Raw genomic sequence first — 144,179 nt, forward strand, 5'->3', positions numbered from 1 at the left:
TGGCGTATCAGCCGGAGCTGATAAAAAGCACCCCTGGCCACCACCTCAACCTGAGAAACCAAGGAGAGACATTGATCCAGAAGTACTCCCAGACTGCAAACCTGTTCCTTTGGGGGAAGTGTGACCTTGTCTAGAACACGCAGATCAAAATCGTCTCTAGAGTTCCAACCCCGCACAATAAGTACCTCCGTCTTATCTGGATTCAGCTTCAGTTTATTCTCTCTCATCCAGCCCATTACTGCTTCCAGACAGGCATTTAGGGAAGATATGCCAGCTCCTGAAGAAGTAGATCTGGGTGTCATCAGCATACTGGTAACACCCAGCTCCAAATCCCCTGATGATCTCTCCCAGCAGTTTCATGTAGATGTTAAAAAGCATTGGAGAAAGTATGGAGCCTTGAGGGACACCATACTTAAGCTCAGATTTTGAAGAGCAACAATACCAATCGACACCATCTGGAATCTGTCCGAGAGGTAGGAGCGGAACCACTGTAAAACAGTGCCTCCCGCCCCCAACACCCTCAGACGTTTCAGAAGGATACTATGGTTGATAGTATCGAAAGCTGCCGAGAGATCCAAGAGGACCTACAGAGTCAGACTTCCTCTTTCCATTGCCAATTGGAGATCATCCATCAGGCTGACCAAGGCAGTCTCCACCCCATAGCCTGCTCAAAAGCCAGTTTGAAATGGGTCCAGATAATCAGTTTCCTCCAAGACCGCCGGGAGCTGAGAGGCCACCACCCTCTCAATTACCTTGCCAGAATTGCAGAATTGCAGAATTTGATTTGTGCACACCCATATTGTATACTGCCTCTTTAGGAGGGAATTGTAGAAAGCCCCAGGATGAGAAGGCCATAGGAGAAAACTGGGGAAACCATTTCAGTTTTTCAGCAGAAGTCTGTGTGAATGTTTGGGCTGTACACTCTCTTCAGTGGTTTGAACCGTCCTAGGCCCAGATGGACTTAGAAAGTGGGGACAATTTGCAGATAAGCTGTGTTTCATTAATTTTGGTTTTTTAATATGCTGAGCTAAGTTTTTATGCACTGAGCTTTTCCAGTGGGTTTTTAACTCAACTATTTATTCCTGTTCAGTTTAAAGCAAAACCCCATTGGTTAATAGTGATATTTATGGGTGTGGCCACTCCAACTGAACTCCCCAAAGTGAGGAGATTCAATGGCCCATGATGTTCATGCCATGGGCCCATGAGACCCGATGTCCAGTCTGAGATATTGTACTGGCTTACAAAATTATAACCATGGAAACACAATTTGGCTAGGTCCTCTATGCTCCAGTCCACTACCTGTGTAGGCTGATGGCAACAGCAAAAGCTGGGGGTTAAGTTTACAGCAATGTTTAAGAAGAATTTGGCAACATGTGTCTTTGAGTATACGATGAGTGCTGTTACTTTAGCAGGCAATGACTACAATCAGCATAATTAGTAAAAGAAAACTCAAAATGGAATTTTATGTTTTGAGGAAAAAGTAAGAGTCAGAAAAGTGGTCCACACAGCTATAATCAACCAGCACCTTTTTGTAATCTTAGCAGAAGAGGGCGCCATAATCCTATATTTCCTTTGCAGCTGCAGGAGGCGCAAGCTAGAAAATGGCGACTTTTGGCAGAGAGAGGCTTTTTGAAAGGACTTTTTCCTTCTTTGAAATGGCTCTAGGAATCAATTTAAGTATGAGAAGTATAAGAAGCCAAGAACCTGCCATTCAGACCTTCATTTGACTGGGAGGAGCAAAAAAAGAGATGGGACACAAGGGTGCACGTTCTTCTGAGAGAAGGGAGTAACTTTGATACGAGCAGTACTTGGCCTGTGTTAACATTTCCCTCCTGCTTGTCTGCTGCAGAACGTCATAGGGAATTTATGACAAGCAGAGCAAGAGATTCCCACCACCGCCATCTCCCACTTACTGCCCCCCTTAGGTCATCCATGCTGATCTGGAGGATATAGTAGGAATATGATTTCACTGTTGCTAGAGGGTTGGAGCCCCTAGCTGAATGGGAAGAAGCAAATTGGAACCAGACACTCCTGCAGAGGAGAGTGTATGTGTGTGAGACCCACAGCCTGGCTCTACTTAGGAGGTGTTTTGAACTCAGTTTAGGCTTGAAGTCTCCAGTTTCAGGAAGGAGCACTACTCTTTGCTTAATGTGCCTTATTAAAAATTTCAGACTGGAGTCCTGTTTGGCTGGGTTTCACAGCCCCCGTTTGTCATAGACTGAGTTGCGAGTAAGGGGCCCCCTTCCACCCAAATTCCTCTGTATTTCCAAGTGTTGCTTGGTTATCGTCCAGGGGCTGCTCCATAAAAACCATCTAGCTCAGCAGAAACAGATGGAAACTTGCTGTTGCACACATAAGTGTCCCACACTCTTCTACAGTTTTCATCGTGAGATGAACACTGTGCTGCGACTTCCCCTTTGTCATGCTCAAATCTGCCTATTCTCTGTATACCAACATACTTATACAGGCAGTCCTTGACTTAAAACACTCTAGATTAAGACGAATGGCACTTCATGTTGGATATGGAGTTCCTGTGCATCGACCTTTTTGCATCAACTATCCTAATGATCACTAGGGGCATTGGGAGTAGAGACAGTGAGTAAGGGTCTCCCTATCTATCCCTACTCTGACCCCTGATCTGACTCTTCAGCACTTGCTGTGCTGAGTCACAGTCTTTACTTTCCTCTTAGAGAGTAGATGGAAATCTCTCTCTCTTTCTCTCCTTACCTATTCATTATGTAGTTCTTTAGATTAGGATTAAGCCTTTCCTATCCAAGTGTACTTAACCAATACATAATTAGTATTTAGTCCTACGAGAATCTCCATGTGTTTTCTCTAAATAGCTGCAACAACTAAGCCAAAACTGGAGTGTTTGCTCTCTTCCTTAGTGCTCTGCTGTTTACCTACTGGGGGTAAAATGAACAACCTCCAACACTTAAGATGTTTGGAAATTACCGCCTTGTTTCAACTTTACAATACTTGCCACAGGAGAAAGGCTCCACTAGATGGCTACTGGTGTGTGGTCTAGAGGGGGAGGAGGTGCCAATGGCAACCCAGGCCCATGTTGTCATCAAGATTAGCAGTCTTAGCAGCTGCTGCTGCATCTGAGGCTACAGATGGTTTGGCCGCAGCCTGTTGAAAAGGCTTCCAGTGCCGCCACCACTGCTGCTTCAGTTCCTCCTCCTGCTCCAGACTCAGCTGCCGTGCTATGATGACAAGGGAAAGGCAGTCCTGCTCGTTCCCAGCCCACATGCTGCTTCCTGCCCATCCTCCTTCCTTCCTGTCTAACCGTTGTCGAGGAGGAGGAGATGGAAGTGGTGGCGGCGAGCTATGCAGATGACTCCTCCTTCCACAGAATAGCAAGAAAGAACCAGGGATAGGAAAGGAGTGGATGGCAAGGGTGAGGAACTTCTGACTCCCTACCATCAACTTCTCTGCTGTATGTCTGCACGCCTGTGACTGATACACCACCAGCTTTGACAGGAGCAGAACACATTAGGGTATCCAGCCTTGGTTGAGCCATTCATAACATTGTTTCCTTTAAGAAAATAGGCACCAACACTTCAACACAAGGCAGTTTCCAAGAACCAATTGTGTCATAAGTCTGAGGACTTCCTGTATGCCCCCATTTGCTGCTGGGTGCAAACGCAGGAGCTGTCGAGGTGTTTCCCCCCTTGAGACAGCAGGATCTAAGACAAGAGTGGCTGTTTTTAAATTGTTTCTCCCCTATAGCCTAGTAGAAATGATGGGATTGTGGCTGTAGCTCAGTGATGGATCACATGCTTTGTCTGCAGAAGGGCCCAGGTTCAATCCGTGGCATCTCCAGGCAATACTAGGAAAGAGCCCTGTCTGAAATCGTGGAGAGCCACTGCCAGTCAGACCACAGGCAGTACTGAAGGAAATGGAGCAAGGGTCTCACTCCATATAAGGCAGATTCATATTGTAATGAGTCTCGAGTTGTGGGTATGAATGCCAACTGGCCAGTTCTTTTTGCTAGGCAGATCACTGACTTGTAGTCCAGGAGACGAGTTGATGTTTCTTAATGTGAACTAATAGCTGAGAGGATCATTTTGGACGGGGAAGCCATATGAACTTTGTAAAGTGACATGCACCCACCACCACTTGATGGGAGGGGCTGTGTGTGTGTGTGTGTAAAGAACAAAAGAAGCCACTTGGCATGGATTGGGTCTTGTGAGAGAGACAGAGAACATGCTATGTTTTGGATACACTGTAATGGAGAACCTGAGCAGAGGGCTGAAACACCTTAGGGTGCTGGGTTCTCTCTGATACAACCTGTTGCCATGGGCATCTGTAGGAGAGGGGCAAGAGGAGTCTCCCCCCCCCACCTGGATTGAGCCAGTTCCCATTGAATTCAATGGGGCATACTCCCAGGAAGTGGGGTATTGGATTGCTGGCTCCCCGCACCCAGCAAAAAATAAAAATAAAAAATCCTGTGGATGTCCATGCCTGTTGCTGCTTGGAGGAGAACTCTGTTCTTTCAACTCCATCCAAGACTCAACTTGTCCATTTGTAAGTAATCCAGATACTACAAAGGCAGCATAAGACTCCAGTGATCTATTCTCCAAAGGAAGCCAGAATCCAAGTAGTGTTGCACCCCTGGAACTCCTCTCTGCATGGGGAAGTGGGAAGTATATAGAACAATAGGTTCATATAGCTCAGAGTGAAGTGGCATCAGAAAGGCCAAAAATCTGTTGGGAGATGTAGTTTGCTGAAGCAAATTATAGGCCCCAAATTTGTGCCCCCTCCTTTCACATGTGATTTTATTGTGAAACTGAAATAGGAGATTTAGTTTGTAGGCAGCGCTGAAACCACAGTGAAGTTCAAAAATGTGAAATGTTGCCAGACAGTCAGAATTTGAACAGGATGGGGGAAGCATTATGATAAATTCTTTTCCTCTGGAATTAAAAGGAACTAGCAAGCTTTTTGAAATGGCTAAAAATGTCCCATCTCTAGATGGAAGTAATGTGATAGCACAACATATACATGCACAGCCTTGCAAAATGACCCATCTGATGATTTCTAAAATAAATTTGATTGCCTTTTTGCTAGACTCCAGGGGTGCAGAGGAGCCTCACTTAATTTTCTGGGGAGGAGGGGAGAAGGGAAGACACTTTTGTGGGGGAGATATGGGTTATTAGCTTTGGCAGGGGGGAGTTCAATAAAATGGGGGGGGGTGTCCTGAGATTCTTAGGGGGGATCTGCACAGTGTTCCCTCTAACATCATCATCATCATCATCATCATCATTATTAACAGGGATTCCCAGACGTTGTTGACTACAACTCCTAGAATCCCCAGCCAAAGGCCATTGCAGCTGGGGATGTTGGGAGTTGTAGTCAACAACGTCTGGGAATCCCCGTTAGAGCAAACACTGATCTCCACCCCCTCCTACACTCAGCCTAGTTTCAATGAATGTTGAGCTGGAAATCTGAATATATTTAAATGAATGTGCAGTCCATAATTACCTTTGCAGGAGTGTGATAATCCCATACACATGTGCATGCATTGTAGACATGCCCAGATGTTTTCCACAACCAAGCAGTCATTTTTGTACCAGCTCCAGAGTGATCAAGGCATATCCCTGAACTGCAGGCAAGCTTTAGGCTGTGGCCTCTCTGTGTCTCCATGGGGAGATGAAACAGCTGCAGCTGCAGAGATCAAGGCCAGCCTCAGGATGGAGCCTCTTCCTCAAGCAAGGCAGAAGAAAGAAAGAAAGAAAGAAAGAAAGAAAGAAAGAAAGAAAGAAAGAAAGAAAGAAAGAAAGAAGGCTCTCTATGCTTCATAGTTGCTGGCTGTGTATCTCAAAGATGACACATCTCTTGGCTGAAGGAATCTGGCATCTTTTTTTTTTTTTTTGCAGACAACCCAGAAGGACTATAGTTTTGGAAATGAACAAGGGGGTGTTTGCTCGCAAGTCAGCTCTCTCTCTTTCTCTGGAACCATGGGCTGCCCAGCCACACAAAGCCCTTCTAGCCATTCTGACTTTATGGCATTCCAGGTGTAAACCGAGTGCTCAGGTATCTGGCTTTCTTCAACATGTGTTTTGCAGCCATTCCTATGAATAGCACACTTACGAGGACAGTGAGGTCTCAAAACCTGCAGAACCCTAGCAGCATTTTTACACAAGGCTTAAAGTGGGCTTTATTTGCACAAATCATTTTGTGTGAATGAAAGACCTACATTGGCCAGAGGGCTCATTTGGATTAGGAATGCTTTCCACTTTCTGTCCACTTGCACAATGACCAGACACATTCACATAAATAGTGTGGATGAAACTCAAAGGCTATTTATACCTTATGCATGAAAACACTTAGTGAAAATGGGACACTGGATTCTTGGGAATTTTCCTTGCTTCTGACTAAGGCAGTGACACAGCTGCATGACCTTCCCATAGGGTCAGAAACAAGCTGTTACTTTTTCCCTGTGTAATCCTGAACAGAAAGGATAAGGGCTGGCTGCTGCCCAAAGTGCTGGGAGAAATCTGTATGTCTTCCTGCATGAGATATATTAGAAAGGCTCTAAGGCTCTTTTTAACTTTTGAGTGGTCTCCAAAGGTGTTTTGCGTTGATGGTCTTTGGCTCTGGCCAGCAGGCAGATCAGTCCTGATAAATAATGGCAAAAAGAAAATTAAGAACAAGTGTGTTAATATATATATGTTAGTTGTCTATGCATATGTTTATGTTATTATTACTAAGAATACAAGAATGGACCTGTGACAAAAGGTTGCAGTATATCTCAGGTGTGCAAGTGTTACCTGAGCTTGTGGAGCTGAGCATAATGAAAAACCAAAAGTTTACAGCAAAAACAGGAGTGCCTGCTCTACCCTGAGGCTATTCACATGATGGGACAAAATCAGGCTAGCGGAGGCTAGCCCAATTTTGTCCCATTGCGTGACCCATCAGGCTTGGCTGCGAGCCCAGTGGTTCCTAAGCGGGTAACCCGTCTAACTGCCCCTGCCTTTAAACCAGGTTTGCGGAGTGAGCGCTCCGCAAACCTGGTTTTAAAAATTGCGAGTAGCCGCGGTGCGGCTCCGTGCTGTGGCTACTCATGAGGGGAGGCAAAAAGCTGCCTCCAGGCTCTGGGGGTCTCACCAGCATGCCCTGCGTGCTCGCGCAGGGCATGCTGGAGCTTCTGGGGGCCGATCAGCCCCCGCTACCCCCAGCACCCGCCGGCTCTGTTACGGAGCTGGCGGTCGTGTGGGCGGTTGCTTTGGTTGCCCAGAGCAGACTGTCTGCTCGTGTGCAGGGAGAGCGGGCTAAGCTTGCTCTCCCCGCTCACCCTTAGAAACCAGGTCTCACTGATCGTGAGACCCAGCTCCCTGGGTCTTACTTCCTAGGCAGCTTTTATTTTCTGATTTCTGGGTGTGTTTGTTGGGGACTGGTGCTCAGTCTCAGCTCATTATTTTAGATCAGCTACAAAAAGTATTTCTGTATGGAGTCTTATAACAGAGTGGTATAATGTTAGAGTTGGAGGTGTGGTGTTTTTGGTTAACCCATTCCTTGATCCAGGCCAGCTTTTGAATGGGGCTTGTATTCCAGTCCTAGAGTAAAGGCGGGGCTAACAAAGAGCCAGCAGCAAGAGCACTGAACAGTAGTCTGCACTTGTCTCTCTGCACATAATGAGCCTCTTCTCACAATCTGTGATAATTCATTGACCTTCCCCACAGACAATCAAGGCACCATTGCTGGGCGCGCTCCCCGCACGCCCAGACAATTGCCCACAAAATGATGGGAGGATTGGGGGCCAGAAAGAAATGATGCACTGTGTGAGTGCGTGGTGTATCCTGGGGCTCCCCCCTGCCCTCCCCAGGCTCCCTGCAGTGTGAGCAAGCAGCTGCGCCTGCTACACAACAACAACAAAAAATGGTGTTGAGGGGGTGCTCAACCTCATTTCCAGGAGTGGCTGTTTAGGCAGGTTTGCCACCGTGTTGCTGCCGGGATCGTGCAAAACTGAGCTGGGCTCCCTCAGCTCAGTTCTGTGTGCCCGTGCGAATAGCCTCATTATCTCTTTCATTAAGCTATGAATGTTCTTGATTCCACTCCACTGCCTTGCCCTTGCATACGACCACCCCTCTTTTGCTTGGATTCTACTGGAGGGAACTTGGGGGGGTCTTCTAGTCTAGTCCCTTGCTCAGTGCAGGCATCTGCTACAATCCATCTGACAGATGGCTGTCCAGCCTTTACCAGCCTCTCTCCAGGGTCCAACATTACAATTAGGACATTCCTCCTGGTGTTACTCAGGAATTTAGGAAATTCCAACTCTAAACTTGCTTCCTTATTATTGCTTCCACTGGTTCTAGTCCTGCCTTAGGAACAACAGAGAAAAAGTCTGCTCCTTTCTGAGTGTGCTCAGTCAACAACACACACCCCAAATACAGTGAGCATGTCGTACTTTTGTACAGCCTCTTCTGAACTGCGTGTGAGCTGCCTGATCCCAAAAGAGGCGACCAAGGTCACAAAAGCTTGTGTGAACAAGAAACTAGCAACAAATGTAAGTGCAAGCCAGCAGTTGCCATGAAGCCTTATTGAAGAGAGAATGATCATTTGGCCCCGCTGCTTGGTTATTAAGTTGACAAAAACACTGGGCAGAAAAATAGATTCTCGAATCCTGCTCCTTGTCAAGATATGGCTAAGGAGGATATTTTTATATGAGCTATTTATCATGATGCATTCTTTAAATACGTTTCCATCCCAGAGGTGAATCATGCTTCCTGGAGATGAATTTATCTCATCCTGGCCAGAAACAACATTGCAGACCTTCCAAAGTGTGAACCTCGCCTTTTCACACAGGGCAGTGCTTCTACTTTCCCCCTGTTTCCTGATGGTCAGATTCCCTCACCAAACGACACATACTTCTTTGCCCTCATCATTCTTGTCTGGGTTGGAACTCAAGGAAGTGATGCATTACTGTCAGCCTTGAACTCTCATTTGAAACAGTGTTGTTAAGGCTCTTTTATAGTGAAGAAAACAAACAGAAATCAGAAATATTTTAGAAAGCTAATCATAGAATAGCCATAGTACTCCCTGAACTGTACATCTGCAGGTCCTAGATGACACACAGACCATGATCCCAAAGCTTGAAAATTCTATTGCCTGCCCTCTGTATTGCTAATGTTGAGGTTCCTTTCTGGTTGCTCCCAGAAGAAAGTGTGTCCAGCACCACAAAGGGAATGGAAGGATTCTCTCTCCATCTTTCGGCCCTGGCTTGATAGATTCCAAGGGTAAGTGGTTTGACAGATCATGTGCCCAAATCGAAATTGTTATTCTTTCAGTTAGTCGTAGCCAATTTTTTGTGAATGAACAATCTTGTTGAGGGTGAAATGTCCTCTGACCCAGGCCCCCACCCCCCACTCCCCAGCATACATTTTAGAGATGTATAGGAATCAATTTTTGCAATACAATTCAACCTCAAATCAAACAGCAAAAATTCAAATCAATTTTTTGAACTAGCTAGCCATAGCTGGCCAAACCGCCATGGGATCCTATGGGTGGTGGTAGTGGTCTACATTAGAAAGACTAGCCCACTAGCCCATATCTTTTGTGATTTTGGTGGTAGGTAGCACCCATCATACCATACTACCCAATCTACTTTAGTGTTCCTAGGACCTACCCATGGGGAACAGTGGGGTGATTTGAGTTCCCCATTGTTCCCTATGGGTGAAACAAGCCCAGTCAGTGCACACATTTTGCAACCCTGCCTTGAAAAACAACACTGCAGAACAGAAGCACACACACTCCCTCCCAACACAGAATACCACATTTTGCCAAACACCATCCAAAGATGACTGATCCAGAAGCCATTGCCAGCCACAGTGCCTGCACTGCAGTAACTTCATTGGCACAAATTGCTCTCATAATTGATACAATTATGACTTCGTCCTCGCTTGCAAAAGCTGCCTTAGCAGCCACTGTAAGCTCAACTACAGCAACATCTTCAGCCACACTTTGACTGAGTATACCTTGCAATGCAGAATGCAGAATGTAGACTGCAGACCAGACCAGAGCAGTGAGTGAAGCACAAGTTACTTTCAAGGCCAGACATGGAGCTCATATTTTAACATAAGAAGTCTTTGTTCTTCTCCAGGATAAGCGTGCATCCCTGCCTGCCTGCCTGCCTGCGTCTGGATAACACACCCATGTCCTCAGATTGGTGCAGGGCCTCAGTTGACAGCTTGACACATGATCTGCCTGATACATGGTCAGCACCAGTCCATATCTCATGGCAGGGGTGTGGTTGGTGGACACAAGAGGAACAGTTGGGCAACCATCGCCAATCTTTGATCTTTAAAGTGGTAAATAACCACTTGTCATCAGTTACCAGACAACTGGTGCCTAAAGACCCACTCTTCATCTGATCCAATAGGACACTGAACAATTCACAATGGTTGCAGAGAAATTAAATAATCTAATATTCTAGGGGATGTCCATATGAGCAATTATACACAATGAATTATCACCACAGGGGTGGCATTATTGATGTATGGAATGGGAAATGCAGTGTAATAGAGAGAAAGAGTTATAGGCAGATTAAAAGCTCAGGGAAATTCCTGGTGTTGGTCCCATAATGATCTCGGAATAAGAATTATTCATTAATATCTCTAATTGGAGGCTTTGATATTGATTAATATATCTAATTGGAAAATGTGTCTCTATATGCTTCCCCCAACCCCAATCGCTTCAAAATAAAATAGAATATCCCCATTTCAGTAGATTAGCAGTTCAATACATCTGGGAGGATACTTTCCCCAGTTTCTTTTGCTTTTTCAAAGTTGTGCTTTCCATGTGTAAGATATTAAACATCATACAGCATTAGGCTCTCCTGAGCCCAGTTATGTATGAGGGCATCACTTCCAAGAAGTGTGAAGAATAGGCAGCCTTTCCTTGGCAAAAATCCTGTGTGAATAACTTTCCTTTAAAAATGAATTAAAAGGCAATAAAATAGAATCAAGAGTAAGCAAGACCTAGAGAGTATTTTCTTTTGTGTTTTATTTATATGCAAACCTTTGGATATTCAGTCTTTCTCTATCTGGTGTTAGCTGGCAATGAGATACTGAAGGGATGCCAGCATGAGCACAGCTAAGTCCTGGCACCACTGCAGCCCTCGGAGTTTGTCAAAAAGGCATTCTCCAGAGACCCCCCTAGGCAATGATGTGGACGACGGGTACTGAAGACGGCTGCAGGGGAACTGGGTGAGCCTGGAAACTGGGTGAAGGAACCTTCTGCTAGCGGAGCTTCATGCAGCTTCCAGACGAGATGAAAATGGATCCCCAAAGCCCCAAAGCTATTTGCCCCAGGAAGAACACTACTATGGGAAGAAACTTTGTGGAGGCTGAGCTGAATGTGGACTGCAGCCCAGGGGGAAAGGGTTAACCTCCTGCTTATCATGGTCCAAATCATATCTACTCCCCTGTGGTTGCTATCTTTGAGAGAGAGAGAGAGAGAGAGAGAGAGATGTAGGATTAGTTTGGATGATATTGTCAGACAGTCCCTCTACCTCTCAGTTAGGGTTATTAGTATGTTGTGGGCTTGCATGTCCTGCTCCCCTGCCCCTCTCCCTTGTGTCATTGCTTACTCCCATTGGCAGATGGTTCACCTCAACCTCCCCTCCCCACACCATTTCAATACTACTCTAGACTGCATGGAGGCCATTTGGACAACCCGCCCATATGTGATTAGGTAGCACCAGGAGGGGAGCAGGACATGCACACTTATGCACACACATCCCTAATCACATGGGTGTGAGGCTAGTCAGACCGTAGACAAGTCCAATATGTCATGTGTGCTTTAAGCCTCACAGATCACAGAATCCCAAGTCCAACTGCCGCATGGAGGGCCTGTTGTCTGTAGTTCTTGGTCACACAGTGAACCTACCATCACCATGCTCCTGCAACTGTTCAGCAATCCAGTGTTTGACCCTAAGCTAAAACCAAGCCATAAGCGAAGAATAACTGACTTGACTCTCAGTTAGAGTTGCTGCACAGGAAGCTGATGCAGCCACCACACCTTAATCCATGATTCTCCTCTACAACTAGTCCTTGCTCACCAGGCATCTTGAGCAAGATACCTGCTCCTTGCTCTTGTTCTCTTCTTGTGACAGATGCATAAAGAAGCTTCTGCATGACTCTTGTCTTTGGCCAAAGGGAGCTTCTTCCTTTTTAATCGCTGGTGTTGCATTGGGGTGTTTTTTGGCTGTTTGTGGCATGTAAACTTCAAGAGCCACCTAATGGTGCAGCAGGGAAATGACTTGAAAAGCAAGCTTGAGGTTGCCGGTCTGAATCCCCGCTGGTATGTTGCCCAGACTATGGGAAACACCTATATTGGAAAGCAACGATATAGGAAGATGCTGAAAGGCATCATCTCATCCTGTGTGGGAGATGGCAATGGTCAACCCCTCCTGTATTCTACCAAAGACAACCACAGGGCTCTCTGGTCACCAGGAGTCGACACCGACTTGATGGCACATTTTACCTTTAAACTTTCTTCATTCTCTTGAGCCAGGTTTCCTAGATGTATTTAAGTTCCCAGTTCCCTCAATGATGCTGTTGGATGGCTGAAGTCATCAGTGTGGCAGTCATCATCCACATTCAAGTGGCACACAGTGTTGGGAGAGAGCCAGCGTGGTGTAGTGGTTAGAGTGCTGGACTAGGACTGGGGAGACCCGAGTTCAAATCCCCATTCAGCCATGAAACTAGCTGGGTGACTCTGGGCCAGTCACTTCTCTCTCAGCCTAACCTACTTCACAGGGTTGTTGTGAAAGAGAAACTCAAGTATGTAGTACACCGCTCTGGGCTCCTTGGAGGCGGAAGAGTGGGATATAAATGTAAAATAATAACAATAATAATAATAATAAATAATAATAGTCTGAAAGGAAACCACTGGATATGCTCATGTTCCACTGCTCTCCACAGCTGATTGGCAACTTAGCTGAGCAGGACACACTACCCCTCCAACCTTGCCTTATCTGTCCACCAGTCTTCAGTATCAGCCAATGAATGAAAAACAGCCCCTTGCTGCTTCAATATGCTGAACATCGCATTGGGGGAAGGGTGTGTGAAAATGTTTGTAGCATGAGCTCATGGAAAGAGGAGTGTTGGCAAGGATCTGGGCTACAGAGCAAGTGCCAGAGGAATGTCAGTGTCCCAGCAGACACAGGCCAGCAGAAAGTGCACCATTGCTTTAAGCGAGTCCTGAAGTGCTATTCATGTCAATATTCTGATTCTGTGAGAGGGATTATTGGGGAATGCAATAAAATTGACATCATGCTTCTCAGCTGAGACAACGCTGCATCTGTTGAAAACATCACCCTCTGCTTTGCCCATAATTCTAAAAATATCTCTGTACTGAATGAAGAACTTCATCCACTTCACCCTCAGCCAAGAGAGAGGCTTCCAACACAGGCAGACAGGAATTGTCAATCCCAAGCATTGTCTTCTAACTATTTCTTACCTTTGACACCCAAAGGAGCCCCAACAGCCAAGCTTAATACAGATTACTACCACGCCAGGGTCATTCCCAGATGGCAACTTTACTTTGCTTCACCACGGGAGGGGCAACTGTGTGTACACACATCAGGCAGATGTAAGTTGAAGTCTGTGCAAGAGATCAGAGAGCACTCCATACATGATTTGGGTTTCCCCCTCTAAACTGGAGCTTAGCCTACATTATCTCCATGCTAAAAAGTTCCACTTTTTACCATGGCTTTTGCGATATTTTGATACATCCAACATACACCAACATTTCTTCTGAGATGTATGGAGGGGCCATGCTGATAGAATGCCTTTTCTTAAAGCCGTGCCTTCCTAAAAAAAAAGGTGTTTTTGAACATTTGCTTGGTCATCACCAAGCAAATAGATTGCAGAACATCAATCTATGCACTCACACCGGGTGCATTTTTTTTTTTTTTGAGAAAGTGAACAAACTCTGCATGGACATGGCCAGTCAAGAAGTTGGCCTTCTGAAAAGCTGAATAAATGAGGGAGAAGAAACAGAGATAAATCCAGAAGGGATCAGAGAAAGACCCGGGAGTAAGTGATATGAAGGGGGCACGGGAAAGTTTCAGAAGGAACCAAGAGGAACTCTATTAAAGCAGCCCTATGCAAATGGTCCCCAGGTTTCTTTGAATTACTTTTATTGAGCTTATATGCAGCTAATATATTGCCTCATAACCCACTCTACTTTACCCCGCTTAATCCCCTGATTAAGAACACTTTCTGGGAAAGGCCCAGGAGAGATTTTTTTAAATGCAAATGTGCCTTCATGCTGAAAGTGCAACCTAAATAAACAATCACATACAAAAGTGCTCAGGATATTCACTTCTTGAAATAAGCAGATTTCTGTAGTATGTAGGACTGATGGCTCATCCAACACCAAATCCCTGGATGGCTTCTCTCAGCAGTCTTCATTCTTGTGAAGACAATATAGCTGCTGGAGGCCAGCCACTAGACTTCCAGCCAAATGATGCAATTCTGCTTTTGGCCACCCTACAAAGACAAGCTATGCCAGGATAAGCAGTGCAGCAATCCAGCAGTTGACCCTTGTCCTGGGACAATGCAATGTGGAGTCTCTGTTGCCTGAGTGATGGGGATGCTGCCTCAAAGAGTGAGACCTGGATGTCTTGTGAGGGAAGGAGCCATTGCAAAGTTTGCTGGCATGTAAAGGTCAACCAAGGTAGGGCTGAGGATGAGATGCCCAAATCCCTAGGCCCAGAGAGAGACACACACAGAAGGAAAGTCCAGAGTAAAAGAAAGGAGGGGAAACAAGGATGCCTTTAGAGCCTTTTCTCTGGCACTGACACTGTGGTAATGTAGGAGCAAAGTAGTCAGGTATCCTTGATAAGTGTGGCTACTGCCAACAGAACATCCTTTGACAACAGAGCAAACAGCAGAGACCTCAAAGCAGGTAAGCCTCTCTGTTATTAGTCAGAAGTCTTTTTGGCCACACTTGGTCATTATTTTATTGAAAGTAAAAGGTTCCACACATGAACATCCAGCTCTTAAGGAAGAAGCTTTCTTTCTTCAGGATTTCATTAGCATCTTTGCTTTGTCAAACCATTGCCCTCTTTGTTTCCAGAATATCACATTACTGCCTAAACTTGCTGCCTCCTTGCAAAAAGCCACTGTGACCATTTCTGACAGCTCTTGTTGCGGCGGGGGGGGGGGGGAGGGGAGATGGTAAAATATACCAGGTAAACAGTCACAGTCTAATGCTTTGTGTTGCATACCAGCCATAGCTGGACCCTCCGCCCTGTTACCAAGTTGTTTATGTTGAATTCCATTAGGACTGAGCATGTTGGGTTCCAATGGAATTCACAAATATTTGCAGAAGAATGTCAAGCCATTTGAGAGCCTGTGTTTGCTTTTGGGCCACCTGTCTTGGGCGCTTGGCATGCCCACATTATGCAATGTATATATATATGCATGTATATTTCAGAGGTCCTCCTATATTAGAAATGCAGAGAGTTCAGTTGTTGGGACAGTGGTTACTGCAAACTGAATTAACTGATCTATATTTGGGTGATAATGGGTAATGTTTCACAATTTTGTGCAGCAGTTTAGAAGAGAACTGAACAAAAATTTCATGCAGCATGTCAAAATCTGATGAACATCCACATTCTGTATTTCAGAATTTGATGGTGAAATTTGAATGCAGAATTCCACATCCAGAATGGATTCTCCAAATGGAAAACCACCTTCCAGAAAATATTTGCGATGAGATCATGCTATGATTTCCACCATGCTGTTAGGTGGATTCAGAATATCTCAGTAAGCCAATAACTGAATCTGTACTTAGAGACTTCTTAAGAACACATCAAATGGATGCTCTTCAAATGCAGAACATATAAGGAAGTTGGAGCACATACACAGAGATGCACCTAGTTAATTTTGGAGCCTGGACCTAAAGGCCTTTGGAGCCCCCACCCCTCCTCGCCCTGAAAATTAATTAAGTATAATCATGCTTGGCCGGGCAACCACACCACCCAGGACAGACTAAAGAGGATTTGGGAGCCCCCAGGTGCTGTGGAGGTCCTGGACTGTGGCCCGGAAATCCAGGGGTAAGAGCGCCTCTGCACATACATCTAAATTTGTGTATCTTCGGTTTCATGGGTTTGGTGTTATCACTGGTGTTCATGAATGTTTAATCCATAGGAACTATGTCTCCTCCTATATAGAGTTAATATATATACTTTATATACTGTATTTAAAGTTGTGGCATTTTGCTGGTTCTGATTCTTTCTTTTATTTAATGATCATAGGTGCAGCTTGGTAATTTTGGACCTTGGACCTAATGAGCGTATGTCCCTCCCACTTCAAAATAAACCTCCTTTTTTATATATACATTTCACCACGAACCCACAGGTCTGGGCCAGAGTGCATTTGGTGGGTGGGGGGAAGAACGACACAACCCCCAAAGGACCCATATATATCATTCACTGCAGACCCACTGATCCGGGCCAGAGTGCATTTGAGCGCATGCACACACACACACACACACACACACACACACACACAACCACTACACAAGCCCCAATGGATCCACACAGCTTCTAGAACCATAGACAGAGATAACTCTAACAGCTTTACTGCAGTAGAGAACATCATTAAAAATCACAGGACTGACCGATTTCCTTGAAATAAAAATACACAGAATCCTGCCATCTTGGACTACATGTTTGCCCAATTTCAGAACTTTAAGCCCAGCCATTCTGGAAATGTAATGGGTTGGGCAAAAGGGTGGGCATGTTGCAGTTTTAACGCAGCACATAGGTTGTATTGCTATGCGTTGTTTTTTTAAATAATGGATTTTCTTGGAAGAAAAAGCATATCCAGAGCATAGACTTCCTTACATGAGAAGGAATTAATACTGCATAGTCACCCATTAAGGGTGTGCACAGAACCACTCTGGGCAGTTCAGTTTGAATTTGAACCAAACTCAAACCGAACTGCCAGGTCTGTGAACTGGTTTTTTTATAACCGACTGGCAGTTTGGTTTGTGCCTAGAACTGTGTTGAACCGACCCAGTTCTAGTGCTTGCAAATGGGAATCCGGTAAGGATTCCCCTTTACAAGCATCGGGGGAATTGTATGGGGTTGAAAAAGGGGGGCAGGGCAGGTGGGAGGTTAATTTACGTACCATGGTGGCGGCCTCCCAATCAGTGAGGGCCGGCAAGGCCCGGTTTGGGGCTCTGCGGAAGCACAGAGGCCATTAGAGTAAACTCTGTGCATACACAGAGGCTATTTGCATAACCATTCAAATTCATGACAAATTTGCGAGGTGACACAAATGGCCTCCACATATGTGCAGAGTTCACTCCAATGGCCTCCACACTTGCGCAGAGGCCCAAAGTGGGCCCCCACCAGCCCACATTGATGGGGGGATACTGTTAGAACAGGCCTGCACAACTCAAATGACCTGGTGGGCCGAAACCACCCGTGACTTGGTTCATGGGGGCCAAGGTCAATTCTTAGGGTGCTGATTATTAGAGTAACAATATCAATCAATCAAATTATTATTCAATTATAATAGCATGCTATTTGTTTACACACACACACTCACACTCACATACATATAATCCCACAAGGAATCATCACAAAGATGCCACAATGCCAGCAAAGTTTAGGTTGTTTATAGGAATGTGAATTCCTTCGCAGTCCTGCTCTAAGTTCCAATGAAAATTCACCCCTTGCATCTTTTTTCCCAGCACAGAAGAAACTGCAACATTTGGGGCAGCAGGTGTTTGTAATGATTTGACACAGCAGCTCACGATACATACATGCATTCAGTCATTCTTGGTACACTGATTTTAACGTACAGTTCTCTTGCAAGGCAAACATATCTGTATGAGGAAGATGGGAAGAAAAGGGGAGGAAATTGGCCAGAACTGGCAAAACCACGCCACCCATCCAAAACAACCAGCCCTGTCCTCAGGGCTTTTTATCCTCTCCAGAAGCCATATACAAATTCTAGGTCCTGCTGCCCACACTGACCTGCCCCAGAACTGAACACTAGCTGCCTCCAGCACCCTTTCCATTAAAATCAAGCCCTTTAACTCTGGAGGAGCTAACCCGGAGTAACAGCTACCTCCTGTTCTTGTCCTCACAATCAGTCGCATGGATCCGAAAGCCCTACGCCAGCCACGCGCTGAAGAGGGGGAAATCCACCCTTTCACCACTCTGTTTGCAAGGACAGAAGGGCAGATCGCTCGGGCTGAGAACTACCCAAAGTCCTTCACAAGTCTGCAGGCAATTCACTGGCACTAAAGCGAATTCTCGGAGAGGTGGCGAAGGAAACTTGAGGCAATTGTGCTAGAGACCGAGACTTCCACCACCACTCTCCTCGGGAAGGGAACTCCAAGAGACTGGGAAGATTGGAAAAGAGGCACCACCGTTCGCCTCCTTTTCTCAGGTGGGGTACCTGCCGGGAGGGAGCCCAGAAAAGCGTCTCCCTCCCCCGTCGCCCTCCTCATCTGCAACTGCAACAGAAGCAGACGCCGTCGCCAGAGTGGCCGTTGGCAACAGCACCCCGGTGGGCGGCCGCGAAGAGGCGAGAGGGCAGCCGCGTGCCGCTCTGCGCATGCACGTGAGAGAGGCCCGCCTGCTGTCGCCGGGCCCTCCTGTGTGAGGTAAAGACGGAAGAGGAGCCAGGCGGCCTGCCGTGAGGGGAGGACGACGACGACGCGGGAGGCCGGCGCCACCCAACCAGGAAGAGGAGGAGGACGACGAGCAGGGCAGGGGCTAAGAAAAAAGGCCTCGTGGGCCGCATGTTGTGCAGGCCTGTGTTAGAACATAAGAACAGCCCTGCTGGATCAGACCCAAGGCCCATCTAGTCCAGCATCCCATTTCGCACAGTGGCCCACCAGATGCCACTGGAAGCCACAGGCAGGAGTTGAGGTCATGCCCTCTCTCCTGCTGTTACTCCCCTGCAACTGGTACTCAGAGGCACCCTGCCCCCGAGGCTGGAGGTGGCCTACAGCCCTCCGACTAGTAGCCGTCAATAGACCTCTCCTCCATGAAGTTATCCAAACCCCTCTTAAAGCCATCCAGGTTGTTGGCTGTCACCACATCTCGTGGCAGAGAATTCCACAAGTTGATTATGCCCCTGCTAACTTGGCACAGAGGCACCTTTTAACTTGGTGATTCTCTTTATTTAGCAGGGGGAGAGTAACTGGCCCTATTCACCCCCAGCACAGTACTTCCAGTGACTGTTTCTGGTGTGTATCTGATGTTTCTTTTTAGATTGTGAGCCCTTTGGGGACAGGGAGCCATCTTATTTATTTATTATTTCTCTGTGTAAACCGCCCTGAGCCATTTTTGGAAGGGCAGTATAGAAATCTAATAAATAATAATAATATGCGTTGTGTGAAAAAGTACTTCTGTTTGCTGGTCCTACATTTCCTGGAAATCAATATCATGGGATGACCGCTGGTTCTAGTGTTATGGGAGAGGGAGAAGAATTTCTTTCTAGCCACTTTCTCCACACCATGCATGATTTTATAGACCTCTATCATGTCTCCCCGAAGTCGTCTTTTTTCTAAACTAAATAGCCCCAGGTGTTGTAGCCTTGCCTCATAAGAAAGGTGCTCTAGGCCCTTGATCATCTTGGTTGCCTTCTTCTGCAACTTTTCCAGTTCAACAATGTCCTTTTTTAGATGTGGTGACCAGAATTGTACGCAGTATTCCAGGTGTGGCCACACCATCGTTTTGTATAAGGGCATTATAATATTAGCAGTTTTATTTTCAATCCCCTTCCTAATGATCCCTAGCATGGAATTGGCCTTTTTCACAGCTGCCGGACATTGAGTCGACACTTTCAATGAGCTGTCCACCACGACCCCAAGATCCCTCTCTTGTTCAGTCACCGACAGCTCAGATCCCATCAGCATATACTTGAAGTTGGGGTTCTTCGTCCCAATGTGCATCACTTCACACTTGCCAACATTGAACCGCATTTGCCACTTTGTTGTCCACTCCCCCAGTTTGGAGAGATCCTTTTGGAGCTCTTCACAATCAGTTATGGATTTCACTAGCTAAAAGTGTTTGGTATCATCTGCAAATTTGGCCACATCGCTGCTTACCCCTGCTTCTAGATCATTTATGAATAAATTAAAACGCACCGGCCCCAGTATAGATCCCTGGGGAACCCCACTTCTTACTTCCCTCTATTGTGAAAACTCTCCATTTATATCTACCCTCTGTTTCCTGTCTTTCAACCAGTTAGCAATCCACACATGTACTTGTCCCCTTATCCCATGACCGCTAAGTTTCCTCAGGAGTCTTTGATGAGGAACTTTGTCGAAAGCTTTTTGGAAGTCCAGGTATACTATGTCAACTGGATCACCTTTATCCACACACTTGTTGACACTCTCAAAGAAGTCCAAAAGGTTTGTGAGGCAAGATTTACCTTTGCAGAAGCTCTGCTGGTTCACTCCCAGCAGGTCCTGTTCTTCTATGTGCTTTACAATTTATCCTTGAGGATGCTTTCCATCAATTTGCCTGGAACAGATTTTAAGCTAACCAGCCTGTAATTTCCCGGATCACCTCTGGATCCCTTCTTGAAAATCAGTGTTACATTTGCTACTCTCCAGTCCTCTGGTTCAGAACCTGATTTCAGGAATAAGTTATATATTTTAAGAAGGAAGTCAACAATTTCACATTTGAGTTATTTGAGGACTCTTGGATGGATGCCATCTGGCCCTAGTGATTTGTTAGTTTTCAGTTTTTCCAGACAGTTTAGAACATCATCTCTCGTCACTTCTATCTGGCTCAGTTCTTTAGCCGCCATCCCCGAAAAGCCTGGTTCAGGAACAGGTATATGCTCAGTATCCTCTGCCGTGAAGACGGATGCAAAGAACTTATTTAGCTTCTCTGCAACCTCCATATCCTCCTTAATAATCCCTTTCACTCCCTCAATGTCTAATGGTCCAACTGCCTCCCTGGCAGGTTTCTTGCTTCTGATGTATTTAAAGAAGTTTTTGTTATTCCCCTTGATGCTTTTAGCTAAATGTTCCTCAAACTCTCTTTTCGCCTCCCTTATTGTTGCCTTGCATTTCTTTTGCCAGAGTTTGTGTTCCTTTCTGTTCTCTTCATTTGGACAGGCCTTCCAATTTCGGAAGGAAGTCTTCTTCCCTTTTATGGCTTCCTTGACAGTACCCATTAGCCATACTGGCATCTTCCTGGACTTAGTGGGTATACAATCTAACTGGGCTTCTAGTACTGTGGTTTTGAGTAAACTCCATGCACTCTGGAGCGAAGTGACTCTCCTGATTTTCCCTTTCAGCTTCCTTTTCACCATACTCCTCATTTTAGAGAAGTTTCCTCTTCTGAAATTCAAAATGTCTGTGTTAGACTTCCTTGGTGATTCTCTCCCCACATGTATGCTGAATTCGATGGCACTATGGTCACTGTTCCCTAAAGGGTCGATGACACTGACATCTCGCACCAGATCCTGGGTGCCACTCAGAATTAAGTCCAAGGTTGCCTTCTCTCTGGTTGGTTCCAAGATCAACTGTCCTAGGGCACAATCATTTAGCGTATTTAGAAATTTGACCTCTTTGTCATGACCTGACTGTGAATTTTCCCAGTCTATGTGTGGGAAATTGAAGTCACCCATAATTACAGCCCTGCCTCTCCTTGACGCCTTCCTGATTTCCTGCTGCAACTCCCAGTCACTGTCAGTGTTTTGATCAGGAGGGCGACAGCACGTCCCCAGTAGCACGTTCCCTTTGAGGCCTTGTATTGTCACCCACAGGGTTTCTATGGAGGACTCCAGTCCACCCAGGTTTTCTAGCTTGTTAGATTCTATGCCTTCTTTAACATACAGTGCTACTCCACCTCCAAGGCACCCCTCCCTGTCCTTTCCATAGAGTATATATCCAGGGATAACAGTGTCTTACTGGTTCTCACTGTTCTACCATGTTTCTGTTATGCCCATTATATCTATTTCTGCGTTAGCTACCAAGCACTCCAGCTCACCCATTTTGGCTCGGAGGCTTCTGGCATTGGCATATAAGTACCTATACGCTGAATCTCTTACTTGGTATATGCTATCTTTCTTTTGACTGACCAGCTGGCACAGTCTCCCGTCTGCTCTTTATGTGGTACTATTCTGTCCCCTTCTGTTTTATCTGAATCCTTTGCAACCTCACACTTTAAAGCATGGCTTTTGCCAAACGGGATACTGCCCAGCTCCCATCGGCTGTTCCCCAGGCGTCATTTTAAAAGCTGCTCTGCAACGTTTTGGTTTTAAGCGCCAGCAGTCTGGTTCCATCTTGGTTCAAGTGCAGCCCATCCCTTTTGTACAGGCCTTGCTTACTCCAAAATGTATCCCAGTGCCTAACAAATCTAAACACCTCCTCCCAGCACCAACGTCTCATCCATACACTGAAACCCCTCAGCTCTGCCTGTCTCACTGTACCAGTGCGTGGAACAGGTAGCATTTCTGAGAATGCTACCTTGTGGGTCCTGGATTTGAATATGCTACCTATCAGCCTAAATTTGGCTTCTAGGACCTCCCGACTACATTTTCCCATATCGTTGGTGCCGACATGCACCATGACAGCTGTCTCCTCCCCAGCACTGCCTAAGAGCCTACCTAGACGCTGCGTGATGTCCGCAAACTTTGCACCAGGCAGGCAAGTCACAGTGCGGTCAACACGCAGGTCACAAACCCATCTCTCTATACCTCTAATGACTGAATCATGTAGGAACATAGGAACATAGGAAACTGCCATATACTGAGTCAGACCATTGGTCTATCTAGCTCAGTATTGTCCACAGACTGGCAGCGGCTTCTCCAAGGTTGCAGGCAGGAATCTCTCTCAGCCCTATCTTGGAGAAGCCAGGGAGGGAACTTGAAACCTTCTGCTCTTCCCAGAGCAGCTTCATCCCCTGAGGGAATATCTCTCACACATCAAGTCTCCTATTCAGATGCCACGAGGGCAGACCCTGCTTAGCTATGGGGACAAGTCATGTTTGCTACCACAAGACCAGCTCTCCTCTCCTAACTACAAGGAGGCCCCCACCCCCCAGAGGAATATCCCCTGTGTGAGAGGATATGGGCTCATCATCCATGAAAGGGGTCCCTTCTAAAGGAGCATTTCCCTCTTCCTCAGACCGATGTCCTCCTTGCCCAAGACCCTCATTCTCCCTGACAGCAGAGGAGTTATCAGCCCTGGAGTGCGATGTCTCTATCACGTCCCTGAAGGTCTCGCCCACATGCCTCTCTGTCTCTCTGAGCTTCTCCAGATCTGCCACCTTGGTCTCAAGGGAATGGATTTGTTCCCTGAGAGCCAGGAGCTCCTTGCACCAAGCACACAACTATGACTTCTGCCCACAGGGAAAATAGTCATACATGTGGCACTCTGTGCAATACACTGGGAAGTGCCCCCTCCTTTGCTGGCCTTCTATCTTTATTTGTTTTTGTTGGCTGTTTACAGTATTTAGAGATAGCTTATTAGAAGGATAGGTCTCAGCTGTAATGGTCAGGTATTTACTGTCCAAGCAGCCTTTCCCAAGAATATGAGGCAGGGATTTGTATTTACGTTCTCTTCTCCACCAGTCTGCTTGTGATCACTGAGGCTTGTTCCAGCCCCCGCCCCCCCCCCCCGTACACTTCTGGCTAAACTCCTGCAAAGCTCCTGTATGCTATTCCTGTTCACTATGCTCTGTTTGCTATGCTCTCAGCCCTAAACCTCTTATGTGGAGAATAGTCTTCCAACTGACACAGGATGTGAGTCAAAGGAATGTGGGGCCTCTCCCAGCCCTAGCTGACTCCACCCCCTCCAGGCAGAGACAATCAACAAACACTGGAGTTAGCTAACCCTTGCAAATTCTAACCCTTGCAGGGACAAACACCGGAATTAACTAACCCTTGCAAATTCTAACCGTTGCAGGGACAAACAACAAACACTGGAGTTAGCTAACCCTTGCAAATTCTAACCCTTGCAGGGACAAACAACAAACACCAGAGTTACCTAACCCTTGCAAATTCTAACCCTTGCAGAGACAAACAACAAACACTGGAGCTATCTAACCCTTTCAGATTCTAACCCTTGCAGTTACAAACACACACAGAGAGACTAGGACTTATCCCTTAAAGAGAAACCAGTCCCTGAAAATCTCCCCTCTTCCTGTTAGTTGGTTTTTGTTTGTTTTTTTGAATGGGTTTGAATGGGGGCAGGGCTAGATACTTAGAAAAGCTTGCTCACCTCCCCAAGATATGTCTGCTTTTCACAGAGTAGTCTTGTTGGGCCTGGGGGAACTGCTGCCAGCCCACTGCCACCAGCCCACCACCGCTGAGGAGCCACACAGCTGCAGTGGCATGTAAGGTAAACTTCTGCCCCCCACCTGCCCTTTTGCAACCCCATAGGATTCCCCCAATGCTTGTAAAGGGTAATACTGCCCCAATTTGAACCAGTTTGGGGCAATGCTTGTAAAGGGGAATCCACTGATTATTCACCTTTACAAGCAAAGGAGGATTCCCAAAGGGTGGGGAGGAGAGGGGGTCAAGAGGGGAACTTACCTTCCTGCCGGCAGCAGGACAGCAGTGGTGGGATGGTGGCAGCAGGGCCTCCTCTAAACTCCCCAGTGGCCTCCCCAATAGCAGCCTGGGCTGGGTTGTTCAAGAGCAGCAGTCCCACTGTGTGCTCTGCAGTTACCCCACGGAGGCCCAGGCAGCTACCAGCAGGGGTATTGCGGAGCACCCACTACCACCCTGCCACTTTGGGGAAGGTAAGTTCCCCTCTCCCCCTCACCCTTAGGGAATCCCGCTTTTCTTGTAAAGGGGAATCCCCAGAAGATTCTCCTTTACAAGCATTGCCCCAAACCAGTCCGCAAACTGTTTTGGCCTGGTTCAGTGGTCAAACTGCTCCGGACTCAGTTTGGCCGGAACTGGACCAGGCTTGGCCGGTTCAATTTCAGTTCAGATTCAAATCCAACTGGCCATACCGGTTCCGTGCACATCTCTACCTATCACCCATGATACCCAAGACACATCCCTTCCACACTCCCACAAACACTACTCTTTTCTCCATCTATTTCAGAATTAGTGGTGAGCAGAGCCTCATATTACTCTTCTGCCCCTTTTATTTTGGGCCTGCTCTTCCAAGTCTTGAAATGTGACTAAGATGACATTTGAGATATTAGTATAACCAGTAAGGCATGTGCATGAAATGGGTTTTGTGTTTTGTGCTTGAAATGAAACACAGACCAGACTACAGAAACATTTTGTTGAAACAGTGGTCAAACAAAACTCAAAATGTTTTGCTTGTTTTGGCCATAGGGAACAATGGGGAAATCAAAACATTCCATTGTCCCCCATGGGTACCTCCTAGGTACACCAAAGTGGGTTGTGTGGTAGGACATGATGGGTGCTACCTACCACTCAACTTACAAAAGAGATGAGCAAGCGGGCGATTTTAAACAACATTTTAACCTTTTCCCCAAACCTCCACAGGATCCCCTACTAACTGAGCAGATCCCCTGCTAACTGAGCAAAGAGGCACTTTTTAAAAGTGATGATTCTCTTTATTTAGCAGGGGGAGAGCAACTGGCGCTATCCATCCCCAGCACAGCATCCCTTCAGTGGCTGTAGCTGGTATCTATCTTATGTTTCATTTTTGTGTGAGCCCATTGGGGACAGGGAGCCATTAATTAATTAATTAATTAATTATCTATGCAAGCCAGAAGTTGCCGGTTTGAATCCCCACTGGTATGTTTCACAGACCATGGGAAACACCTATATTGGGCAGCAGTGATATAGGAAGATGCTGAAAGGCATAATCTCATACTGCACAGGACATGGCAATGGTAAACCCCTCCTGTATTCTACCAAAGACAACCACAGGGCTCTGTGGTCGCCAGGAGTTGACACCGACTCAATGGCACACTTTACTTTTAACCACTTTGGGGACTTCTGTTGAAAAGCAGTATATAAATATTCATCGTATTTGTTAAAACCAGCAAGAGAAAACAGGCCTCCAAAATGGTGCTCAAAACATCAAAATATTTTGATGTCAAAACGTTTTCAACATCCCTACAACCAAATGGTTATCAGCTTTCTTGGCTGCTTAGGACCTTCCCACAGTCTTATCATTCCTCAAATGCTGCACATGCTTCACTTGAAAAAGACCCCCCCCCGCTTTCTTGTTAGTATCAAGACTATGAGAGAGAAAGACTCAGATCTGCCCCTCAGTATCTCTGTGTTAGAGGCAATCCCCTTGAGTCCATCATCTCCAACATGGTGAACAATCCAGTGGAGAAGACAGAGGTCAACACATACAGTAGCAAGTAAATTCTTCGGACAATTTAAATTTTAAATGGTCACTGGTTCCTTCTGTGATGGAAAGAGATGAATAGTTTCAATAGACATTTTAGCCAGATTAGTATTGCTAGATTGTACATATATAGTTCCAACTATTTTTTTTACATTTTGGATGGGTTACCCCCCCCCCGGGGGTGGGGCATTGTCTGCCTTGTTTCCTGTTTCACAGATTATGCAATTAATCTATAGATTCTATTTCCACCATTTTAACAAGAAGAACTCTCGCAGAAATTACATGAAAGATATATCCAGAAGGCAGCATCTCATGTCCCCACTCTGATGGTAGCACACAATCAGGGGAACAGGAAGTATCCTAGGGAAAAGTAGGCCTCTTTCCCCTTGGGTCATCATTAGGGTTGCACGTTTTGCATTTTTTCTGTTTTGATTTGTACCAAATCCGAATCAACCCCATTTTGTATTTTGTCCGAAATTAAGCCTTCCGAATCACCCCAGTTTTGTTTTGTATCCAAATTAATCCAAATCTGAATCTGAATTAATTTGGATTAAAAATGGGTCACATGGCTAAAAGAGTGGGTGGGGGTTATAGTGCCCAATGAGTGGAAGCTACCACAAAAATTTCAAAGGAATTGGGCAAATGGCTAATTTTTGGTGAATTTTTTGAAGTTTGTGCATCTTTCAGTTTTCCCCCAAAGGGTATAATGGAGGTTTCAGGAAACGTATAGCTTCACACGGGGGGGAAGGGGTAGCCCAGAGTGGAGAGTGGTTGGTGGTAGTGCCCAGTAGGTACAAGGAAGCTACCACAATTTTTTCAGAGAAATTTGGTAAAGGGCTGATTTTTAAAGAATTAATGAAGTTACGCATCTTTCAGATTTTCCTCACAGGGTATAATGGAGGTTTCTGTAGTCCCATAACTCCACTTGAGGGGCACTGGGATGGCCCAGAGCAAGTGGTGGTGTTGTGCACATAGGATACCAACCACACACGGGTTGCAAACCATGAAGTACAAGGTTTTATTGTTCTAGAGGTGTTCTGAGAGTAGATTCTCTAGCAGCATATGAGAGTGGATTCATGGTTTTTCATTAAAAAATCTCAGTTGCTGCCAGAGAATCTAAACTCAACACCTCAGAAACAACAAAGCCCAGTACCCCAATGGGTTAGCAATCCAGGGGGGTGGTTGGCACCCTCTGTGCACTACACCACCACTCGCTCAGCACCACACCACTGCCCCCCAAGTGCAGTTATGGGGCTGCTGAAATCACCATTATTCCCTATGGGGGGAAAGCTTAAAGACACTCAAACTTCCCCAAATCTCACACACACACACTCAACCCTTTGATCAATTCCTTTGAAATCTGGGTGGTGGCAGGCGCCCCTTGGGGCACTTCCACCCAACCCACTGTTTTGCCCCAGCAGACCTCTTTCTGCCCCAAATCTGCCCCAAAGGCACACACTTAAAAATCACCCCTTAGGCCAATTCCATGGGAGTCGGGATTGTGGCAGGCACCCCTTGGGGCACTTCCACCCAACCCACTGTTCTGCCCCAGCAGACTCCTTTCTGCCCCAAATCTGCCCCAAAGACACTCCAGCTTTGACAATTCTTAAGAAAGCAGTCCTTAGGCCAATTCCATGGGAGTCTGGGTTGTGGCAGGCACCCCTTGGGGCACTTCCACCCAACCCACTGTTTTGCCCTGGCAGACCTCTTTCTGCCCCAAATCTACCACAAAGACATGCAGACTTCAGCAATTACTTAAAAATCAGCCCTTTGGCCAATTCCATGCCAAATGGAATTCAGCAATTCCATTGCTGAAGTCCCGGTTGTGGCAGGCACCCCTTGGGGCACTTCCACCCAACCCACTGTTCTGCCCCAAATCTGCCCCAAAGACACAGAGTCTCCAACTATTACTTAAAAATCACCCCTTTGCACATTTCCCTTTCTTTCCCTCCTACCGTATGGAGAGGTTGCTATGGGAGGCAGGAGGCTTGCTTGCAGTGCAGGCCAGGAAGAAAGAAATATTATGTTCAAATATCAAAATTAAATAGAATCCTCCTCTCTCCCAAGCTTTTTTTTTTTTTAAATAATGAATACTTTGGAGAAGACTAAGTCTCTTCTCTTCTCTGGTGGGCCAAAAGACACAAACACAGCCTTGAAAGGAATAACACCTCAGGATTGTATCTAAGGAAAGGTGGGATATAATGAATAATAAGTACAAGTACAATGTGTTATGGCAAAATAAATCATTAAGGAAAGGTGAGATATTATTTATTTATTGTTAAATTTATATACCACCTTTCATTAAAACAACCCCAAGGTGGTTTACAGCAAAATTTAAAAACAAGATTATAAATATGATACAGTTAAAATATTAAACTAAAAATATGAGACAAATCTGATTTAAAAAATTTAAGACATAAGTATAAAAACAATAAATACAAAGTACAAAGAGCAGCAGCAGAGACAATCATATAAATATAAATATATAAATATAAACTCACTCAACAATAAATAAACATTTAAAAAGTCTGGGGGAATTCAACAAGTAGAGGCTACTGTGCAGGCAGGCTGGCATACAAGCATGGATGAAATATATTTTACACATAAAAGTAGATATAATCCCCTTCTCTCCCAAGCCTATCTTTCTAAAAACATGAAAAATTGGAATGCAGTATAAAAGTCTATTTAAAGTATAATAGCAATAGCAATAGCACTTACATTTATATACCGCTCTATAGCTGGAAGCTCTCTAAGAGGTTTACAATGATTTAGCATATAAATAAAAGTAAATCACCTTCACACGCCTTTTTTTTTTTTAAGGCTGAAAATACAGGAGAAGCAGAGAGAGAAAGGGGGTGGGGAGGGCTTTTGCTAGCTCCAGACAGAGTAGAAGCTCTGGATATTGTTACTTAGAGTTGGCACTGTATTGGCTACTCTTCAGGTTAATCACTACATTCTTAGTACACAATTGAAATACAATACAACACATTCTCAACTAAATCATTCATGGCCAAGGAAATGTCTTCAAAGAAGATGTGCCCCTTTTTGCATATCTTATTTTCTGCTATGCTAATTGCTAATCCTTTTGACAAACACTCAGTTGCTGAGTGGAGAGATCAACAGGACAAAATGCAATGCTGAAAAGCAAAATGGAGCTCCCAAATGTTTTTTCCGAAGTACACAGACTTCGGATCCGAGAGGAGGCCATTTCGGTTTGTAAACAAAAATTATCGGAGGTCTAATTCTGGTTTTGATTTGTAGACAAATCATCCGAAATTGCCATTTTCGGGCACAAATCGATTTGTGCCCGAATCAAAATGCACAAGCCTAGTCATCATCTCCAGAGTCACATGGGGAAGTGTGGATTGTCGAGTTTGTTCTAGTCCTGGTCAACTGGAGTAGGAACTTATCTTAGTGGAAGGTCCCAGGTTCAATCCTAGGCATCTTCAGGTAGGGCTGGGAAAGACCTTTGCCTGAAATCCTGGAGAATTGCTAAGCAATGCAGGCAATACTGTGCTAGATGAATCCATGATCTACCACTAAAATTGTGTATGGCTGGCCGGTATAGCCCCAATGTTAGGTACACATCAGCATACACACCAGCAACCTATATACACAATGAAAGAACTATAGATGCATTCCAAGGGAAAGCTAAACTGTGGGAAAATATCTCACTTCTTGCTCATTTTAGGCCATTGTTCAATATTTGTACAGTGGGTGAAATATGCATAAAATACCTAAGGGAATAGAGCATGTACAAAGACTGTCTACCCACCCAAGTTTCTCCTCCTCCACCAGATTCCTATTTCTTTGCTCACCAGACAGGTGCCTTTGGATTCACACACACACCCTGCCATAGTTCAGTACTGAGATGGTCAAACTCCATGGGATAACTCTGAGTTAAGATGAGAGTCAGACATCCCTACTGTGCTTCACATTTAGGAATTTCCTCTGGAAAAGCACACACACTGAGCTTTTATGGCTGACTGATTCATGAGGCAATTGTTGCTTCTCAGTGAATATAGCCTTGAGGCATTTGGAAAAAGGTGACACTACCAAGGAAAGTAGTGAGGGCATGTCCTCTCTCCTGTTGTTGCTCCCTTGCAACTGGTATTTAGAGGAATCCTGCCTTTGAGGAGGTGGAAAGGAAGGAAGGAAGAGAGAGCAGGCGAGGCTCCAGGCCTGATCTGCCAGCAGCCACACACCAGTGTATTCAGCCTGAGGTCCTCCTGGCTGCGTAGGTAGTGATCTCAGGACAAATCACTCACGGACATATCTTTGAAACATACAAACAGTTTGCCGAATAGCCCAGCACATGGGAGTGCCCCCCTTCCTGGAACAGTAGTCACACATGTCCGTATCCCCACCCTGCCCCAAGCCAGCAGTTCACAGTAATGGATGTATTGTCTTCCACTAATTTCTTTTCTTCAGCCTAGAACAAAGGAAGGAAAAAATGTCTCTGCAGCTCATGGCAGTAAAGAGGAGGAAAAGCTTATTCATTTCCAAGAATGTTGGAAGTCAAGAGAGCACTTGGCTGTGCTTCAGCACTGAATGACACTGCCTCTCTCCATATATTTCACATCCAAAAGAATAGATGGGTGAGTAATGTTGGTTTACAGCATGTGGGTTCCTCATTGTCATGAAATGGTTTTATTCCCGGAATTAATCAGTGCCTTCTGACAAAGTTAATCTTTGCTACAAAATCCACTAAATCCTGGTCTTACAACTGTGATTACTCCACTCTACATAAATATCTAGCAGAAGAAAAGCTGGCATAAGGAATCAACAGTTTCACTCAGTGGCCCTATTTGCACGTAGCGGCAAACCATGGGTAGATGAACCCGAGGTTAATTTTTTTAATGGTGAATTGCATCACAGACGTTCTTCCAACCACAGTCCAGCGACCAACAGTTTCAGGGCAGAGGAGTCACTCCCTTTTCCTGGTCTGCTGAGGCCATATTCCAGAAAGCTCCGTGGCGCTCATGTCGCCTGACTGTGGGCAAGGCATCAATCAGACTGTCTGCAGGATGGCAGCATTGGCCATGATCTTCAAGGGGGTGTGCTGAGCAAGATTGTGCCTTTTTGGAATGGACTGCCTGCCCTCAGCAGGGAAAGTGCATTTAAATCCCTTTAAATTGCATTCAAGCCCTTCTCCTGACAGCTATTGCACTGTCGCTGGGGATGTGCTGAAACGTGATTCAGTGTCCAAATCGCAGGCACAATCCCTTTAAAACCAAGGGCTTACACAGCCCCTTTAAAGCAGAGGAGAGCATGTCCATACCTGCTCCTCCTCTGTTCGCCACTACTTCCTCAGCTATGACTGCACACCCCTATTAAAAAAGGACCTGTTTTGAGCTCAGAACAAAACAACCCCATTTTAAGTTGAAACATTTTGGTGTTTCAAGCACCATTTTGGAGGGCTGTTTTCCCCTGCTGATTGGTTTTCTGGCACTGGCTTCTGATTGGCTTGCAATCTCCTTCCTTCTTGATTGGCTTGTTATCATATAAATTAAGTGTTGTCATGGGCAACTGTGCCCCCATTGGTCGGGGGGAGGGCACAACCTCTGCCCCATTCAACTCTGGTTTGGCATTATGTGCAAATGGGGTCAGTAAAACATAATTGCTTCCCTACCAGCACAGCTCATCACTCATGGAAGAGTGGAGCACACACACTAGCTTTGTGTGAGTCCAAAGCACATTCTCACGGCTATCAAGCTTTTAGAGGCTGCTTCATTACAATAGATTGTGTCATCACTACAGTGTGTCATCACTGTAAATTGTGCCATTACTACTCCCCTTGGGAATAACGGGAAGCTTGTAACTACAGCAATGATTCCATCGTTAGTAGCAATGAAGACTCTGCAAGCTTGGTAGGATGTGGTTTGAACTCATATGGAGCCAGTACAAATACCCCATTCTTCACCAGCCAATCATTGCACACTGTAAGTCACCAACCTGAAGCTTAGGAAAGCGGGATTTTCAAAAACTTTTCCTGATGCAAAATATCATCTATTATTATTATTATTATTATTATTCATATTTTTATACCGCTCAAACCTTACATCTCTGGGTGGTTTACAACAAAATAAAAACAGAAAGTAAAACATTAGTTAAAAACAACAACAAAAAGTTTAAAACATTACAACAATTTTAACATTTTAAAAGAATACTTTAAAACAGCATTAAAACAATTAAAACAATATTAATTAAAAGCCTGGGTGAACAGATGCGTCTTTAAATACTTTTTAAAAGCTGTCAGAGATGGGGAGGCTCTTATTTCACTAGGGAGCGCATTCCAAAGCCTCAGGGCAGTAGTGGAGAAGGCCCATCCCTGAGTGGCCACCAGACGAGATGGTGGCAAATGCAGACAGACCTCTCCAGATGATCTCAGTGGGTGGTGGGGTTCATGACGAAGAAGACATTATATTAAATACCCAAGGCACAAGCTGTTTAGCGCTTTATAGGTTATAACTAACACCTTGTATTTTGCCCGGAAACATATCAGCAACCAGTGAAGCTCCTTCAATACAGGAGTTATATGGTCTCTCTGAGATGACCCAGAGACCAACCTGGCTGCTGCATTCTGGACCAACTGTAGTTTCCAGACTACATACAAGGGCAGCCCCATATAGAGCGCATTGCAGTAATCCAGTCTGGAGGTTACCAGCAGATGTACTACTGTTTTGAGGTTGTTCATCTCAAGCAACGGGCGCAGCTGGCGTATCAGCCGAAGCTGATAAAAGGCACTTCTGGCCACTGCCTCAACCTGGGAGACCAGGGAGAGGCTTGGATCCAGTAGCCCCCCAGACTGTGTAACTGTTCCTTCTGTGGAAGTGTGACCCCATCCAGAACAGGCAGATCAAAATCGTCTCTCGATTTCCGACCCCGCACAATGAGTACCTCTGTCTTATCTGGATTCAGTCTCAGTTTGTTATCCCTCATCCAACCCGTCACTGACTCCAGGCAGGCATTTAGGGAGGTTATGCCCTCTCCTGATGATGCTGATATGGAGAAATAGATTTGGGTGTCATCAGGATTCTGATAGCACCTTGCACCAAATCTCCTGATGATCTCTCCAAGTAGTTTCATGTAGATGTTAAACAACATTGGAGACAATATGGAGCCCTGAGGCAGACCATACAAAAGTTCGGATTTTGAAGAACAGCAGTCTCCAAGGGACACCATCTGGAACTTGCCCGAGAGGTAGGAGTGGAACCACCGCAAAGCAGTGCCTCCAACTCCCAACTCCCTCAGATGCTCCAGAAGGATACTATGGTCGATAGTATCAAAAGCCGCTGAGAGATCCATAAGGACCAACAAAGTCACACTTCCTCTGTCTATTTCCAATTGGAGATCATCCATCAGGCCGACTAAGGCAGTCTCCACCCCATAGCCAGCCCGAAAGCCAGTTTGAAATGGGCCAAGATAATCAGTTTCCTCCAAGACTGTCTGGAGCTGGGAGGCCACCACCTCTCAATTACCTTGTCCAGCCATGGAAGGTTGGAGACAAGCCTGAAGTTGCTCAACTTTGAGGGATCCAAGGTAGGCTTCTTCAGAAGCGGTCTAATAATTGCCTCCTTAAGACAAGGAGGCATCCTTTCAGGTAACATTCCACACACCCCTTCCCTATTCTCCCATCTAAATTTGGACATTCAGAAGAGCTGTCTCTCTGCAGTCATTGAGACTGCAGAGAGGCGTGGGAGCTGGCTGTGAAGGCTTTCTTCTTGACAGAAGGACAGCTCTCACAGCCAATTGGGCCAGAGTGAGGGAGGAGCTTCCTTCCTCAACTCCGGTTCCATGGTGCTGAAACTGCAGCGCCAGTGTTTGGATGTGATGCTGGCACCGCAAAACCAGAGTTAAAGGCAGTTCAATTAGGGAAACCTGGGTCCCTTTTTGTCCATAACACCAGTTTCCAGCATTTGAATGGAAACTGGAGGTGAAGGGACCTCCAGTTTCCTCTTATGTCCGAATTCGGCCTGTCACTTCTCCAGATAAGTATCTGCAACCTTTATGTTTGGTTTCATTACAGTTACAGGTTTCCATTTGGCCTGGAGTTGATCTGAGGTCTCTTTCTTTTCATTGGTTCTCCTCCCATTTCTGATGTTCCCAAGGGTGCTGTTTTCACATAGAGTGTTCCATAAATATTAATGTACACAGGTTCAGACACTGATACTGGCTTGCAGTGTTTCCTATTTCTGTACAGATTCCAGGGTCATAGAGCTAGAACGGACTGACAGACCATATAGCTCAACCCCTTGTGGCATGGAAGAAGGTAAATTTGGTGAGCAGTAAACAAAGACAGACCTCTTTAGTAACCCCAGCTCCAACCAGGGGAGCTCCAACCACTCATTGATTCTGGGCCAGTCATGTATCTCTCAGCCTAACCTACCTCACAGGATAGTTGTGAGGATAAAAATAACCATGTACACTGCTCTGAGCTCCTCAGAGGAAGAGGGGGATACAAGCACAAAAACAAATAAATAAACCACCACCAACACTATGCATTGTATTGTCCAGAGAGACCAGCTTTTAAAGGAATGATTTGAATGAATTTTTAAAAAGCGTTTATACTGTTAATTAATATGTAGCACTGAAGAATGTGTAATTACCTGGTTTTCAGTTTAAAATGTGCAAATGTGGGGGGGTTATTTGCATTTTCTTCTCATTTTATTGCTGTGTGATATTTTACTGGTCTGGTCTAGTCCCTTTGATGTTGTATTTTAAGTGTTGTCAGTTACTTTGTGCTTTTTGATTAGATGGGACATCTATCTATCTATATTATTAATTATCCAAGACGGGCCATGCGTGGGGACGTGGTAGAAAGGAGGCAATTGGCTGGCAGAGGGGGAGGAAGTGATTGGCTGATAGAGTTTGCAAGCAGAAGCACCTGATTGGGCAGTGGGGATTCCATATGCAGATAGGGAGAAGGAGCCTGTGAGAGCAGAAGCACCATGGTGATTGGGCAGTGGGGATTCTATATGCAGATAGGGAGGAGCCTGTGGCACTGTGATAATTGGGCAATGGGGATTCCATATGCAGATAAGGAGGAGGAGCCTGTGATGGTTAAGGTCAGTTGGAATGCAACTGTTACTGGTTGTCAGATGTTCTGTCAGCAGCCTGAGCGGAATGAGCGGCCATGGCATCACTGGCAGCAAGGAAGGGCCCAGTCAACCACTGCTGCTGTTTGGGGCTACCATGGCCATTGTCAGAGGGAGGCAGGCAGGCAGGCAAGGGATGGGCCTGGGCCTGTCAGCAGCCTCAGGGGAACGAGCGACCATGGTGGTGGCAGCAGCAGCAAGGGACGGCCCAGTCAACCACTGCTGCTGCTCCTGTGATGAGGGTGTGAAAGTCTCTGTGGCTGCTGCTTGGCCAATAGGCAGCAGCAGTGCTGGAGTCATGACCAAGAGGGGTGAGGGGGATGGAAGCAACGGGATGGAGGAGGATGGCCTGCGCAGTTGGGAAGCGATGCCGGGCCGGAAGGCAGGCTTGGTGTCGCTCTGCCTGCACTCCTCGGCGGGCGATCTGCCGCTGCTGCTTGGGCCGCGCTACAGCTCGCCGCCAGCCACCAGCCACCGCCACACTCGGCGGGCGACCCGCTGCCGCCGCCTGCCACCGCCGAATCGCCGCCACTGCAGGCGATCTGCCGCCTGGGGGGGCGCCGCCGCGCCCTCACAGGTATGTGGGGGCTGGAGGGGCCGGGGGGCGCTATTTCAGGGCCAGAGCTTGCCCTGGGCGCCGTTTCCCCCCGATACGCCACTGTTGGGGAGAGACTCAATGACCCTGACCTTTGGTGTCCCTTCCTCTGCATCTTCCCTGGTAAGCTCCCTGCCAGTTGATTGTAACTCCTGTAGTACACTGTGCAGCATTACATACACAGTTCCTGAGTGAGCAATGAGCCTGCCAAGAGTATGATGTAATCTGGATCTACAAAAGGCATCTGGGTCTTTTTTCTGAGGAGGCCAAATGCACACAGTTGTTTGCTTTGACAGCCTGATTTTACTTCAGGGAAACTTCCCCCACAATGTGTCTTCCAATAATTTTGTTAGGAAATCATTTCTGTCCTCTCACGTTGCTCTCAGCCATTCAGTAACATTAGCAGAACTGTCTCTGCAGAAACTTAGAACTGACAGTACACAGTCTAATGCAATTTCAAGGGGGGATTTTAAGGGCACATATACGTTAGGGTTGTGGTGTTAAGAAATTGAATCCTTGAGTCTTCTACACTGCAATATCCATGCTTTTCATATTATAATATAATATACAGAGGCTATTCTCACGGTCAAGCAAAATCGGGCTAAGGGAGCCTAGCCCGATTTTGCAGGAACATGAGAACCACTGGGCTTGCAGCCAATCCCGGTCTCACGAAAGTGGGTCACTCGCTTAAGCAACCCTCCCCTAAGCCCAGGTTAGTGGAGCGAGTGCTATGCTAACCTGGGCTTTCTGATCATGAGTTGCCGCAGTGTGGCTCCGTGGCAACTCACGAGTAGACCCCCGACCAGGAGGCAAAAAGCAGCCTACTGGCTTGGGGGTCTCACCAGCATGCCCTGTGTGCTTGCACAGGACATGCTGGAGCTTCCAGGGGACACATGGCCTCCAATCCTCCCAGTCCTCGCCGGCTCCGTAATGGAGCCTGCAGTTGTGTGGGCAGCGGCTTCTGCCACCCGGAGCAGATTGCCTGCTCGTGTGCGGAGAGAGCGGGCTAAGCCTGCTTTCCCCGCAAACCCCATCCAGGCTCTTCTCACCAATCATGAGAAGAGCCTCACAGTCTTTTTGTTTTTTGTAAAGCACTCTAAGGACCTTGATCAGCTGAACAGTATACAAATTTAATCAAGAAATAGGTTGCATAATATTTTAACATATAAAAATGAGCAACATTCTGGTAGTTAAAGCCTTTGAGGACAAGGTTTTGAGCTACACTGCAGTTTCCCCATGGGATTTCTTTGGAATGATGATTCACACTGAGGCGAGTCTCATGATCAGTGAGACTCGCCTTTAGGGGGTTTGCGGAGAGAGCGGGCTTAGTCGGCTCCCCCCACAGGCAACCGGAAGGGAAGCCATACCGTGGCAATACACAATCAAAAAGACAGGGTTAGCGGAGCACTCGCTCCGCTAACCTTGGCTAAGGGGAGGGGGAATTAGGAGGGTTTGCGGCCGGGAGCCGTGTGGCTCCTGTGGCAGTAGACAATCAGCAAAAAGCGGGCTAGGCTCCCTTAGCCCACTTTTTGCTGATCGTGAGAATCTCCTCACTATTTGTTATCATTATAATGACTATTGCATGACTTGTTTTTGCCCCTTTGATGTTGAGGTTGCTTGCTGCTTGGAATAGGAATCCTATAGATATAGCAGGGCTTTTCCAATGCCAGTACTGAATCACAACCACACCATCATATAGCTGAATATAGTAATGTGTCTTGTTTCAGTAGCCCTGAAACAACAGCCTTGAATGGCATGAATTTCTCTTGTTCAGTATGTTGTCTCTCCAAAGCCAAACAGAAAATCTATGCTAGAAATGTATGTAGGTTTTCTCTCAGATTTTATCACATGGTGTCAGACTTCCAGGGGATGAGGTGGGCTCCTAGCCCTTCTTGAACTCTGGAATGACTGGAGCACCCCCAAAAGGCCAGCCTCAGAAACAGCCGGGTGAGGAGGTTAGCTTGTCACCTGAGTCCTCCTCCTGGTTTACTGCATTCAGCCAGTTCCCTCTCCCGGAGAACTCCTGGCTCCCATACTCAGAAGCAACTTCTCCTTATCAGCTGCCTTGCCTTTAAGTACCCCAGTGCAGAGCTGACAGGTCTTCAAGCCAACTTCCAGCCCCGCCCCCTTCCTGACCTTGCTTCCTGTTTCCTGCCACACCCAACTTAGCTGTCTCCCTAGAGCTGTTTCCTGCAGCTCTCCCTGCCTTGCCCTCTCAACCCCACTGGGATCCAACCAGCCTGGGCCCTTCTCATCCCCACTGCCCCCTAAAGGGCACGAAAGCCTCAGAGGAGGGATGCCACACCCTTCTCCAGCCTCCATAGGGCCACCCAAGTGACCAGGTAACATGGCATCCCGACACATGGCTTTCCATCAAAGAATCTTGGGTGTTATGGTCTGATGAATCTGTCGAAAACTCTCTACCAGAGATCCTCAGTCCTCCCTTAAAGATTTGTCTCTGGGTTTCTTTTCTTCCTCCTGTAGAGTGGAGAAAGAAAATGTTATGTGTTTTGCTACAAATCATTTGCTGATCACACAGCACTGCAGTTTTACAGGTCTAGTTAGGCTCATTTTCTGGGCATTCCATTCCACACTGGAGCTGGGTGAATATTCACTCAGAATATTGTTTTACATACAGCATAGTCTCATGGACTATTTATGTATCAGATTTTTATACTGCCTGATAGGTGCATCTCAAGGCAGTGTGCAGAATTTAAAACACAACAAATCTAAAACGGAGTAAAAACAGTGAAAATGTTTGTAACTGTGGACTATGACTGGATTCCCCACAGGCCACAAGACAAGAGAGCCATTCCTCAGTAGTCTACTAGGCAGAAACTGGGCATTTGCAGGATCTGCAGGGACAGCATGGCCCACACAACATATCATTGTGGAGAACAAGAAATTTAGTTGTTCAAATGATGCTTTCCACACTTAAACTGGCAGATTTCATGCTGATACTCCTGTATTCTAGCAAAAACAACCACAGGGCTCTGTGGTTGCCAGGAGTCAAAACCGACTTGATGGCACACTTTACCTTTACTTTACATCCTTAGAAAGCATAATCTAACCCCAACTGAAGTTCACACCTGCCCAGCTGATCCATGCCTCCACACTGCATTTGCTTATTACCTGATGACATGTTCTCAGTTCCTAATCTTTTAATTCCAGCATGCCTAGAAGACAACCTAGCTAGCAGACTGCAGGATGCAAATCTCCTAAAATGGAATAATTGAACTGAACTACTGTGCCACCTATGTCACAATCCCAGCTCCTAGCAATAATCTGCAATGCCTTGTTAGACAGATGCCACAATAATCCACAGCAGGGGGGTTTCAAGGAGCAGAGCAAAGAATAACAGCGGCTCATATCTGTGTTGATCTCACAACTAACCAGGGCAATAGAATGGGAGAGTTTCTTCAAAAGGGAGGGACTTGAGATTTCTATTGTATCATCTGATAGTTCCTGATGGTCAGGAAAGAAGAAGAGGACTTTACCAGGTACAATATACACCAGAATGCCAGGGAATAGCTATGAATGGGTGTGGAATCTTGCAAGGGCAGATTCACTGGTGGGCTGGAAAAAGAAAATAGGAAAAAGAAAAGAAAAAGAGACTTCAAAGGAGAGATCATTAATTGCCTAATGCATTTTGAGTATTTATGCCATCCTTTTGTTTCCAAGAAGCACATGAAGAAGCTCTTCTCACGATCAGTGAGAAGAGCTTTTTCTGGGTCTGTGGAGTCTGCTTAGCCCGCTCTCCCCACGGACGATCAAAAGGCAGCCCTGGGCGGCCGGATCAGCTGCTCACACGACTGCCGGCTCCATCACGTGCAGGGGCTGTGGGGATTGGGGGCTGTGCAGCCCCTGGAAGTTCCAGGATGCCCTGCGCGAGTGTGCGGGGCAACCTGGAGAGATCTCCAGGCTTGGGAGGCTCTTTGGAGCCTCCCGGTCGGGGGTCTACTTGTGTGTTGCTGTGTGCCGCGATGACACACAAGCAACCAAATGAGGTTAACGGAGCACTCGCTCAGTTAACCTCATTTAAGGGGAAGGGGAATCAGGCGGGCTAGCCGCCTTGGGAGCACCAAGCTCGCCTTCAAGCCCGGTGGTTCCCATGATCCCTGGCAGCAGTTTCTCCAAGAATGCAGGCAGGAGTCTCTCCCAGCCCTATCCTGGAGCTGCCAGGGAGGGAACCTTGCCCCCTTTGCTAAGCAGTTTCTACCCTGGTTGCATTTGAATGGGATACTACATGTGTGAGCACTGTAAGAGATTCCCCTTAGGGCATCTGGTGCTCTAGGAAGAGCGCTTGCATGCTTGCATGCAGAAGGTTCCAAGTTCCCTCCCTGGCATCTCCAAGACAGAATTGAGAGAGACTAATACGTACAATCTTGGAGAAGCCACTGTCAGTCTGTGTAATCAATACTGAGCTAGATGGACCAATGGTCTGACTCAGTATATGGCAACTTCCTATGTTCCTACCATATCGGAAATCCTTCCGATAATGCCCAGTCATGAGTATTGGTCCGATATTCCTAACGGACCGATATGATTTCACAGCCTGAGTGCTTGGGCACATGCTTAGTGCTGCTGATTTCAGTAGCCCTGAGCTAACTGACAGTACAATGTTAGGGACACAATTTTGAATGACTGTTTGGTGGACAGGGGATTCTGGAGTGTTCTGTAAAGACTTTTCTTGCACTCACCTGATGTAAGAGTTTCATAATGTGACCCCTGACTAGCAATTTCTATTTAGTAACTATTATGTGTCCATTGGTGCATTAATGAATACTGGAACTGAGCTTAATAATAATAATAATAATAATAATAATAATAATAATAAAATAAATAAATATATAAATATATATATATATATATATATATATATATATATCTGGTGGGGGGAAGGGACTAGAGAAGTCTAAAGTCCAGTCAGTATAAAATGGGCCAAGTACTTATCCCTGCAAGACACTGGTTCCAAAGGGCTGCGTGATTAGTTATTGTGGAGTGAACAGACATTTGTCCCGCAATTATGGCATTTATAAAGAGGCAGAATCTATAGTTGTTTCTACCCAATCTGTCACAGGAAAGAGGTTCAGGTTGTCTCACTGCCTTATGTTAGATGGATAATACATTGCAATGGAATTCACAATTACTGAAATGAATGCAAAGATCCTCATTAATTTAGATGGTCTGTGAAATTAGCAATGTGCAATGTGAGGTTTTCTCTTCTCAGGCAAGGCTTCAGCACAGCAACTCTATAGCAACACTGTTTACTAGCAGGCACATGCGACACTCATTCTCCAAACTGCACCTAGCAGCATCTGAAGGTTCAGGGGTGGGGGCAGGGAGAGAGAGAGAAAGAGAGAGGGGGCAGGATATCATGTTTGCTGTGTGCTAACCAGTATGTTATTAAGACAGACAAATGGATATTTTCTTAAAGGATATCTTGGAGCCTTTTCAGAAGTCTGAGAACTGCTTAACCAGTTGACACGGATGAAAACAACCATGGCATTCTCCTCTAAGCATTCACTGAAAGGTAAGACAGCTATCCTGGGATGGTGTCTTGATATCACCATGGCAGCATCAATGACCTGCTGCCAAATTGCAGTGGGAATAACATTTATTGGAGGATGTGGGACAGGCTGAAGTTTGTTGTTGCTGAAAAATGCTGAGGGAAAGGCCTTTGCTTTCTAAGGGTGCCTCTAGACCATTTCATTTCTGTTAATTCCCTCCATGTTTTGGTACTAGTTTTCCATTTGTTTTTCCTACATATACACATCCTTGAATAATTGGTTTGGGGTTTTTCTTAATGCCTGCTGAATTTTCACAACTGCACCCAAATATGCTCCAATATATTTGATGAAGTGTCATGAAATAAAAAGGTGGGTTTGCGGAAAGGAGAGGAGGAAGGGGTCCTTCAGGTGGGATTATGAAACAACCAGATTTAGCTAATGCAAAATCAAATTAGTAGACCAAAACAACACAGTGTCTCAATTTATGGGTGCAAAGGCATAATTCTCATTTATGAAAGACTGTGATGTTGAAGAAGGAAGGACAGACCCATGGCCAGGAAGAGATTAAATACAAGATTTCTGTGACTGCAGAAGGTTCAACTATTGACTGATCACAGACAATACTGTAGGCAGCACCTTTGCCTTGCATGATTGTCTGTGGCAGATCACTGCCAATCTTTCAATTTGTAATATGAATGTAAAGTCTACATTGGCTAGAATGCTCATTCATATTACAAATGCCTCTTCTCTACTTTCTCTCCCACATGAACAACCTTCAGGCATTAATTTAATACATGGGAGAACCTCAAAGGCTATTTAAGTCTTCATGCATAAAAACACCACAAGTGGTTATGTTTACTAGCTTTCTAACAATCAGGATATTCTAGCAGGAATATCCACAGAATGCAATATAGGCTAAGCTTAAACAATAGTATTCACCAACGGTGGTATTCATTGGCTGCGAATCTCAGAACAATCTGGGGGGATTGAGAATTGGACCCAAAGGACACCCTACCCACCAGCAAGCACCGTGAAATGCATGCTGGTTTGTCCAAGTACATCCATAGTTACTCGATCTGGAAACTAAAACAATGCTGATGGTATGTGCATAACAAACCAACTAACCAATATAGCACAAAGCTTCAGTAATCAAATCCAGCTATTTGATTTACATAACTGAATATTTGTTGGAAGAAGATGGGAGGACTGAGAGTTAATTCTCATGGGTGGCCTCTTGCCATAGAGCATAGGAAAAGATTATGTTTAGGCTTAAAACTGGAGGAAAGGACCCATAATTTTTTCTTCTGATGATAATAGGAATAATTGAGCAATGGAACTATTTCCTTTGAAAGGTTTGCAGGCTCTGTCATTGAGAATGTTTAAAAACTAGTGGGCAGCATGAAGACCAGTCCTCAACCAATGTTAAGGACCCACTGGGTGCACAACTTAAAGGCCAGCCGCCCTGACAGTGTAGTGTGAGGGGGTAGCTGTGGAACAACTTTAAAACATTTCCAGGCAGTCATGCTGCACTACTTCCATTGCTTAAACACTCATTCTGCAACTGCCCCATTGTGCGACACTGTTGGGACTGTCTTTCAAGTTGTGCAGCAGCCCTGACAAGTCCCTAACATTGATGTAGGGCTGGCCTTCATGTCAGCCAATGAGAATAAACTCTGTTACAGATAGTTTGTTTCTTATTGGTTCTTCCTCAAGGCCAAGCAGCTTGACTAGAGCACTTAGAGTGGAAGTAAATGTTTCATTTCCCACAGGGATACTTCCAAAATGAGGATCACCATAGTTAATTCTCCACAGGGGCGTAGCAAGGTTGGAGTGGGCCCAGAGACGAGATTTTAAAATGGGCCCCCCCACTCAAAGTCCAGGGCCTCCGCACACCCCAGGCCCCCAAGGATTTAAGTCTGATATTCCAAAATAAGTATGCTGCCTGGAAATACATTTCACTGAATACACACACGCACACATCACAATATATAGTGATATACATTGAGTACTATACATTTGTTTTACTTTTAATGCCTAGAACACACTAGAAAGATGAATGATTAAAATGGCCCCCTCGCTGCAGATTAGCAAAGGAGACTTTCAACCATGCAGGGTGAGCCTATGTTTGTTTTCTCAGAATTCTGAACAAATTCAGTCAAGTTCGATTCCAGGAGGTTTTTCACAGGAGGCTTTTAAAGCCCTTTAACACACATCTCCTCTGGAATGGAGGTGCTGCATTCACATGTTGGCCAGATTTACCCTGAAGTCCCTGCAAGTTATTGGGGAGCAGTTCACACACAAGAAAAATAAAATAAAATAAAAGCAGAAGACATGCTTCACAGTTCTCACTCAGACCTTCTGGGTTGCAAAACAACTTGAACATAAGTGCATTTATGAATGAATGAATGAATAAAATAAATATAATACTGTTTCTTCCAGAAGTTTTTGTAATTTTTTGCCATGAAACAAGCCACTTATAGGACTTTTTAGATAGTTTTTTTAAAGCCAACAAATTTTCCAAGCTGTTTAAAAATAAATATTCAGAGACTTCTCAGTCCCTCCCCCCCCCCCCATATCAAAGCCCTATGGCAAGCAGATGCCTATATATGGGGGGGGGGGGAAGGTAACCACAAAAAGGAGTTCACACTCTACCTGGCAGCAGGGGATCTTCTGCTGCAGAGAACAGTGGAGGCCTCTCTGGCTGCCTCCTCCTTCCTGGCTGGCTCGGGCCCTACTGCAGTTCAGGCTTCACAGAGGCCTACACCAGGCCTCCGTGGAAGCCCCGCCCACCCGCCGATCAGCTGAGAGGCGGGAGAAAAGGAGCTCTTTGCAGCTTGTCTGCTGCTCGATTGCCGGCCAGGAGAACAAGCTGGAGAGACGGGGAACAGGGCAAGTGGCTGAGGGGCCTTGGGGCTGGGCAGGGGGCAATGGGGAGTCACATGAGGTGCCTCTGGGGGGCCCCCCAAGGCAGTGGGGCCCCCAGACAACTGTCTCCCCCTGCCCTATCGTTGTTATGCGCCTGATTCTCCACCACCCCTGTTATTACCTCTTGCTCGTACCTCATGGAATATGGCCATCCTGTTGTGGCTTATTTCACTATTCATGTTTCTAGTGACTGTTAGTGGGGGTGGCGTACTACATTGCTGGCTGCATCCTATGAAGAAAGAGTTGCAGCTAAGTGTTACAGCTGGGATGAGGCAGTGAATTCTCCATACAGATACTGTATAGTTTGGTGGTAACCCTGTGGTGAATGTAACCTCCACTCAGGACACTTCAAAACATTGCATTCTGTGATTGATTGCTCCTCTGGCTTAACAGAGAACGTATGAAGATATTATATAGTGGATCATACCACTGGTCCATCTAGCTCAGAATTGTCTACACTAACTGGCAGTGGCTTGCCAGAATTTCAAAAATAGATCTTTTTCTGGCCTACCTGGAAATGCCAGGGATTGACCCCGAGACCTTCTGTGTTAAATAAAGTGCTCAACCACTGTGCTGCAACTCCTTTCCTATGTGCCAGTTACACCCACTGAGACGCTATCTGCACCTAAAGGGTTGATCCCTATGCCAAATGTGGCTTTTCTACATGGAAAAGCAGATTTATTATGCTGTCAAAACAGCAATGTTAGCTTTAAAACCCTGCAACAGGAAGTACTTCTTCAATGAGTCACTTCCTGTTTTGTATCTTTTCTCCATGGTACTGTTGCCACTGGGGGTGACATGTGGAAATGCCCTTAGTAAGTCCCTTTCCAACCCTAACTTTGTTTGAAAATAATCATTAAATGAGCAGCCTTTAAGACTGTGCTGCTCTGCTAGCCAGATCCATGTTCTGTCAATGGGATCTCTGGACTAAACATTAATTTGGTCGCCGTAAGCAGCATAATCTTAATGGCTGCTCAACCTGTGATGATTGTCAAGCATAGCTGTCATTTCAGTAGAGGAAACTGCATCAGCTGTCCATGTCTATGTCCATGTAATATATGAAGTATATATCTATTTATTCTGGCAGATGTACACACAATGCAAAACTGTGATTGGCTGCCACTTCCCAACATGTTCATCTTTTATGTGTGGAACTTCTATCATGGAAGATGCTTGCAACAGATGCTTGGGGACTTTGACTCCTCTTGCCACATCCCATGCCATTCCTAACAGTCTCTCAAATCTCAAGAGCAGCTTTTCTTGGGTATTCGGAGATCCTTAGGAGCTTTAGAGGGTAGGATTTTAAGTGGGGGTAAAGATTTTGACATCTCCTACCTCAGCATCACAAGCCCGATTCAGTCATTATGCTGTACGAGTGCACAAATGTCTGTACACTTGTACATGTGTCTGTCTGAACGACTGTGCTTGTGTTCATTTTAAAAGTGAACCTGGATACAGGTCCTTCAGATGCATGGTGCAGATAGGAAGTGTACTTTTGTACTTATGTTCAACATAACATGTGAATGACTGTACCTGTGTATAAATCTGTAACTATGTACACTGTACACTCGCTGTACACGTGTTGAACATAATGTGTGAATGCCTACAGTCCCAATCTGAATTGGACCCCATGCAGCTAATATTTTACTTTGAAAATAAACCTCTAACTAGACAATGATACATTTAACACCACATCCAATTTTGCCCTGAGAGAAAAAAGAAGGATGCAGGTAGGGGCTACGATTGAAAATACACACACACACACACACACACACACACACACACACACACACGGAGAGTTTTGAACAAATCCTGGGAATGTTAAGGCTAGGGTAAAGATTTTAAATTGATCATCTGGCAGGACTGGTTTATTTTACTTAATCTAAAGCAGCCATAGCCCTTGCAGCCAGAATCAATTGTGTTCTTTCTTTGCATTTAGTGGAAAGGGCAAAGGTCTGTTTAAGAAAAAATGATAGTATGATTGCACAGGTTGTTAAAACACAAATGTTAAATCCTCCTAATTCGCATAATAAAGCATTATTTTTCTTTTAGCTGAGGTTTTGAACACAAACCAGGAGCAAGCTGTGTGTTTTGGATAAAGTTACTGGCAGTGTTTTAACTTGAAATAGGGGGTTTTTTTTAGTAAACAATATTACCTCAGGATTTATTCATTTTTTCAATTCTCCCCCCACCCCCCCAATTTTTATTTATTTTTTGCCTCTGAGATGTCTTGGTGTTATTTTTCAGTAGATGACAGAAAAGTTGTTGGAATCGAAGTTCTACTATTGTTGCCCTAATACCAAATGCAATGCTAATAGTACCATAGGCTCAGCTGGGTTGCTTGAGAAAATCTGGCTCTCTTTAGGTGGGCACAAGGCTGCATTGATAAAAGCCCAGTGAAGTGAGTGGGATAGAAAGGGAGTCATCCAAGATTTCTCCAAAAAGGTCACCAACTAGCAGTTTTCCATAAGTTTATGAACTAGCCAGGCCCTGTTACAGTGATGCTAAATTCCATAAAATTGGCCAGTTTAATTCAGAGCCCATGCATCATCTCTCTAGGACCAGTACAAAAACTTGTAAGACAGATCCTCTTGCCCCCATCAAAACACTCTTGTCAATTTTGGGGAAACTGGAGGACTGACTGGTGACCTTTAGCTTCTTTAGTTCCTTTTGTTTAAGCTCTGTTTGTTTCCGACTTCTTAAATATTCAGACATGGCAGTGGCAAACATCGTTCAAACATAGTCCCTAGTCACTGGGATCTAGACTCAGTTTTTCTATGTCCAATTCATTATTCATACATGTTTTGGCCTTCCACGGACGGCTCAACATCTCTGAACACCTGAGGCAGTGTGTCAAACCCCTTTGTGCTCACTCTCCTTCCAGTCTTTCCGTTTTTCCTGTGGGCTTCTCCTGTCTATGAACAAGAAATACCAGCAGACACTAAGGAATTCTGGGACTTTTCATTCTCAAGAGAGAAGGGGCTGGTTCAGATGTGGCCACAACGTATAATCAGGACAGGGTTGTGCCAAGAGCCTGCCTACCCTGACATCACTGGAAGACATCACAATGTGCTGTCAGAGCATCCTTTAATCACATCTGAATTGCCCCTCTATATGTGCTCTAAACCCCCTATTTAAACAGCATTTTGGAGCTTGTGTAGGAAAGAGATTTGCATGAACATCCCCTCACACAGTTAAATGACATCCTGACGGCACTTCAGGACATCCTCCATTGACATCTGGATGGATGTGCTCTTGGCATGATCCCATTTTGATCACATGTTGCACTTGGTGTTCATCTGAACCGGCCCAAGGTCACATAAGTTTGCTCATATCTCTCTGCCTCTCAAAATACAAGTCCTAGAGTTTCCTGTACAAGTTATTTCTCTCCCCTGCCACCACTCTCTTTCTGCTTGGGGAGGATCTAGGCAACTCAGAATGTCGGTTCAAAGAGCTAACACCGCTTCTGATTGAGTCCAGCAACTCTTACAAAATCAGGACACTCCATTCAGGAAGTAGGTTTATATAAACATCCTTGAGAATGATCTGTGATTTATACTCAGTTCTTTTAGATATAGCAATGGCCTTGCAGCCCAAGATCCTGCCCCCCCCCCGGCAAGTTTAGGCCCAAGTAAAGTGGAAGGATGGTGAGCTAAGTTGGCAGTTTCTATCCTCCCTTCAGTAGCCTCCTTACCCATCCTCTCCCAGCTTGTCACAGTGAAGAAATAGTCCATGCAAGTACCATGTGGAAAAGTACAATCAGGATTCACTGCTGTTCTCCTCCTTGTCTGGGAGGGCTGCTGTGGCAGAACGGGGGTGACTACGTTTCCCTGGGATCTACCCTCAGTAGAGAGATTGCTCTGATCCCAAATCTAGGAGCACGCTGCTCCTTCAAGGTAGGCTGCCACCAGTTGAAGACTGACATCTGACCAGGCTTAGATACGGCTTCAACAACCTAGAACTGTCCGGCTTGGGAATTACAGGCACTGTACAGCCAGAGTCCACACAACCCAGCTCTAGACAACAAGAGTTTATTCTGAAATCAACTCAAGAGTAGCAAATGACCTGACGAGACACATGACGAAGAGTTTTGCAAGTAACCCTCAGAACCTGTTAAATCAGACTGAAGCCACCACTTATATGAACTTTATTAAGAAACAATAGTTGCACACAGAATAAGGAATTGGGAGAAAATAGGGTGAAACTGGGAGTAAAGAAAGGAATACAGGAATTCAAAAGAAAATACAAAAAACATTTACTAACTGACTAGCACTGAATTTTACCTTAGTCTATCAGTAGGCAGGTCCTTGGCTGAGGGAGCATTAATCTCTCCAGCTTCTCCCATGGAACATCCATTTGCTGATGGAAAAGGGTGAACACTGGCCAGGCCTTTGTCCTCTAGCTTTAAAGCCATGAGTGAGGGGGTGAGCTGGGCTCAGGCGACAGTGGGTCTCACCCCAGTCCGAGTTCAAAGAGTATTATAATTTCCTCCCCTCTGGGTAGTGTGAGGCCATATCTCCTGTGTCAGATAAGATTAGGGAATTGGTGGAGGGAGGGTCTGTTAGATATTGGGGAGTGATGCTCTCACTTCTTCAAGATGGTGGAGGTCTGCATTTGTCACAGCTGCCTTATAGGCAGAGCCGAGGTCCAGGTCCTCCACACCCCCTTGGGCCTCCACACCCCCAAATCCTCTTTAATTTATCCCGGGTGGTGTGGTTACTGTCCCGGGCAGCTGGGCGTGACTGTGACTTGCTCCAGGTGGTTGATCATGACATCTGCTTTAGAGAAAAAAAGTGGGAGTGGGGAAAGAAATTTGTTGGATGGGAATATGTTAAGTTGGGTATTGAAATGTTTCTGCTAATGCATATTTGCATAAATATACCTGCTTTATATTCTTACATTCTTGTGAGTTCAGTTGCTGTTTGTGCCCTCAAGAACCCACATGTTAAAAATACTGGGTGTGTCATGGTGTCTGTGTGTAGGGAGATGATGCTTAACTTGAGTAGGAGGGGCCCCCTCCAAAAGCCTTTAGGTCCAGGCTCCAAAATGACCTAGGTGCACCTCTGCTTACAGGCTGGGAGACCACGATATGCCTGGAATTCTGTCTCTTCTGTTACTTATTAGACAGAAGAGTCTGATCTGAAGTGACTTCACTGTGCTGTGTGCTTTCTCTCCTTGTAGAAAACTCTGTGGGTACTGGGCTTCTTGCAGGAGGAAGCAAGTAGATTGCTGTGAAATCCAATGCACCGCTCTACCTTCCCCCTGTGGCAGCAATCAAGGCAGCCTCCTGCAGAGTAGGACGGAGGGTCTAACTCCGTAGTTCATTCAGGCAGCAGATGTGTTGGTTGCCACCCAGGTAGTGGGGGTTACCATAATACTGTCTGCGGCCCTTGGGCTTGGCAGCTGTGGGCTGCGGAAGTGCTGCCTCTGCCTCCGGGAGAGGATACTCTCCAAAGCCAGCAAAGCCATTAGCTTTCACTTAAGAGCAGCAGCCTCGTTTTATGGGCAGGGGCAGGCCTTGCTGCAAGTGGCCCTCTGGAGACGAAGCAGGGCAGGGCAGGATGGCTGTTGCTTGCAGGGCCTCCAAATACTCAGTTGGAACCGTTGCTGTCTGAGAGATGCAGCAGCAAATAAGACATCCTGAGGAGAGAGAGAGAGAGAGAGAGAGAGAGAGAGAGAGAGAGAGAGAGAGAGAGAGAGAGATCTATCAAGCTGCATATTGTTAGAAGCTTGGAGTTGTGCCCAGGAAGACACAGAAAACAGATGGTGGTAGGATTGTGATCAGATGGATAAACCCTACGTGAATGCTGCCAGCTCTGATGTCGGTTTCCTTCTCACTCTTAAGGGTCTGAGGCGTTTGGCTCTGAGCTGACTGGGGAGGCCGAGTTAGTTGAGTAACTCCCACTTAGCCTGAGCTGGCCTTGCAGTGAGAAAAAAGGCAAGATCTTGAATCGCAGGACTCGGGTAGTTCAGAAAAGCTCTTCACAAACTTCTGGGACTTTCCCAAAGTAAGCATTGCTAGAATTTTGCTGAGCGGATGTGTTTTCCTCTGGAATGTTTATTTATTTGTCACACTTGTATCCCACCCTTCCCAGGATTGCTCACACATTTCCCTAAGTGGGGAAATAGCAGCTGTGGCAGCAGGGGGTGGGGTGGGGTGGGGGATTCGAACCAGGGAATCGGCACAAGAGCAAAGATTTAAAACCACCTCCCCCAAAACACACCCCTGATCTGGATCACCCCTTCAGCCAGTGACGGCTGGTGAGGGCGGCGCCTGGGGGGGAGGGCATGGCGAGAGGCACCTTTAAAAGTAAATTAGAAGGTGCTTACCAGTGGTACAGCCATACCTGCAAGTTGCCTGGAGGAGCAGCACTCCGCCCAGCATGCCACGCACGCAGTCTCTGGCACTTCGCTGGCCTCTGCACATGCATGGAGGCCAGGTGAGTGCCAGAGCTGTGCTGCTGCTGCGTGGGATACCAGGCACAGCGCCGTTGCTTGAGGCAGCTTGCAGATGTGGCAGTACCGTAAGCACCTTCTGGTTTTCTTTTAAAGGTGCCTCTCACCTCCGCTCCCGGTGCCACACTCACCGGCCACCACTGCCTTCAGCACTGAACTCTGGGTCACATTTAGTTTGTCCTTGAGATTCATGACTGAGTGGGGGTTTGAACTCACTCTGTAATTAGATAGTCAAAAAACCCACCAGTTTAAGACCGTATTTAAGGCTATCTCATTTTGGTTCAGGCTCCACAAAGTCAGAAAATTGGAACCTAAGGCTAATGCCTTAACAGACGTGCCACATGATCAGTAACGAAGTTGTGCAATGTCATAAATTGTGCTCGATTACAACTCATCCTCTGTGAACTTGCACTTTTCCTTGGTCTTTGAGGCCGAGCTCCAGATGGGGAGGATGGAGTGCCTGGCACTAGCAAAGATGCCCCATGTGGGTGCATTGAAGTATGACAGCAAACAGTCAACTCCCCTCACTTGGGAGTGGCAGACCTTGGTACCTCCTTCCATCCCATGGGTTTCTCCGCAGCTCATGCCCTGCTGCAGTCCAGCCCACATCCCTCTCAGCAAGAGTTGCTGAGCTCAAAGCCATGCTGGTTCTGCATTCCTGTCTGATGAGTGAGGAGTTGCAGTGTTTACTTTGAACACTGCGCTCTGTGTCTAAATCTGCTAGGCATTAAATTCTTTCAGATTTCTGGCTCCAAGCTGCAGTTGGGGGAAGGGGAAGGAAAGCCCTGAATCTGTGCTTCAAGCATGGATAAATCACGTTCTCTGCTACCTTGCAGCACCTGAAGCAATGTACATATGGAAACAAAAAATCTATCTGGAAAATCAATGGAAGGAAGGAAGGAAGGAAGGAACCAACCCTCTGCCCCAATCTAAAGCAAATCACAATACATAAAATCAATTTGGAGGGATTTTTGTATACATTGGTAGGGTTTTGTGGGGGAGGGGGCAACTTTATGCTTCCTGATGATATCTCTTTGTCTTTAGCTAACAGAGTACAATTGAGAAGGGATTTGCTCCATTCTGTGATGTGCATATGCTCCGATGACCATTATGTTTCTATGGCTTGTTGAAAACTCACTTCATAGCCAGAAAGAAACTCCCTACAAAACATAAAGAGGCTTGCATATTGCCAGCTTTGTGAATCACAGGACTGAGAAACAGGGGTGGACAAAGATGATGGTGATGATTTTTTGTAGGAAGGACTATATGAAAAAGTAGCAGGGCTGTTTTCTTTGTTCATAAACCTGCTTGTAGTCCTCTGGTAAAAAAAACCTTGTAGGAGGCAGTCAAGCTGTGGACAATACTATTCTATTTCCTGTTGTCCATGCTCACTTAGTATGTCAGTCAGAGTAGTTCTCCTAGAAAAGTTAATCTAGAAAAAATCTGTACATTGGGAGCGTTTGCCATATGTGGCTTTTGAAGAAGACAAGAAGAAGAGATTCAGGTCATCATTCCAGTCTTGGGTTCAGTGGGTAGAGTAGAGGAAGAGACAGGTTATCATCTAGGGACAAACATTCCACACTTTGGGCTGTTTACACGACCATGTACGCTGGGCCAGGCAATAGGGATGTGCGAATGGGCTCACTTCAAGCTGGGCTCGAGACTGAGTCAGCCTGATTCAAGCCGTCCGAGTTTGAACCAGCTCATGGGTATACTTGTATTATTGTTTCTTGTTTACACAGTCAGACAGGTGCTATTAACTGGTTTGTTTCATACAGACATCGAGTCCTTCCCAAGGACCTGGGATGGCTGAATTTTATTATCAATGTTGCTGTTATTATAGATATTGTTGCAGAATATAGGCTGTTCCCAGTAAAGTTGCTTTTTGTAATTGGCTGATGGTGATTTCTGTGGCCCCCATGGTGTTGAGGTGTTCTTCAAGTTGTTTTGGAATTGCACCTAGGGTGCCAATTACCACTGGGATTATTTTGGTCTTTTGCTGCCACAACCTTTCAATTTCAATTTGTAGATCTTTGTATTTGGTGATTTTTTCTATTTCTTTTTCTTCTATTCTGTTATCCCCTGGTATTGCTATGTCGATTATTTTAACTTGTTTTTCTTTCTTCTTGACTACAGTTATATCTGGTGTATTGTGTGGCAGATGTTTGTCTGTTTGTAGTCGGAAGTCCCATAATATTTTCACATCTTCATTTTCTACAACTTTTTCAATTTTATGGTCCCACCAATTTTTGGCTACAGGTAGCTTGTATTTTTTTTTGCAGATGTTCCAGTGTATCATCCCTGCTACCTTGTCTTGCCTTTGTTTGTAGTCAGTGTGTGTAATCTTTTTACAACAGCTGATTAGGTGGTCCACTGTTTCATCTGCTTCTTTACAAAGGCGGCACTTGCTGTTTGTGGTTGACTTTTCGACTTTTGCTCTTATTGCATTTGTTCTTAGTGCCTGTTCTTGTGCAGCCAGTATTAAACCCTCTGTTTCTTTCTTCAAGTTGCCATTCTTAAGTCATTGCCAGGTCTTGGTGATGTCTGATTTTCCACTTATATTGTGCAAATATTGACCATGCAGTGGCTTATTTTTCCATTTTTCTGCTCGGTTCTTGGCTTGTTCTTTCTTGTAGGCCTGCTTTATTTCATTGGTGTTGTATAGTTTCTCGTTATTGACCATTTGAAGTGCATCTTCTTCACTGTCCTTTCTATATTTTTCAAAGCCTCTTTTCTCCTCCTCTACTGTTTGATGGACTTGCAGCATTCCTCTTCCACCTGAGCTGCGAGGGAGGCATAGCCTATCTACATCACTGCGGGGTGCAGAGCATGATTGATGGTCATTATTTTCCTGGTCTTATGATCTAGTGTCTCTAGCTCTGCCTGGGTCCAGTCTATTATTCCTGCAGTGTATCTGATAACAGGTATAGCCCAGGTGTTTATGGCTTGTATGGTGTTCCCGCCATTGAGTTTGGACTTGAGGATTTTTCTAACTCTCCTGATGTATTCACTTCCAATTTTTCTTTTAACTTCAGCGTGTGCAATGTTATCAGCCTGGAGAATGCCCAAGTATTTGTAATGTTTTTTCTCTTCCAGGTTCTTGATGTTGCTTACATTGGGCAGTTCTATTCCTTCTGCTTTTGTTATTTTCCCTCTGTTCATTGTTAATGCAGCACACTTGTCTAGTCCAAACTCCATTGCTATATTGCTACTGAATATACGGACAGTGTTTAGCAGTGGTTCGATTTCTGACTGGGACTTTCCATACAACTTCAGATCGTCCATGTACAGCAGATGGTTGATTTTATTTGATGTTTTAGATGTTTGGTATCCGAGGCCTGTTTTGTTTAGTATTTGTGAAAGTGGAGTCATGCCGATTACAAACAACAGAGGGGATAGTGAGTCCCCTTGGAAAATGCCTCTTCTAATGCTAACCTGTCCAAGTGTTTCACCATTGATTGTTAACTGTGTACTCCACATGCTCATTGCTTTTTAAAATAAATATCTGAATGTTTTTGCTGACACCAGTTGTTTCTAAACAGTTCAGTATCCACGTGTGAGGCAATGAATCGAAGGCTTTCCTGTAGTCAATCCTTGCAACACTTAGATTTGTTTTTCTTCTCTTGCAATTTTCTAAAATCATTTTGTCAATCAGCAGCTGGTCTTTTGTGCCTCTGGTTTTCGGGCAATTTCCTTTCTGTTCAACTGGAAGCTGTTTGTTAGTTAATAAGTGTTGTATCACTTCATCTGCTATTATTCCAGTTAATAATTTGAACATGGTTGGCAGGCAGGTTATCGGTCTATTATTACTTGGAACTGCACCTTTCCTGGGTCTTTCATTATGAGATGAGTTTTCCCAGTTGTTAGCCATTGTTCTATATCACCGCCTTGCAAAATGTGATTGAACTGTTTTGATAGTTGTTTATGAAGGCTTCTTAGGTGTTTAAGCCAAAAGCCATGCAGTTCATCGTCGCCTGGTGCAGTCCAATTTTTAATTTTCTTTGCTCTTTCACTTATTAATTCTGGTGTTATTATTAGATCTTGCATTTGTTGGTTACATTTTTCGACCTCTTTCATCCAGCCTGCTTTTTTATTATAATCTATTGGATTGTCCCATAATTTCCCCCAGAATTGCACTGTTTCTTCTTTATTTGGTGTTTCTAGGTTTCTTGCAGTTTCTCCTTCTATGCTTTGGTAGAAACGTCTCTGATTCTACTGGAATTGGAGATTCTGCCTGTGTTGTGTAGTTCTGGCTTCATATCTGCTAATCTTCTTTGACACTGCTGTTATTTGCTGCTTTATTATTTCCAGGACTTCTCTAATTTTCCTTGAATCTAGGTGGTATTTTTGGATCAGATACTGTTTGGTGTTTTCATTCTTCAGCTTCTTGTCTTTCATATCTTTTAATTTACTAGCATCTGATCTAAGCCTGTCGATTTTATTTTCTAATCTAATCTTCCGTTTAGGTGATGTACTACTTTCTTTTTTGACAGGTCCAATGATCTTATGTCCGAGCTCTTGTGTTGTTATTGTTGCTGCACTGTACATTAGTTGGTTTGTTTTTTGCAAATTTTTGGTTGTTATTTCTGCAAGTGCAGCATTGACATCTTTTAATGCCTGAGCGAGTTGTTTTTTGACAACTGTTTTTTGAGCTGGAAGTCGAACCCTGGTGGTTGTTTGGTTCATGTGCTCAGTTATTTTTTGCTTTAGTTCTTGTTGCTTTTCTGTTAAAGGGCATTTGGGTTTTTGAGGTGAAGGCAAAGGGGAGGTTGCCTGGTTTTGATTTTGGAACAGTTCAGCAACAGTGGCATCCTCAATTTCCAACACCTCCTGCACCTGCGCCTGAGCAACTGCTTCAGTTGGTGGTAATTCTTCTTCCATATCTTGAGCCTGTGTTGCTCTTTGCAGTTCTTCCAGCTCAACTTCTGTGAATACTTTATTTCTTATTATGAATCTTCTCTGGTCTGCTAGCCTTTGTTCTGTTATTTCTGTGTCTGGATGCTTCTCTTTCCAAATTTGGTACATTCTTTTTAAATAACCTCTTCTAGTTGGACTAGATTTGTAATAGCAGATCATTATTTCCTTGTTGGTGGTTTTCGTATTATTATTAATAATAATAATAATAATTTATATCCCGCTCTTCCTCCAAGGAGCCCAGAGTGGTGTACTACATACTTAAGTTTCCCCTCACAACAACCTTGTGAAGTAGGTTAGACTGAGAGGGAAGTGGCCAGCCCAGAGTCACCCAGCTTGTATCATGGCTGAAGGCGGATTTGAACTTGGGTCTCCCCAGTCCTAGTCCAGCACTCTAACCACTACACCACACTGGTTCTCATCTGTAAAGAGGAATTCGGTGAGGATTCCCTTTTACAAGTGTAGGGCATTCCCTGGAGTAAATGCAGGGCAGGGAGAGAAAAGGTAGTTTTTACCTTTAAAATTCAGGCACCAGGATGGTGGAGGTGTCCACGGCATCGGCAGAGACATTGGAGGTGGTGACAGGGGCTCCTCCAACCCTTCAGCAGCCTCCCAAATGTCAGCCCAGGCTGCCTGCCTGGGCCCCTGCGCCCATGCAGAGGCCAGTTTCACGAGCTCCACACGGTGGGGGCAGGAGGAGGTTGGGTTCAACCTACCTTATCTCAGATGACCACATGCAGCCCTGAAAGTGCACAAGGCACATGACCCACATGACCAGCACTGCAGGAGCACTGCAGATGAATCTCTGTGCTGCTCCCAACAGTGTGGGTACACCGAGGCCATTGGCCCAGCCTTCGGAGTTGCCACAATGCATCGCACAACATGCGTGATACAGTATTTATTTATTTATTCTTTTGATTTGCATACCCCCTTTCCAAAATGGCTCAGGGCTGTTTACAATTAAAACACACCACTAAAACAGTAAAGAGCTAAAACAAATTAAAAAACAATATAAAAATTAACAATTTAAAAACATTTTAAAGCAACAATAAAACAATTTCAGTGATTAAAAACCCGGAAATTGGGTTCTGAATTTTAAAATAAACCAGAAATTAAAACCCCCACAATTTAGGAAGCTGAGAAAGAATGGGTGAAAAGAAGGGTTTTCAGGTGTTTTTTGAAAATTGCCAGAGATTGGGAGGATCGTATCTGAGCAGGGAGCGCATTTCACAATCTTAGGGCAGGGACCGAGAAGACCCGTCTCTATGTAGCCACCAAACGGGTTGGCGGTAACTGGAGACGGACCTCCTCAGATGACCTCAATTGGCGGTGGGGCTTATAATGAAGAAGACACTCTCTTAGGTACCCAGGGCTTAAGCCGTTTAGGGCTTTGTAAGTTATAACTAGCACTTTGTATTTTGTCCGGAAACCTATTGGCAGCCAGTGTAACTCCATGAGTAAAGGAGTGACATGGTCTCTCCGAGATGACCCAGAGACCAATCTGGCTGCCGCGTTCTGAACCAATTGAAATTTCTGGACTACGTACAAAGGCAGCCCCACGTAGAGCGCATTACAGAAGTCCAGTCTGGAGGTTACCAACAGATATACCACAGTTTTGAGGTCATTGATCTCAAGAAACGGGCGCAGCTGGCTTATCAGCCAGAGCTGATAGAAAGCACCCCTGGCCACCGCCTCAACCTGAGAAACCAGGGAAAGGTGTGAATCCAGAAGTACTCCCAGACTGCGAACCTGTTCCTTTTGGGGAAGTGTGACCCCATCTAGAACAGGCAGATGAAAATTGTCTCTAGAGTTCTGTCCCCGCTCAAGAAATATCTCTGTCTTATCTGGATTCAGCTTCAGTTTATTCTCTCTCATCCAGCCCATTACTGCTTCCAGGTAGGCATTTAGGGAGGATATGCCAGCTCCTGAAGAAGTTGACATGGAGAAGTAGATTTGGGTGTCATCAACATACTGGTAACACCCAGCTCCAAATCCCCTGATGATCTCTCCCAGCGGTTTCATGTAGATGTTAAAAAGCATTGGAGATGGTACGGAGCCTTGAGGGACACCATACTTAAGCTCAGATTTTGAAGAGCAACAGTCTCCAATCGACACCATCTGGAATATATCTGAGAGGTAGGAGCGGATCCACTGTAAAACAGTGCCTCCCACCCCCAACACCCTCAGACGTTCCAGAAGGATGCTATGGTCAATAGTATCGAAAGCCGCCGAGAGATGCAAAAGGACCAACAGAGTCACATTTCCTCTGTCAATTGCCAATTGGAGATCATCCATCAAGCCAACTAAGGTAGTCTCCACCCTATAGCCCTCCTGAAAACCAGTTTGAAATGGGTCTAGATAATCAGTTTCCTCCAAGACCGCATGGAGCTGAGAGGCCACCACCCTCTCAATTACCTTGCCCAGCCATGGGAGGTTGGAAACAGGCCTATAATTGCTCAACTCCGAGGGATCTAATGCAGGCTTCTTTAGAAGAAGGCATCCTGCCCTCCCTCAGAGAAGAATTTATGATATCCACCAGGCTTTTTACAACAACCTCCCTGCTAGATCGAACAAACCATGTTGGACAAGGGTCAAGAGAACAAGTGGTAGGCCTCACCGATCCAAGCAGCTTGTCCACATCCTCAGGAGTCACAAACTGAAACCAATCCAGTTGAATCACATAAGAGGAGTCGTTGGGCACCTCCAGCTCAGACATCAAAATAATTGTGGAGTCTCCATCTAGGTTGGCCTGAATCCGAGAGATTTTATCTGCGAAAAACTCTTTAAACACATCACAGCGGGTAACTGATGACTCCAAATTCTGGTTCAAGGGAGACGGGGCAGATACTAATCCCCTCACAACCCTGAACAACTCCGCTGGACGTGAATTCGCAGAGGCAATACGGGCAGAAAAGAACCGCCTCTTTGCTGCACGTATTGCCAGAGCATAGATCTTTAGATGAGCTCTATGTCGCAATCTGTCAGATTCGAGTCGAGTCTTCCTCCACTTGCGCTCCAGTCACCTACCTTGCCGTTTCAGCCCCTGTAGATCTTCTGTATACCAAGGGGCCAATTTTGAAGTGGGTCGGGAGGGGATTCTTGGGAGCAATCGAGTCTACTGCCCTGGTGAGCAAGATGTTCCAATTCTTAACCAGGGCATCAACAGGATCACCAGCAAAGCCAGCATTAAATTCCTCCAAGGCTTCTTGGAATCTTAATGGATCCAATAACCTCTTCGGGCGGACCATTCTAATGGGCCCCTCACCCCTGCGGAAGTGGGAAGTGGTCATAAGTCCAACTTAACCAGATGGTGGTTAACCAGTCTTAACCAGTCTTCCTCCACTAGTGCTCCAGTTGCCTACCTTGCCGCTTCAGCTCCCATAGATCTTACGTATACCAAGGGGCCAATTTTGAAGCAGGTCAGTCCCAGCACATTGTGGGATTCCTCCATGAAACAGGCGCTCTATACACCCGTCTCTTTTATTTTGGGGTGGCCGGGCTGGAAACAGCTCAGCTCACACACAAGCAAGTAGCCTGGGTTAAGGGAGTGCTTGCTTGTTTAACCTTGGCTAGCAACTGGGCAAAAAAGCTGTGCTAGGAGGTGCTGGCCTTCTGGGATCAGACCTGATCCCAGCAGTTATCACGCACAACCTAACCCAGGCTGGGTGTCTCTAGCCTGAGTTAGGCTGCGTGTGAGAACAGCCTCTTTTTCTAACATGTGTTTTGGGTCTTCACAGAGAACTGGGAGGTTCTTCCCAGTGTAGACCTAAAACTTTCAGAATGCTACCAACATTTTCTCACCTGAGTTTCTCCCTGTATTTTTGAGATCCAAATTATCTATACATTTCTGAAGTGGTACTCATAGAACATTGGGAAGCCTCCACTGTCAAATGTTTCATTTCCAAATGCCCTTTTGGTTTCTTCAGTATATTGGTGTCTTCCCTTTCTTACATTATCAAGATTGCTAAAACTGCATATTGTTTAAAAAACAACAACAACAACAAAATATCCAAGACTGATATTACTCTACATATGATCAGTTCTTTTGTGTGGACTGGTAAAATAACAAAGAAATGTTGATGTGACAGTGCATCTGTTTGTATTAAAACATTTATTTCTGTTCTGTTTTACCAATGCAAAGGAGTATATGTGTGCATCTTTAAAAGACAACAACAGAAAGAATTTTTGATGCAAAAACTATGATCTCATCAAGCTAGTGCTGTATTCTGTCTAGTAATCTTTTGTGTTTTGTTGATTGGAACCTTCTCCCAGTGAGGATCCTATAGAGCAGGGATGTCAAACTGTGGCCCTTCTGCAGATGTTGGCCTACAACTCCCATCATCCCTGGCTATTGGCCACTGTGGCTGGGGATTATGGGAGTTGTAGTCCAAAAACAGCTGGAGGGCCACAGTTTGACATCCCTGCTATAGAGAGTGTTGGTAGGGAGGAGTCAGAAAGAAAAGGGAGGAAAGAGAGGAGAAAAATGGAATTGTTTCTGGAATAAAGTTTTAGTTAAATCCTCATAAGATTGTTTTGTGCTTACCAAGGAAGCAGTTACTGTATAAAACATTTGGTGACAAGATTTTGAACCAGCTATGCGTGTGAGCCTGCAAAGCTTGTGAATGTTCATTTCATTACATTACTGGGCCTAAATTCTTGAACTGCTTCCAGCTATTGCTGATCATGAGGTTTCTCCAGCTCCCTGACCCACACAACTCCTGAATGTACTTTCCCCTTCTCAATCCTGGACTCTGTTGTTCACTGGATGCCCATTGCAGCATGGTTCAAATCCCACCACTACCTTTTTTCTTTTCCACCTGCTCTTCCCTGGTAAGAATGAAGGTCCTATTTCTGCACTTACTTCCTATACAGACCCCTGATTTTACTCCAGCAAAGCAGAAGGCTATATTGCTTCATTGCCTGGGCCCTGAAGGTCAAAGCATATATACTCATTTTCCATTTACTAGCAACTTGGAAGGGGATCCTGACCCTTATTAAGCTGCTCTTCAAGCCCTAGATTATCATTTTGACCCTACTTTGAATGTGATTGCTGAACGTTACTAGTTCTATTCTAGATCCCAGCTGTCTGGTGAATCTATCGATCAATATGTCACAGCATTGCGTGCTTTAAGTGTATCCTGAAAGTTTGCCAGCTTTACTGATGAACTGCTCAGGGATCAGATTGTTATGAAAACAAACTGCTCCAAACTCCATGAAAAATTGCTACTGGAAAGGAAACAACTTGGATAAAGTTATAGAGATGGCTAAGAGGGTGGAAAATGCTCTTCACTTTGCCAAATTACTCTCTTTGGTACCCTCAAACCCAATTTTTGAAATCCAGGCTGTTCAGTCTAAATCCTTCCAAGTCCAATCTTTTCTATGGCACTGCCCCAGAAAGTGGCAGCACATGAAAGGAAGAGCTGCCAATGCTACCCATGTGGAGACTCTGCCCACAAAGTCGATTTTGCTCACTGTCCTGCACGGAGGGTAACTAGCAACAGGTGCAAATAAAGGGTTCACTTTGCTAAGATTTGCAAGTCTGCTGTTCACTCCATTACTGCTTTACTATATGATTAGGATGAATCAGATGAACTGCTTCCTGATAGCATTTTAAGTAGGACAGACTCAGAGCCTACTTTTTCACATTGTCAAGTAAAATTTAATGGCCATGAAGTGCAGATGATGGCTGATTCTGGTTCTCCGAACACTTTCGTTTCCCATCTGATTAACAAGGAACTCCTTACTACATTAGATTTGCACCTGCAGCATTCAGCTGTCTACCTACGGGGATATGGAAGTTCCTCTATTGCCATAAATCATTATCTGGCTTCCCCAAGCTGCGGCCCTCCAGATGTTGCTGAACTACGATTCCCATCATCCCAGCCACAATAAGTTGTAGCTGCTGGGGGTGATGGGAATTGTAGTTTGGCAACATCTGGAGGACCGCAGCTTGGGGAAGCCTGCCATAAATGGATACTTCACTGCTGTCCTGGAATATGAAGGATGTACTGCAGAAGTGAAAGTGTACATATCACAAAAAGGAGTCTCAATATTGGAATGGAAACATAAGAAAGATCTACAGATAGTGTTAGACCCAAATAGCATAGAATCCTTACTACAGATGATGGAGAATTCATATGCTGATATGATTTCTCGGACATTTTTGCTGATGCTCCTGGCACTGCCATACATTTCAAACATAAGGCCAATGCAATACCTATACAGGTCATATGAGTGCAAGGCAAGAGCCATAGAGTTATGGCAGGGAGTAGCAAGGCTAGAGCATCAACACAGAGTGAGGCAGCAGTGGCAGTGAGGTGAGGTGAGAGAGTATACCAGGATGCCAAGAAAGAGCCACATGGTGGGTGAGGTTCCTCCTCCTCCACCTCGTTCCCTGGACAAAGCCACCATGGTCACCACCCTCCCTCACCCCCTCCCTGCATCCCCTCCCTCACAGCTCAGCTCACTTCACAATGCCACAATTGGGAGCCCTGTCATCCAGCAGCCTCCTGAAGAAGAGACCCAAGGGCCAAGGCACCAAGTGCAAAATGGATCTGCACATCAGAAAGATGGATAAAATTATGATGATATTGAACCTTACTTGGGTCCTTGGGCCACATTGAACAATGCATACACTGTGTCCGACTCCTACATGACAAATGGCTAAAGTCCATCCATTGGATACTCCTGCTCCTTGGGTGAAGCTGCGGGTCTACTGGGGGGTGCTCCACCCATGCCCTTCTTAACATAGTATGGACAGCTAAGCAATAGGAAGCCTCAGTTCCTCCTGTTCATGTTTGGATAGCCAGGGGCCCTTGGCAGCACACCATTTCTGGGACAGCATGGCTTTAACGTTTTCCAAGTGGGATTGATTCGGCTTTTGCCAGTGAGACACTGAATCAGGCTCCTGGCATGAATACCATAGACCAGGGGATGGCAGACTTGAAGCTGGGAAGCACCCAAATAAAACAACAATTTGTACAACAACAATTTGAGGAAATTACCCATAGCATTGTGCCAACCACTTAAAGAGGAGCTTTTGAGGCTACAGCATGCTGACATCATAAAGTCTGTTGATTCATCAGAATGGGTCTCCCCCATTGTTCTTGTATGGAAACCAAAAGGTACACTTCAAATGAGCGTAGATTTAAGAGATGTGAACTCCAACATGATAACAGATTGTCATCCATTACCAAATATCAATGAAACAGTGCTTACTCTGAAAGACACCTCAGTGTTCACAACTTTGGACTTGTCTTTGGCCTGTCATCAAATTCCTCTGCTCAAAGGTTCTCGACGATACAGTCTTCATTTCCCCATAGGGTCTTCTCTTTTTTTAATAATAATAATAATAATAATAATAATAATAATAATAATAATAATAATAATATAGCAGAATAGAAGAAAAAGAAATAGAAAAAATCACCAAATACAAAGATCTACAAATTGAAATTGAAAGGCTGTGGCAGAAAAAGACCAAAATAATCCCAGTGGTCATTGGCGCCCTGGGTGCAGTTCCAAAAGACCTTGAAGAGCACCTCAACACCATAGGGGCCACAGAAATCACCATCGGCCAATTACAAAAAGCAGCTTTACTGGGAACAGCCTATATTCTGCGACAATATCTATAACAACTGACAATAAAATTCTGGCATCCCAGGTCCTTGGGAAGGACTCGATGTCTGGATAAAACAAACCAGTCAATAACACCTTTCTGACTGTATAAACAAGAGATAATAATAATAATAATAATAATAATAATAATAATAATAAGAAGAAGAAGAAGAGTGCCCTTTGGATTAGCTTCTGCAGCTTTATTATTTCAAAGAACAATGCATGCAAGTGTTGGCACTACAGATAGCATCACTTGCTTTCAGGATGACATTTTGTTGTATGGTAAAACCATTGAGGAGCATGATGCTAAACTGACAGAAGTCTTAAGAAAATTCTGACAACATGGACTTACTATCTACAGAGAAATGTCAATTTTGCACATACCCGTTGATGTACTTGTGACACACAACTTCTGAGAGTGGCATATATCCTGCCAAAAACATGGTGAAAGCTATTTGGGAAGCACCAGAGCCACACAACAAGGATGCACTTTGATCATTTTTAGGACTCTGTGACTATTACTCTAACTTTGATAGACAATTTGCCCCCCAAGTTGCTCTAATGCATCTTCTTTTAAAAAAGAATGTAGCATTTAACTGGGATGCATCCTGCAAAGCTAGTTTTCACAATAGCAAATCAGCCATTTCTGTAATCGCTGCTGTCACTTCTTTTGACACCAACGGGCACACTATTGTTACCACTGATGTTTCTGAATATAGTTTGGGTGCTGTCTTGACCTAGCAAAAGGGGGACAGGGTTACAGTTGCATTTGCTTCTAGAGTGCTTACTGCTTCAAAGAAGATGTATTCTGTCATTGAAAAAGAAGCTCTAGCACGTTTCTGAGCTGTGAGGCACTTCAGGATTTACTTGTGGGGCAAATAATTCATTTTACTGTCAGACCATAAACCCTTTTCTGATTTATTTACTACTCGGGGATCAAATAGAACAACCCTAAGAATAGCCAAATGGATCACCAGACATGGACTCAGATTTCCAGGTGGAATATCTTCCAGGTCTTTGGAATACAACAGCAGATTGTTTGTCTTGACTTCCACTTCCAGACCAAGAGGAGACCTCAGAAGATGAGGATGAAGGAGTAGCAATTGCGCAAACAGCTTCATACACTCATGGAGTGATCTCATCTTCTGAATGGAAAGTTACTCTCAATGCTGATCAAGTGCTTACTGAACTTAAACCTCACATAACTAATCGAGGGCCATGCAAAAACAAGGTACCTGAACATCTTCAACCATACATGCACGTAGCAAGTGAGCTGTCCCTTCTCAATGAACTAGTGCTGAGGACTGATATTTGCTGGTGATCCTTACAAGCAAAAGTGATCAAATTTGCCCACAAAGGTAATCTGGGCATGAGCTTGACTAAAAGGCAAATCAGAGAAAGTGAGGCGGGTCTCACGATCCGTGAGACCTGCTTTTGCTGAAACTGCGGGGAGAGCAGGCTAAGCCCACTCTCTCCACAGACGATCTCTGCAAAAGCCCTAGGCGGCCATATCGGTCGCCGGCACGATTGCTGGCTCCATGACGGAGCCGGCGGGAGCTGGGGAGCTCGGGGACCCTGGGGAGCTCGGGGGCTCTGGGGCGCTCGGGGGCCCTGCGCAACCACGCAGGGCATACTGGGGAGACCCCCGGAGCTGGGAGGTGGCTTTTCGCCTCCTGGTCGGGGGTCTACTCACGAGTAGCCATGGTGCAGAGCCGCACCTCAGCTACTCAGGATCAGAGAGACCAGTTTTGCAGAGCGCTCACTCTGCAAACCCAGGCTAAGGGCAGGGGCACTTAGGCAGGTTACCCACCTAGGAACCACCAGGGTCGCAGCCGAGTGCAGTGGTTCCCACAACTGGGGAAAATCGGGCTAGGCTATGTTTTTGTACATAGGACAGTTAATTTGTACAAAACCATGTGGTATCATGTTAGGAAACCCCACCATATTTACCCATTATAGAAATCTGTAGTTGCCATAATTACCAACATTACCACCAAGTATTTGATAACCCCTCTAAAGCTTTTGAACTCAAACAGAAAGGGCATTCATACATGCAGCCTAACCCAGGCTAGAACAGCCCATCTTGGGCTAGTCCGTGCATGTGAAGAACCGGGATCGAGCCTGATCCCGGCACTGCTCCCGTGCCAAGCCCAAGATTTTAACCTCGGCTGGTGATCATCTGGGCAACTGAGGCCAGGTTAAATGGCTTCCCCCACCCGGCACGCCACCCTTTCCAGAAGTGAGCTGGGGGAGAAGGAATGGCCACACTTGTGCCCTGGGGCACCCTGGTAAGCAAGAGGGGGGAAGTCATCCCACTCCCAGCCTCTCTCTCCTCTGCACCGTCACTCATGTGGGTGTGCAGTGTGGTGGAGGGGAAGATGGTGGCTGCCCGTCTGTCAAGAAAGGCAGGCGCATTCTTGCCTGCCCGCAGCCTGCCCGCCGACCCTCCCCAGTGAGGTCATGTGCATGACCTCAGAGGCTGGATGGCTGTCTGTCAGGGATGCTGTAGCAAATTTATCCCCTGAGCATGATGTGGGACTAAAAGACTTCCAAGGTCCTTTCTTTTCTAACATTCTATGATTCTATGGAACAAATTGTAAATCCTCCCAGTGGCATCTCACCATCTGTTTTCCATGTTTACATCTTGCAAAAATCACTTTTCCAGCCTGGGCTGTATTTTTATACTGAAAACTTTTAAACATTGATGAAAGAGAAAAATTAGATTGGTGATTAAAGAGCAGAACACCCAGCAGAGAAGCTTATTTTCCATTTCTAGCCCTCAAAGTAATGTTGAGGATCCTTTTCTGTTTTCCCTTTAAGCTTCCCTGTTTTTTGCAAAGGTGAGAATAGTACTGCATATTATGTGTGTGAATCCTGGTTGGCAAAGGTCTAAGGAAAGGTCCAGGGGAAGACCAAAAGGTTATTGTTCTTGACAGAGGCCTTGGCTAGATTGAGGGAGGGCTGTAGAAAAATGTAATACTAAACTTTTAAAGTGGATTGTTTGGCTACTATTTGCTTCTTTTTTGTTTTCAGTATATAGGTAACACACCGCACACACACAAACACCCCCCCCTTCCCAGTAGGAATTATAGCATGAACAATCTATCTGAAGCGGCCCCTGCAGCAGGCTGCTTTAGCATTGGCAGATATGTTGGCTTGAAATTCACCATCTAAAGGCCTAATTAGATGGGACATGGGAATTCTGTGGACTGGGATTCCCAATGTCATTTTGTTCTCCAAAATGCAGGCATGGGAGACCCTGATTTGGATCAGGGGGCTACAAAGGGAGGGGGAAATCACCCTTTGCCCCTTCATTGATTCCCTTACTTGTATTGCCCGCCCTGCCCCCACTCAAAGCTGCTGTCAGCTGTAGAGGAGCAAACCTATAGGCCTAATTTATGCTCAGCGTCAAAGACGAGCGCGCGCGCCGAGGAGGGTGCATGCGCGCCGCTAGCGCTAGTCTCTTTTAAGTCATAAGGAACAATGACGGGGGCAGGGGCGGCAGGGAGGAACTCTGCCGCCCCAAGAAGATGTTTAAAACGACCAGCGCCGGAGGGGGAAGAGTGGCGGGAGGGGGGTAAGTACTACCACCCCCCCGCTTAAAGCTACATGCCCCCACCAAGCCGAACCTCTGGACCACCAGACTGCCGAACCGGTCTGGAGGTCTGTAACAGTGTTCCCGGACCGAACCATGCACACTACTAACAGACTCTTGGTGCTGGGGAACTTCAGTGTTCATTTCGGGACCAATCTGTCCAGGGCAGCTCGGGAGTTCATAGCAGCCATGACAACTATGGGCCTATCCTAAGTGGTCTCTGGACCACTTGCAAGTCACATGCTTGATTTGATATTTTACTCTGATCAGGGTGGTGTTCCATGGGTGGGGACTCCTGTGATTTATCCATTGTCATGGACAGACCACCATCTGGTTAAGGTTGGACTTACGACCACTTCCCACCTCCGCAGGGGCGAGGGGCCCATTAGAATGGTCTGCCCGAAGAGGTTATTGGATCCATTAAGATTCCAAGAAGCCTTGGAGGGATTTAATGTTGGCTTTGCTGGTGATCCTGTTGATGCCCTGGTTGAGAATTGGAACAACTTGCTCACCAGGGCAGTAGACATGATTGCTCCCAAGAATCCCCTCCCGACCCACTTCAAAATTGGCCCCTTGGTATACAGAAGATCTGCGGGGGCTGAAACGGCAAGGTAGGCGACTGGAGCGCAAATGGAGGAAGACTTGACTCGAATCTGACAGATTGCGACATAGAGCACATCTAAAGATCTATGCTCAGGCAATATGTGCGGCAAAGGGGCGGTTCTTTTCTGCCCGTATTGCCTCTGTGAATTCACGTCCAGCGGAGTTGTTCAGGGTTGTGAGGGGATTAGTATCTGCCCCGTCTCCCTTGAACCAGAATTTGGAGTCATCACTTACCCGCTGTGATGTGTTTAAAGAGTTTTTCGCAGATAAAATCTCTCAGATTCAGGCCGACCTAGATGGAGACTTCACAATTATTTTGATGTCTGAGCTGGAGGTGCCCAACGACTCCTCTTATGTGATTCAACTGGATCGGTTTCAGTTTGTGACTCCTGAGGATGTGGACAAGCTGCTTGGATTGGGGAGGCCTACCACTTGTTCTCTTGACCCTTGTCCAACATGGCTTGTTTGATCTAGCAGGTAAAAAGCCTGGTGGATATCATGAATGCTTCTCTGAGGAAGGGCAGGATGCCTCCTTGTCTTAAGGAGGCAATCATTAGACCTCTTCTAAAGAAGCCTGCATTAGATCCCTCGGAGTTGAGCAATAATAGGCCTGTTTCCAACCTCCCATGGCTGGGCAAGGTAATTGAGAGGGTGGTGGCCTCTCAGCTCCATGCGGTCTTGGAGGAAACTGATTATCTGGACCCATTTCAAACTGGCTTTCGAGCGGGCTATGGGGTGGAGACTGCCTTGGTCAGCCTGATGGATGATCTCCAATTGGCAATGGAAAGAGGAAGTGTGACTCTGTAGGTCCTCTTGGATCTCTTGGCAGCTGTTGATACTATAGACCATAGTATCCTTCTGGAATGTCTGAGGGTGCTGAAGGTGGGGGGCACTGTTTTACAGTGGCTCCACTCCTACCTCTCGGATAGATTCCAGATGGTGTCGATTGGAGACTGTTGCTCTTTGAGATCTGAGCTTAAGTATGGTGTCCCTCAAGGCTCCATACTTTCTCCAATGCTTTTTAACATCTACATGAAACCGCTGGGAGAGATCATCAAGGGATTTGGAGCTGGGTGTTACCAGTATGCTGATGACACCCAAATCTACTTCTCCATGTCAACTTCTTCAGGAGCTGGCATATCTTCCCTAAATGCTTGCCTGGAAGCAGTAATGGGCTGGATGAGGGAGAATAAACTGAAGCTGAATCCAGATAAGACGGAGGTACTTCTTGTGCAGGGTCAGAACTCTAGAGAGAATTTTGATCTGCCTGTTCTAGATGGGGTCACACTTCCCCAAAAGGCCAGCTGCACTTGTTTCTCGAGATCAATGACCTCAAAACTGTGGTACATCTGCTGGTAACCTACATGGGGCTGCCTTTGTACGTAGTCCGGAAACTTCAGTTGGTTCAAAACGCGGCAGCCAGATTGGTCTCTGGGTCATCTCGGAGAGACCATGTTACTCCTTTACTGATGAAGTTACACTGGCTGCCAATAGGAGGTCCATCTCCAGTTACCGCCAACTCATTTGGTGGCTACTCAGAGACGGGCCTTCTTGTTTGCTGCCCCAAGATTGTGGAATGTGCATTCATATGAAGTGGAAACAAAATTAGGTTGCAAAGTCTGTTGAATTTATAATAAATTCACATGAAGATACTGTTTTATAATTTTTTAACAGCACTTTTAAGTGAAAGGAGCCTTCATTAACTATTACATCAGTTTTGACTTGCCAGATGTGTTTCAACTATATGGTCTTTCTTAGAGACCTCTATTTATTAAGAAATTCAATAGGGCTAGACACAACAAGCACAGAATCAGAAGTGGGAGTGGAGGGGTGGGTTACTGTGGGGTGAACCCTGCTTCTCCACTTGTGAGCTTGTACTGACATGTAGCTGGCTAAGTAGTGGAAACTGGCAAAACATGGGCTCCCATGTAATGTAGGACTGCAGGTCCAATGGACCTGTGGTTCCGCTCCCCTCCCCATCCCTGCTCTCCTGTCCACATTCGGACAAAATGGAGAGCGGAGTCTCTGCAGTCAGAGAGGCTGTGTGGGCTTCCTTATTGCTTGAAGGACGGCCTTCACAGCCTATCACGGCCACAGAGAAGGAGGAGCCTCCTCCCTCAACTCTGGTTAGACCATATGCAGTCTCCTGTGCTGCATTTGGATGTCATGCTCCCAGTTATGAGCAGTGAAAACCCCAGTTATGAGCAGTGAAACTCACTACAAACCAAGGCTTCAAACTGGAGACTGTGGAGCACAGCCTCGGGTCACTTTACAAATGTGGAGTTGCATGCAGTCACGGATTGGCAACTTTTGGCCCCTGCAACTCCGGTTCCACATTACGTGCGAATCTGGCCATGGAAAGCGTGATAAGTGGGCTTTCTGCTCTGCTTTGAGGTCCCCACCCCCATTACCTGACATGATTATCTGATTAGTATTTTGTTGAGTGCTTTAAGGCTTTATTTCACCCTTTTGTCACTTTGAAATTGAGTCAGAGGGAAGATGAGGCTTCCTGACAAAAGTACAGCTAAGTGGTGCTATCACAGTCTTATTCTGAGAACAGAGGGAAAGTTGCTCTTTGATTGACACACAGGCTGGCCAATTGTTTCTGATCAAATCAGGCTTCTTCTGAATCAGAAGAAAATGATTTCTTTGAACCTGATCCTGGTTAGAAGGGCATATGTGTGTTGCAATTTCATGGTGTGTACGTTCCCTCCCCCCACAAACCCAGTTCATTTTGGGGACTTTGTGCTTCCTTTCTGGCCCATCTGTTTGTTTTATTTCCTTCCTTCCAAAGTGAAAAAGGGAGGTATTTCCCCCCATACTCATGTGATACATATCATCATGCAGACTGCATATCTTCTGCAGTCTTCTTGATGACATGTATTGTCTCTGATGCTGTGTGGATAAATAGGAAACCAGCACTGGCTAAGAATGCCTAGTGCAGGGATTCTCAAACTTGGGTCCTCAGGTGTTATTGGACTTCAACTCCCATAATCCCCAGCCTCAGTGGCCTTTGGTTGGGTATTATGGGAGTTGAAGTCCAATAACACCTGAGGACCCAAGTTTGAGAATCACTGGCCTAGTGCATGTGGATTGCAGAGGTTAAAGTTGCCCTGGATGGACACATGCAAAATCTCCATGCAGAGCAAATGCATCTTATGTGAATTGAAGAGGCTGGCTCAATTGCTATTCCACTGGCTCCCCCCATCCCCCAATAAGTACAGCTGTGGAGGTGAACTGAAAAAGGAAAAATGTCTTAGATGGAATTGTGTGGGGCGGGGAGGGAGATCACCAATGGGAATTAATATTGAAAGCAGTGGTCAAACCCAATGGATTTCAAGCATTCCAAAATCTGGATTCTCAACAAAGACAAGAACACTGATACAAAGCTGTTAAGTTTTTTTTTTTAAATTAGCCTTAGTTCACTATTAGTTTGTAAATTGACTGGAAGTTTTGATTCATTTGCTCCCCTGAATTTATTGTGCCAACACATTTTAACCACTCTGTATATTTTTTTGTGGTGCCAGTGACTCTTGAATTGAAATGATAGCTCTGAAAGTTGGAATATCAAAGACATTTCAAAATATGCAACCTCATAATCAAAGTTCATCTGGGTTTTTTAAGACAGTGATTGGGACAGTTAAAAGAGAGCCCAAAGACTATTCTGTTGTTGAATCTGGGCCTATTTGTCCCAAACTATCTTTTCCAAATCACAGACCCCAAAGAAACAAGCTGAGCTTTGCTGGGACAGTATTTCAATGGCCACTGAAGCATTCAGCACATGTCAGGATTTGAGCTCATGTAAGCACGTTTTATTTGAATGAAGTCAGCCAGAACAGGATGCTTCAATAATGTTATCAGTCCAAGTTGGACCCTTGGCTGTAGCCCACCACATATGAACACTGGAGAATACCAGCCTCACCAGCCCCATTCATTAGTTGCGTTTGCTACAGAACTTCATGCTGTGTTTTTATGAGCTTCAGGGAGGGATGATTTAAAGCCATGCTTGCTGCTGGCTCAGTGGGAGATAGGGCTGCAATTCCTGGCATCTGGGACTATGAAACAGAGCAAGAAAGAGAAACAGAGACGGGGAGCCCAAAGCTGCTAGCTTGGTTCTTGTGGGGAGTCCGGGCAGGAAGGAAAAGCTGCTGTGTTTGTTTATCTGGTTTTTGCCATGAAGGGTAACAAATTTACACAAAACCTCAGTGCATAAGGCAGCGGCCAGTGCTTAAAACAGATTTATTGTTTCATTAAACAGTAAAAACAAGCATTGCGCCAAAGACAGCAGTGTGCTTTCACAACAGTGTAGCCAACATGGCCAAAGCTGCCCAGAGAAGTTATTTTGCTGGGTGCCACCTTTTTTGTTTTGCATTCCTTTGGGGCTTAATCCTCCTTTCTCAGGTCGGGGCTTGCAGATGTCATCAGTGTCTTAGCCAAATCTATTTTTGGGAAGGCAGTGGTCTTCATTTCACAAGACAGTTAGAGCCAATCTCACGTCCGGCTTCGAGTGGAGTACAGAGACACCTGGAGCCCCTTGATAGGGAAAGCAGCTGGAGGCTAAACTTTTCAGTGAAAGTGAGGAACGTCATGGGGGGGGGGCACGGGTGGAGGGTTCAGTACCATTTCCCCCTGCCACTTCTCTGTTCCAAACGTCGTCCTCTTAAAACTGCTTTGCCCTTCAGAAAGTGACTATGAGGGTTTGGGTACATACACTTGTGTGTAAAATATAATTCTACCCTCATTTTGCAGAGTACTTGAAGCAGACAGAGTGACTAATCGCTTATGCAAAACATGAGCCAAATAATGTGCAGTGCCATGACCTGCTTGCAGAGCCCAGCTATTCCTCTAATACCGAGGTTCCCAACTTTGGGTCTACAGATGTTGTTGTTGGACTACAGTTCTCAACCCAAGGCACAATATCTTTCATTTGTAGTGCAACAGCAACTGGAGGCCCAAGGCTGGGAACCCTGGCATTAATATGACGGCAAAAGAGAAATAGATCCATGGCTTCTTTGGAGAGGTGCTAGGAAATGAAGTGAGTGGTATCTGTTTTTCAAATTTTATTTTAGGACCAACTAATACATAGGTACTGAGGGTGTGCTGTGGGCATGGATGATCGTTTAAAAGCACCATTGTATGATCAACATTCCAGAAGGGGAGCCATATTATTAACCTGTGGTTGCACAAATTACCAGACGCCTTGTGGACTGCCGACATATTTATTGTTGTCCACAGTAGAAATTGTCAGTTGTGGAAATGCTAAGGGGATAGAGTGCACTTTTAGAGTAGGATAAATGTGTGTGTGTGTGTGTGTGAGAGAGAGAGAGAGAGAGAGAGAGAGAGAGAAAGAGTGAGAGAGAGTGTGTGTTTGTTTTTATGCTATGGCTGGAGTGTAAGGAGAACAGACTGGTATACATGCAGAGGTATACACTCCAAGTTTCTCTGCAATCCCTTACAGGTGAAACTCGGAAAATTAGAATATTGTGCAAAAGTCCATTAATTTCAGTAATGCAAATTAAAAGGTGAAACTGATATATGAGACAGACGCATTACATGCAAAGCGAGATAAGTCAAGCCTTAATTTGTTATAATTGTGATGATCATGGCGTACAGCTCATGAAAACCCCCAAATCCACAATCTCAGAAAATTAGAATATTACATGGAACCAAGAAGACAAGGATTGAAGAAAAGAACAATATCGGACCTCTGAAAAGTATACAGTATACTGTGCTTGATTGGCCAGCAAACCCGCCTGACCTGACCCCATAGAGAATCTATGGGGCATTGCCGAGAGAAGGATGAGAGACATGAGACCAAACAATGCAGAATTGCTGAAGGCCGCTAATGAAGCATCCTGGTCTTCCATAATACCTCATCAGTGCCACAGGCTGATAGCATCCATGCCACGCTGCATTGAGGCAGTAATTGCTGCAAAAGGGGCCCAAACCAAGTACTGAATACACATGCATGCGTATACTTTTCAGAGGTCCGATATTGTTCTATTCTTCAATCCTTGTCTTCTTGGTTCCATGTAATATTCTAATTTTCTGAGATTGTGGATTTGGGGTTTTCATGAGCTGTATGCCATGATCATCACAATTATAACAAATTAAGGCTTGACTTATCTCGCTTTGCATGTAATGCGTCTGTCTCATATATCAGTTTCACCTTTTAATTTGCATTACTGAAATTAATGGACTTTTGCACGATATTCTAATTTTCCGAGTTTCACCTGTATAACATTCACCATGAGTTTTGTGATGCCTTGGTATAGAATGTTCACTGAGATTGGCTACATTAGCATGTAATGCAGAACTAATGCACCCACAATTCTGTGCCCCTAGTCCTCACTCTCCCATCCGGATGTCACGGAGAGCATCCTTTCTGCAGTCAGCGAGATTGCAGAGAGGAGGGGGAGCTGGCTGTGTGGGCTTCCTTCCTGATTTGTTGAAAGTGCCCACTCAATGTGCGGCAACTGTGAAAAAGGCCAATCCCATGCTAGGGATCATTAGGAAGTGGATTGAAGATAAAACTGCTAATATTATAATGCCCTTATACAGAATGATGTTGCAGCCACACCTGGATTAGTGTGTACAATTCTGGTCACCACATCTTAAGAAGGACATTGTCGAACTGGAAAAAGTGCAGAAGAGGGCAACCAAGATGATCAGGGGCCTAGAGCACCTTTCTTATGAGGCTAGGCAACAACACCTGGGGCTATTTAGTTTAGGAAAAAGACAACTGCGGGGAGACATGATAGAGGTCTATAAAATTATGCATGGTGTGGAGAAAGTAGATAGAGAGAAATTCTTCTCCCTGTCACATAACAATAGGACCAGCAGTCATCACATGAAATTGATTGCCAGGAAGTCTAGGACCAACAAACGGAAGTACTTTTTCACACAACACATAATCAACTTGTGGAATTCTCTGCCATGAGATGCGGTGACAGCCAACAACCTGGATGGCTTTAAGAGGGGTTTGGATAACTTAATGGAGGAGAGGTCTATCATTGGCTACTAGTTAGAGGGCACCATTTTACTGGTGTTTTGCTACTGACTTAAGACAGTTCTTTTTCGTTTGTTTTTAGTCCTGCTTCTTCTCAGTGCTAGTGAGAAGTGAGAATACCCAGTGCTAGTATTTTGAATTGCTGTCTTCATTGATTTTGAATGAATGTATTCGAATGTATATGTGAATGTATTCGCATGTATATGTGAATGGTGATTTTAGTTTTATTGTTGCCTTTTGATGTTTATGTAAGTTGCATTGAGCGCCTCTATTTTTGACAGTGGAAAGGTGGTGTAGAAGTACCTCATGTAAGTAGCTATGAGATGTGCAGCACAGTTGTAAATAGGTTTACTCAGAAATAAGCTGAGTTGTCTTCCATGGGAGTTAAGTCCAAGTAAGTTTGTATAAGATGCAGCCCAAATCACCCCTATAACACTAGGCTTCATTGCCAACTTTTTGAAATATGAAAGTACCTTTGAGCACTGTGAAAGTATTGGTCCACATTATAAATACATAACACATACATAAAGACTAGTTGTGGGACTAGTTTGGATGATACATCCACCAGCTCTCTCAAAAGTATGGAGGAAAAATTTGGGTAAACATGTCATTCCATCCTGTGCATCATCTCACCACTGGCTAATTGTGTGGTGGAGGGGTGGTTCATCTGAATTGGTCCTCAATGTATGGATGAAATGCTGCTTTAAAATTTGGAAGACCTGTGTCCTTTCCCATATGATTAAGTGGTGGCAAGATGGTGCACCAGTTGAGAGGAAGATGTGTGTAACCACACTTGCCCACGTGTTTGTGATAGAGATGTGCATGAATCACAGTTCAAACAGCAATTCACAGCACAGCCCAGGCACCTTTAAAAGGGAGGGACCAGGCCTATACCTGCTCCCCTGCCACTCTTTGCAGCTTCCTGTCATGGCGGCAATCCCCTGCCCCCAGCTACCACCATCATGCTCCGATGACTCTCCCCCCAGTTGCAATGATGGCATGCACATGCATGGTCATGGTTGTTGACTACGCAAATGTGCATGCCATTGTTGTGCAAGGGCAGCTGGGGGCGGGGAGTGCTGCCCGTCTGCAATGGTAGCTGGGGGGTGAACTGCTGAGACAGGAAGCTGCGGTGAGTGGTAGAGGAGCAGGTCCTGCTCTCCCCCCACCCTTTTAAAGGTGCCCAGGCTGTGCTGCAAATCACAGTTCAAATCACAATTTGTGTGCATGCTGAGGGCTGGCCAATGTATCATTCAAACCTCCTTCCTTCCTTCCTTCTTCCTTCCTTCGCAAACCGGGCTACGATGTCCATCAGGAGGCCAGAATGGGAGAGAGGGGCACCTTAACACTTTCCTCTTTGCTGGCTTTCCATTTCCAAATCTCCCCTTGATCTATTTTATTGGTGAAAAGATACAGGCAACATATCTTTTGTGCCATAAGACTAAAAGCAGCAGGAAGAGGAGGGTAATTTGAAAAGAAAGAGTCAGAAAGGATTGGGAGAGACTATACATAATTAACATATGTAGTTTCACTTTGAGTCAAACAAGGCCGGTTTCACAACAGTGCCACCTGGTGATTTCTGCCATAACATCGACCTGCCATTTCCTCACAGGTAATTTCAGGGCAGATAAAATTAACCACCATCTAATTTCTATAGCAGGGTCCTTGGTCTCCTAAGCCTGTGCCTTTTGCAAGTTCTGCATGCCCTCCTAAAAAATTTCAGAAGAAAGTTAACAACAACCAGATTTCATAAACTTTCAAACCTGGAATACATTAGGACACTTGAGCTGGGAACGAAGGCCATATACGAGCTCCAGGATTCGTGATGCCTTTGTTAGAACAGTGAGAACTCAAATGTCTTCAGCCTTTGCTCTGCTTTGAAGCAGCAGTGCTGGAATTTTTAGCTGGAGCCCGGGGAAAACACAGTCTGGATCTGCTGATCCCTCTCTGAACGATCCTGCCAGCCTAGCATGTAATTTTTAATGCCATGTTGTGTTTTCCCTGCTTGTTCTCCAAGCTCACAAAGCATCCTTTGTTCAGGGCTGCTGCAGCACTTCCTCTCTCTGACTGGAAATTGTGCAGTCACTTATTTTCAAGGTTTCACTGTCTGATGGGCATGGAGGAGAGCTGATGCTGTAGTAGCAGCAGCGGCGGCGGCGGCAGGAGGAGGAGGAGAAGGATACGACTTCAGGAACTAATGAGCAAGCAGCTGTTGGATGAGGGGATGGTGCCAGCTTCCAGCTGAAAGCCTGTGAGGAGTTGTTTCCTGACAAATGGGGCTTCTTGGCATGGCTGCCTTGACCCTATAGGCACGCTAGGAAACTGCTGGGGAAGCACATTTTAGGAAATGCCCACTGCTGCTGCTCAAATCATGCAAGTCTGGGTTCGGCATGCAAACTCCATGGATCCCAGAATTTTCTACTGAATCACTGAGGATGTTGAAGCATGCTGTCAGTTGACACTGGACACCCTTTTATTTTTTATTTTTATTGTTAAATTTATATACCGCCTTTGATTAAAATAATCCCAAGGCAGTTTATTCTATCTCATGACATGGAGGGCAGTAAAAACCCTTGGCAAGCTGGAGGGTGAACTGCTAGACTTTTCTGACTTCTCCTGGCTTAAGAAAGCATTCCAAAGCACCATGCTAAAGGCACATAGTATGGTGGTACGTAGTTAGCTCCTTTATACTGAGCCAGATCACTGGTGGCCTATCTTCAGGGCTGCTCAACTTTGGCCCTCCTGCAGATGTTGGCCTACAATTCCCATAGTCCCTGGCTATTGGTGACTGTGGCTGGGGATTATGGGAGTTGTAGTCCAAAAACAGCTACGGGGGGGGGCTTGGTTGAGCAGGCCTGGCTCAGTATTGTTTACTCTGGCTAGCAGCAACTCTGCAGGGTTTCGGAGAGGAGTCTTTCCCAGCCATACCTGGAGATGTAACCAAGGTTGAGCCTGGGACCTTCTGCCTGCAAAGCAGATACTCTCCCACTGAGCTCAGGCCCCATCCCTGAGCAACCTAGTAATAGGAACAATGAGCTCAGCTCCCATCCACTTTTTGACAGAACCGACAGTCCATGACTCAATTCTCCTAATTTTAAAATATGGTTCAGTCAGCTGTTCTCACACAGAGATGCAAAGGCGAATTAATGTGGGGGGCTGACATATTGTGCAGCATAATGCGGGTGGTTCAGAACTACCTGCGCTGCTGTGGGTGTCTAAAATACTGTCTGTACTGTTGTGGAATAGTCCTGTTCTGCTGCTACATAAACTTATGGAATCGCATTTGTGTGACACTATGCCCATTATTTCCAATGTATGTTGTGTCGTTCAATGGCAATCGTGCAGTTTTAAGCAGTAGATGAATAGGGCTGTTCTACAACAGTGTGGACAGTGTTTTAGATCCCACAGCAATAGGGATGGTTCTGAACTGCCCATATTGGCCTGCACTTAATGTGAAAGTGAGACACTTTTAGTCCCTGGCGGTGGCACAGAAGATACTATGGAGGGCCACTAAATGGAGTGGGAGGGATGCCTAGCCTAGGATGTGACATCCTGGTAACTGGTGGATTTATTTTATTTATTTATTTAACATATTTTTATACTGCTCAAAACTTACGTCTCTGGGCAGTTTACAACAAAAAACAGAAAAATTAAAAAATTAATTAAAATAGACAAATGACAACAGCGAAATAAAAACATTGCTTAAAATAAATGACAACAAAAAGTTAAAAACATTACAACAATTTAAAACCTTAAAACAATATTTTAAAACATTGTTAAAACTATTAAAACGGTATTTAATTAAAAGCCTGGGTGAACAAATGTGTCTTTACATGTGTCTTTTTTTTAATGTTCAGAGATGGGGAGGCTCTTATGCAGAGAATAAAAATTAATATTGATTAGTGCAATTAATTCATTAACGGAGCATTAGAAATATCACTTTTAACTTCTAGTTGTCCGTTTAGGTCAGGCCTGCTCAACTTTGGCTTCCCAGCCAGGAGGGAGCCCCCCTGACCCCACTCCCTGCGTCTGATGTCAGGTGCAGGAGTGTGGTCTCCCTCCCAAATGGGGAGAGTCACTCCGGCTGCACTGCTAATGCAGCGCGGGCCGATTTCAGTCCCGAACAGGGCCACTTGGCTCCATTTGGGAGTGAAATAATGCCCCCCCCCATCTGACATCAGATGCGGGGTGTGTGTCTGGGGCCGCGAGGCACGGCCCCTGGGAGTGGCAGCCCAGATTCTTTGAACCTGTTTGCCCAATGGTAGCTCTGCCCCTGCTCCCAGCTGTTTTTTTGGACTACAACTTCCATAATCCACAGCTTCAGTGGCCCTGAAGCTTATGGGAGTTGTAGGCCAACATCTGCATTAGGGCCAAAGTTGAGCAGCCCTGGTCTAAGTGAATACTTCAGTGCAGACAGCATTGCTGTAAATCAGCTACATGCACAAGAACATAAGAATCATGATGGTCCAGACAACTCCAAGTGTCCCTCCAGATGTTCGTTTGTTTCATTTATATACTGTCCTTCCAAAAATGGCTCAGGGCGGTTCACAATAATAATAAAAATAATTTAAAACCATTGTGTGTTTAGGAAACATACAAGAAAAGCATGCTGGAGATCCCCGTTCCCTGCTGTTTATGGTCCAGCACTTGGTCATCAGAGGCATGCTGCCATTATATGTGGGCTATCTTTGCCAGAAGCCCTAAGAATTCTACAGCTGTCAAGAAACTTGACACCCTTATCTCCTGATTCTACCAGTACTATTTCATCAGGCCTACATAGAATTGCTGGCCTGCACATAACCACTAGAGGTTGCCACATTTGCATCTGGCAGGGCTTCTGTGTCTAACAGCTAGATGATAGGCAAAACTTCAGCACTGTAACCATTTCCTGCATTTGCTTCCTGCAGGATGGTCTGTTATGCAAGTGTTAAGGGCACAGAAGCTCTGCCAGAGGCAAAAAGCTGGCAACCGTACCACTCACTGTGCTATGCTGTTATGTGCCTCCTTAACTTCCATTCCACAATGCCTGCTATTGTCTGTGGTATCTAGAATCCCTGTGTGGGTCATGTTGAAGCAAATGGCTAACTTTTGTCCTTGGCACCAGAGCGGAGATGGGAAGCTCTTTCGAATAAGGAATGCAGGAGAAGTGAGTGTGCTGCATGCTGTGCAAATGTGTGGCTTTATCCTAGACTGACCCATTCATTTTTATTTCCCTCTGCATGTACTTGCCATGGAAACAGTTGCAAAGTTTAAAGGGCTCTGAGAAGTGCCCTCACATTCCCCCTACAAAGTGGGAGGGTGGCAGAACTCCTTGTCAGTGGCTTCTGCAGTCAAGTCAATAATCAGTTGCCCATATAGGCAGCAACATTGGTTGAGCAGAAGAAATCCAAAAAGCCACAGAAGGTAATAGCTTTGTTTGGACCAATTGAAATCTCAGAGTAGTGAGTAAGCTTTTAACTCTCCAGCGCTCTTCTTCAGGCTGGATCCTGAAGAAGAGTTCTGGAAAACTTGAAAGTTTGCTCACTGCTTTGCAACATTATAATTGCTCCTAATAAAGGTATTATTCTACAGTGGTTTACCCTACAGTGGTTTTTTTTTTTTTTTTTTAAATTGTGCCTATGTTAAGTAGGGTTGTGCGTTTTGTATTCTTTCTGTTTCGATTTGTACCAAATCCAAATCAACCCCATTTTGTATTTTGCCCAAAATTAAGCCTTCCGAATCACCCCAGTTTTGTTTTGTATCCAAATTAATCCGAATCTGAATCTGAATTAATTCAGATTAAAAAATGGGTCACGTGGTCAGAAGAGTGGGTGCGGGTTATAGTGCCCAATGAGTGGAAGCTACCACAAAAATTTCAAAGGAATTGGGCAAACTGCTGATTTTGCACCTATTTTAGACTTCCCCATAGGGTATGATGGAGGTTTCAGGAAAAGTATAGTTTCACATTGGGGCGGGAGGCAGGGGTGGCCCAGAGTGGATTGTGGTTGGTGGTAGTGTCCAGTTGATACAAGGAAGCTACCATGATTTTTTCAGAGGAATTTGGCAAAGGGCTGATTTTTAAAGAATTAATAAATTTACACGTCTTTCAGATTTTCCTCGTAGGGTATAATTGAGGTTTCTGCAGTCCCATAACTCCACTTGAGGGGCACTGGGGTTGCCCAGAGCAAGTGGCGGTGTAGTGCACATAGGGTGCCACCCACCCACATGGGTTGCCAACCCATGAAGTACAGGGTTTTGTTGTTCTAGTTCTAAGAGAAGATTCTCTAGTAGCATATGAGGGTGGATTCATGGTTTTTCATTAAAAATCTCAGTTGCTACCAGAGAATCTAAACTCAACACCTCAGAAACAACAAAGCCCAGTACCCCAATGGGTTAGCAATCCAGGGGGGTGATTGGCACCCTCTGTGCACTACACCACCACGGGCCATCCCAGTGCCCCCCAGGTGGAGTTATGGGGCTGCTGAAACCTCCATTATTCCCTATGGGGGAAAATCTTAAAGACGCGTAAACCTTAAAAATTCCTAAGAAACCAGTCCTTTGCCCTATTTGGAATCTGGGTGCACCACCCTTGGGGCACTGCCACCCAACCCACTGTTGTGTCCCTGAAGCCCCACATAAACAAGTTGAAAGAGTGAAGAAGAGAATGATGAACAACAACGACACTTAATTTTTTGGCACAATTATTTGAGAATTTTGCAGCAGGTGTGAGCCTGTCCCTGTGGCACTAGCACAGCAGCACAACCCATTTGTGGATTCAAGCAATCATTCAATAAAAACACTCCCTCCCCATGGAACAGTGACCACAGGTCATTTGAGATAGCAAGATAGACCAATGAGCCAGTGTGGTGTAATGGTTAGAGTGCTGGACTTGGACTGGGGAGACCCATGTTCAAATCCTCATTCAGCCATGATACTAGCTGGGTGACTCTGGGCCAGCCATTTCTCTCAGCCTAACCTACAACACATGGTTGTTGTGAAGAGAAACCTAAGTATGTAGTACACCGCTCTGGGCTCCTTGGAGGAAAAGCGGGATATAAAATGTAATAAAATAAATAAAAATAAAATAAAACTACCTTTGTACTATCGAACAGCTTCAAATAACTGAAGTGGAGTGAGCCGTAGCCCAAACAAATCAGCCTACTGTGCAGAATTGTTGAGATTTATCATCACTGCATTTAAGAAAGTGCAAAACCATGGATCATGGTTACAAGAAAGAGAGAAGCAACTAAGATTCCTGGGGATGTCAATAAATTGACAGGGATATTCCCCACCCCTCTCCTTTTGTCTCCTGTAGTCCCATGTGGATGACCTGTCCCTGCAATGGCAAAAGTTGTGAACCACTGGCTTAGACATTATGTCCCACCAAATTACCTTGTGGCCTAAATTACATTAGACTGCTCAACTTGGGCAACAAAACTTAGGCACCACTATAACTCATAAAAATCATAAGAAAAACTTAATAGCTCTTCAAAAGACCCCTGAACAAGTCAAGAGATTCTTTCTAAACCTTTGGAAACTAAAACCTGTGTAATTTCAGAACTTTCCTAACCAGCTTCTCAAAAGGCTTCCCCACACAATTTATACCATGGCTTTTAGCAAGAGCTTTGGAATTGCATTGAGCTCCCAAAGATATTTGGGTATTTCAGTCTCAAAATGCTGCCTTCCAAATCCCTTTGCAAGGTCAGTTTGCGTTTCAATCACACTGAATACAACACATACTTAACTAAACCATTCAAGCTCAAAAGCTTTTTGCATATCTTATCTTCTGCTAATCACTCAGTGCCTCAGCTGGAGTGGAGAGAGTCAGAGAAGTCAATTTCAATTGCAATGCTTTTCCAAAGAACAAAGCATTCTGTCCGAAACACAGTCATTTTGATTCGGAAACAAAAATCTCTGTTTTTAAATTCTTGATTTTGTTTTGGTTACAAAACCTCCAAAATTGCCATTTTCGGGCACAAAATGTTTTGTACCCAAATCGAAATGCACAAGCCTAATGTTAAGTACCTTCAGCTTTCATTCATGCATTTAGTACAAGTTTTACTTATTTTGACTGTTCTGTCTCATGACTCAGAATGCTTTTCCTGAATGTAACAAATTGTTGTCTTTTCCTAGATTTCTCTCTGGAACCTAGGGTGTTTTGGGACCCTACTAGCCAAGGGAACAATAAAAATGCAATGTTAGAGATATGATGATTGGACTTGCCACCAACTGTAAACATGATTACTCAGTCCTCAGGACTGCAGCCTCAGACTCATGGTATATACCCTTCTTCATGGCTTCCTCTTAGCAGTCAACCTGGTCCACTATTCTAGCAGATATCTAGCAGGAGTCATAGACTGATTAGCATTCATCCATCTCACCCTGCTTTGCTCCCTTCTTTCTGGTGCCCTTCATGTGTGAGCTGCATTCAGCAGGCAGAAGGCAGTGCAAGCAGGACTTCTTCAACAGCAGCACTGGAATCTGGGAGCAGAGGTGGCAGCAGCACAAATGAAGAAGCCAGCTCCGAAGTTCCTGGAACCTGGGATTTTCCTGAAGCCTTTCAAAACAAGCTCTTGAGGGAGGTGGGGAGGAGGCAGGAAAATTGGGAGAAAGGAAATATCACTCTGGCTTGGCTCATTGTTTTTATAGGTACTCTTTAATTAGCATAAATTACCTTTGTCAGAAAAAATGCCTGGCAGAGTTTTACAACAGAGAATGTGGGGAGGAACAATGCACACCTGCAATGGACTGGTTCCACCCACCATTGTTGTTGTTGTTATTGTGTTTTGTTGTTAATTTTACATACAGCACAGCAACAAGGGTGGCACCAGAGGGGGAGAAGCTCCCCCCCCAATTAGTGGCTTTGCTCCTTCTCCCCCATTTGTGTTTCAGAAAACTAATATGTGGGATGTAGTTCACCCCCCCATACATGATCTTGTCCATTCTGCACCCCCTCAATTATATTTCTTGTTCTACCACTGCACAGCAAACCACCCACCCAAGCGGAATGTGGGCTCACTGGCTACATGTTACTTATCACCCCATCCCCACTCCTAGCAAAGGCGTGGGAGGCTCCATGCTATGGAAAAGGCTCTGCATCATTGCTTCTGTACCTGACTCCATTCCAAGAAAAACTCTGCACCATTGCTGCTATGCATTGGGAACCTGTTTTTACTAGGAGCAGCCTCCAAGTGGGGAGTAACGTGCAACCATTAAGCCTGCATCTTGCTTGGGGGTGTGGCTTGCTGTGCTGCATGTAAGCCACTATAATTATTATATTCAGTAATATGAAAACCTTCAGTTTAAAGTGAGAGTTATGCTGCTTTACATTTCCACTCGTGCCCTAAAAAGAATGGAAATTGCAAGATAAGGTGCCCATCTTAACTTCCACGCCATATAAGCTGTAAAGACTTTGTACAGTCTGGTATATGATGATGGCTTTAGAATTGAGGCTCCTTGCGCCCACACTTTGCCTTGATCAGAGATGCACCAGGCACCTGTTAAATGTCTGCCTGGGTGTATCCTTCCTCAGCCCAATGTCCAGCTGAAAGACCAAGGCAAAGTGTGGGTGCAGGGAATGCTGCCTTTCAGGGACCAGGGGCAAGGGAGGCATGTGCCCAAACGGGTGAGGGGTGCATGCTGGAATGGAGCAGCAGGTGGGAGCATTCCCTGCCAGCCCCCCTGGCCCCAGGGCTCAGATGGCCTCTAAGTTTATTGTGGGCAGCACTGTGGACACCTTTAAACCCCTTTCAAAAGAGAAAAACTTTAAACTTCTCTATCTAAGGCATTTTCCAATGGATCTTCACCAAATTTGAAGGGATATACTAACTATCTATCTATCTATCTATCTATCTATCTATCTATCTATCTATCTAGAGAAAATTTGAAGGAGAGGTGTCTCTTGTCACCTAGTGAATGTGTGCTGGCCAGGCAGATCAGACAAATGGTTTTGATTTTTTAAGCAATAGAATGTCCAAGGCTTATAATGGTGGAACGCTGAAAACACTCTCTAGCTTAACTATCATGCCAGTATAACTCCAGCTTTCTGCAATGTATTTAAGGCCATTTACAAAGGTAAAATTGACATAGAGCCAGCATGGTGTAGTGGTTAGAGTGCTGGACTAGGACTAGGACCAGGATCAGAGAGACCCAAGTTCAAATCTCCATTCAGCCATGGTACTTGCTGGGTGACTCTGGGCCAGTCACTTCCCTCTCAGCCTAACCTACTTCACAGGGTTGTTGTGAGGAGAAACTCAAGTATGTAGTACGCCGCTCTGGGCTCCTTGGAGGAAGAGCAGGATATAAAATGAAAATAATACCACATGTAATAAATAAGAAATATAGTCAAAACACATAAAAATCAGTGCTTATAATGTGGATGGGCATTGTGGGAAAGGCCCAGACAAATAGCACTAGATCTACCACAGTGTGGAATCTGAGATGTAATTCCACATATAACTGACCTGTGGGAAATCAATCATTGGGTGGTGCTAAAAGGCCCTGGTATGGAAGCAACCTACATCTGCTCCATGACCCCAGAACACCACCAATAAGCAAAGCCTCTGTATAAGACATGGTTTTATTATTGTTGCAGACCAAGCCACCCTATTACCTGAAGTGATGTGGTGAGATTTTCTGGAGGACTTGGCTGTTTTCTAGATAACATTTTTAAAGTTTTTTTCTTTTAATACTGTATTAGGATTAGTGTGCATGCAGCAAAAGCATTTAGCAAAAGGACTGCTGTATATTGTTCGAGTGCTGGGAAAATCTTATACAGTATGTCTGCAACAGAACCTGCCACCTAATGGTGCAGTGGTGAAGCAACTTGCCTAGAGAGCAGGAGGCTGCTGGTGTGTTTCCCAGAATATGGGAAACTCCTATATTGGGCAGCAGCGATATCATCATCTCATACTGCGCAGGAGATGGCAATGGCATACCCCTCCTGTATTCTGCCAAAAAACCCCACATGGCTCTGTGGTTGCCAGGAGTCGACACTGACTCAATGGCACAACCTTTCTTTTCCTTTTCCTGCAACAGATGCACTAGCTGTAAGAAAGACACCTGAATCCCACTCAACAAATGAGTAACAACTGTGCTTTCATTTCATGTTTTTAAAAGGCCAGACCTGCAGATAGGTGCACATCACTTTTCCTGCCCCTGGCTGCTGGTTCTCTTCTGCACTGGAGAAATGGAATAGAAACTCCAGCTCGGGGGAAGGTTCTGGGGGAGAGATGTTAACAGGAGAAAGCAGCACAGAGAGAGAGAGGTTTAAGCAGACCCCTCCCACTGCTTCTTCCCTGCAAATTATAATAAATAAATAATTGCCCCCACCCAATGCTGCCCTGCAGAGTTGGGATCTGAAAATGTGATGTGCTCCACCCAATGTGCCATTTCCTCATGGACCACACTGAAGCAGTGGAATATCAAGTGTTACTGCCATACTGTGCACAGCTGAGCCACTTAAATGTGTGCAGAATTGCAGCCATGGACTTTTTTGAGAGCCTCAAGAACTCCAACCAAGTTCTGGGTGAGGGGGCACCACTGGGTGGGCTGGAAAGGCAGTCATAAAGGCAAATTCACAGTCACATGTGGACTCTTTGGCCTTTGCATCCTACGTGGTCTATCATTTCAAAGTACAGGCCATTGTGTCTCTAGGATAGCAAGCCGTCCCCAGAAATTCCACAGGCCTTTCCCTAGTCATCAATATAGGTTCTGTTATGGCTTGTTCTGTTGCTTGTCCTCCACAGTGACATGAAAAGGGCCCTTTGTGTGAGGCCTGAAAGGAATAGCCCAGTCCCACAGCCTGCCTGCAATCCTAATGTCAACTATTTGTTGCCTTGGCATTTCACATAAACAGGCTCTCCCCCCAGCCCCCAGTTATCTGTCCTCCTCCTGCTTGCTCTTCCGAGAGCTTTCTTTAGCTGTGCTCGTCCACTGCACCATACGTGTAGCGCCAGGCAGAAAGTCTGTTGATACCTACAGCCATAACGCACACAGGGGAAGTTTGGGACTAGGTCACTTATCTTGTTTGGCCTTCGCGGTAGAAATCTTAAACAGGATTTCCATAGCTGGCTCAAAGTATTCCTGGGTCTATGCAAATCCTTGTCTAAGGGTCCTTACATCAGATTACCCCTCCCCCCACTTCTGAGCAATGGGCACAATTTCACTCTTAGTGCTGCAGTGGTACTAACCCAATTCCTGCAGTAGTAGTACCGTAGGACTGTTGTACATACAGTGGAAGAAAGAGTTTGTTTTGAATGGTGGCTGTTTGCTCCCAACAAACAAAAACCCAAGATGTGTTTTATTGCAGGAGAAGGGGAGTGTGCATTCTTGACAGAAAAATAGATTTAAAACAAGAAAAGCTAGGAAATGGCAGGACAACCAGGGAAGATGTCGCGATGGGTGTGCTCTCAGCCAGTCCCCCTTCTTAATCACATGAGTTGGTTTGAGGATGGAAAGCATCACCAAACTGGTCTCATGTCTGTCTTTGAAGACATCTGGAAACACTTCTAGAGTTTAAATGGGTTTTTGTATATCTTTCAAAGTATTGTAAGGAGCCTCTTAGCTGGAGACCCAAGTTATGAGGTTCTATATCCCTTCACAAAAAATACCTAACTTTTTTTCCCCCAAGATAAAATGATTCTGTCAACCACAGAGATGCCCAGTCTCCCAGATGTAGCAAAGCTGAAGTGGCCATGGCACTAGAAGTGAAGATGGGCCCTGAGCCCCCTGAGTTCTTCATCTCTTCCTCCATGCAGAAAGTCTATATGGACCTGGTGAAAAACAAAACATTCCCAGCATGCCCTTTCTCTCACTCCTATGCAAGTGATGCCACACACTCCTCACACTCCGGTTAGGAGCAAGCAATGAGTTGGGGGGGGGCAAGAGCAGAGAGCAAAGAGCAGGGTGTTTCCCAGCCAGTGGGTATGGACCCAGCATCATTTGACCCCCCACCCCTTGTCCAATTATAGCTATATCCCTGATCCTGAACAGCATCCCAGAGAAGTGAGTTCCAGTATCCATTAGTTATATGAAAATGATCATAACATCTCTGAACGAAGTGACTTTCTGTATTTGACCATAAGAACAGCCCTGCTGGATCAGGCCCAAGGCACATCTAGTCCAGCATCCTGTTTCACACGGTGGCCCACCAGATGCTGCTGGAAGCCTACAGGCAGGAGTTGAGGGCATGCCCTCTCTCCTGCTGTTACTCCCCTGCAACTAGTACTCAGGGGCCTTCTGTCTTTGAGGCTGGAGGTGGCCTATAGCCGTCTGACTAGTAGGTGTTGATAGACCTCTCCTCCATGAAGTTATCCAAACTCCTCTTAAAGCCATCCAGGTTGTTGGCTGTCACCACATCTTGTGGCAGATAATTCCACAAATTCATTATGTGTTGTGTGAAAAAGTACCTCCGTTTGCTGGTCCTCAATTTCCTGGCAATCAATTTCATGAGATGACGGCTGGTTCTAGTGTTATGTGAGAGGGAGAAGAATTTCCCTCTGTCCACTTTCTCCATGCCATGCATGATTTTATAAACTCCTATCATGTCTCCCTGCAGTCATCTTTTTTCTAAACTAAATAGCCCCAGGTGTTGTAGCCTTGCCTCATAAGCAAGGTGCTCTAGACACCTGATCATCTTGGTTGCCCTCTTCTGCACTTTTTCCAGTTCGACAATGTCCTTCTTAAGATATGGTGACCAGAACTGCATGCAGTACTCCAGGTGTGGTCGCACCATAGTTTTGTATAAGGGCATTATCATATTAGCTGTTTTATTTTCAATCCCCTTCCTAATGATCCCTAGCATGGAATTGGCCTTTTTCACAGCTGCCGCACATTGAGTCGACACTTTCAATGAGCTGTCTACCACAACCCCAAGATCCCTCTCCTGGTCAGTCACTGACAGCTCAGATCCCATCAAGGTATACTTGAAGTTGGTTTTTTGTCCCAGTGTGCATCACTTTACACTTGCCAACACTGAAGTGCATTTTCCATTTTGTTGCCCACTCACCCAGTTTGGAGAAATCCTTTCGGAACTCCTCACAATTGGTTTTGGATTTCACTACGCAAAAGAGTTTGGTATCATCTGCAAATCTGGCCACCTCACTGCTTACCCCTACTTCTAGATAATTTATGAATAAATTAAAAAGCACCGGCCCCAGTACAGATCCCTGGGGGACCCCACTTCTTACTTCCCTCTATTGTGAAAACTCTCCATTTATACCTACCCTCTGTTTCTTGTCTTTCAACTAGTTAGCAATCCACACATATACTTGTCCCCTTATCCCATGACTGCTAAATTTTTTCAGAAGTCTCTAATGAGGAACTTTGTCAAAAGCTTTTTGGAAGTCCAGGTATTCAATGTCAACTGCATCACCTTGATCCACACACCTGTTGACACTCTCAAAGAACTCCAAAAGCTTTATGAGGCAAAACCATCCTCCAGGCCTAGTGAGAACATGAACTGCTTTTCCATTAACAATACAGAGTCTTTATTATAGAGATTTTAAAAATATGAACTATATTTAAGTTCCTCCTTTTAAAACACCATGATAATCATTATAACAATTGGTTGGGCTATGCTTGCTCTACACTGGGTTATATTTATTTATTTTATTTATTTGTTAACGTATTTTTATACCACCCAAAAGTTGCATCTCTGGGCGGTTTACAACAAAATAAAAACAGAAAGTAAAACATTAGTTAAAACAAAAACAAAAAGTTAAAAACATTACAACAATTTAAAACTTTTAAAAGAATCTGCCATTCAGATGTATCCAGCCTGCCATTCAAATGTATGTGTGTAGGTTAACTATTATGCCCACTCAAGGACAAATGTTTTGCATTAGTCTGGCTCTTGGTTCCAAAGTGAACTGAAGTATTTGCCACTCCTCCTCCTCCTACCCTCACTAGTGTCTGGAGACAGGAGCGCCTTCCGATTAGGGGGCCCAGAGTGAGTGAATATGGAAACCACATGGCAAAATAAATAGAAGACCAGCATTGGGGCCCTGCAGTCTTTTGCTGGAGAGGGGGGAAGAACACACAGCTTTTGAACAAGAAGGAGAGAGAGAAAGAAATAGGAAGAGAGCAAAAGTCACTGTAAATTTTCCAAAAAATCAAAGAAGCCTATCAATTTGCAAAGTTCTCCCTTTCAGTGTATAATTTCATTTCCCCTCATTTGCTTTTACTGCTTGTTCTGTGCACTGTCAGAGAACGTGCTGACTTGTAGCCAACCACTTTAACCCCCCCCCCAAATTGCCTTTCAGTAGAAAAGTGTGAACATTTGCCTCTGTGCCAGTCTTTCCTCAGAATTAGCAGCCAGCCATTATCCATATTAGCATGTAATGTTAGTCAGGTTGCTGTAACATTTGCCTGGGTCCTTTCCTCTTTAATAAAATGCAAAGCTTGGGGCTGTGGGGAACTTTCTTTTTCTCTCTTGTTTCCTGCTATGTTACAAAATCTCTTGGAATATTGATTCAAACTTGAATAGGCCAACCCAAACTGATTTGACTGTAGCAAACTCTTCAGCAAAGGCTGTCCAGTCATATGGGAAAGTCTTTAAAAGTTGCTAAGATTTTTATCTGCTGAATTTTCTTTCAAGGGATTTATTCCTATCAAATGGTTTCCCCACATCCCTTGTAAATTTAATCAGCCTAATAGACAAAAACAAAGTGTTTCTTGGTGGGAGTAACCATAGAGAAGAGTGGGGAAAGTACAGAAAGCTAGCCAAGTGTTAAAATTTTATAGGCACAGTGTTAAAGGTCTCAAGGCAGGATGGGGCTTTGTTCAGTAAAATATCAACAGGGGCCAAGAAAGATTTGGAACTGGACAGATATTTTGTCAAATATGGAACTACTGAACTGCTGAAGTGGAAAAAACAACAACCACCAAACCAAATGATATTTTCAGATAAAGGTACAGGCAGGTTTCTAATGATGGCTATGAAAAAGTTCATTGTTCTATAGTTGATATCACTGAGTCTCTTCTGTGGTCACCTCTTTTTTGCATGGAGTGGAGAAAGAATGAGTTTTGATTCCTTTGAGTAGGACACAGAAATGTTTCATCCACTTGAACACCCATCTCAAGGTGAGATATTACCATTCCAGGGAGTTTCTCCACCTCCACACATATACAAATAAGTGATTTTCATGTCACCATAACTGGAGTGAAGAGGTTTGGCTCCATACAAAGGAATTGTTTATTTCAACTGTTTTTTGTTGTTGTTTTGTTTTAAATTTACAAGCCCAGACAGATTTGGCTTAACCCTCCTGCCCACTGGAGATTGGAAAGTGAGAAATTGGGAAGGTTATCAGATTCATCCCTTTCCCTTAAACAAACCACATTCCTGCCTAAACCATCTCTGCCATGTTTCCCTGTCCTATTTTTTGTTTATTTGATATCTTAAAATGATGGCAATTACGCAGCCTCCTTTGTTGCAATGCACAATCATCCTTCAGGAATAAGCACTCCATCCTTCCCAGTAATAGATACAATGGATGGCCAATGAGTTGCGACCACTCGGCTTACTGTTAATCCATCCCCTTACAGCAGCACCCAGGGGCAATTGTGTACTCCTAAGGCAGCCCCAAAGCTGGTAAGAATGGATGGTGGTAGTGCAAAGAGCACTAGTCCCCCCCCCCTTGTTGCGAATGGAGGAAACAGCGGAAGTGCTACTTGTGCCAACACCGATTGTTACTAGCATCAAGGCTGCCTTTAGAGACCACAACAGCCCCAGGGTGCAGCATCACAGCTCCGTCATGCTGTGCATCATGTGGGCCACTTTTAGCATCTTCCCAGCTGACTTGCAAGAGGCTGAGGAAATTGCCAGATGAGCGAGATATTTCTTGTAGTCCCCTCCCCCTTCCCCCTCTCCTTCTTGTTCCCAGGGTTAGAAACACTTAATTTTTTTTAAACTGGCCTTGCTCCTGGGCCTTTCTGTGTGCCAACAGCCTCACATATAGAACTGTCTTTGCTGAAGCTTTCTCCATCCCTTCAACTCCATGCGAAGAAAAGTGTCACTTGCCACATGTTGGTGAGTCAGACAGCTGTTAAAGGTATTGAAGCAGGGCCAATAGGAAGTGGAAACTTACACTGACTGAAGCTATTCTTGGAGAATATGGAGAACCCCCATGGTTTTTTTTCCCAATGTTGCGCACACCCCCCCACCCCAATTCAAGTCATGAACACCTATAAGGTTGTTTTTAATAGTCAGGAGATGGAAGCCGATTCCTGGAGACTCCAGGCTAATCCTGGAGGGTTGGCAACCCTATCTAGGGCTTTAGGTCACTGCCAGATACGAGTAACTTGGTGGCAGCAAATGAGAGAGACAGGGAAATGGGGAGCAGGGTGCCCCTCACCTCTGGGCTCTGCTCCAGATTGGCCTGATAGCAAATGTAATTGCCAACCACTGGCTTAGAGCAGCTCTTTCTTGCCTCAGCCTCTGTGACCATGTAGCACAATCACGGACTTCCTGTCCTCTGGATTCTTTAAATCTCTGTGGCTTTCCAAAACTGAGGCCATGTTATGCATTTTTTGCTCGTTTGTTTTGGCAATTTTTTGGATATTGGATTAGCACAGATAATTTGCTCTCCACAAACCCACCCAGGAGCTTCCTATTGCAACATCTAGATGTCTAAGTGATTGGCTCCTCTTGGTCTTCCTTATTTGCATATCACTGCCCAGAACACTCTGGAATTAATCTTCCAGCTGTTTCACAGTATCCCTGATGGAGGCCTGGGAATATGCTGTGAAGTTTGACTATGCAATGGGATGCATTCTATTCCCCCCCCCCCCGATCTTTGTTGTCATTGTGTTTAATGAACAGTTCAACCATCTGCATGTTTAGATCACTCAGTGAGGATCCCAACTCTTTAAGGCCCTTAAACCTATATGTTATGCAGTGTACCGAACAGCTTATTTCTTTCCAGCACAAGGAAAGGAAAACTTTATGAGTTTGCCCCTCCTTTGCCCTGGGAAATATTTGATCTGCTCTTTGTATGTGAATAGTCCACATCCAGAAAGAGCAGCACAGGGCAATTATTCCCAAGTTGATCTGCTGGAAGGAAAGGATTCCAGTCTGCCGCTTCAGGAGACAGGGAGGAGAGTCTCACGATCAGTCACCAAGCCGGCGGGGGCTGCGGAGATCCGGGGCCGCATGGCCCCCAGAAGGCCAGGGGTCTCCTAGTGTGTTGCCACGGCATGGAGCCATGCCACAGCACTACATGATCAGGTTAGTGGAGCACTCACTCCGCTAACCTGGGCTAAGGGGAGGGCTGATTTGGTGGGCTAACTGCCAGGGAACCACCAAGCTCGCCTGCGAGCCCGCTAGTTCTCACGATGACTGGAAAGTGGGCTAAGGTTCCTTAGCTCGCTTTCCAATGATCATGAGAATACCCTCTGGGTGTAACTGCAAATAATTTTGTAAGGATGGATCAGATGCGAAATGGCCAACTGAAACCCATTACCCCATGGAGAGGAGAGCAGGTCTTGTGGTAGCAAGCATGACTTGTCTCCATAGCTAAGCAGGGTCTGCCCTGGTTGTATATGAATGGGAGACTTGATGTGTGGGCACAGTCAGATTTTCCCCTTAGGGGATGGAGCCACTCTGGGAAGAACAGAAGGTTTCAAGTTCCCTCCCTGGCTTCTCCAAGATAGGGCTGAGAGAGATTCCTGCCTGCAACCTTGGAGAAGCCACTGCCAGTCTGTGAAGACAATACTGAGCTAGATAGACCAATGGTCTGACTCAGTATACAGTATATGGCAGCTTCCTATGTTCCTATGTTACCCCAAGCAGAAGATCTTCTCAGGAGATGGGAGGCTCCAGCTTCCTGCTTCAGATGGCTTCCTTCCACTCTAATCTGCTGGTTGTGTGTGGAAACATCTGCAGGTCTTCCTCAAATTGATCTGTTGCTAGTCATATCATATGTAGTGGATCTGCTAGTGCATGGAGAGGGTGTGTGGCTGCGGCAGCTTCTTCCTAAGCAGATCTTCTAGTGGGGATGTGAGCAGTGTTCCTCCTGTCTGCCCAGATAATGCAGGGCGATCATTGCAGGGTGATCTTGCCTCTTCTGAGTGATGGAAACGTCAGAGTTGCTCCAAGTTCTACTGAAGTTATACAAAAGCAAGAGCTGTGAGAGATGTATGTATCAAGAGTGCTTGGGACTGGAACGGCATTGAATGTTCTCCTGTTTCTAGTCTTGGGGACAAAATTAGGGCTGGTTGGGGAAGAAACCAGCTTTAGCAGCTTTTTGCTTCCAAAAAGCCTGTCGGGATGCCATGTTACCTGGTCACTTGGGTGGCCCTGTGGAGGCTGGAGAAGGGTGTGGCATCCCTCCTCTGAGGCTTTCGTGCCCTTTAGGGGGCAGTGGGGATGAGAAGGGCCCAGGCTGGTCGGATCCCAGTGGGGTTGAGAGGGCAAGGCAGGAAGAGCTGCAGGAAACAGCTCTAGGGAGACAGCTAAGTTGGGTGTGGCAGGAAACAGGAAGCAAGGTCAGGAAGGGGGTGGGGCAGGAAGTAGGCTTGAATCCCTGTCAGCTCTGCACTGGGGTATTTAAAGACAAGGCAGCTGATGAGGAGGAGCTCCTTATGAATATGGGAGCCAGGAGTTCTCCAGGAGAGGGAACTGGCTGAATGCAGCAAGCCAGGAGGAGGACTCAGGTGACAAGCTAACCTCCTCCCCTGCCTGTTCCTGAGGCTGGCCTTTTTGGGGTGTGGGGGGGTCCTCCTGTCATTCTGGAGTTCAAGAAGGGCTAGGAGCCCACCTCGTCCCCTGGGAGTCTCATAAGCCTTTAAATTTTAAGAATACCCACTGCTTTGGTCCTATTTGCTGCCATTTGTTTTCCCTATCTGTTGTTGCTTTTACACATATTTTTGCTTCTCATAATTGTGTCTGTTTCTACATTGATTACTAACACAAATGATGCTTGCCAATCAGAGATCTCATAGTGAGCAGGATGGATTCACAACTCTACATAGCCAGTCCCATTTAGCTATGTGCTGATGTCACCGAGAGCAAAAGAGAGTCCAATTCAGAGTGAGGGCAATGCAACTTGAATAAGAGAGCATTTTCAACCATTTTCAAAGCAACCAAAAAATCACCTTAAAATAACTTTTTGCATAACTGCTGAAAATATTTATAAACTCTGCTCTCCTTTCAGTGCATCCCTACTCAGGACATTAATATGAAATTGATGAAACTATTCCAGAACTGATATGAAACATACCAACCCTATCCCCCCTGGAAATCATCCCTCAAAGTAATTTTCCTTCTTTAAGACATTTAGATATATTTTGCTATATTTTAGATTTTATTTATAGTATTTAATGATCTACATGGTATTTTAGATAATTATATGTTGGTTGTCCATCAGTGGCCTTCACTCTGACCTGCAAAAACACTGGTGCATCTGGGTGCATCTACACTGTTCTTTCATTGATGCCAATTTGTCAGTTCACAAGGCTGCCTTTTTTTACACGCTCCCCTTTCAGCTTACAGAAGGACTGGAGAGAATCCTTCTCTGACATTTTCAGGAAAGCTATTTTATCATAATTGCTTCCCTGAAAATTTGATGAGTAAAATTGTCTCTGAGAGCAAGCAGCTACTTGTATGTGAAACAAAAGCTTTAGCAACAAAGCTTTTGGTTTTGTTTCTAGATCTGTTTTTAATAAATAAATAAATGAGATTAGGGATGTGCGAACCAATTCAAATTCGAACCGGTTTGAATTCAAAGCAGGGTGGTTTGAAGGTTCGAATTCGAACCGAACCAGCCATCAGGTTCAAGCTGCAGGTTCGAATTCAAACCGAACCAGGGGGTGGTTCAATTTTTACTGGTTAGAACCAGTTTGGACATCCAAAAATTGGTAGGATGGTAGCTGTCACCCAGGGGTACCTGCCATCCAAACCCCAAAGCAATCAGACTCTCGTACGATGTTTTATGAATTTTTGAAAATTATTTCTATTTTTTCCTCATAGGATATAATGGGACTCCAACCAGCCCATGGGTGCCAACAACCATGCAAACCCTGAAGCAATCAGGCACCCCTATGATTTTTTTATGAATATTTGAAATATTTTTAATTATTTTTCTCATAGGGTATAATAGGATCCGAACCAGCCCATATCCCCTTCTGTGGAGCACCAAGGGGCACAAAAGTGGGTTAGGTGGTAGACAACCAGGGGTGCCTACTATCCACAAAGTTTCAAGGCAATCGGACACTCCTCTGATTATTGGTGAATTTTAAAATTATTTTGGAATTCCTCATAGAGAATAATGAGGATTGCAGCAAATGTATAGCTTCATGTAGGGGAGAAAGGGGTGTCCTAGAGTGGAGTGTGGTGGGTGGTAGTTCCCAAGGTGGGCAAGGAAGCTTTCAGAATTATTTGAAAGGAATTGGGCAAAAGGCTTATTTTTAAGTGATTTTTGAAGTTTACGCGACTTTAAGGTTTTTCTCCATAAAGAAGCATGGAGGTGTCAGCAAATGTATAGCTTCATGTCGGGGGGAAAGGGGTGTCCAAGAGCAGAGTGTGGTGGGTGGTAGTGCCCAAGGGGGCCCAGGTAGCTATCAGAATTATTTGAAAGGAATTGGGCAAAGGGCTGATTTTTAAGTGATTTTTGAAGTTTATGTGTCTTTAAGGTTAGCAATGAGAGTGAATGCATGGTTTGTCATTGAAAATCTTATATGCTACCAAAGAATCTACACTCAGAACACTTCAGAAACGACAAAACCCAGTACCCCATGGGTTAGCAACACATGGAGGTGGTTGGCACCCTTGCTCTGGGCCACCCCAGCACCCCCCAAGTGCAGTTATGGGGCTGCTGAAACCTCCATTCTTCCCTATGGAGAAAAACCTTAAAGCCACTTGTGGGGTGCTGGGGTGGCCCAGAGTGAGTGGTGGTCTAGTGCAAAGAGGGTGCCAACCACCCCCATTCAAACCGAACCAAGGGGAGGTTCGAGCAAAACCAAAACCAAACCACCCCCTCCTGGTTCGAACCTAGTTTGAATTCGAACCGAACCGGGCAAACTGGTTTTGTGCACATCCCTAAATGAGATGTCACATTTGGAAGTCAAAATTTTCTCGTGATGAAGAATCCTATGAATATCATACAAAAGTAGAATCTCTTGATTGGTCCATTAGAATCAGGCTCCACAGAGTCCATATCAGCTTAACACTGGGATGGAACTACTGCTTAAGGGATCAGACACTCAGGCTGCATTTACATGTAACGGCAAACCGTGGGTAGATGAACCCAAGGTTAATTTTTGTAACTGTGAATCTCCTTGCAGACATTCATCCAACTGTAGCCCAGCCACCCCAGGTTTCAGGGAAGGGAAGCCTGGTCCACCGAGTCTGCATTACAGCAAGCTCTGTAGTGCTCGGGTCTCCAGACTATGGGCAAGGCGTCCGAACGTCTGCAGGGCTGCAGCCATTGGCCCCCATATTCAAAAGGATGTGCCGGGTGCAATCGTGCCTTTTTGGAATAGACAACCCACCCTTGGCAGAGAAAGGGCATTTAAATTCTTGTGTCTATGTGTTTTTATGCTTGTATTTTATAGTTTTTAAATTAGATTTGTTTTCTATTTTTAGCTTAATATTTTAATTGTCATTTTTATTGTATGTTTTTAACTTTTGTAAACTGCTTTGGGGTTGTTTTTAATGAAAGGCGGTATAGAAATTCAACAATAAACAAAATAAATAAATAAATTCCTTTAAATGTATTGCAAAATGTACATGGCATTTAAGCCCTTATTCTGACACTAAATAGCCTGTACTCTTTTACAAGAGCACTGGGCTATCTATTCTAATGGCTTCCATGTGTACGCAGAGGTCCGCTGCATGCTCTGCAGTTACTGCATGGAAGCCCAAATTGGATCACAGCCATCAGCCCAAGCTGCGATTGAGGAGACTGATGGGGTTTAGAGGAGCCCCCCCACCTTATGGGAACCTCCCTTTTCTTGTAAAGGGGCATCCTCAGTGGATTCCCCTTTACAAGCATTACCCTGAACCAGTCCGGACCAGTTCTGTTTGAACCGAGGTAGTTCCAGTTTGAACTCAGGCCGGCACCCTGTTGGTGGGGGGGCAGACTGGTTTGAAATTGGATTGGATTGGCCGAACCAGTTTGAACACCGCTACCAGGTGGCATCTGCCATCCAGCCTACATGAGTGTCTTCATGGCCTTTCACTCCCATGAGAGAGCAGTCCTTGAGAGAAGGGGTATCATTTCACATTAGGAGTGTGCACAAAACCAGCTGACCCAGTTCGGTTTGGGTCCAAATTGGATCAGTCCAGTTCGGTTCGGCACACTCCCCCCCAACCCCCCAGTTTGGTTTGGTCTGGAGGGATTCATGATCTTTTTCAAATATTTTTTGTAAAAAAAAATTGTACTCACCCCCTCTGGGGGGCTTCTCCAAGGCCATAGAGGGATGTCCATAGGAAGGCCATAGGGGGATGTTCGAGGTTTCCCCTCCCCCCGCCAGCCTCCATTATGTTTCAAATTGCCTTCTTCAGGCGGTCTTCAGCCTGTTCCGGGCCTCACTCCCGTGGAGGGTCATTTTGCTGGCCTCTGTGTGGCTGGATCATGGCTGCCAATGTCCTCCCCCAGGGGGGTAAGGCCCAGAATGGAGACCCCCACCGTGGCCTTGGAGAAGCCCCCCCAGAGAGGGTAAGTACTTTTTTTTAAAAATCACAAACCTCTCCCCCCAGATGGCCAGAGGGGCTTCTGTCCAGTGCTGATGCGAACTGGTTGGTTCAACATTGGGCCATCGGACCAAACAGGTTTGATATTGAACCTGTTCGACATCAAATCTGTCCACATATCCCAATTGCACAATAATAGCTATTCAGCCCCATCCATGGGTACCCTAGGACAGTTTTTCTCTTGCGTTGTGTATGGGTGTCTCCATGGCCTTTCACTCTCATGAGAGAGCAGTCCTTGGAAGCAGGGGCACCTCACAAATTATTAATGATTCAGCTTGATCCCTGTGTACCCCAGGATGGTTCTTCTCATGAGTAATGCAATAGAGTGCATTCTTGAACCCAAGGGGAAGGGGCTGCCCCCACCATTCTCCAACTTTATTATACAAAAAATAGACCAGACACATTCAGTAATTCCTGGGTGGGGCTGTCTTTTAAAGCAGACACTGGGTATCGCTGTACTGCCATATGTTATATTTGCAGTGGTCTAATCAAGTTGCCCAATTTATGGTGCCACTGAAACTTCATGTGCTTGTGGACAACTGTTTTATCAATTTATTTCTGATTACTAAAACACATAGTACCTGTACTTCCATCCTGCCCCCTTCTCTTCTAGTCTCCAGAGCGGGGGGCGGGAAGAGACACACTGGAAAGCAGGCATCCCTACAATGTGACTTTTCCCTTTGACAGGCTTAAAACCTAGGGATGGGATATGGCAGCTTCCCTGTTGTTGGGCAACGGCTTGAGGAGCATGGAGATGTCGGCTTGAGGAGCATGGAGATGTCAGCTCAACCTTGAACTGAACCTGACCTAGTTTGTTTGAGCATGAACCAAGCTGGCCTGGCCTTGAAGCCCTACTGGCAAAGGGGGATCCAGTGGATCCCCCTTTACCTGTAAAGGGGTGGGGGTTAAGTAAAGTAAAGGGGTTGAGTAACGTTAATACAGAGTACTTACAAGTCATTCTGGTAGCGGCCGTGATGGTGGTAGCAGATCCCCAGACCCCTCCGGCTTCCCCTAGAGTCTTCTGGGCTGGCGCCTGTTCTGGTCTGGTTTTGGCTGTTTGGGGGCCTCTGCACAGGCTAGGGATGTGTGAATGGATTCAAATTTGAAAACTTTCTACATAGAAAATGCCTGGTTCGATACCGAACCACACTCAAACCAAACCGGCCCCTGTTCAGCCCAATCTTGGGCCGAATAAGCCCTGGTTTCGGTTTGGGAGTTTGTGTATTACAAATTTTAAAACACATACACTTGTTTTTACTGTAATAAAATCCACTGCCTCCCACTTGGGGGGCTTCTCCACGGCTGGGGTGTGTGTGTCTCCAGAGGTTCCCCTCCCCTTGCCGGGCTCCAGTTTTTCACAAATACTCCTCGTTTGGGCAGTTTTCAGCCCTTTCCAGGCCTGTCCTCCATGGCGGTGGGCATTTTGGAGGCTGCTGTGCATGCCCAATGGGCCCCTGCTTGGCTGGGTCATGACTCAGGCCATGCGGAAGCCCATTGGGCATGCACAGCAGCCTCCAAAATGACCACCGCCACAAAGGAGAGGCCTGGAACTGGCCCCAAACTGCCTGAATGAGGCATATTTGTGAAAATCCAGAGGTCAGTGAGGGAGGGGGAACCTCTGGAACACAACACCACCCGTGGCCTTGGATAAGCCCCCTGAGTGGGAGGCAGTGAGTTTTATTACAGTTTTTAAAAGCTTATTTTTTAAAAAATAAAATATTAAAGTGGGGGGTGTTCAGGGGTACACAAAACCAAACATGCTCAGTTCAGTTCAAGTCCAATCCAGACTCATACCAACCCTGGCAACCCAGTTTTGTGCACACCCCTAGCTCATGCATGGAGGCAATGTTTTTTTTTTAACCTCCACGCATGCACATGGGCCATTTGCATCACCACACATTTGCGTTATGATGCAAATGGCCTGTGCACATGCACTGAGGTAAAAAAATTTGCCTCCACACCGGTGCAGAGCCGAAAGGCCGAGCTGAGCCCGAACCGGGCCCAGGAGACCCTGGGGGAGGTTTTTGGGGTCAGAGGAGCCGCCGCGGGAGCGACTCTTAAGTACTCCATATTAACTTTACTTAATAGTTAGAGCTGCCCCACTGCCCCTTTACACATTCAGGGGGATCCTCACCACATCCCCCTTTGCCAGTAGGGCTTCAAGCCAGTTCCGAATGGGTTTGAGATCAAAATGAAGCAGGAGGTGGCTCAAAGGTGCCAAAACCAAGCCAGCCTCGTCCAGTTTGAATCTGGTTCAGATGTAAACCGAACCAGGAATACTGGTGTTGTGCACATCCCTACTATGATCATGGTGACATCTGTGTTTAGACATAATGCTGTCGCCTTCAAACTTGAGGTTGGAGCAGCAAAACTCACTACAACTGAAGGTTCAAACTGCAGTTTGGCAAGGGAAACAGCACATTGCTTTTGCTGTGAAACTATGGTTTCACACATCTGGACATACACACATTCCAAACTCTGTCCCATTGAACTCTGGTTTGATGTTCTATGCGAATGGGGCCTCAGTGTAAAGCTTAGATTCTTTTCTCGTCTTTGTCTGTTGCATTTACTCTCTCTGTCTACTGTAAACTGACAACTTCTATTGTCATTTTTTCTCAAGTGGAACCTTGTTATCTGGCAAAAACAGCTGCTAGAATAAAATAATGCAGGGAATCAGAGTTACACTTTCATGCAGAGGAAGTCTGCCGTGCAGTTTGGGCAGCTTAATATGTTGGATGGTGCAAGAAACCTCAAACATGCTGTTTTGCAATGTAACTAAAACTCTTACTAGATTTTGATCAAGTAATGTGAATTAGGTTCAGTTTTCCTTCTGCAGTGAGAGTGGAACAGCAGACTATTTCTGAGTGGGCCAAAGAAGGGGAAGGTGGAAAGAAACACAATAGGGAAACAAACTATCACATCAGTGGCCAATTATTTCTCTGCCTTTAATTACCTTTCAGGCAAAGCATGCATGCAACTTACATAAGAATAAATTCCACAGTGCTTGCACTCTGTGGGAAGCAATGTGTCACGGGTAGTTGCCCAGCAGTTGAGCCAAGGAGCCCACAAATTGCAAGAATCATTGTTAAAGCATTCTAGGGAGGTGTCATCGTGTACAGATATCACAAAGCTCCTGGCCAAGTCCAGGTCACTCTGATGTCTACCAAAGTGGATTCATACACAGCCTGAGTAGCAATGTGAAGAGACATTGCTGCTGGGATATGATGTTGTTCAGACTATGGACATGTTGCCTTTTATGGACTGCCACTCCAGTCTGAAGTAGCTGGTTCTTGAATTGAGAATTTTTCAGTCCATAAACATTGCATTGTCAGCATGTGATGATAACAATTCTTTTCCTGTTTAGAGCTTGAGACAAAACAATTACATTACACACAAACCAGGAAAAAGCCTTCTGAAGTGAATAATTGTACCTGGGCAAGAAGCAACTGGTGGTATTACCAGTTTCGTATCCAGCATAACAAAAGTCCCCCCTGAGCTATGAGATCTCCGAGCCTTATTGATGCTTCTTTAATTTGAGCTTCTCTGCCCTTTGGGTTTCCTGCTTACATTCATTAGGGAATCTCCCTTTCAGGTATTCCTGGATTCTTAAGAAGCCTTCACTGGATCCCTTAGCAATGGATAGTTATAGGCCAATCTCCAATCTCCCTTGGTTGGGCAAGGTGATTGAGAGGATGCTAGCCAACCAGCTCCAGGCGGTTTTGGAGGAAACTGATTATCTAGACCCATTTCAAACTGGCTTTAGAGCTGGCTATGGGGTTGAGTCTGCCTTGGTCGGCCTGATGGATGATCTCTACTGGAGAATCAATGTGTGTGTGTGTGTGTGTGTGTGTGTGTGTGTGTGTGTGACTCTTGGTTCTTTTGGATCTCTTGGCGACATTTGATACCATCGACCATGGTATCCTTCTGGATCACCTGAGGGAGTTGTGGTTAGGGGGCACTGCTTTTTAGTGGTTGTGCTCCTATTTCTCGGTTAGATTCCAGATGGTGGAGCTTAGTGACAGTTGCTCTTCAAACAGGAGCTGTTATATGAAGTCCCCCAGGGCTCCATTCTGTCACCAATGCTTTTTAATAGCTACATGAAACCGCTGGGTGAGGTCATCTGGAGGTTTGGTGCTGGGTGATCAGTATGCTGATGACACCCAAATCTACTTCTCCTTGTCATCTGCATAATCAGGAAATGGTGTTCATTCCCCAAATTCCTGCCTACAGACAGTAATGGGCTGGATGAGGGATAACAAATTGAGACTGAATCCATGCAAGATGGAGGTGCTCATTGTAGGGGCTCAGAACTTGAGGGATGAATTAGATCTCCCTGTGCTGGGTGGAGTTACACTCCCCCGGAAGGAGCAGGTGCACAGCTTGGGAGTACTCCTGGACCCAGACCTCATCCTGGTATTTCAGATGGAGGCTATGGCCAGGAGTGCTTTCTATCAGCTTCGGCTGATTTGACAGCTGCATCCATTCCTTGAGGAGGATGACCTCAAAACAGTGGTGCACCAGCTGGTAACCTCCAGGCTTGATTACTGCAATGTGCTCTACATGGGGCTGTCTTTGTATGTAGTTCAGAAACTTCAGTTAGTTCAAAATGTGGCAGCCAGATTGGTCTCTGGGACAACCCAGAGAGACCATATTATGCCTGTTTTGAAACAGTTGCACTGGCTGCTGATATGTTTCCGGGCAAAATACAAAATCCTGGTTATTACTAGGCTTGTGCATTTCGATTTGGGGACAAAACATTTTGTGCCCCCAAATGGCAATTTCGGAAGTTTTGTAACCAAAACAAAATCAAGAATTAAAAAAAAGAAGATTTTTGTTTCCAAATTGAAATGACTGTGTTTTGGACAGAATGCTTGGTTCTTTGGAAAAACATTGCAATTGAAATTGACTTCTCTGACTCTCTCCACTCCAGCTGAGGCACTGAGTGATTAGCAGAAGATAAGATATGCAAAAAGCTTTTGAGCTTGAATGGTTTAGTTAAGTATGTGTTGATTCAGTGTGATTCAGTGATTCAGTGTTAAGTATTCAGTGTGATTGAAATGCAAACTGACCTTGCAAAGGGATTTGGAAGGCAGCATTTTGAGACTGAAATACCCAAAAAATTTTGGGAGCTCAATGCAGTTCCAAAGCTCTTGCTAAAAGCCATGGTATAAATTGTTTGGGGAAGCCTTTTGAGAAGCTGGTTAGGAAAGTTCTGAAATTACACAGGTTTTTCTTTCCAAAGGTTTAGAAAGAATCTCTTGACTTGTTCAGGGGTCTTTTGAAGAGCTATTTTCTTCTTCTTCTGAGTTGTATGACTTATAGTGGTGTCTAAGTTTTGTTGCCCAAGTTGAGCAGTCTAATGTAATTTAGGCCACAATGTAATTTGGTGGGACATGATGTCTAAGCCAGTGGTTCACAACTTTTGCCATTGCAGGGACAGGTCATCCACATGGGACTACAGGAGACAAAAGGAGGGTGGTGGGGAATATCCCTGTCAATTTATTGACATCCCCAGGAATCTTAGTTGCTTCTCTCTTTCTTGTAACCATGATCCATGGTTTTGCACTTTCTTAAATGCAGTGATGATAAATCTCAACAATTCTGCATAGTAGGCTGATTTGTTTGGGCTACAGCTCACTCCACTTCAGTTATTTGAAGCTGTTCGATAGTACCAAGGTAGTTTTATTTTTATTTTTATTTTTTTATTACATTTTATATCCCGCTTTTCCTCCAAGGAGCACAGAGCGGTGTACTACATACTTAGGTTTCTCCTCACAACAACCCTGTGAAGTAGGTTAGGCTGAGAGAAATGACTGGCCCAGAGTCACCCAGCTAGTATCACGGCTGAAAGGGGATTAGAACTCAGGTCTCCCCAGTCCTAGTCCAGCACTCTAAGCATTACACCACGCTGGCTTATTGGTCTGTCTTGCTATCTCAAATGACCTGTAGTCACTGTTCCAAAGGATGGAGATGGAGGCTATGGCTCTGTTCCATGGCCCTGTTCCATGGGGAGGGAGTGTTTTTATTGAAAGATTGCTTGAATCCACAAATGGGTTGTGCTGCTGTGCTAGTGCCACAGGGACAGGCTCACACCCGATGCAAAATTCTCAAATAACTGCCAAAAAATTAAGTGTCGTTATTCATCATTCTCTTCACCCCTTCAACTTGTGTATGTGGGGCTTCAGGGGCACAACAGTGGGTTGGGTGGCAGTGCCCCAAGGTTGGTGAACCAAGATTCCAAACAGGGCAAAGGATTGATTTTTTAAGAATTTTTGAAGTTTATGCATCTTTAAGATTTTCCTCATAGGGAATAATGAAGGTTTAGCAGCCCTATAACTCCACCTGGGTGGCACTGGGATGGCCCGAAGTGAGTGGTGGTGTAGTGCACAGAGGGTGCCAACCACCCCCCTGGATTGCTAACCCATTGGGGTACTGGGCTTTGTTGTTTCTGAGGTGTTGAGTTTAGATTCTCTGGCAGCAACTGAGATTTTTAATGAAAAACCATGAATCCACTCTCATATGCTACTAGAGAATCTACTCTTAGAACACCTCTAGAACAACAAAACCCTGTACTTCATGGGTTGGCAACCCATGTGGGTGGTTGGCACCCTATGTGCACTACACCACCACTTGCTCTGGGCCACCCCATTGCCCCTCAAGTAGAGTTATGGGACTGCAGAAACTTCCATTATACCCTACGAGGAAAATCTGAAAGACGTGTAACTTCATTAATTCTTTAAAAATCTGCCCTTTGCCAAATTCCTCTGGAAAAAAATTGTGGTAGCTTCCTTGTACCAACTGGGCACTACCACCAACCACACTCCACTCTGGGCCACCCCTTGCCCACCCACCCCTGGTGTGAAACTATACTTTTCCTGATAGTAATCATACCCTATGGGGAAGTCTGAAATAGGTGCAAACTTCAAAAATTCACCAAAAATCAGCAGTTTGCCCAATTCCTTTCAAATTTTTGTGGTAGCTTCCACTCATTGGGCACTATAACCCCCACCCACTCTTTTGACCATGTGACCCATTTTTAAATCTGAATTACTTCGGATTCAGATTTGGATTAATTTGGATACAAAACAAAACTGGGGTGATTCGGAAGGCTTAATTTCAGACAAAATACAAAATGGGGTTGTTTTGGATTTGGTACAAATCAAAACAGAAAAAATACAAAACACGCAACCCTAGTTATTACCTTTAAAGCCCTGAATGGCTTTGGTCCAGGTTACCTCAGAGAGCATCTTCTTCTGTGTGATCCCAACCGCACGGTAAGATCATCTGAAGAGGTCCGTCTCCAGTTACCACCAGTTCGTGTAACCCATTTTGGAAGGGCAGTATAAAAATTGAATGAATGAATGAATGAATGGTCGCCTTCTGTGGATGTGCAGATATGGAGCTGCTCTCTGCTGTTCCTTTTCTAAACTGTTCTCTGTCTTTTGGGTTTTAGATCGGATGTTGGTATCAGGAAATATTGGCCTCTTACCCCATTTGATCCACCGCTCTTGCCACTGGCCAGCCTACACAACTCACACATCTCCCATGGTCCAGACATTTGTTGAGCAAAAAAAGGCAAAGATAGCCAATATCCTGGCAGCACCCTGGGTGAGCAGTCAAGGAACACACAGCACTGAGAACATCCAGGGGAAGGACAGCTGTGGGCCTCAGGAAGTAGCTCTTCCTCAACCAAACCCAGTCATTTCTGGCTTTATCACAATCATCAGTCCTCCTTCATCTCATGAGGAGTCACCTGTTTTCCAGAGGGTGAAGAGCAGCTTCTCACATCAGCAGGGAAGCTCAGTTACAGGTAACTTGGTCATTTTTTCCAGAAGAAGAGCCCCTCTCCGTGTGCTGCCAATGAAGCTGCCAGATGCCTCCAGTCCCAAGAAAGGCAAGCAGGTGCAACTGCAGAAGTAACTCCTGTGCCTTTGACTGCTCTTCACTGCATTAAAATTCCTCAGCAACTAATGTTTACTTTTGGACAATTTTTCTTTGGAAACCAAACAAGAGGACACATGTAAGTGGGCATATTTAGGATGGAAGAGAAGAAAAAAATGAGAGTATGTGGAAAACTGGATTTCCCATATTAGATAGCTTTTTACATTCACAAGAATGAGTAAGGAGCACAATGTACAGCAGGGCAGCACAATCACACCTGATCATTACAGGTCCTTGGCTGCACCACCCCTTCAAGGGCATAGATATAATTGAGCTGGGGAGGGGGCACCACTGTCTCTGTGTCCTTCAGGGACAGCGGGCTTCTAACTGGGTGATAGCTCCCTCTTCTGTAACAAAGATCGTAGGGGAGATGAAGAAGGCAGGGAGCCCAGGGGGCCCATCTTCACTCTTTGTCTCAGGGCCCATTCTACACCCCTGCACCCTTGCCCCAGAGTTGCCTTCATGTAATATCTGAACAGCCCATTTATGCACAGAGTCTTATATGCTTATGCTTGGTACAGCAAGATCTCCCACCCTTGATTTTGAGGAGTAAGGATCCCATGTCAGGCAAACACACATACAAATCTATGCATTCTCACACAATAAGGACATTGGATCAGATGTCTTTTGTAGAGTTTAGAGATTGTCGCAAGCCCGTGACATCACGGGCTTGCGACGATCACAACTGCGCAGGCACGCCTCGCAGTTGCTTAAAGACACTGGCCCGAGCAGATGGGGTCAGCATCTCTCCTGCTCTTACCCCACTGCCACCAGGGGAGGGGGGGAGAAGGGGAAAGGGCTGCTCTGCTCCCCCCCCCCGCAGCCACCGCTTGGCTGCGGTAAGACTTAAAAAACAACAACGACGCTTTGGTGGGGTGCGGGTGGGGTGGCTCAGCTGCTGGAGGATCCCGCCCCAGCCATTTCAAGGCTCCTCCAGACCTTGAACGGGTCCCCAGGTTCCAGGGGTCAGTGCGCTTCTGACTGCTACTCCCCTGCAACATGCGCAGCTCTCACTTACTTTCATGGGGCTTGGACAGAAAAAGCTTCCTGTGGACTGTTCCCTGAGATGCTTCACTAGAGGTTGAGGCGAGGGTATGGGGAAGGGAAAAGGAGAACAAGGGAAAGAATACACTGCCAGCCTTAACCTTCCTTTTTTGTATATAAGGATTTTTAGTTTCTACAACCAATGCATCTTAAGTTACGAGACTGTTAACTTTAATTTATTTTTTCAAAAGGAAACATCTGGTCTTTGTATTTGTGAAGGAAAACTTTAAAATGGGGTTTTCCCTGCCTTCTCTCAAAGGCGCTAGAAAGCAACTTTCCTAAAAAGCCTTTTACAATCTTAAAATTATCCTACTATACTTTTGGTTTTGATACCTTTCCTTTAATAAAAATAGTAGATACAGCAGTGTTGGTCAACTAGAAAAAAAATGCAAAAGCCACAATCCAGTAATACCATTTTTAGGATCAACCAAAATGACACAAAATCTTAAGCAAGCTTTCCAGCTCTCTAGAACTTTTGATCAGGCTGGATGTTAAGAAAAGTAAAGGTGGGGAAGAAGAGAGTTGGGCATGGTGCAATAGCCATAAAAGTCTGTTGTTTGTAACAATGTTAAATGGAGTGCAGGGGGAGTTCAGCAGACTCATGCTGATTAGCCTCACTGGGTACTAGAAGATATCTCAGGCTACACTCAGGGCCGCTGAAACGAAGAAGAGACAATCATGGCTTCAGAAGTGGGATTTAGGGGTGTGAAAGCCAGCTCAGCTCGATGGGTTTGGGGTCGAATCAGACTAGCCTTGGCCGGTCCGAGCCAAACCAGACCCAGTTTGAACCGAGCTGGCTGGGAGCCACACTGGTAAAGGGGAATTGGGTGAAGATTCTCCTTTACCACTACAGGCAGGGATAGTGGGGATTTCCTAAACAGGAGGGGAATAAATTAGGGAGGTGCAACAACAACCACCACCAATATCTATATACTGTTTTCCCACAAAAGTTTCCAAAGCATACATAGAGAAATAATAAATAAATAAGATGGATTTATTCTGCCATCTTATTTAATAAATAAATAAGATGGCAGATACAACAGGAAGCATTTCATGCGCATCCGGGGGGCGGGGAGGGAGCGGGCACATTAGAAGGAGGATGGCACCCATCCCTCCCACGTCCCTACCATGGCGCTGTCAGTATTAAAAAGCCAAACTGTCTGTTGTGAAAAGCTGAACTGCGCAGCTGCTTCCTGATTGAGAACAGGAAGTTTCCTGTTCCCAGCAGTGCCCACACGGTGTTGGCATGAATTCATGCATGCGCGGGTGCAATTTATGTGGTCAGCAACACCATGCTGACCATGCAAATATTTAACCACTAAGTTTACTGAATTATCTTTATATATGATTACTGCAGCTAGTATTCTTTATGCTACCAACTGGTTTCTTAAATTATGGGATTACGCTTCTATTTCTAAAGTTACTTCTGATATGAATAACTCCTTTACAGAGTCATTTATGCTGGTTTGGGAGTCATTTATGCTGATTTGGGAACCCTTTATTAACTTTAATACTCAACAAGGCCAGGATTTGTTTTTGAGATCTGGGTTTGATCTGTAGTCTATCCTGTATATCCATTGTAATCATACCTGGACTTAGCCCAGCAGACGGTGTAAATTCATTTCTTTCTCTTTTGATCTCCGACTTGCTTTAAAGGCCTTACCTTACATAATGTTTCAAGAGTTGTAACTATGCTTTGCTTTTTTATTATTTTAATAAACTAATAAAAATTTTAAACAACAACAAATATTTAACCTTTCACAGAACCATCTTTGTGCCCTGAAGCAATAGGATTTTACAAATTTGAATGTTGACTGTCTTTGAGAATACCTGTGGTTGAGAATTTACTGATGCAGTTTTATTATTTTAGCAGTTCTTTCCAGCTGCAGGTGCAGAATATTCAAGGGGTGGGCGTGGGAAGGGGTGCAAATCAAATTGTAGAATATTATTTTCCAGCGAACCAGTTTGAGTGGGTTTGGTTGGAAGAACCGGACCAGCCAGCTGCTGCAACCGAACTGGTTTGCGGACAACAGTCAGGTCCAAATTTGATTTGAACTCAGACCAAACCATGAAAATTGGTGCCGCGCACACTCTTACCTCAGAGGCAAGATGCCTCTGATTACCAGTTGCAGGGGGGAAACAGCAGGAGAGAGGGCATGACCTCAGCTCTTGCCTGTGGGCTTCTCAGTGTGAATCTGGTGGGCCACTGTGTGAAACAGGATGCTGGACTAGATGGGCCACATTGGGCCTGATCCAGCTGGGCTGTTCTTATGTAATTAGCCAGGAGAAATCCTTTTATTTCAGCAGGATCTGGGATTAGTGCTACATGAACAGTGGAGGGAGAGCGAAGAGTTAAATAAAGACAAAATAAAGTCAGCACCCTGACACTGCCTATAGATGCAGACCCCACGGTTATTACAACATGAAATCCTGACACCCCACCTAACATAAGGCCCCCACCTAATTGCTGCTCTAAATGCGCTTTATTGTGTTGTGGCTGGTGTAGATTGAATCCAGGTGTTGCTGTTGCTGGACCAACATAATCCAGATGCTGGCTGCCTTGTTCCAGTGATATATTAACTAACCCCACACCCACCACAGCGTGGTCAGATTTATGTACAAAGAGGCAAACAAAAATGATCTGTGGAGAGGGGTGAAAATGCTGTATTTTTAGCAGCCCAATTGAGTTGTTCATATTTTGCATTTTGAATGGATAGATATTGTAAGTGGGATCCAAATGAACTTTTTTTTTTTTTTTGCTTCTTTGTACAGAACAAAATTAACTTTAGCTGTATTTAAAGGCTGGTTTGTTTTACTAGAAAAATTATGTATGGCTCTAATCCAGTTATTTTTCTTCTTCCTGATATTAGAGATGAGCTAGATCAATAGCTAAAGACAAGAGAGCCAATGGAGTATACCATGTTTGAAGGCTTAGATCTAAAGTTGTCAGATGTTGAGGCGAGTCTCATGATCAGTGAAACTCGTTGAGAGTGGGTTAGCGGGGAGAGGGGACTTAGCAGATGATCTGCAGATGATCAGGCAGGATGCCCTGGGTGGCTGGATCGGGTGCCCACACAACTGCTGGCTCCGTCACGGAGCCAGCGGGGGCTGTGGGGATCGGGGTCCACGAAGTTCCAGGATGCCCAACGTGAGCATCCTGGAGAGATGCCTAGGTCTGGGAGGCTTGTTTCAGCCTCCTGGCGGGGGTCTCCTCGTGCACTGCTGTGGCGCAGAGCCACGCCGCAGCAATACACGATCAAATAGACGGGGTTAGTGGAGTGCTCACTCCACTAACCTCGTCTAAGGGGAGGGCTCTGTAAGCGGGTTACCTGCTTTGAGGACATCGGGCTCGCCTGCCAGCCCGGTGGTTCTCACGCTTGCCAGAAAGCAGGCTAGGCTCCCTTAGACCACCTTTTGGCGATTGTGAGGATCACCTCATTGCGTTTGAAATTATGATTTTAATTTTAGAAGGCCTGGTGCATGGAACACAACCAGTGGTGAACCATGGTATTTGGACCCCACCTTGCTAATGAACCCTCCCACCAGAGCTAGCTCCACTCACTTGGCCAGTGCCCATTGCCACCATCCCTCTTCCCTGCTCTTCTGCCCCACCTAGGCCCTAGCAGGAACACAGGAATAGAGGAACATAGGATGCTTCCTTTACTGAGTCAGACCATTGATCCATCTAGCTCAGTGTCATCTACACTGACTGGCAGCAGCTCTCCAAGGTTTCCCAGCTGTTCCTGGAGATGCCAGGGATTGAACCTGGGACCTTCTGCATGCAAAACAGATGCTCTACCACTGAGCTACAGTTCCACCCCCAAAGGTGGCATACATGGGTCTCCCATCCAGGCACTGACCAGACCAAGACCAGCTTAACTTCAGCAAGGTAGCCACGGTGCCCTTCGACCAGGGGTGGGCAAACCCGGCCCTCCAGCTGTTGTTGAACTACAACTCCCATCTTCTCCAGTCACCATTTATTTATGGGAGATGGGAGTTGTAATTCAACAATAGTTGGAGGACCAGGTTTGCCCACCCCTGCCTTAGACCATGCTCTGGGACCTGCCCACCCACTGCCACTGCTGCCACTGCTCCTGCAGTAGCATCCAGCTTCTCCTACCCATTGAGAACATTCTCATGACCTCATGCCACTGCTGTGGTCTACGGGGAAGGTGGGATGAGCACTGTGGTCTCTGCCTTCTCCATGCTGTGCACTCATGTTTCTCAAGGAACCTGACATCTGTAACATGATTATTGGCTATGCCGAGATTGGTAGGTTCCAATGACATGACCTATCTCAGTGTATCAGAAACTGGAGCAGAGTAGAGGCTCACGTGAGGAATCAGCACTCCTGAAGAACCGACGGCTTACTCCAGTCCCAGATGCTGCTGTATGTGTGAACCCACTCTAAGTCACAGCTAACTGCAGCTAGACTGAAGCCATAGCATGCAGAAATGAAGTGTGCCTTTCCACATGATTTGACTTTTCAAACCATGTGGAACCTTTCCACATGCTTTGACTTTTATTCTGTAAATTATGGATTGGATCCTAACTGTAAGGGGAGTGCTGCTCCATTGCTGGAAACTTTTTTCAGGAACAAAAAGAGAGTTGTGCTTATGCAAGAGGTATACAAATTAGGGTCTAATGAAATTTTGAGATCAAAGATTTCCCCAAAGTTAGGATCCAACACTGTATTTCTTGGGCACAGTATGTGTTAGGGGTGTGCACAAAACCAGGTTGCCCAGTTGGTTCAAGTACGGACTGGACTCGAACTGGACTGGGCGTGTTTGGTTTTGCCATTCCCAAATGCTACCCCACCCCCAGTTCAGCGCCATGCAGAGGCCCATTGGGCATGTGTGGCAATCTCCAAAATGGCTGCTGCCACAGAAGATAGGCCCGGAATGGGCCAAAGACTGCTGTAACTGGGCTATTTGGAATTAAATGGAGGCCAGCGGGGGGGGACCTCTGGAGACACACACCCCTGCAGCCGCATAGAAGACCCCAGACCAGGTGGCGGTGAGTTTAATTACATTTTTTAAAATGTGGGTTTGAAAAAAAAATTAACGAACCCCCAAACATGAACCATGGGTTGTTCAGTCCAAGACTAGGCTGAACAGGGGCTGATTCAGTTCAGGGATGGTTCTACATAGAATCATTGAACCTGCAAATCAATGGGTTCAAATTCAAACCCATTCACACATCCCTAGTATCTGTGTCTCTCTTCAAATTAGTGTGTGTTGGGTTATATTTTCTGTGTAGACACTGTGCAACTGGGAATTTGTATCTTTTCCCTGATAGAATTTTCATGACTGTTGTGATTGCTGTGCAGACAGTGGCTATCGAAGTGTCATAGATACCTATGGGGTATATTTATTTATTTATTTATTTATTTATTTATTTATTTATTTAGTGCATTTTTATACAGCCCTAGCCCAAGGTCTCAGGTGATTTATGACTGTGTGTTCCCCCAGTGTAAAGCATTTCCTCCACACTCTTAAGTCCCTCCCAGGACTGTATAGGCAGGGTTATAAAACAGTCAGTTTCCAAAGAAAGTCATAATCACAGATTTAAAAGTCCAAATAAGGATATATTTTATTGAATACAAAGTGGAGGCTTGACTATTGTTTGACACAGGGATATTCTGGGCATCCCCACATTACATAGAACATGCAAGATGTGCAGACGTCTGGGCAGAATCTAATAATAATAATAATAATAATAATAATAATAATAATAATAATAATAATATAACCCCCAGTGAGTCACTACCTTGGCGTGGTTGTGGGGCTTGTGTGCTCTGATGAAGGTGAGAGCTATGCCAGAGGTCCAACCATACTGGACAGGTCTCACCAGAAGTGCCAGACAAAGAGTGCCTCTCCCATCAACAATATGGTGAGACGTAACTTTAATAAATCTATACCGGATTGGTCGTTGCCCGGGTCAACAAGGACCGCGCCAGATGCTATAGTCCCTGGACATCTGGTGGCAAGTGGGCAACAGGACTCAGGATCTTCAGTTGAGCAACCAGGGCTGGAGACTGCAAAGTTACTGGAAGAAACGCCGCTTAACCGAAAAAAAATATACGAAAAATGCCAACAAGGAAATAATGATCTGCTATTACAAGTCTAGTCCAACTAGAAGAGGTTATTTAAAAAGAATGTACCAAATTTGGAAAGAGAAGCATCCAGACACAGAAATAACAGAACAAAGGCTAGCAGACCAGAGAAGATTCATAATAAGAAATAAAGTATTCACAAGAGTTGAGCTGGAAAAACTGCAAAGAGCAACACAGGCTCAAGTTATGGAAGAAGAATTATCACCAATTGAAGAAGTTGCTCAGGCGCAGGTGGAGGAGGTGTTGGAAACAGAGGATACCACCATTGCTGAACTGTTTCAAAATCAAAACCAGGCAACCTCCCCTTTGCCTTCACCTCAAAAACCCGAATGCCGTTTAACAGAAAAGCAACAAGAACTAAAGCAAAAAATAACTGAGCACATGAACCAAACAACCACCAGGGTTCGACTTCCAGCTCAAAAAACAGTTGCCAAAAAACAACTTGCTCAGGCATTAAAAGATGTCAATGCTGCACTTGCAGAAATAACAACCAATAATTTGCAAGAAACAAACCAACTAATGTACACTGCAGCAACAATAACAACACAAAAGCTCAGATATAAGATCAGTGGACCTGTCAAAAAAGAAAGCAGTACATCACCTAAATGGAAGATTAGATTAGAAAATAAAATCTCCAGGCTTAGATCAGATGCTAGTAAATTGAAAAATATGAAAGACAAGAAGCTGAAGAATGAAAACACCAAACAGTATCTGATCCAAAAATACCACCTAGATTCAAGGAAAATTAGAGAAGTCCTGGAAATAATAAAGCAGCAAATAACAGCAGTGTCAAAGAAGATTAGCAGATATGAAGCCAGAATTACACAACACAGGCAGAATCTCCAATTCCAGTCAAATCAGAGATGTTTCTACCAAAGCATAGAAGGAGAAACTGCAAGAAACCTAGAAACACCAAATAAAGAAGAAACAGTGCAATTCTGGGGAAAAGTATGGGACAATCCAATAGATTATAATAAAAAAGCAGGCTGGATGAAAGAGGTCAAAAATGTAACCAACAAATGCAAGATCTAATAATAACACCAGAATTAATAAGTGAAAGAGCAAAGAAAATTAAAAATTGGACTGCGCCAGGCGACGATGAACTGCATGGCTTTTGGCTTAAACACCTAACAAACCTTCATAAACAACTATCAAAACAGTTCAATTACATTATAAAAGGCGGTGATATTGAACAATGGCTAACAACTGGGAAAACTCATCTCATAATGAAAGACCCAGCAAAAGGTGCCGTTCCAAGTAATTATAGACCGATAACCTGCCTGCCAACCATGTTCAAATTATTAACTGGAATAATAGCAGATGAAGTGATGCAACACTTATTAACTAACAAACAGCTTCCAGTTGAACAGAAAGGAAATTGTCCGAACACCAGAGGCACAAAAGACCAGCTGCTGATTGACAAAATGATTTTAGAAAATTGCAAGAGAAGAAAAACAAATCTAAGTGTTGCATGGATTGACTACAAGAAAGCCTTCGATTCATTGCCTCACACATGGATACTAAAATGTTTAGAAACAACTGGTGTCAGCAAAAACATTCAGATATTTATTTTTAAAAAAGCCATGAGCATGTGGAATACACAGTTAAAAATCAATGGCGAGGCACTTGGACAGGTTAGCATTAGAAGAGGCATTTTCCAAGGGGACTCACTATCCCCTCTATTGTTTGTAATCGCCATGACCCCACTTTCACAAATACTCAACAAAACAGGCCTCGGATACCAAACATCTAAAACATCAAGTCAAATGAACCATCTGCTGTACATGGACGATCTGAAGTTGTATGGAAAGTCCCAGTCAGAAATCGAATCACTGCTAAACACTGTCCGTATATTCAGTAGCCATATAGCAATGGAGTTTGGACTAGACAAGTGTGCTGCATTAATAATGAAAAGAGGAAAAATAACAAAAACAGAAGGATAGAACTGCCCAATGGAAGCAACATCAAGAACCTGGAAGAGAAAGAACCTTACAAATACTTGGGCATTCTCCAGGCTGATAACATCGCACACGCTGAAGTTAAAAGAAAATTTGGAAGTGAATACATCAGGAGAGTTAGAAAAATCCTCAAGTCCAAACTCAATGGCGGGAACACCATACAAGCCATAAACACCTGGGCTATACCTGTTATCAGATACACTGCAGGAATAATAGACTGGACCCAGGCAGAGCTAGAGACGATAGATCTTAAGACCAGGAAAATCATGACCATCAATCATGCTCTGCACCCCCGCAGTGATGTAGATAGGCTCTACCTCCCTCGCAGCTCAGGTGGAAGAGGAATGCTGCAAGTCCATCAAACAGTAGAGGAGGAGAAAAGAGGCCTTGAAGAATATATCAAGGACAGTGAAGAAGATGCACTTAAAATGGTCAAGAACGAGAAACTATTCAACACCAATGAAACAAAGCAGGCCTACAAGAAAGAACAAGTCAAGAATCGAGCAGAAAAATGGAGAAATAAGCCCCTGCATGGTCAATATTTGCACAATATAAGTGGAAAATCAGACATCACCAAGACCTGGCAATGGCTTAAGAATGGCAACTTGAAGAAAGAAACAGAGGGTTTAATACTGGCTGCACAAGAACAGGCACGAAGAACAAATGCAATAAGAGCAAAAGTAGAAAAATCCACAACAAACAGCAAGTGCCGCCTTTGTAAAGAAGCAGATGAAACAGTGGACCACCTAATCAGCTGTTGTCAAAAGATCGCACAGACTGACTACAAACAAAGGCATGACAAGGTAGCAAGGATGATACACTGGAACGTCTGCAAAAAATACAAGCTACCTGTAGCCAAAAATTGGTGGGACCATAAAATTGAAAAAGTTGAAGAAAATGAAGATGTAAAAATATTATGGGACTTCCAACTACAAACAGACAAACATCTTCCACACAATACACCAGATATAGCTGTAGTCGAGAAGAAAGAAAAACAAGTGAAAATAATCGGCATAGCAATACCAGGGGATAGCAGAATAGAAGAAAAAGAAATAGAAAAAAATCACCAAATACAAAGATCTACAAATGGAATTTGAAAGGCTGTGGCAGAAGAAGACCAAAATAATCCCAGTGGTAATTGGTGCCCTGGGTGCAGTTCCAAAAGACCTTGAAGAGCACCTCAACACCATAGGGGCCACAGAAATCACCATCTGCCAATTACAAAAAGCAGCTTTACTGGGAACAGCCTATATTTTGCGACGATATCTATAACAACAGCAACAAAATTGACAATAAAATTCAGCCATCCCAGGTCCTTGGGAAGGACTCGATGTCTGTATGAAACAAACCAGTCAATAACACCTGTCTGACTGTGTAAATAAATAAATAAATAAATAATAATTATTATTATTTACCTCTGCTCTATGTTTGCTGAATGAATGAAAAAGATGGGAAGGAGAAGGTGGGTATGTAATGAGAGTGGGAGAGATGGAGGAACAGATCCGGGTGAGCGCAAGTAGTGACAAAGAGATGAGTCTGTTAAGAACTCTGTCAGGGGACAGGGAGGAAGGAGAAAGAGACCCAAATGAGTTTGGGTAGAGCCAGCAAGTAGAACCAGTCAACATAACTTTGCAAATGAGAGAGAGAGAGAGAGAGAGAGAGTAGGGAAAAGACCTGAATGACTTTGAGTCAGGAGAGCAAGCAGGGCCAGTCAAAAGAACTGGCAGGTGAGCAGGAGAGACAGAGAAAGAAGCCTGAACTGATTTGGGCAAAGAGAGCAGGAGAAAGAAAAGGGAAGGGTGGGGGTGAAATTGATGAGGGAATTGACTAGCCAAGGAACGGCTTCTCTTACTTAGGGGCTTTATGCAAATGATGAGGGAATGTTTGGAACCAAGCAGTGGGAATGGGGAATGAGGTGGCTCATGTGCTGTTGGAAGCTGCCAAGAACAGGGGATGATTGGGGTTTTGAAGCTGCTAGGGTCCAGTGGCAGAGAAGGGAAGAAGCAAACGGGGCTGTGTGAGCAAGTTTAGTGAGGACACCCAATGAATGTTCCTGGTTGGGGGATTCAGCTAAAGGTTGTCAGGCTGTCTTCCTTGGACTTTGCCACCCATGGGACTCCCCATGGGAGATCCTTTAGAGCTAATGAATCCTCTTAGCCTAGCCTGGCCAGTCACACACACAGAGAGACACAGAGAGGAGAAGGGAGCGGGAAATTCCCAGGAGCAGAGGAAGTGGGGGGAACCTCCCTGAACAGCCTGTCTGACATGAAGGCTAGGTACTCTGTGATGAAGCAAAGGTGCGGTGGAAGAAGCAGAGGGATAACAACCTTGGGACAAATCCCAGAAGCTGCACAAGTCAAGGTTTCTTGGTGAGTAAATGACACTGAGGCGGTTCCTACGATCAGTGGGAGCCGCCTGGAGAGGGTTTGCGTGGAGAGCAGGCTAAGCTTGCTCTCCCCGCATATGAGCAGTCAGTCTGCTCCGGATGGCCGCAGTGGCCGCCCACACAACAGCTGACTCCATCACGGAGCTGGCTGGGGCTTCGGAGTTCAGGGGCCACTCAGCCCCCAGAAGCTCCAGCATGCGCTGTGCAAGCACACAGGGTGTGCTGGAGAGACCCCTAAGCTGGGAGGCGGCTTTTTGCCTCTTGTGAGTTGCTGCGGCTCAGAGCCGTGCCACGGCAACGCATGATCAGAAAAACTGGTTTTGCAGAGTGCTCACTCTGCAAACCCGGTTTAAGTGCCAGGCTACTTAAGCTGGAAGCACCACACAATAAGAACATAAGAACAGCCCTGCTGGATCAGGCCCAAGGCCCATCTAGTCCAGCATCCTGTTACGCACAGTGGCCCACCAGATGCTGCTGGAAGCCACAGACAGGAGTTGAGGACGTGCCTTCTCTCCTGCTGTTACTCCCCCACAACTGATACTCAGAGGCATCCTGCCTTTGAGGCTGGAGGTGGCCTGTAGCCCTCCGACTAGTAGCCATTGATATCTCTCCTCCATGAAGTTATCCAAACCCCTCTTAATGCCATCAAGGTTGTTGGCTGTCACCACATCCTGTGGCAGAGAGGTCCACAGTGGATCATGCGTTGTGTGAAATAATACTTCCATTTGTTGGTCCTAGACCTCCTGGCAATTTCATGGGATGACCCCTGGTTCTAGTGTTGTGTGAGAGGGAAAAGAATTTCTCTCTCTCCACTTTCTCCACACCATGCATGATTTTATAGACCTCTATAATGTCTCCCTGCAGTCTTCTTTTTTCTAAACTAAAATGCCCCAGGTGTTGTAGTCCTGCCTCATAAGAAAGGTGCTCTAGGCCCCTGATCATCTTGGTTGCCCTCTTCTGTACCTTCTCCAGTTCAACAATGTCCTTTTTAAGATGTGGTGACCAGAATTGTACGCAGTACTCCAAGTGTGGTCGCACCATAGTTTTGTATAAGGGCATTATAATATTAGCAGTTTTATTTTCAATCTCCTTCCTAATGATCCCTAGCATGGAATTGTCCTTTTTCACAGCAGCTGCACATTGAGTTGACACTTTCAACGAGCTGTCCACCATGACCCCAAGATCCCTCTCCTGGTCAGTCACCGACAGCTCAGCTCCCATCAGCATATACTTGAAGTTGGGGTTCTTCGTCCCAATGTGCATCACCTTACACTTGCTAACATTGAACCGCATTTGCCATGCACCATGCTTCTGGTGCGGTGCAATGTAAGATGCCCGAGGACTTCCTGCTCCGGATCCCTGCTCTGCTACTTGCTGCAGTGCCACTCATGTGGGCACATGAGCGGCAGAGGGACTGGGAGTGGCAGGAGGAAGGCCCTCCCCAGGCCCAGGTAAATGGGTTGGGTGAATGACCTTAGGGTCTCTTCAGGTTAAAAATTCATGGGTATGGCCTTTAATGGAATGCAATAGAACAATGGATTCAAAGGGGCTAAGCTGGATGATGAGATTATCTGGGAAGCCAAGTGCTGAATTTAAAGATTTGAGGGGCTTGTTGACTCTAAGGCTAAGGAAGAAGAACTGGGTGGTTTTAAGCCCTGGGTGGAAAAAAATGAGGACTGGCTGACAAACAAGTGAAATCATGGATACCTGGTCTGAATCCCAAGAATGCTTCAGAGAGCCTGTTTTTGGTTGTCGAGGAGCCATGCGCAGACTCCTATAGGGACAGAACGCGGCCGTCGTGCCTCTTTCCTTCCTAGGCTGCCCTTCGCTTCAGTGTTGAACACAGTTCTCTTTGCTGGACTCTTTCTCTCTAAATACAGGTCAGCCCAGACCAGGCACCTTTGTAGGGGTGCCGAGGGAGTTGTTAGATGGTCCCATTTCTGGACTCCCAAACAATGGAATCTATCCACCTGAAGTAAAACTATTTTTCCCTTTGTTACATGCAGATACTGGGTGTTGCTTTATTGTTTCTGACAAGTCACTTGTACTGGTATCATGTAATCACCTAAGCATTTCCTTTTGTGGTATGTCTGATGAGATGTTACAGAAAGCCCCTTAGTTCCAGCTTATAGGCCTCATTGCACCACAAACAGCCCATCTGCTTCCTGAACTGCTATCTGAATGCTCCAGCCACAGCAACCACCCTGCTTTCTAGGACTCAAAGTTCTTTTAAGTGGTAATGAAAAGAGATGGAAAAGTCAGCGCTGGTCAGCAGGTGGCGCTCCAGAAATAGTGGGAGGGTGATGCTCTCTGTCTGGCTGCAGCCCCGAAAATAACAAAGGGGGACAACACGTTCTCTGGAAGCAGATGCAGGCATCTGGAGCCTGCATGAGAGCCCATTGTTAATGAAGATGGGAGCTTTTAAAAAGATGAAATAAATCAACGTGTGGAAATGCCCCCAGTGGCTTTACTCCTTTTCCAGGCTTGGGACCATTTCAGACATCAATGAGTTTTTTTAAAAGTCTTGAGGCCCATTCAAACACCTGCTTTGCATAGTTCTATGCTGGCCTGTTCCACATGTTTCAGAAGAGACCCCCTTTCATCAGAAAGAAAAGAAAGCATAAAGAAAGCATGTACGCGAAATGTCTCTGTGGAGTGAATCTGATATGCAACAATCCTGCGTCCACCCAATCAGACCTGACACTGATGTGAAGGTGAGTCTTTAGATCCGTATTACTTAAAAACAATATATCTCAATTCGCTCTGAGGCTGGAGTTGTCCTCCTCATCCTCAAAGTCCCTACTGGCCAGCCACAGTTCCACATCTTGGGGACAGCGTTGCCTCAGTAGGAGATTGGTATGATGTCAATGCTTGGAGTGGGAGCTGCGGAGGAGGCAGAAATAGATCTTTACACATTTTTCTGGCTCCACCAGTGTGAAAGGGAGTGTTTATGGCTTCTTGCATAGACATAAGTGCTTTGTGTATGCCCAGCACTATATGCTAGGCATTTTGTGCACTTTGCAGCAATGTCCCTCAACCAGCCTGTTGCCAAACATGCCTGAGCTCAGATCTGAGACAGCCAACAGCTCTGATCCTAAATGTGTTTACTCAAAAACAAGTCTCGGTGTGCCAAACAGAACTCATTTCCTTGGACGTGTGCTCAGGGTGGCAGCCATGGTCTTCTTTTGGAGGAAGAGAAACAGTGCGGGTCCGTATTATAGCCCTGTTTCCCAGAGGATCTTTTTTGAACTTTTTGCACCAAGGAAACGTCTCTTTCAGATTTGCAAGAGTATTTTAACTGAGGACCTGGATTTGCTTCACGTATATTTCTCTACATATTGGAGTATCAACCAGCTCTGCTCACTTTCAGTCCTCAGAAGTGACTCATGTTAAATGTTCTACTTTTCTGCCCTTTTAGCAGCTGATCTACTTGTGTGAGCAGTGTGACATGGCAAGGAAGAGATCATACGACACTGTGGCAAGCAACAGCTTCCAGAAGCAGGATTCCTCTTGGAACATGGACATCCTGGTTCAGGAAATGGCCGTAGCAGTATTGCCTGAGTAATATTGTTACACCACTCGTGCAAGGACATGACTCAACAGGAACAATTGAATACATGAAAATGTGGAAAAACGTTATTTATGGACAGGACTTGAATTGACTTCAGTGACATCTCTCACAACCATATTTGATCGTGGCCACTAGCAGGATGTTGAGGGCTTGCACATTGACACCAAGCAGTAGATTAATTTGTGACATTGAGGCATGACTCTGTACCGCCTGTAACCCTCATTGCACCTACGCACATCCTCCCCCCCAGCCCCCACCTCAAACCATACCATTGCTTCACGTCCGGTGACTACAACCTTTTTACCTCATCTTTTCCCCTTGCTTAGTGGGGAAGGCAGCAACTGCCTGTTATTGCCCAAGTCAAGGCAAATGCTTTATCCATACATGTGACTTAGCCTTTAGGCTTTTTAAAAAAATGGTCCCGACACACTCCAAAGGAAATACTCTGGAGTTCAAAACATTCTGAAATGAGGGACAATGTGAAGAGCAAGGATCTTTCTATAAAGCAGGTCCTAAGCTCACATTCTATGAAGTGTTGTGACTGATGGGGACAATGGCATGGGTGGAGCAGAACATCTCTGGAAGAACTAGATGCTCTAAAGCATTAAATATCTGATTCCTGACACATGATGCTGAGATGTGATCACATTTAACGAAACAGACAACATCCTGAAAAAAGAATTGTCTAGAGAATATTTAACAGCTGGAAGTTTGTAGAGCTGGAAATTTGTGGGACCCTTTTGAGAGCCATAGTTTTAACCAAGGAGAGGGCTGGCTGAATCACAGCGAAATGAGGAGTCAGCACCAAGCATTTGCACTGTGCATGTCTGTACACAGGAAGCACATCAGACACCCCCTGGTGCACATCGGAATGCATGTGCTCCCCACTGCATACAGCCAATGTCTGTGGGAGCCAGAACAGATAACACCATCTCAGCACATGCAATTAGGAAAACAGTCATACTTCAGTCCAAATACTCATTTAAACTGGTATTTGGAGTGCATGTAGAGGGACAATTCAGGACCCGTATGGATTATACTGTTTTGGCACATGTGATTAGGGAAGGGTTTGTGCTAAGAGCACGATTTAGTGTGTTGGTTGAGGATGTCCCAATGTGCTCTCAGCATGTCCCCTTAATGTGTGGGAGGGTGGCTGTTCATCTGAATTGCTCCTCTACATGTGTACTCTGCAGGGTGATGCTCTTCTCACTGATGGTGAGAAGAGCTTCATTGTCTTGCATTTCTGTGATGTTGTTTACTAGGTGAACTATTTGGGCTTCTTTTGGAAGGAAAAGCAATGTATACTTTTTGCAAATCAAAAAATCTGCCTGAAAATTCTTGTCTTTAACAATTGTGAGGTAATGGAATTGCCCTTCTGTTGCAGCTTTGCTTTATGGATTACATCTAAGCAAAGCTTTTTAACTTTTCATCCCCCCACCCCCACCGCCACTCATCTGGCTGATGACAATTTTCTACCGGTGTCAGTGACAAAACCATATGGACAGTGGTGCTCTAACCTCTGGACTTCAGGGCTGAAGTCCAGGGCCTCCACACCCCTTGGGGGCCCCCAAATCCTCTTTAGTCTGTCCTGCGTGGTGTGGTCATGGCTGGCCTGCACTGTACTGGGCGGTCGAGTGTGATTGTGACCTGTGCTGGGTGCTCTAGAGACAGAGGGAGGAGTGGGGAAAGAAATATGTGGGATGGGAACAGGTTAAGTTATGTGTTGAATGTTTTTGCTAAAGCATATTTGCATAAAGAGACTTGCATTTTGGGCAGTATATACATATGTCAAATAAATAAATAAATAAATAAAAACTATACATACATACATACACAAATCTGTTTTATATTCTTACATTCTTGTGAGTTCAGTTGTTTGTGCCCTCAAGAACCCACGTGTTAAAAATACTACATGTGCCATGGTGTGTGTGTGTGTGTGTGTGTGTGTGTGTGTGTGTGTGTGTGTGTGTGTGTGGGCGGGGGGGGGGGGGGAAGGATGCTTAACTTCCAGTGGGGAGGTCTCCAGAGGCCTTTAGGTCCAGGCTCCAAAATTACCTAGGTGCACCTCTGCAAACAGAACTGCAGAATCAAGCCTCCAATTCTGTGCAAGATTTTCCTTTAGCAGCTGCCCATTTGAGCACAGAGTAAGGGATGCTGGAGGATCAATTCATCAGGCAGACCCACAGCAGTCTTTCTGCTGGCCTGGATGCACCTGTAGAAGTTTGAACTGTTACAGAGTGGTGTGTTGTCGTTTTCCGAAGTGGAAAGATGTTGTATCCAGCCAGTAAGCGCACTGCAGGTAGAGTTCAGAATCAGCAGGCGAGAGCTGAGTGGCTTATGGGGGAGTGGAGTGCAGATTCCGGAGTGGGCTCGGCCAGCACCAGGAGGCGAGCCTTGCCTTCTTTGGAGGAGTGCATATGATACTGCTTCTCAAGGCACAACTAAAAAAGGGCTGACTTGCCTGTGCTCCCTCCCTCTGCTCTGTTTACTATGGTTGTAACATCTGATCCACTCAGAGGATTCTCAGTAGTGGCAAAGCTGGAATGACAAGACTGTTTTGGTCAAAAGATGTGTGTCATTCTGAGGTCAAAGCAGCACTGCACGCCCAAATAAAGGCGGCTGCTGCAACCGCCTCACCAGGCCTTCACTGATCGCCTGAATGTCAAGGCTTCCATTACAGCAGGCACAGTGGCATGAGCAGGAGGGAAGAGAGGGAGCAGGCAGGCAGGCAGGCAGGCAGACTGAGAGATATTTGGCATGCCTCCGCCTCCTGAACTGAGGAGAGAGGGGAGAAGCCGCGCACGTGCTGTCCTGTCCTGCAGCCGAACTCTGTTCTCTGGCTGCAGGAATTTAGGATTGGCAGCATCCCACTGAGGAAAGGAATAGAGACAAAACTGCATGGAGCCGGGGATGTGGATAGGAGTAGTGGAAAACAATACCAGGAGCCTGCCTAAGGGGCAGCTCCTGTTAAGAGGAGGCAGCATGGAATTTTGCAGAGTTTTTAGTTTGAGGGTTTTTTTAAATAAAAAATAAAAATCCTAGGTTTTCCATCAGCCATGAGGTGCATTGCAAGTCAGTTGAGTTTTGCCATTTCACACTCTGTCTGCCTCGCTGCCTTGTGATTCTTCCATTCTCCCCCTTTCTTTACAGGCTCCAAGAATGGCAAATCTCCCAGAAGAAGGGTTGGCTGGCTTTGCATTTGTTTCCTCCTCTTCAAATGCTGCTTGGATTAAGCACAGAGAAGCAGAAGTTCCCCACAGCTTACCAGCTGGGCATGGCTCGGCTCTGCCTCAACCATGCACAGATGCACAACAAAGGCACATTCACACAGCAGCCTGGCCCAGTCTCTTGTGCGATCGTTATCCTGGGATTTGCACAAGTTCAGGAAGAGTTTCAGCCCTGGATTGTCTCATGCTATACCAGGATCACAATCTCACAAGAGGGCACACCAGGCTGCTGTGTGAGTTTTGTGCCTTTGTTGTGCATCTGTACATTATTGATGCTGAGTCAAGCCATGCACAGCAGGCAAGAGGAGGAAGCAAATGCAAGACCAACCAGAATGGGAGATGTGCCATTCCTGGAGCCTGTAAAGAAAGAAGGAGAATGGAAGAGTCCTGGGCAATTATAACCGTTATAAAAGAAAGGAGCAGATGGTACTAAAGACCAATGGAACTGGGAGAGTAAATACGGGAGTTGATCTCATGCAAGCAAGCAGGTGTCCTTAAGTCACCCACACAAGGATTGATCGGAGATGGGATGCAGAGAGCATGCAGGCACTAGAGATCTTCTCCTTTACACTGACTGTGTGTGTGTGTGTGTGTGTGTGTGTGAAATGCTGCAGAGAAAAAGGCTTGAGTGCTCCTACCCAGTACTGTCACCCAAACCTCATCCTCATCTTTTAAGCAAAGGGAATTGAATGCCAAGCTGATCTAAGTTTCTGCTGCCATCCAAAGAATTTCACTCTCTGGGTTAAAAACCTGGGTTGGATTTTAGCAACCTCAGGAGATGGATGGCATACCAACAACCCACATTTAGCTAATCTGTCAGCTAAAAACAGCCAGAAGCCTGGGCAGTGAATAAATAAGTTCTGTATTGGACGCTCCTACACTCAGCTCTGAAACACAGCAGGTTTTCTAAAGTGCTTCTAGTTTTGTCCTGTGAAACAACACCATAGAACTGCCATTTTCCTCCTAACCAGCTCTCTAAGGAGAGCCCCAGTTAATGATAAATTGGTCCTAAATCCAGATTACTAAGGCAGTTTAAGGCTTTTCATTTTATTTGGTTACTCTTCATTGTATTGGCTGTTCATTTTTCAATGTATATTATACACCAGTTTCTTTTTTGTACTGTTCAATTTCCAAGAAATACTAGCAAATATTTTTAGTTTCTAGGCGTTCCCAGTGAGTTGAGAGGCTGTATTAGGTCCCAGATCCAATTGTTGGGCAAATCTCTTTAAGTGATTGGAAGTAGCTGGACTGAAGCCATACACATGTACAGGTGCTCATATCTCATTCTGTATACCAGGGCCACAAATGGGCATTCTGTGTTTGGGCCAAATGGTCTTGTCACCAATTGCCCATGATTATGGAAAAGGAAATAAGTAAGGGATTCATGCTGTGCCTATTAGGAGTGACCAAAGAGACATTTCAGTACAACAAGAAGAAATAAAAATGTGAAAAAGACATTCCCAAATAGGGGTGTGCATGGAACCGGCACTGGCGGTTCAGTTTGAATTCAAACCAAATTCAAACCCAACCTGCTAGTCCATGAACTGGTTCATTAGAATTGGCCCAGTGGTTTGGTTTGTGCTATCGAATCGGGTTGAACCGGTTCAAGTGCCTTACTTGTAAAGGGGGATCTGATAAGGATTCCCCTTTATAAACAAAGTGGGGTTCCCTACATAAAAAGGGCTTCAGGGGACAAGTATCACAGGCTGGCGGGGTGGCCTGGTTCTGGCCTCCATGCATGATTGTCTGCAACTGCTTGTCTACTTGCTGTGCACTGCCCAGAGTCTTTGGATGGGGCGATAGAGATAGATAGATAGATAGATAGATAGATAGATAGATAGATAGATAGATAGATAGATTGATAGATACTGTAGATAGATAAATAGATAGATAGACTGGCTTTTTTCTTCACTTTTTTGATGCACTTTTTGCCATCATTAGTTAGACTCAAGTTGGATGTGCAGAAAGACACACACACACACACACACACACACACACACACACACAATGTACATAATCTAAATTACCATAGAAAGTTAAATAAAAACAAAACACTTGCACAGAATAAAAACAATTAAAAATAATTCACAGAATAAAACAATTAAAACAATTCCGCAGACTAAAACAAATAAACAGTTTAAAATTAGTTTTAATAAAAGCATGGGGAAACAGCTGTGTCTTAAGGGTCTTAAAAGCAAGCAGAGATGGATAAGCTCTTATTTTGTCAGGGAGAGTATTCCAAAGCCCCGGGGTAGCCACATAGAAGGCCCAGCCCCAAGTCACCACCAGATGAGCCTGCAGGAACTGTAACCAGACCTCCCCAGATGATCTGAATAGGCAGCAGCGTTCATGACAAAGGAGGCACAGGGAGCTCTCATGCTAAGATTTTATCAATTTTAGGGAACTTCTACACTTCTGATATAGTACCTTAGCTGTCTTTTGGGTGCAGCTGGAACTCTTATGCAGATGTACCTTTTGGCAAAGCTTCTAGCACAAGATCTATCCAATTAGTATTGATTGTCTGCAAATGAGTTTTTTCCTCACTTTGTTGATGCACTTATTGCCATCATTCATAAGGTTTAGTTGGCTGTGCAGGAAAATTCATCTGTAAGATAGAATCTTTCTGTGGTTCTGAAGATCTGTCCTGGGCTGGTTGCCGTCCAGCCAACCTTCTTAATCTTCCCAAGTGACAACACACAATGAATATAATGTAGACTTTGGTTTTCAAAGCAAAGCTAATGAATCAAAAGCAAAGTAAAGATTGCTGAGTCACTCTTTAATGGATAATAGGAATACATACAGCTCATATCAGTAGGCAAATAAACTCCTGGTGAAGGTACCACCATTTTGGCTTCATAAATATTTGCTAGTTTTATCATCAAAACAACCCAAAAAGTTTAGAATATATTCACTGTACTGTTTTGTTGTGTTGGTGCTCTTCTGAAGCACTTTATATCTGAGTAGAAATGGAGTGGCCTGTGGAATAATTGATTCCCACCAATTGCTATGATTTGTTCTCGTGCCTAGAGATGTTGTAAAGTGTCATCAGTTCCACCCTGGGCAAGGATAACCCTTTATCCCATAAGATGCAGCAGCTCTTCTTTCTCTCCAAGAGACTTGATGGTTCCATTGTTGCTGTTGTTGCTTGAATGATGCAGGTAGTCTCTGTAAAGATGCTCTGTGTTTCTAACAGCCTCCCATGAAGAGAGTAGGGAGACCTGAAGGTATCTGCATGAGAACAAACAACTTATGGATTGATCTGCAGAGAAAGAGAGGAGTGAGTAAAGCTTCAGTGTCTGTACTTACCCTGGGTGGAGATAGTAGGGGAAGGGAATCTGAAAGAAAGGCAAATGATTGAGTTGCTGCTTGGGGTTGATGAAGGGAAGGGGCTATGAGCATCCCAAGGTTTTCATAGTTCTGTGAAATTACATGGGAGGAGAAAATATGAGCGATGAATTGCCCTAGAGTCCCCTGAGCACAGATTGGCAGCCTCTTTCTACAGTGTCTAGAGTGAGTCAGCTCCCATCTAGAAGCCACATGTGGCTGGCACCTCAGAAAAAAAAGAAATGTTAGCAAATAGTTATAATGAGTTTTCTCACTTCTGCTGGAACACTTGCAAGTTCCAGCAGAATCATTCACCTTTGTTCATGCATAGAGATGCTAGGATAGAACCTGGATTGGGAGCTAGGCTCCATGGTTGCTGCTAGGGATGTGCACAAATCAATGTTTTCAATTCAATTTGTACCCAAATCAAATCACCTTCGATTTGTTTTTGGTCCAAATCTGCCCCCTGCCCCCGATCAGCCCAGATTCTATCTGTACCCCAATTTTATTAATCTGAATCGATTCAGGGCAAAAAAAGGGGTTACGGGGCAAAAGAGTGGGGTGGATGGTAGTGCCCAATGGGTGGAAGCTACCACCCAAATTTCAAAGAAATTGTGCAAAGGGGTGATTTTTAAAGAATTTTTGAAATTGATGCATCTTTAAGCTTCCCCCCATAGGGAATAATGGGGAATTTCAGCAGCCCCATAACTCCACTTGAAGGGCACCAGAGTGGCCCAGAGTGGGCTATGGTGTAGTGCATATAGGGTGCCAACCACCCCCAAAACGACAAACCCATGGGGCACTGGGTTTGGTTGTTTTCAGCAGTGTTTCTCAACCTTTTTGGAGTCAAGGACCAGTAAATTCTTCATTCATGGATTCAAGGACCGGTACATTCTTTGTATGCAGTTAGTAAAGGGGTTTCAAGTTTAAGTTTATGTATTTACTTAACAGACTACTATACCTCCCAAAACTTGCATCTCTGGGCAGTTTACAATTAAAATAATATTATAATGTTAAGCTCTTTCACATATCACATCTCCCATTACCTTGCCCCTCCTTTCTGTTTGCGCTTCTCTGGGCTGCTTCTGCCTCCCTTCCCTGTCTCTCTCTAGTTTGGTTGGCTCCCCTGCTCTCTCGCTCCTTTCCCAATCTCCTCTCTTCTCCTCCTCCCGCAGACACCCCTCCCCTTTCTGCTTACTGCACTCGCTCCTCCTGTCTGTCTTATCTGCTTTGGCTCTTTCTCCCTATCTCCCTCATTCTTTTTTTTTTTTTTTTTGCAACTGCAATATCTCTCCCCCCACCGCCACTTTTGCACTGAGCCTTGTTTACCCAGCAGGTGGTTGTGATGTCAGGGACTCATAATAGCAAAAAATAACAAAATCTCCCCCCATGGGTGCTATTTTTCCTCATTCTTTTCTTTTCTTTTCTTTCTTTCTTTTTTTTTTTTGGAAGGCTGTTTTTAAAAAGGCCAACTCCAAAGTGGTTGCAACGCACAATGTGCCCCAAACAGAGCCAAGAGCAGCTAGTTTAGGGTGGAGGTCGAGAAGTGGGGAACGTGTTGCGGAGGAAGACTGCCCTCTCTTGCCTGCTGCTACTGGGTGGGTTGCTTGGCTAGCCTGGTTGTTGCTGCTGCTCTGCTCTCTCTCTCTTTCGGGAAGCTAGTTCCCGACTCGAGCGCGGAGGGCTCTATCGTTATTTATTGTGTGGTTGTGTTGCGCGCTGTGCTTGCTGGATGGGGCTGGCTGGCTAGAAAGGGAGAGAGGGAATGCGTGAGTAAGGGAGGGAAAGACAGGCAGGCAGGCAGACTCACTCACCCGGCCGCCTGCAGTGGGCTTTCCTTTCCCTCCCTCCCCACCTGCCGGAGGCGGTTACCCTCACTGGCCGGCATGGCTGGCGCTTTCCTTCCCCGCCTGCCAGGCTGGGCTGCGAGAGCTTCCCCTTCCCGCCCGCCAGTAGCGCTTTCCTTCCCTCTCTCTCTCTCACCTTCTTGGGCATTCTTTGCTCTTCCCCTCTATCCTTCTTTTCACCCAGCACAGCAGACAGTTAGCCAGCACGGCGGCTGGAGACTAAGGGTACCCAGCGCTCTCTCTTCCCGCCTGCTGCCGCTTCTCCTCCCCATCACCATGAAATGCCTTGTAAAGCATGAACTCTTTGCTGCTGCCTTGCCCCGGCAGGCCAACCTTGGCCGCCACTCTCCCCGCTGGTCCATCTGGCCCCTGCGCTGTTTGCCAACCTGACGTGGGGTTTTTTTGTCCCTTCCTTGTGCTTCTTCCTTTGCCTGCCTATTCGCCGGGTGGCTTATTCCAGTGAATTCTTCGTCCCCTCCGGGCTTCTTCCTCCCCACCCGCCCTTCAAGAAGGCTTCAAATCCAGGCACTGCGGGTGACCCAGCGTAAATCCCAGCAGCAGCACATGGAGAAGGGTGAAGACGAGGCAGGAAGGACTCTCCTCCTCCTCTTGCTTTGCGCTGTGAAGAACTTGGACTGGCTTACCGGTCACAATTGTTAGGCAGTTTGATACCCAGGCGGACCGGCACTCAACCCTCTGTGGACCAGCACTGGTCCCCGGACCGGCGGTTGAGAAACTGTGGTTTTCAGTATCTGAGGTCTTCTGAGAATAGATTCTCTGGTAAGAAATGAGTGAATCCACTTAAAATCACCCCTTTGCACAATTTCTTTGAAACTTGGGTGGTAGCTTACACCCATTGGGCACTACCACCCAAACCACTTTGGCCACAAAATGGAGGTTCAAATCTCTGCATTTTTTGGGTCCGAGTCTGGGATGATTTGTTTTGTACCTGAATCTGGGCAACTGAGCACAGGGCTGATTGTTCTGTCTACAAATCACCCAAATCAGCCAGATTCGGGTACAAATTGCTTTGTACCTGAATCGATTCACACATCCCTAGTTGCTGGACCGGTTTCATGGCAGACTGAATGGTCAGGTTCTCTTTGTTTGTTGAGTGGGTGTTGAGAAGCTTTGTGTGGACACAAATGTCAGCAGCATCAAGGCACACATTCACTGTATGTCTGCCTGTTTCCTGTAGAAAGGACAGAGGCTAACTGTTGCTATCCATTATCCATTACTACCTTCCCACAACTACAGCTCAATGAGAGTTCTAGAATGATCTAAAGACTTCTACAATTGGAATATCTTATGTAAATCAGACAAATGTTGTTATTTATTTATTTATTTATTTATTACATTTTATATCCTGCTCTTCCTCCAAGGAGCCCAGAGCGGTGTACTACATACTTATGTTTCTCCTCACATCAACCCTGTGAAGTAGGTTAGGCTGAGAGAGAAGTGACTGGCTGAGAGTCCTAGTATCATGGCTGAATGGGGATTTGAACTCGTGTTACCCTGGTCCTAGTCCAGCACTCTAACCCCTGCACCACGCTGGCTCTTTTAGTCTTATTAGTCTTTGCTACTGCTTGTGCATTAAATCTAATTAGACTACAAGCATTTGGGTTTTACTGGTTGGAGCAGTCCTGGCCATCTGGAAATCCTACTTTTTATTATATTTTATTCCAACTTCTGTTCCACCCTTATCCCATAGGGATAGTTTAAACGTTGTCTAGGCTTTTTTGGGGCCTCCACCCTAAGGGGAATATGATCCTGTCTTTATTTACACAGCCATAACAATAAAACAAACATCCCACAGACTGATCGATGCCAGATCTGAAGAGTCTTTCCCCACCCATCCTCAGCTGAAGTCATCCGAGCCCCCACCCATTCAGGCAGCTGATTCAATAAAATAAAAAGAAAGATCACACAAAGTCCCGGCTGAGACAGTGCAGTGTTGCTTTCATATTATGCTATAGGAGAGCAGAGGGGAAGCTTTCCTGACAGACTCTTTCCTAGTTACATGAACTGTCTTGCTGTTCAGCATAGCAGCAGCTGAAAATTCACACCCACAAGTATTTCTCAAGATACTTAAGGAGCATTACACACAGAGAGACACACACACACACTATCCACACACACTATGTCACATTTAGAAATGAGGAATCCTTAGATCCCGGCATTCTTTTTCAACGTTTTTGAATGAATGAAAAAAACAAACAGTTCATTTTAGATGAACTTTGCATGTCTGCATGATAGAGGAATTGTGAAAAGAAGACTTCCTTGTCACTGTGTTCCCTTGATATTCCTTCCTTTTCCTCAGAATTTGAGAACAGCAAAATTCAGCTACTGGAAGGCAGAGGTACAGGATTCCCTCCAACACATCTGAGGAGTTCCACCCCATTGTACTGAACTACCATACCTCATAACCCATAGCTTCCTGCCAAAAGTGTCTTTTCCCCCCTAACCGCCCCCCACCCCCTGCAAAGGAGTGTAGAGTTGCTCCTCAGAATGTCCAGTTCCTAGATATAAAGGCTTGAGACAAATGGTCATTTATTTTTTAGTGAATCAAAGGTGGCCTTATGAAGCAGATGAGCCTGTGTAGAGTCATCCCTTTGTCATCTCTGGTTAACAGGTTTTGCTGGATTTTGGAGTGCTTCAGAAACCTACAAAACCTGGTTGATTATAAACAGCACTTGGACAAAAGACATGATCATGTACACCATGGAAATTATGTTTGCCAAACCCCCTTCAACTCCCTTAACAACTATTACTTCTCTTCAGCTTCAGAAAGATGCAGCTTGTGGCTGCCAATTTGTGGCAAGTGTGTTATTGGAAGATGTGTGTTTTTGGAAGATGTGTGCTTTTTGGAGATTTTGGAAGATGTGGAAGATTTCACAAGTAAGTGAAAAGTATGGTATAACACTATTATACAATATACAATGATGCTATTATACAATATAAAGAGTAAAAACAATAAAAAGCATCCACAAAACACAATAAAAGCAGTCTCATAAAATAAAACAAGTTATTAAAATTAATTTCAGTTCAAAGCCTGGGAAAACAGGAACATCTTGAGGGTCTTCCTGAAAGCAAACAGAGAAGCAATAGCAATAGCACTTACATTTATATACCGCTCTATAGCCGGAGCTCTCTAAGCGGTTTACAATGATTTTTAGCATATTGCCCCCAACATTCTGGGTACTCATTTTACCGACCTTGGAAGGATGGAAGGCTGAGTCAACCTTGAGCCCCTGGTCAGGATCGAACTTGTAACCTTCTGGTTACAGGGCGGCAGTTTTACCACTGCGCCACCAGGGGCTCTGGTGGCGCAGGAGATACTCTTAGTTCAGCAGGGAGCATATCTCAATGCCCTGGGGTAGCCACAGAGAAAGCTCGGTCCTGGGTCACCACCAAACGAGCTGGTGGGAACCATAACCGGACCTCTCCAGAAGATCATCGTAGGCGGCAGGGTTCATGACAAAGAAGGCACTCTCTTAAAAACCCTGGGACCAAGCTACTGAGGGCTTCATAAGTAATAACCAGCACTTTGTATTTCACCTAGAAACATACTGGCAGCCAGTGCAGTTCTTTTAAAATCAGTGTTATGTGGTCCCTTCAGGTTGTCCTAGAGACCAATGGCTGCCACATTCTGTACCAATCGCATTCTGCACCAATTACATGTACTAAAATGCAGAGTAAATCAGATGAAAATTCCCCTCCCTCCACCACTTTGTTTTACTTTTGGCCTACTGATCCATGGAGCAGGCAGCAGTACACTATGAGAGCAATGGAAAGGAGAACAGGCCTCAGTATATGTCAGAGATGAGCAGGAAGTAGATCTCTGGAGGATTTGCAGTAGATCAGAAAGGTTTTGCCTATCTACTTGATCAACCCTTGTAGTTGCTCAATGGCAATAACAGAAAGGCTCCTCTCTCCCCATTACTAGGCTACTGATACAAAAACAGCTTGGATGGGTGAGAACCAGGAGTGGATCTTGTGTGAAAAGACTGTGAGCTCATTTTGGGTATTGAGCATACATTCAGGAGCATGATCCTATTTAATTCTGAGTGCTGGTCTGCCCTGCTGAGCATTATTTTGAGCTTCATTCTGATTGGAGAATCTTGGCATTCTGGTAAAAACCAGAATAGATGATCCCGTAAATCTGAATTCTGCCCACCTCTGGTCTATGTGATAGCTGGTGCTATGGGCCCTTCTCTCCCCCCACCCCGCGCCTGATTTTTTCACAAACAGTCAATGCTCTTTCACTTGTGGTACCCATGCTGCAGGATGGCTATGTTTAGTGGGGGGAGGGGGGCAATTTTTGCTGCTCTTAAGTCATTCTCATTCCATGGGCAAAAAGGGTATTTGCCTAATGTTGATAAGTTGTTATGTATATATGCCCTTTGAGCAGGTCAAAAGCATTCAGTGCTCTGTTACGACAGCCTGCTGTAGTTATGAGATGTGATTTCATGATTGTGCTAGGTGTGTCAAGACTAACATCATTAAACATTCATGCAAACCCCAATGAGCAAGTCAGCTTTTTGATGCCTGAGAGAAGTCACATTGTTGAGGGCTGACTCAGAGGGATTCAGTGCATCACACTTGAAGTTGCATTTACCAAGGCATCAACATCTAGGCTGGCACTGTGGACTCAATATATAGTGACAACAAAGCATGGTTGTGTGAATCAGGTCTTGGACAGAGAATTTTGCAGCCTAATGAGTGAAAAAGCTTCTCATAATCTTGTCTTTTGCAGATTATTATCCCAGAACAAAAACAGTGCTGTTTCCATCTGTTTAAAGATCAGAGCTGTCCCTACCTAGTATTTATTATGTCAAAGCTACTTCACATGTGAAGGTTGTCCTACATGAATATCACTAAGTGGCTTAGATACTACACAGCCCCCCACTTTTCCGTCAGTGGGGCCTACTGACTCCATGAGTGTGGAGAGCCCATTGACATTCCTGGCAAATTATGCAGAGCTTTTGAGGCTCTTTACAATCCCGTCTGCACTGTAGGATACTTCTCCCATAATTCCCAATGGGGAAAGCAACCAATAGTGCAGACACAGTTCTTAAGAGCCACAGAGATTCTGCACATTTGCAAAGAATGTTGATGGGTGCTGCACCCTCACAGAGCCAGAGTGTGTGCCCCACTGATGGAAGAAGAATGGGGGGCTGTGCAGGAGCTAAGCCACTGTAGGTAAAAACATCTACAATACTAATACAGTTCTGTGTGAAAAACACACACCTATTTATTTCATCAAATTGGCTGGGAATTGTAGTTCAACAACACCCGGGGATCCAAGTTTGAGAAGCTCTGCTATAAACCATTCATCCAGAGCTAAAACTCTCTCTTGTTTCTGGGTGTCTTGTGGAGGCAGTTGAATTTCCAAATGATTCTCCACCATAGCTGGAGCTATGGGGTTGGTACAGGGCAGGTGGCACCCAACTAGTATTTACAGAAGGCAATGTGACAACAATGCACATATTCACTGCACTGTTGGTATATATGTGCCAGCCTTTCTGTTTCGGAGAAAACTCTTAGAAAGACAAGCTTCTCCAAGAATTCTGTGAGAAAGCTGTAAATACCAAATGGATCCCAAAATGAGCCAAGGGGAGCTAACCTGGCAAGGAACACCATTGCAATTCAGTCATCAGAAGCCTTCAGTTTAAGATGAGAGTTAAGTTGCTTTCAGTTTTTACTCATGCTCTAAAAAGTGTGGAAATTACAAATTAAGGTGCCCACTTAACTTCTACACTACTGCAGCTATTGGGTCCAAATGTTCCAATTGGCCATCTTTATAAGAGACAGTCCCTATAGTATTTATTACTGATAAAGTACTGCCTCTAATTTGTCCCTGTTGCAGCCTCTCAGAGGGATTCGGGGGTTGCTTTCATTTTTAAAAAGTGTGCACGTGTGTACATTAGAGTTATTCAGATTTCAACCCACTCCCAAGCCTTCAGGTAAATCTCTCTGGCTAGCATCTAGATTAATACAGCATGCTAACCTGGATCAATGAATGGATTTCTTACAAACATGACAACATGTAGCAATGCTGTGCATGTACTCCAAGAGAGGGGCAATATTTATCTATCTACCCTTTCTTCTGAAGCTAACTATGCCCCCCCCCCAAATATGTCCCTGAAGGCCATGCAACCTGAGGGACATATTTTCAGGAATTATAATTAGCTTCAGAGGGAAGGGGAAATTGACAAAAATGTCCCATCTCCCGGCGCGTTCATATTAATACATGCTTTATTAGTTTAGATGCTGTTTGTGTAGGAGGATTATGCATCTGGACTCAAATGAACAAGTATGGAAAGTCACACGCATGGACTCCTTCCCTTCTATCTATTTTGCCTCCCACCATAACTACCTATCCATTTAGTACATGTGTTTGAGTTGCGGTTGTCCTGTGTGAGTACAAAAAGATCCATTATAGCAATAGCAATAGCAATAGCACTTACATTTATATACCGCTCTATAGCCGGAGCTCTCTAAGCGGTTTACAATGATTTAGCATATGATTATGACAGTAAACATCCTATTAAACTCTGTTCCCAAATGTACATTGTTATGGTTAGTCTAATGTAGAATGGGTGAAGAAAACCCTATTCTAGCAATGTATAATGAGGGGATCCAGCAATAATCCTCCATGTGAAAGTGGGGTGTTACAAGAATATCCCATTCTTTGAACTGCTGGCATCTAGAGAATACCCCATAAACAGCAGGTCTGAAGATATTTCTTCTCCAAGAACTAGTTTAAAAAACCCTAGCTGAAATGAGAGACTACCCTCTAGTGAATCACTTGGGACACCCAGCATATATTTCTGTGGAGGCCAATAATGCAAATAAGCACCTCTTCCCCATCCTTGCACAGGTAAAATATGTGAAATTCAGAACATTTTGCATAATGAAATGCTCTATAAGTTAATAACAAAATAACAACAACAACAACAACAAAATAAAGGGGAGTGGGCTAATCCAGGCATGACATGGAAAAGAATGAAAGCAAAGTGGGAGAAGGAAAGACAATATGGCCAGAAGCAGGATGATATTGTGAGATAGGAGGTTTGAAAGCTGGTAACATTTCTCTCACACAGCTGAAAATTACAAAATAATTAGTCAATAAGGCTAGGCAGGATGCCAATTACTGAATGTGAAAAGGGAAGTAATGAATCAACAGATAAAAATGTCAGCAATGCAGAAAGAATATATCTCCTCAGTTTCATGTTTCTGGCATTTATGTTTCCCTCCTCTGGGGCCTCAGGCCCATTCTGTATCCTTCTGGGGTCTGGACCAATGAGAATGGCCCTTCATTTCAGGACAGTAAAAGAAGAGCTGGGGAACAGTGAAGAGAACCGCAAAAGCCGTTAAGATTCACGAGCAGCCTTGTCAACGGTTTCCTTAGCTAGCTAATAGGGGATGTTCTCTGCAACCACATGGCGGAAATGCAGTTCCCATTCCAGCTCCTCTTTTATTCTTTCCACCCGCTTATAGTACAAATGAAGGTAAAGTGCTGATATACGATCTGTTGCCAGGAGCAATGCTGAGCTTTGCATATGGATACGTGGAATTTCCCCAAAGTTATCCTAACATACTTCAAAATAAAGGTAAAGTTGTGCCGTCAGGTCGGTGTCAACTCCTGGCGACCACAGAGCCATGTGATTTTCTTTGGTAGAATACAGGAGGGGTTAGGTAGGCAATATTTTGTAGCTCAGAATTATTCATCTTAGTGCTGGGATTAAGCTCCATAAGCCAAGAAGAAACTGCTCTTCAAGCTACTTCAAGGATAATTAACTTGACTAAAGCCAGACTCAAGTAGTAGCTCATTATTTTCCTCTTAAGAGCCAGGCAAATTTAAAAGAGAGTGAGCGAAAACATGTTACATCTATAAAGTTTCCAGGGAAGGCCCATAAAAACTGGGGGGGAGGGTTCACACTGCTCCCTACCACTGATATACATAATAACATAGGTGATCGTAGCTGCTTGTGTTGCAATGTGGAGCGAAGGGGAGAGCTACTCTGCCTCCCAGTCAAGTTACCTGCTGTGACTCATGCCTTCAAGGTTAACTAAGCACCCTCTTCAAATGGTTCTCTTTATCACTGAGACATTAGCAAAGCAAGTTCCCCAGTCTTTTGCTAGGGGGTGCTGTACTCCTAATGGTCATGGTCATTCAAGATTCTACAGGTGAGGATTATAGCTTGCAGACAGCTTTTTCAAAACAGAAGATGAAGACATCTTTGCAAGCATTAAAGCTTGTGCTGTCCTAAGAATTTCAGACACATCACCTTTCCTTTTTTCCATCAAGCTCTTTTTGGGCTGAGAGTTGACCTCATGCTATACAGATAGGTGCTCTCACTTCTTTTGAATAGCTCATCACATTTACACTACCTGTTTCTAGCTGACCATGGCTACAGCACAGAAAGTAAAAAAGTTCGTTTCACAAGTGAAAGAAATGTTGCTAACCTAAAGTTCATGCATGTCTGATGAAAACATAGATATAGCGGCATAACGGAAACATGGTGGAATAGTGAGAACCAGTGGGACACTGTTATTCCTGGATATAAACTCTATAGAAAGGACAGGGAGGGGCACATTGGAGGTGGAGTAACACTGTATGTTAAAGAAGGCATAGAATCTAACAAGCTAGAAAACCTAGGAGGACCGGAGTCCTCCACAGAAACCCTGTGGGTGATAATACAAGGCCTGAAAGGAAATGTGCTACTGGGGATGTGCTATCGCTCTCTGGATCAAAACGTTGACAGTGACTGGGAGTTGCAGGAGGAAATCAGGGAGGCATCAAAGAGAGGCAGGGCTGTAATAATGGGTGTCTTCAATTACCTACACATAGACTGGGTAAATTCACCGTCAGGTAATGACAAAGAGGTCAAATGTTTAAATATGCTGAATAACTTTGCTATAGAACAGTTGGTCACGGAACCAACCAGAGAGAAGGCAACTTTGGACTTAATCCTGAGAGGCACCCAGGACCTGGTGCATGATGTCAGTTTCATAGACTCTTTAGGCAACAGTGACCATAATGTGATCAAATTCAGCATACATGAGAGGAGAGAATCACCAAGGAAGTCTCACAGTCACTTTGAATTTCAGAAGAGGAAACTTCTCTAAAATGAGGAGTTTGGTGAAAAGAAAACAGAAGGAGAAAATTAGGAGAGCCACTTCACCCCAGAATGCATGGAGTTTACTCAAAACCACAATACTAGAAGCCCAGTTAGATTGTATACCCCAAAGGAGGAAAGGTACCACCAAGTCTGGGAGGATGCCAGCATGGCTAACAAGTAAAGTCAAGGAAGCTATACAGGGGAATAAAACTTCCTTTAGAAATTGGATGGTGTGTCCAAATGAAGAAAACAGAAAGGAACACGCTGGCAAGATAAATGCAAGGAGACAATAAATGATGTGAAAAGAGAATACGAGGGACATATAGCTAAAAGCATCAAGGGGAATAACAAAAACTTCTTTAAATACATCAGATGCAGGAAACCTGCCCGGGAGGTGATTGGTCCATTAGATGATGAAGGAGTGAAAGGAATTAGTCAGTCAGTCAGTCATGTTTATTTACGGTCATAGACCAAAATTTAAAGCATACATAATAATACACATGATATAATAATAATATATACATGATATATACATGAAAGGAATTATATATTAAGTAGGATATGGAGAATGCAGAGAAGTTGAATGAGTTATTTGCATTTGCCTTCATGGCAGAGGATACTGAGTGTATACCTATGCCTGAACCAAGCTTCTCAGGGACAGAGGCTAAAGAACTAAGTCAGATAGAGGTGATGAGAGATGACATTTTAAACTGTCTGGTAAAATTAAAAATTAACAAATCACCAGGGCCAGTTGGCATCCACCCAAGAGTCACAAAAATGTGAAGTTGCCAACCTCCTTACAAAAATATATAACTTATCCCTACAATCAGGCTCTGTATCAAAGGACTGAAAAGTAGACCAATTTTCAAAAAGGGATCCAGGGGGATCTGGGAAATTACAGGCTGGTTACCTTAAAGTCTGTTGCCGGCAAATTGATGGAAAGCATTATCAAGGATAAAATTGCTAAACATATAGAATAGAGGTGTGCATGGAATCACCAGTGGTAAAGGGATTCTCCTTTACAAGCATCCCCAAATGGTCAAACCAGGCCAAACCATCTGATCCAACTGGGTCTGATCCAGTTTGAGCTCATACTGGTTCTGCACACTCTTAATATAGAAGAACAGGCCCTGCTGGAGGAGAACCAGCATGCCTTCTGTAAAGGTAAATCTTGCCTCACAAAACATTTGAAGTTCTTTGAGAATGTCAACAGGTGTGTGGATAAAGGTAATCCAGTGGACATAGTATACCAGGGATGTGCGGACTGGTCCAGCAGTCCAGTGGTTCGGTTGAGGGGTTTGTGGGTTCGTGATCAAACCGAACCACCTCCCCCTGGTTCCGTTGGACTGGAACCGGACCACTAGGTCTGGCCCAGCAGGTCCACAATTTTTTTTTTAATTTTAAAGTCAAGAAGAAGTACCTGTAGCCCCTTCGAGGGGCTTGCTGAAGCTGCGGGGGGGGGGGATGGTCCGTGCGGGTTCCCTCTCCCCCCACCGGCCTTCCTCATCACTGCTGCGGCCACCACGGCCGGGTAACTGAAGCATTTTCGGCCCTTTCAGGCCTCTGTAAGGGTGAGCGGCCGCCATTTTTGTGGCCACCATGCATGCGCAAATGCCCTCTGCGAGGCTGTGGGAGGTGGGTGGGTCTGTGAGGGTTCCCTCTCCCCCTGCTGGCCTCCCTCATCACTGCCGCGGCTGGGTAAATGTAGTATTTTGGGCCCTTTTGGGCCTCCGTAAAGGCAAGCGGCGGCCATTTTGGCTGCTGCCGTGCATGCACAAATGCCCTCTGTGAGGCCATCGGCCATGCCAGGCTGCGGCAGTGATGAAGGACGCTGGCGGGGGGGAGAGGGAACCCTTGCAGACCCCGCCCCCCGCAGCCTACAGCAAGCCCCCCAAAGGGGCTACAGGTATTTCACTTTAATTTTAACTTTAAAAAAAAAAATTCTCAAAAATTCATGGGTCCAGTGGTTCGGTTCCAGTCCAGATGGAACTGGGGTGGGGTCGGTTTTAATCTAAACCCCCGAACCTCCTGACTGAACCGCCGGACTGCCAGACTGTGGACCGGTTTTGCACATCCTGAACTGGGGACCAGTGATTTTCAATATATTTATAAATTGATCTAGAAGTTGGGATAAGCAACAACATGGCCAAATCTGCAGGTGACACCAAACGTTTTAGGGCAGTAAAATCCAAAAGAGATTGCGATGAGCTCCAAAAGGTCTCTTTCCAAACTGGGGGAATGGGCAACAAAATGGCAGATGCGGTTTTGTTGGGGCGATAAACCCCAACTGCATCTAGAAAAAAGATGACTGAAGGGCAACATGATTGAGGTATATACAATCAGATATGGTGTGGACACAATTGATAGAAAGAATTTTTTCCATCTCGCATAACACTGGAAGCAGGAGACATCCCATGAAACTGATTGCCATGAAATTTAGGACCGAAAAAAGGAAGTATTCCCCCCCCCCACAAATGCATAATTAATCTATGGAATTCTCTGCCACAAGATGTGGTGACAGCCTAAAGCCTGGATGTCTTTAAGAGGGGTTTGATAAATTCATGGAGGACAGGTCTATCGATAGCTACTAGTCTGAGGGCTATAGGCTACCTCCAGCCTCAGAGACAAGATGCCCCTAATTACGAGTTGCAGGGGAGTAATAGCAGAAGAGAGGGCATTCCCTCAGCTCTTGCCTGTGGGCTTTCCAGAGGCATCTGGTGGGCCACTGTGTGGAACAGGATGCTGGACTAGATGGGCCTTGGGCCTGATCCAGCAGGGCTGTTCTTATGTCCGTATGACATGACAAGTACACAGATAATGATCATTTTTATTGTAGCTCTTCCTGTTTCTAATTCCCTTAACTGCCAGCTTTTAGATCATCATGATGGATAACTTTCCCAACAGGCGGAAGGGGGCCAAATACTTCATTGACTATAATGACACTAACACTGCTATTTCAGACCAGTTCATTCACAAGTGGAAGAAAGAGTGTATCAAGATTACACAAAAATGAAACCTAGCCTCACAACGTCGAACATTTTACAGACAAAAATAGGGATGTGCTTATATAATGCCCTGTGTGTGTGTGTGTGTGTGTGTGTGTGTGTGTGTGTGCTGAGTGTATTGTGTGTGTATGTGTATTGTGTGTATGTGTAGGGGTTGACTTAGGCAGTGCAAGCCTTGGTAGGACAATACCAAGGCTTGCACTTCCTAAGTAACCTCACACACACACACACACACACACACACACACACAGTCCATCCACATTTGTTCTTTTATTAGAAGATATGTTTGAAAAATATAATCACTCTACAAGATATTATAAGTGGTTCCAAAGTTAATTCTGCAGTTGCACAGTGTTAAATGTCACACTGCACACTGCTTGGTGCCCTAGTATCCATGCATTTGCACTTGTCTGCATGTGCACTAGAATCAAGATTCACTAGAATCAAGAAGTCAACCCATGGTTATGGATTATTTTATGGTGGTGGAGCAGTCAGTTGGCGTAGCTGCAAGCAATCAATCGTTGCTCTCTCACCTACTGAGGCAGAATATGTACCTGCCACTCAGGCGCGGGCCATGAATGCCCTCTGGGTGGGCGGCAGGCGGCTTCTTTAAGTGTAAACAGAGCCGGTGCTCCATGCCGCCCAGCAGCCCCCGCAGCGGGGAATCGCCTCCCCCACTCACCTGGCCGCTGGCAGGGGCTCGCCTCCATGGGAGCCAGATGAGTGGCGGAGGTTATTCCCCACCGCGGGGGCTTCTGGGTGGTACGGAGCACCGGCTCCGTTTACACTTAAAGAAGGTGCCTGCCACCACCCCGGAGGCGCGTTCAGGGCCCGTGCCTGCTGCCACTCAAGCATGTCAAGAAGTGGCGTGGCTACACAAGCTAATGTCGGATTTCATCACAGATGAACCAAAACCCGCTGAAATGTTTGAAGATAATCAAAGCTGCACCCAGATCTCACAAATTGAGAAAAATAAATTTAGGGAAAAAACAAATTGAAACAAAGTATTACCATGTGCAGGGTGCACAAGAAAAGGGACTTGTAAAATTGATGTATTGTCCAAGTGAAGAAATGGTAGCAGATGTGCTAACTAAGCCATTGCCCAGGGATCATTTCAAAACCTTGAGAAAGAAGTTGGGACTTATAGACAGCAGCATGAGCCAATGAGAAATAGTGTTGGAGCTAGGACCCTGGCAGCATCAGTTCTCAGCTGCAATGTCTCATATTGACCGCTGCGGGGGGTAGGCGGAATAGAGTCATGGGTAAAAGTGCTGGGCTCCTCCCCTCTTTGTCCTTCCAGTGTTAGTCTCCATTTTATCTCTCCAGTGACGGCTATTTGTTTAGTCTCTCTCCCCTTTCAGCCTTAAGCTCAGCTTTCCCATCCTTTTGTAACTTCTAAATAAATCCTAGCTGTTCTTCAAACTTAAAGAACTGCCTCCAGACCTTTTGCTTGGCTGAATTCTCCCCCAAACTGGTTTTGCTCTGCTAATGGGAGTTGAACTGCCATTTTTCTCCTACAGTAAAGGCATGGGATATATGTCTGTTAACTAAAGAAAGAATGGTGACATGGGGGCCTTCAAAAAACATGAACCTCTACCTAATAGTCTGAAATGGTACAGCCAGTTCTCAGGGTTCTATGACCTCATTCTGCTGCATCTGTAGACCAGACACTCTCAAGTTTTCCTATCCATGTAAGAGAACTCACAGTCTGGCTCCCACGGCTGACTCAAGCTACCTCTTTGAGAGTAGAAATGTTTGCACTTCCCAGCTCACTTTCCTCCAGCAGTGGTGGCACCAGAAAACACAGAAGAGGCCAAGTGTATTTCTGGGTGGGCGAGCTGTGTTAGATTTCTGAAACTGAAATGGGGGCAGGTGGGAGCAAACTACTAATCTGAAGGGGTGCTTGGTCCCCTTGCCCCCTCCTCTTTGGAGCCACTCTTGTCCTCCAGAGCCTGGCCACCTAGCCCTCATAATCACTTAGGGAACACCCCTAATAAAGATAGCATGTTTCTTTGTCACAAAGTATGATATAGAAGACTTGATAGAGTGGCAAAGAGGACACAATATGCTGATTTATTTTCCCTCAGACAATCTTATCTTACTCTTTATATTTTACCTTGCTTTATCTTCTGGAGCTCATAGCATTTTTTAAAAAAACCATCCTTATTGCTGAAAAATATCTCTTCAAACCCTTTTGTTGTCACAGGTGAGAGTTTCTCAGACATTACAGTACAGTGCTCAAGCACCACAACTTTGATGCTTCTGTTTGAATCTGGCATAAAATATCCCAGCTACGTTTTTCCTCCCCTCAGCAGATTAGCACAACGAGCCTTTTCTCTGCTTAATGCAAACAGGAG

At 45.2% G+C, this 144,179-nt stretch overlaps 1 long non-coding RNA gene and 1 other non-coding gene across 2 annotated transcripts; one reads left to right on the forward strand and one right to left on the reverse strand.

The window, feature by feature from the left end:
- The first annotated feature begins 39,270 nt into the window (after window positions 1-39,270).
- LOC128348226 (uncharacterized) lies at window positions 39,271-106,241 on the forward strand. The gene is made up of 3 exons (XR_008318011.1): window positions 39,271-39,479; window positions 41,417-41,512; window positions 105,730-106,241. It is a non-coding gene; the product is annotated as an uncharacterized LOC128348226 (long non-coding RNA).
- A 4,764-nt stretch (window positions 106,242-111,005) lies between these two features.
- On the reverse strand, window positions 111,006-111,077 carry TRNAA-UGC (transfer RNA alanine (anticodon UGC)). Its single transcript has one exon. It is a non-coding gene; the product is annotated as a tRNA-Ala (tRNA).
- Window positions 111,078-144,179: the final 33,102 nt, after the last annotated feature.

The sequence above is a fragment of the Hemicordylus capensis genome, chromosome 2 (genome assembly GCF_027244095.1).
Source record: "Hemicordylus capensis ecotype Gifberg chromosome 2, rHemCap1.1.pri, whole genome shotgun sequence".
NCBI classification, from domain to species: domain Eukaryota; kingdom Metazoa; phylum Chordata; class Lepidosauria; order Squamata; family Cordylidae; genus Hemicordylus; species Hemicordylus capensis.